Source organism: Equus caballus, chromosome 5, assembly GCF_041296265.1.
Source record: "Equus caballus isolate H_3958 breed thoroughbred chromosome 5, TB-T2T, whole genome shotgun sequence".
Lineage (NCBI taxonomy): Eukaryota > Metazoa > Chordata > Mammalia > Perissodactyla > Equidae > Equus > Equus caballus.
The window spans coordinates 7,571,870-7,689,971 of NC_091688.1; the positions used below are offsets into that span (position 1 = coordinate 7,571,870).

General features: G+C 37.9%; 1 protein-coding gene across 17 annotated transcripts; it reads left to right on the forward strand.

The window, feature by feature from the left end:
* The first annotated feature begins 22,048 nt into the window (after positions 1-22,048).
* On the forward strand, positions 22,049-116,676 carry PRRC2C (proline rich coiled-coil 2C). 17 transcript variants are annotated; one of them, XM_005609660.4, is made up of 36 exons: positions 22,049-22,365; positions 48,681-48,846; positions 49,622-49,799; positions 51,102-51,211; positions 52,518-52,643; positions 54,332-54,555; positions 58,126-58,208; positions 58,847-58,980; positions 59,055-59,142; positions 60,170-60,320; positions 61,426-61,479; positions 65,528-66,149; positions 74,525-74,694; positions 75,140-75,389; positions 76,389-76,599; positions 77,780-80,029; positions 82,022-82,230; positions 86,131-86,285; positions 87,335-88,175; positions 88,570-88,655; positions 93,532-93,720; positions 93,862-94,113; positions 95,316-95,408; positions 98,538-98,639; positions 101,917-102,118; positions 104,469-104,672; positions 106,066-106,178; positions 106,558-106,694; positions 108,857-109,088; positions 109,302-109,424; positions 110,464-110,682; positions 111,090-111,193; positions 111,526-111,652; positions 112,541-112,777; positions 114,305-114,357; positions 114,803-115,042. In XM_005609660.4, exons 2-36 carry the CDS (start codon positions 48,735-48,737, stop codon positions 114,873-114,875), a joined length of 8,514 nt encoding a protein of 2,837 aa, XP_005609717.1. In that variant the 5' UTR covers positions 22,049-22,365; positions 48,681-48,734; the 3' UTR covers positions 114,876-115,042.
* Positions 116,677-118,102: the final 1,426 nt, after the last annotated feature.

A 118,102-nucleotide genomic window follows, 5' to 3' on the forward strand; every position in this document is an offset into this window, starting at 1 on the left:
AAACAGAGCCAGAGCGATCAGCGTGCCACTCGAGGGTTCTTTGCATCCCAGAGCAGGGTCACAGTTTCCCACTGACCACTACGGACAAGCGGGGCACGCTAACATCTGAGGGTCTTCCTTTCTACATTTTCCCGCACGACAATGAAAAAATCAACCACTGCCATCCCAGTTAGACACAACAAGCCCCATTCTAACAATTTCAGCCTGCCATTTTTATACACAAGCAGCCCACGGGGAGCAGCACATAGTAACATCATCCTCCTCCTCTCGCTTCCCACTTTCTTCTAAGGGATGAAACACTAAAGAAAGTGAACAAGTGGACAAGCCAATTTAAGAAATTGTGGGGGAAGTTTGAAACCTGTTTGAGGATGCAAAAACTTTCAAACTGTCAGACTCCCAAACCACGGAAAACCTTGGTTTGTATCTGAAATGTCACGGCACGTAGAATCTACATGAGCCGGTTTCCACTTAGCGATATTGTTAACTGATATTGCTAGTTCTCCTTACTCATGAGTCTTCACGTTTTCTCAGTCTTTAAGAAAGAGGAAGACCTTACTTTGCAAAGTAATTTTGTTTCGGGAAGATTTATTTGTAAATTATATTTTTATAGCTAAATCATAATTGAAATAAACCTTTGAACCCAACAATCTAAACGATTCTTGCAATACATTTAGTCACTCACTGTGAAGTATTTAAGTAGGTCTACTTGGTGCTCTGTACTCTGTTGTCTGAAAATATCTTTATATTTGTTTACTGATTTTTTATCTCTTTCCCATGCCAAAATGAAAGCTTAGTAACTTCAGGGACTTTTTAAATCTTTCCTCTGCTTTTTCTGCGGCACCTTGAACATAATAGGAGCTCAATAAACACGTGCTGAATGAATAAAAATGTGCCAGCCACTAGCCAAATGTTGTTTCTCCCTCTAGAAACCACCTGAGTGTGTCTCTGCTGACTGTGAAATCCCAAACAGCTTTTCCCGGAGTCACTATAGCCTTGCTCTGTGGGGTTTGAACTGCGGTTCGCTAACGACCTGCCTTGGAGACAGCCCCATGACTACAGTTTGCTTACGTCATCCAGGTTATCGCTCAGGGTACTCACATTCTTCCCTTGATGCAAATCTAAGACAGGCACAAGAGGTGAGTTTGGACCAGCTGATAACTCCTGGAAAACTTTACAAGTTTTTAAATTATGTTGTTAAAACCAAGAACCAATAGTTACTCTGACGTGGGTTGGGTTACCCCCAGTCCAGAATATGAGCATGAGCAGATGCGCAGGGGAAGTGCTGAGCTCAGCTTGGCATTCTGGAAAGCAGAGCCAAATGGGGACTTTCCGTAGGTACAGTCAGCAAGAGAAGGGAATTGGGCAACTGTAACCCACCTACCTCACCCTCTCTCTGCCTGCATAGAGACTTGTGCAAGCAGGAGCAGCTCCAGCAGATGGCGGTTGATAGAACAATTGGTTCTAGTGTATCTAACCTGCTCATAAGCACCAAACCTCCCTCTTGCCGTCAATGCTTCTCCTGCTCCCAACTTTACCCAGATTTCTGGGTGCTTTTTCTTTTCTCAGAGACTATCCCTGATGTTATCTTGACTTTACTTCACTCAGATGGAAATGGTAAAAAGTGTTTTACAGGGGCTGGCCCATTGGCATAGTGGTTAAGTTTGTGGGCTCTGCTTCAGCAGCCTGGGGTTCTCGGATTTGGATTCCAGGCGCAGTTGTAGCACCACTCATCCAGCCCCGCTGTGGTGGTGTCCCACATAAAATAGAGGAAGGTGGGCACAGATGTTAGCTCAGCGACAATCATCCTCAAGCAAAAAGAGGAAGATTGGCAACAGATGTTAGCTCAGGGCCAATCATCCTCACCAAAAAAAAAAAACAAAATTCCAAACTTTCTTCATTATAAGAATCCCCTGGAATATTTATTTTAAATGCAGTTTCCAGGGAACTTCCAGAATAATCATAGCTGTGTAAATCAGCATCCTAAACCTCCTGGAAAGCAACAAAGCAACAAGGAAAACAACAATAAAACACAAAAACAAATACATAATTGTATACACCAATGTTCGTAGCAGCATTATCCACAATAGCAAAAGGTGGAAACAACCCAAATGTCCATTGAAGGATGAATGGATAGACAAAATGTGGCAGATACATATAATGGAATATTATTCAGCCTTACAAAGGAATGAAATTCTGATACATGCCACAACATATGTGAACCTTGAAGACATTATGCTAAGCGAAATAAGCCAGACACGAAAGGAAAATATCGTATGACTCCTCTTATATGAGGTACCTAGAGTTGTCAAGTTCATAAAGACAAGGTACAACAGTGGTCACCTGGGGCTGGGGTGAGAGAGGACAAGGAGTTAGTGTTTGATGGGTACAGAATTCGAGCATGGGATAACGAAAATTTCTGGAGGTAGATAGTGGTGATGGTCGCACAACAATGTGAATCTACGTAACGTCACTGAAATGTACATTTAAAAATGGCTAAAATGGGAAATTTTACATTATACATATTTTACCACATTAAAAGAACCAAACAAATACATAAAAACACTCCATTTTCCATGAGACTAGGTAACAGGTATAATCTGCAGACTCCAAAACACATATCAGGGCAGCTACAAGAAGCCTGGAAGGGGCAAAAGCCGTACGAGAGGAAGTGAAGAGGAGAAATTTGAAGCGTGATGAGTGGCCCTTATACTAGAGCTCAGAAAATACTAGGGGAAAAAAATCCATTTTATGAAGGTGAGGGATTCACTTTGCAGCTCAAAGGCAATATCACTTGTTTGCAAAAAGGATTGTGGAAGCTGGGATGAGCAAGGTTCTTAGCAGAAACCCTCCTGGACATGGTGTAGCCCAAGGAAGTAGGGGTGGCGGAACCACCTAAGAATCACACAGAAAATCCAACTCTTTGGAGCAGTGTGTATCTGCAGCAAGAGAGAAAAAGAGAAACTTTGGGTTGCAAAGCCTCAAGGCTACCCTGACCTGACTCTCTTGCTGTGCAATAATCAGCAGAAAGATGGTTTATGAAAATCTAACTTATTCACTGTTAGGCAATAAAAAAAGGATCTGGCACAGCATTTATGCAAACATACTTTTTTTTCCAATGTGAAAACAATTACAATGGACAAATCATACTGACCAGGAGAAAAATAGCTTTCAAGAAACAGATGAAATTCTAAACAAAACTTTTGCCATAAATTTCAGAAATTTTAATGAAGTAATTGCATCTCTGGAAGGCACCCACAAAGCAGAATACAAGACTTCTGGGAAGAGATGATGAGAAAAAATAGGAGATAAAACATGAACTGAAAGGAGTACAGGAAAAAAGTAGACCCGTTATACATCTGTATGAGAATTCCTTTGGACTATACACTCAGGAGTGGAATTGCTGGTCACAGATATGCATAGACTTTGACTAACGACTGCCACGTTGCCCTCTCAAGCAGCTGCACCAGGCTACACTCTTTGGCTCATTTTTCAAATCTTTAGCCCATTTTTTTCCATTGGGGTTGCCGTCTTTTGCCGGAGTATCTTTAAATATTCTATATATTAATCCTTAGGTAGGTTTAAACATTACAAATACCTTTTCCTATTCTTTCATCTGCTAACGTTATTTACAGAAATACTTAGCTTTGATATCACCACGTTTGTCCACTTTTTCCTTACAGTCGAGCCTTTTGCTTAATTTTGTTGGAGAAGTGCTCTCTGACTCCAAATCACAGAGATATTCACCTACGTGTTCTTCTATTAACTTTGTCATTGTAACTTTCACGTTTAGATCTTTAATCCATCCGGAGTCCACTCTTCTATGTGGTGTTAGATGGGAATCCAGTTTGAATTTTCTCCAAATAGTGAGCCAATTTCTCCCAAATTATCTTTTTAACAATACATCCTTTCTCTTCATTGATCTAGGGGCAAATTTGTTTTTTTGGCACTTAACCAGCAGTTTAGCAGAGGAGAAATATTGAAAGTAGAGACGCCAGGTGAGAGGTACTGCTGTGGTCCAGGGAGAAATATGAACTTGACCAGACAGCAGCTGGGGGGAGGGAGGGCAGACAGGGGTATCAGACTTGAGAGATATTCCTGGGGTTGGGAATGTGGAGTGAAGGAGGGGAAGAAATCATAAACAACTTCCGTTTTGAACCCAGCTCATTCTGTGGCTAGAGATGCCACTACTGTGATAAGAACAGGAGCATGAACAGGTGTGAAGGGAAAAGATGAATACAGTTGCAGAAGTGTTGAGGTTGAGGCGCCTGTAGATACGCTTTATTTGGACCTCACAATATTTAAAAAATCTGTGTGTAATTAAATAGCATCATTTAATAACTGGGAGATTTCATTATAAAAATCTATGTTCAACTTCTTTTAAAAGATCAGAATCGCTGTAACACCAAAACTGCTTTTCTGCCTGGCTTCAACGGAATGGAGCTGACCAGCAACTCTCACCACATAATGCAGCAGGAGCTCCCCAGATTGCCAGAGTCTGCGCTAGACCCTCAGTTCTTATAGACAGTTGGGGCTGGGGTCCTGGTGTACGCAGAGTGATGAGGTGGTAAAAAAGCATGGATGTTTGCCGTCAGGCTTGATTTGAATCCTGGGTCAGCCACTTACTTACCTGTTCTAAACCTGTATCCCCTTATCACAAAATGGGCAGAGTACCTGTCTTACAAGTGTTTCTTAAGAGTTTAAAGAGAGAATGCATATAAAGCTCAATAGTAATTGTCAGCAAATGACAGCTAGAAAAACTATCCAACTGAAAATTGGAAATACAATTCCAGAGCTGAGGAGAGAATGAGAGCTAAGAGCCATGGGTTGGAAAGGCGGTAGTGTATAATTCTGTCCTAGAATTCATGACTTTCTTGATGACTGGAATGTCAGAACCTCCCCTCTTCCACATCCCCATTTCCACTTCTCTAAACCCCTAAAAACTGACACATAGAAATAGCTCAATAAATGTGTGCAAGGAAGGAAGAGACAGAGGAAGAATGAGCTGGAAGGGGGAAAAAAAAAAACAGGCATTTTCTTATATTTGTAAAACAGGAGAAAAATGGAAGTTACCAACTTACGTAAATCTGTTCCTATCCACTCAGCCCCACCTCTCTGCCAATAAAAATATTATTATTGCATTCAGTTGCATTCTGTACTCTCATCTCCCAAGAAAAGATCACAAAAAGACACACATATAGTCCTGTTGGCTACAAAATGTCTCTCTAAGCTTCCCTCGGTAGAATACTACTTGGACAGTGTTTAATAGAAGTATCTGTTATATGTAATTAATTATACCAACAAAAACCAACCAAAGAATCCAAAGATATAACAATTCTGGTTTAGCTCAGAAAGCTTCAAAGGAAAGATGGTTTTGTGGGAGCTGGTTTATCTTTCTCTGTTGTAATATATATATATATATATATATATATATATATATAGTTAACTTCTGAATTTTCCACAGCAACATTCAACTCTATAAGCATATTTTGCTCATGCTTCTGCTAAACACATTTTCCAATAGCCACATTTACTTTACATTTATTTCTTCAAAACACCTTGGTATTTGCTCTTTTTATAGTAGGTCAACACTGAAGTTTTGTCATCCCAATGTCCTGATACCTGAGCACCAAATGACACTTGGCGTGTCCTGTTAGTGTGTTCCCGATCTCACTCTTTGTAGCTAAGGAAAATAACCGTAGTAAGTTTGAGAATGCATTAACTCTTGCTAAAAAAAAAAAAAAAAAAAAAAAGCTAGGCTGAGTCAGATTACCAAAAGTTTGGATTACTATGATATTTTACAACATTATAAATTTTGGAAGTTAGAGCACAAATTGTCTGACAACAAAAAGCAGGTCATCCTTTCCTATAAATAAACATTATTGCCAAGTAATTCCAAAGATTCACCTAAGTACCACAAAAACTGCAGGGGAGGCTCTGGAATGCAGCTATTTGTCTGAAAAACCCAGATTATTCTTGGAAAGAAAGCAGCATCAGGAAAGAAAGTAAAAGATGGTTGGCAGGGAAAGGAAAGCCATGAAGAGTATCCCATTATCATATGAAGGGACAGGCATCTGGTTCAGTCTCCTGTCACTGAGTGCGTTTGTATTTAAAGTCTAATTGTTTTACACCGTCTCAACCAAAAGATCACCATGGTTCTTATTCTCAAGAAGCTAGATTCAAACACACATAGAACTAGAAGGGAATTGTTGAGGCCATCCAGTCTAATCCGCTCATTTTCCAAGAAGGAAACTGAAGGTCAGAAATGGGACTTGCTCATGGTGAGCAGATCACGTGCTCCTTTTGAATGCTCTGGCTTCAGCAGCAACTGCACCAGGCACAGGTGATTCAGTGAGCGGGTGCTAAATTTAAATCTATGATTAAGAATGGCAAGGGTTATTCTCATTGTGTTTACATTCTAGATCTGCTCTTGGAAGAAGGGTTGCAGAAAGAAAAATTTCTAAAAGAGGCTGAAGTAAGGATATGATGTAGAGTGTGTCATGAAGAAAAACCCTTTTAAAAACTTTTTCTTGTGGAAATCTTTAAAAATTCACGAAAAGAGAATATAATGAAACTTCATGTACCCATCACCCACCTTAAACAATTATCAACGTTCTGCCATTCTTATTACATATGGATTTCCCCATTTTCTTTTTCTTTTTGCTTTGTTTTGTTTGGCTAGAATATTTTTAAAGCAAAACTAAGACATTATATCATTTTACCTATAAATATTTCTATACGTATCTCTAAGAGATGAGAATCTTTAAACAACATAACCACAATAACATAATAATACTCCATAAAATTCACAATAAATCCTTAAATAGATGAATATCTAGCCAAGGAGGAATTGAGCTGTAGGAGAGTATTTACTAATGGATCAAGTTCTCAAGTGATAGTCTTTCAATAAGACTAAGAATTTGAAAGAAGAGGAGAATTTCAAAACTAAAGATTGCAACCTCATTTTTTCTTGTATTGCTCTGCAAATACAAATCTGGATACTCAGATTCCAGAAGAGGATAAAAATAGGCTATGAATCAAAACGTTAATCACATCCTGTTATTTTTAGTAATCTGTTTCTTCCTGATATTTCACTTCAACATCAGTTTAATATATTTAATCACACTTTTTTCATGGAGAGAATATTTTAGATAAATAGTGGAAATTTTTGACCAAAAGATAAATTCAAGCTAAAGCAGGGTGGTTGTCAGAGCCTGTGTCATGACCCGGGAGGAGGTGCTTCCTTAGTCACTTGGAAAGTCCTGTGTTAATAATCTGTCCTATGACTCAACTAGCTGCCACGTAGAGATAGTACAAAACACCCTCAGAAAACTCACACCTAGAAATGTAAAACTCACAAAAAATAAATAAGCAGCAATTGGGTGACAGGTCACATTGTCCTCCATACTAAAAGCAGACACTAATGAGAGGAATTTTAAGATAGCTCGTAAAACATTTGGCTCTGAGTAAATGCAGAGTCAAAGTAAAGCACCAGAGTTTTATTTCTATTGAAATGTTTAGAAAGACCCTTCATATACAACAGGTGCTCAGTAATGTTTGTTGATTGAATTTAATGTTGGAACCAAACTTTTACAACATAGCAACATTAAATTCCTGATTATGTAAAATGCCATGGGTATGTATTATTTCACATCCTGGAACTGAGTAGGAAAAAGCTTCTTTCTTATATATGCCTTTGCTTGCACTCTGCTTTTTCTGCTGTCCCAAATCTATACATTCGTAGTCAGGGTTCATGCTGAATTTATGTTTGTGTGGGTGGAGACTTCCAGCATCCCTACTTCACCCCCATTCCTAACTTTCAGGGGATCCAGAGGTCTGTCCACAGTGTGGGTGATACCGGGGACATTTTCTGGAAATTGATAGAAAGACACTTATCAACACTGTTTTTTACACATCAGGCAGGTACTGATTCTTCTGGATAGACAGCTTACTTGGTAAGGATGTCATACCTCTCCAGACAATTCTATTTCATCTTTTCCTGGCCTGGACTCACTAGACCTAAGTAGAGTTTATGTTGTCCTGTGTGCTTCTCGCTACATACCAGCCTGTATATAAACACATTCTGTCAGTCCACATACTCTTCTATGAGCACAACTTCACTCCCAACAACAGGAACATGAATAGAACAGTATGGCTTGACCCTCTCTGTGAAGGCTTAGACTATATTTTGCAGGAAGGATGATATGAGCAAATAAATTCGTATTACCCAGAGCCCAAAACAAACCAACAAATGGAAAAATTGATGTGACTTCACTGTTTTCCTTATTAGCTATGTTTCTCTCCCAAGCATCTTCGTGAATAGGGACCGTGCCTTCAGTGTGTTCGCTTTCTTAGAATAGTGCATCAGAATCACATGAAAAGGTTTTTTAAAAACTTCTTAAAAAACCAAGGACCACCCCAGACCTTTATCAGAAACTCCAGAGTGTGAGAGCCAAGAATCTGTAATCTTCACAATTCCTCAGGTGAGTTTTCTGTGGCCAGCACCAACAGTGTGTGGGAATCACTGCCCAGAGTGCCCAGAGCAGCACTCTACAGGTAGTAGTTTCATACAAATCTTTGATGAATGAGAGAATAGAGAAGTGAGCCAAAACTGTGGAAATTAGCAACCCTATGAACTCTGACTACACCCAAGGTCTGTGGGTCTCTGTATCCTCCAAGAATCTTGCATCTTGCCTTTTCTGGCCTAGAAAGATGCTGACTCAACCCTCATCTGTGCAGCCTCACCCAATTCCACACTGAGCAGCCAGCAACAATCCCACTCAGCCAGAAACAGTGATAAGAAAACTCTGCTTTATTCACTCCTTGGCTTGTAAGGTAAGGGGGCTGAAATCACAAACCCTAGACCCACAGAAATACCTCCTGACATTCAGTGTAACTACTTATTGGTTACCCGCTATAGACCCTGATGGGGCTGAGGGCTGGCCGCCCCAAGGTGTGCCACTCTGGTATGCGGACTATTTCGAGCTGAAGACAATGAAGCCTCAAAAGACTCAGGAAGAGCATCCGACCTTCCCCCCTCAAACTGCCTGAAGAAATTTAAAATAAAGTCTGTCTCCAGGACAGGCCATCACCTTAGATAACTATCTAGCACATTTGGGGGGATCCTTGCTAAGTCCACCCTTACCAAATTCCTGCTTATCAAAGTTTTGCATTCCATCTCTATGTAGATTGTCTTTCTCCCCTTGGAAGTCCCAGATCTTTATGTCCTCCTTGTCTGTAGCTGAGGGTACTTAAACGGGTGGACTCAGCCAGATGGCTGAGTTACTCAGTTTCTCCTGGGTTTCTCCCACGTATACATGCTATTAAATTTTGTTTGATTTTCTCTTGCTAACCTGCCTCTTTGATTATTTGACCAGCCATAAGAACCTTAAGGAAAAGCAGTGGGGGGAATTCTCCCACTTCCCCGACAACCCCATACCTGCCAGGCACAGTAGAGGAGACAAAACGACTACAAGGTTTGATACTTGCCCTTGGATATTTTACATTCAAAGTTGGAAAGACAAAAGGATGTGTCACATCCTGTGCTGGGAAGTTTTTGACATCATCTTATTCATTCCTCAGAGCAATTCTGTAAGGGGGAAGAATATTATTATTTCTATTTTATAGGTGAACAAATTGAGGCTCAGAGAGGTTAAACACCAGCTCAGGGTTATGTATTGGCAGAGTTTGTCTTTCAATTTTTCTTTTTTCTGATTCCCTAATCCAAGCTATTGCTGCTAAACTGCTGTACATAGTGCAATGGAGATTACTATCCATTCACCATACTCGGGAATTATGTAGTAAGCATTTGCTATGCCCTAGGCTCTGGCATACGTGCAGATTACACATGGTCTCTTTCTTCAAACAGCTTCTGGTTGAATTGTGAAGGCAGACATCTAATAGCAAGTGCAATGCATATTACAAGGGAGAACTGGAGGATGTTACAAAGGAGCCTGTAACCAGGAACTTATCTTGGACCTAGGGTTCAGCAAGTAACTGAATCCTTCTAAATCCAGCAATTCCACTTCGTAGCTGCATGATTTGGGGAAGTTACAGTTCCTTATCTGCAAAATAAGAACAAAACATCAATTACAAGCTTTGTGAGGGCTAAGAGATACAATGTATATAAAGCACAGAACGTCACAAAAAGGAAGCACTCAATAAACTAGCAATTATTTTGCATATTCATTCATATTTAAGAATAAGCAAAAGCAGGGGTAAAAACAGAGAGAAAAGAGCAGCAAAAAAAAAAAAAAGAAGCAGAGAGAAAAGAGGAAAAAAGCATGGGCAAAGGCTCTGAGGCACGAGGGGCTAGGCATTGCATAACTTGGTTTAAGATCCAGTCCTGCCTGGCTGGAAAGTAGAGAGTCCTGCCTGCCAGAGGAAGCTGGAAAGGTGAATGATGACCACATCAAGTCTTCAGGTAAGATTTTTATCTTTATTCAAAGGTAATTGAAGGCATTTAAGACATGAAAGGAACTTGGGATTCAAAGTTGAAAGATTATCCCAAGGAAGGGTGAAGAGAATTTCTGTTTTCACTTTCATTTTGCTTTTATACATATATTTCCAACTAGCTTACACAGCTTCTGTAGTTTAAAAATTAAAATTGGTGATGGATATGTTTATTATCTCGGTTGTGGTAACGGTTTCATGGGTATATACACAGACGTCAAAATTTATCAACTTGTACACTTTAAATATATGCAGCATATTGTATATCGCATATACCTCAATAAATCTATTAAATAATAAAACTATTTTTAAAAATAAGTCATTTTGATAAAGACAAAGGTAAAGACAGGAAGACAAATTAGCAGCTACAAAAATAGTTTACTTAGATGACAGATGGTGGTGAATTGGATTATGAAGGTGGCAATTGGAATGGACAAAAAGAAGGATTTGGTGATTGATTGGATATGGAGGGAATTCAGGATAAAGAAGAGAAAGGAGTCTGGAGGATTTTCCAGCTTTCTGGCTTGAGCAATCTGGGTAGATGATGGTATAGCAGGTAGGGTCCCCTGGGGAACAGACAGAAATTGGCATGCAGAACTTTAACTAGACTGCTTTGGGGATCAATACCAGTGGAAGGGGGAGAAGGAAGGAGAATTAGACAGACTGAGAAGCTGATCTCCACGCAGTCCCAAGGAAGGCCTCAGCCAACCCTATGGACCTCTGGAAGGGAGAAGTCCCTTCAAATAGTTCTCAGATGAGGTGGAAGGGCCAGACATTTATACCTCCACATCAATCAGTTATTAGAGGGTAGATGCCTCTGGAAGGACAAGTGACCTTGGGTAAGCAGCTCTCTTTGGCTGAGGCAATCCCCAAAGAGAGCCCATATTTGAGGGCCATTCTCAGCCAGAAGCTGGTAAAATAAGTCATTCTTTCCCTAAGGAAGATCTAGGCAGCATATCTCAGGGTCCTCCACAGTTGGCGGCCCTTGTAGGGGATCAGAATTTGCCACCCCAAAATGTGTCTCTTTGGCTTGATTATTTTTAAGGACAAAAGACTCCAAAAGAAACCTTGACCTTCTCCCTGACTAAAAGAATTTACCATAGAAGGCCTGTTCCAGGAAGGAGCTAATACCATGAGATAACCAGTATAATATAAACTAGATGTGATAGACAGGGAGGAACCTAGCAAGGGCCTTTTAGTCAAAGTCCTCTCCATCTCTCATTGTTTTTACAAGGCATGGTCAATATTTGTTTATCAAACATTTGCTTTTCCATCTCCATGTGTATTGCCTTCCTCGCCTTTGAAGTCCCAAACCATTGTCCCCAACATCCTCCTTTGTCCTTAGCTGAGGATGGTATTTAAGGTGGTGGCTTCCACCATTTGGGGGAGTTACTCAGTTTTCCTGGGTTTCTCTAATGTATATATGTTATTAAACTTTGTTTGATTTCCTCCTGCTGCTCTGTCTCATGTCAATTTAATTCTTAGACCAGCAGAAGGACCTAGAGGGTAGAGGAATTGTCTTCCTCCCCTGTGCCCTCTCACTGAGACACAGGACACATTTCTCAGACTGATAACAACTTTACATATCATAAAGGCACAAGCATCAGTCAAGTACTATACTAGCTTGTTAATAATTCTAAATTTGATGGTTACAAAAGGGTTTTAGAATCCTTGCCTTCTGAAATCACACCATTGCAAGAATAACCCCAATTTCTTAAGATGATGATGATGAAGTTTCTGGGAATTGTGGAAACAAAAGATTGTGGAAATAAAAACAATCTGAGGAAACTGGCTCTGCCTACTTCTCTCCATCCACATGGCAGGATTCAAACCCCTCTCTGACTAGTCCTTAGAGGATCATTATAGCCTAAAACAGCTGTTCCTCTGCCCAGGCAAACAGTTCTCTACATTTCAGCTAAATAAATGTTTCGTACACTAATCATTTATATCCCCTACAGCTAGCATAGTGTCCAGTTCATAGTACATGCTCAATTAATACTTGTTGAAAGAAAAAGTGACTAAGGAATAATATACATTAAACTCTATTTCATGTGCAATGTTAATAAAACTCACAAATTTTAGCTAGACTATGTAAACCCATTCAAAGGCTCCTCTTACCTGGGGTAAAAGCCTCAGTTTACAAGGCTCTTTGTGGTCTGGCCTCTGGTCACTTCTGTACTTTTGCTTTTTTCTTCCTTCTTCTCTTTCTCTTTCTTTTTTTTTTTTTTTATTGCAGTAACATTGGTTTATAACATTATATACATTTTGGATGTATATCATTATATTTCCATTCCTTTGTAAATTACCTCAGGTTCACCACCCAAAGACTAATTACAATCCATCTGCACACACATGTGCCTAATCACCCCTTTTGCCCTCCCCACTTCCCCTCTGGTAACCATCGATCCAGTCTCTGTCTCTGTTTGTTTGTTGTTGTTTCTCTTTCATTTTCTAAGCAACAGAGCTACTAAAATATTTTAAAATTCTCAAACATGCATTTTGTTCCCTTTGGTTTTGGGGGTCTTTCCACATAATGTTTCCTCTACCTGGAATATTCTTCACCCCTTTCTACGTGCAAGCCAACTGCCTCTCTTTTCCCAAACACTGTCCCACCACATACTGCCATGCCTCCCCCATCACAGACACACTCATTCACTCACCCTTAACACACACCCACACATGTAGCTAAATGCCTATAGAATGGTAGAGTTCTGCTTCCTTGACCAGCCCTCCCAGCAAATCTGGGTTAGGTGCCTCTCCTTTTGGCTCTCATGGTAGCTTTTAATTTCCTCATCAGAGCATTTACCACCTTTAGTTATAATTGTTTGCAATTTTTTTTTTTTTACCTCAGCACTCTCCCATCACACTTGATTATAAACTCCCTGAGAGCAGGAGTTCAGACTGTCTCACTCATTGCTCTGTCCTCTGTGGCTGGCACAGTGCCTGGTATATTACAGGTTCTTAATAAATATTTTTGGAAGGAAAAAAATAAATCAAGTATAACATATATTAAGCTAAATGTCCCATATTAAAAATACAAGCAAATAATACAGATTTATGATATATATCATGACATTTACAAATAGCAAACATACAATTTGAGTAATGCATTAAGATTGCCAATTCCAGGGCTGGCCCCAAGGCCAAGTGGTTAAGTTCTCGCACTCTGCTTCGGAGGCCCAGGGTTTCGGCAGTTTGTAATCCTGGGCACGGACGTGGCACCACTCATCAAGCCATGCTGAGGCGGCGTCCCACATGCTACAACTAGAAGGACCCACAATTAAAAATACACAACTGTGTACCAGGGGGCTTTGGGAAGAAAAAGGAAAAATAAATTTTTTTTTTCAAAAAAAAAGAATGACAATTCCATTCATTTTCTGTGATCCACTTAGAAAAAGGTGAACTCTCCCCTTGTCATTGTCACCTCTGTGAGATAATAGAGTTTTATGCAATATTTACTTGCAAGATTGATGCCAATTCTCTAAAGCAAAATCCCCTCTAAGGTGATTTAAGAGAACTTCCTCCTAAAGCAAGACGACAATAGTTAGTTATAATTTGTTCTGATGCTCTTCATCCTAATAAGCCCTAAACCCTCACTGGTACCAGGAGCTGGCTGGTTGGCCCAGAAATCACACAAGCATTTTTTTCTCTGCTGTTCCTGGAAAAAGCTTACCTTTTGCAAATTTGGGTGCTGAACAAAAATAATAATAAACTTGAGACCAAACTTTTCTCTTAGATAAAGGTCAAAATGTCAGACAAATAACTAGAACTTGTATTTGCATGGTACCATGTAAGCTTAAATGCTTTCCCATTATTGCCTCATTTCATAACATTGATAAAGTTGGATAGATAAATAATTAATGCAATGGTGAATTGTTGGTTCAATTTGAATTTTAGGGAGAGCAACTGAGGAGTTTACTCTCCAAATCAGTAATCTATTTACTTTAGTGTTTTGTTGCTTTTTTTTGAGGAGGATTGGCCCTGAGCTAACTACTGCCAATCCTCCTCTTTTTGCTGAGGAAGACTGGCCCTGAGCTAACATCCGTGCCCATCTTTCTCTACTTTATACGTGGGACACTGCCACAGCATGGCTTTTGCCAAGCAGTGCCACGTCCTCACCCGGGATCCGAACCGGTGAACCCCAGGCCGCAGAGAATCAGAACGTGTGCGTTTAACTGCTGCGCCACCTGGCTGGCCCCAAAAGAGTCACTTTAAACTACCTTCTGTCATTGAGTAGAGGGAGATTTCGCCACCACAGGTCATGGGGCATAATGCTCTATGGGCAAGGAAAGAGGCTCGTCCAGTCAGCAGCATCAGTTACTGTACCTTCAGGTCACAGAGCAAGTGATGAAGAGATACAGTCCTTGAGAGAAAGGTCAGAGAAACTGTGTAAAAAGTCTTCCAGACAACCTGGGAGACTGCAGAGTAGATGAGCGCATCGGCTTTGTTTGAAGTTAGACTTCAGTTCCAACACCAGCTCTCTGATTAGCACCATGAGCTCAAAGCAAGTCACTTATCCTCTTTGAGCCTCAGTTTTATAATCTGTATTGCAGTTTCCCATGTAAAATGATATGTGTGAAGGACTTAGCAACATGCTGGCCCTCGGGAAGCATTTGATAATTCGCAGCTATAACAGGGTAGAAGGAGTTAATGCAGCAATAACAGCCAGGCGAGAACCACAACAATGATGTCTCCAGTTGCTGCCAGGAGCTCCTCAGGCTTAACTTCCCAGTTTTCTGCAGCCTGGCTAACCCCTTAGGATTAAAAGGACCTTCTTTGGTATCAGACAAGGCTCACTTCCCATTAGTGATGTCCAGCAAGGGTGACTTCTCATGCAGGTAGTAGAGATCAAAAGGAGATTTTGACACAGAAGAGACTTGGAACTAAGATCTGCATCTCCACTTCACTGCAGCCAGCATAGGGTGACCAACTGTTCAGTTTTGCCCTGGACTGAGAAGTTTCCTGGGTCATTGGACCTTCAGGACTAAAACCATGCCAATTGCATGCCAACTGGGATGATTCATCACCCTACCAGCATCTTCTCAAGGTTGAGCAGGTGGCCTGGTCACATGCCACCTAACAGGTAGAACTATCTTATTAATCATTACAATGATTAAGACTGTCCAATTAAAAGTTTAATATAGCTAATACTAAATATTGAAATGAAGAGCATTTCATTTCACTGCAATTTACCCAGGTTGTTAAATACTTCGAGAAGCTTTTTCTCAATTCTCTTTCAATCGCTATTCCTCTTTTCTCTCCTTCCTCTCAAGACTGTGCTATGATGTTAACAATGGTCCAGTCCCTGGAGTGTTGTACTACTAATTCCCATTCAAAACAATTATCTCACTGAGACTCTGAGCAGCTCAAAGAAATATTTCTGAAGCAACTGCTTAATTAACCCCAGCAAAAATGAGAAGGGAGAACACCAGGAAACAAAATCTGAACCAGGAATGGACTACTTATATTTTGTAACACATGAAATTTTCTCTTCCACCAAAAGCCTAAAAGTTATTCAAGGGGGCCAGCCCAGTGGTGCATAGGTTAAGTGCTCATATTCCGCTTCGGTGGCTGGGGGTTAGCCAGTTTGGATCCCGGGTGCGGACCTGGCACTGCTTGGCAAGCCAAAGGGGCCAGCCCCATGGCCGAGTGGTTAAGTTCTCGTGCTCTGCTTTGGTGGCCCAGGGTTTCACTGGTTCAAATCCTGGGCACAGAGATGGCCCTGCTCGTCTAAGCCATGCTGAGGCGGCATCCTACATGCCACAGCTAGAAGGACCCACAACTAAAAGTACACAACTTTGTATCCGGGGGCTTTGGGAGAAAAAGGAAAAATAAAATCTTAAAAAAAATTATTCAAAATACCTAGTCCCTGTTCTGCCAAAGAAATGTACTATCAACCTTACTTCTCTTAATTACTAGGGAGCAATAAAAGATTTGAAACTGGGTGGTTTGATTTATACATTGTATAAACAATTGGTTGAGTAGCAAAAAAAATTAAAAATAAAAAGTGCCTTATACTTTGAGAAATGCTACAGGCAGCAGGCAGAGTTACAATTTTGGAGGTAATTACTGAATGCTGTATTTATATCTATCAGCAATAGCTCAAGTTTCTATTTTCTGGTCTAAAAATTTAGGGAATCACCTGTTCTGTATCTTCGGTTACCATCTGGCTAGTTTCCTTTGTAACCTTCTCTGCTCTGCATTCCCCAGACCCACTCACTTCCCTCTGGTCACTACATCCGTCCTTTATCATTACTCACTTCCTGACACAGGTGACCTTGCCGCCTAAGGCAAAACTGTTACCAGCAAAGTTTGTTTTCTCCTTCTCCTCGATCTTCTCCTCCCTTCTTCCTCATGCTCCCAAATGTTGTTCTCTGTTGGTTAAGAAACTACACCTTCTTAACTTGGGAGCATTGCTCCAAGAACTTAGTTTCTCCTCTCAGCTAAGAAAATTCTGGGCAGTGCTCACTTCGGCAGCACGTATACTAAGAAAATTCTGGGGAACTTTTGAGTGGACAGTAAATCCCAGTCAATTTAAACTTCATTAACATATGACTTGTGATAAACAAACATTTTTAGCCAAAATGTACCTTTTATTCCATTACAAAAAGGGTTTCCTCAGCCAATTAATAATACATTGATAAATAACAAAAATATTTATCCTACTTTACACATATATTGTAGTGTAAATAATAATGTAATCAATAAAATAATAATGTAATATTTTATATATAACATAGATATTATACATATTATATCTATTGTATAACCTCTTACAAGTTGGCAAAAGGTATTTTTCAAAACACTGGCAATATTTTTCTTATTTTTATTAGCAAAGTTACGATATCTGTTGATGTTCATAAAATGAGATTACATTTTCATACAGCATTTGGGCATTATGATTTTCATTACACCAGGCTTACAATGTTTCACAGTTTTACTAAATATGATTTGTTGGACCATTGATAGAAGGAAACCAGAATCAACATGTGCACATAAACCTTTAAGAAACACTACTACGAATAAAGCATGATACCTTCATTGATTCTTTTATTTTTCACCTAATATTCCATAAATCTTCAGTGCCTACAGCTTATAGAATCAATCCCAACGAGAAGGGTAGAAACTCATTAGTAAATAAAGCTGGGCAATCACAAAGAAAACAGGTCATATTATTTGGAGAATCCATTTGTCTTCAGTAAGAAACCAGTTTGCCTGATTTCATAGCACCAATTGGCAATTTGATAACGTTACCCTAAAATTATTGTTTAAAAAGCAGAACTGGAAATTAAATGACAAGTTTTCATTCAATCTGTCAGGAAAACATTTTGGTTATAACAATTTATCTATGCTGAAGGCGTGTTGGGAGAGCTGCAAATAATCCAAAGCAGAGGAAATTTTAGAAGAATATTATTTGGCTTTGGACATTGTACCAAAACCTAGAGATTTCATTCAGATTTTCCCCAAGATATTGGAAATAAGGGAAGTAAGACTTCTCTCTGAGAGCTAAACTCTAAGATTACATTGCATGGATAAGAGCAGAAGTAAGCAAAGTCACCTTTAAAACACAAAGTGGCCTGACATGACTGTAACTTGATTTTTATTGAAAGAATGTTGCTAAGAGGTTTGGGTAGCCATGGAAACAGAGAAAGGAGCATACAGGGACACTTTAGGGCCAGTGCCCATCCAAGTGATGCCAAGGAGAGAAGGAGCCCAAATCAAGCATGTGGCAGGATGTCTGTACTATACTGGAGATCAAGGTAGAAAGTTGCAACCATTGGAAACTGAGTATTTATAAATTGAGTGTTTCCATCTTTGGGACAAAATCATCCTGTGTGGAGAAAGAAGAATCAAGAACAGCCTAGACACATAGCTCCACTTGTTCTGAATCAGTGCTCACCAAGCAACCTTCTGATGATGCCTTTGGTTTCCTGAGTAGGGTTGTCTACATAGAAAACGAGCTGGCTTTGTCGTCTTGAGTATTCAGGCATATAAATTACAGCTCTCGGAAATTAGTACATAATATTCTCGTTGTATATGTCAGTCTCATGTCCTTGGTTAATGTAAGCTCATCTGATTGCTAGAGCTGTTCTACATTGCTAAAGAAAGATATTTCTGAGACTAAGACACTCTAGACCAGATCCTAGAGGGTTGTGGAAAATTCACCAGAGTAATGCTTCCCTGTCCTCTTGGGGACAGTCAGCAGGCCTTCCATTAGCAATGACCCCATATCAGCCAAGCCTTTCCACTCCAAAAGACTATTGATGTCGTGGGGGGGGGGGGGGGGGCGCCGGGGAGGGGTGGAGCAAGTGCCTATGATTTACCTCTTTTTATTATTTTATTTATTCTAACATTTCTACACTACAATTCCATGAACATATTGGTGGGGAAGACAGCTCAGACCAGGAGAGGTGGCAGCGAATCCTTGGATTTAAAATACACCATAGATAACTCATAAAGTGGACACAAGTTACCATTTGCTACACATCCACCATATGTTCAAACACAATGTTATCATCATTGTAGTCACTCCCTTACAGATACCCTCACTTCCCTACATTACACTTACCTGGTAAAACCCAGCATGGGAGAATCTTACTATCTATCTTCTCCGTAGCTGTACCAAAGAGGTGAACACTGCTTGAGAAATCACATAAATAAACCAAATGGCATATTTTACATTCATAATCACAAACTTCAAAAGTGCTCTCAGCAGAGCCCTATTCTGTTCCTTACACTACGTTTACTTTTTAACTCTCTGAGATAACTTCTGAATCTTCTAAAACTCCTACACACCAAGCCCTCTCAGCAGATTACCTTGCTCCTCACTTCACTGAGAAAATAGAAGCCATCAACAGGATTCTCCTTATGTTCCCACTATCGAATCGTCAACTGTTTCTAGAGCGGCATCTATTTTCTCCTTCAGAGATGACTTCTTGATCACTGCTCTGGACCTACCCCCTCACATCTTCTCATGGACTTCTCTCCTTTGGTTTTCCCTCTCTTTACTACATCATTGCTTCCCATCTCCTTTTTCTGGATTATTCCCATCATCATACAAACATGATCTACTGTCTTCAATATTTTTAAATGTCTCTCTTTACTCCACATTCTCTCCAGTTACTACTTTGTTTCCCTGGCATGGCAGAGTTCACGTTCTGGAAAGAATGTTCATCTGTAGTCTCCACTTTCTCAACATCTACCTCCTTTTTAGCTCACTACCACACGGCTTTCTGATCTCCCTGCTCCACCAAAACTTCTTGTAAAAGACACCAGTAATCTCTATGCTGCCAAATACAATGGACACTTCTGATTCCTTCTTCATCACTTGACCTCTCAGAAGCATTAACATAGTTGATTGCTCACACCTCCTTGTGATACTCTCCTCTTTTGGCTTCCGTGACATTATCCACTTTGGGTTTTCCAGTTTTCTGCCTTCTCCTCAGTCTTCTTCGCTAAGTCCTCCTCCACCTAACCCCTAAACGTTGTTGTTCCTGAGGGCTGGCCCTTTCTTCTTTCTCTACTCCCTCTCTCTGAGTGATCTTCTCTCTTCCCACCACTTTAAACACATGTCTACGAAATACACATGAAATACATATGAAATACATGTCTATGGAGCCCAAATATATCTCCAACCATGACCTCCCCTCTTAACTCTAGACATGCATGTCAACTGCATACTTGATCTACAGTTTGACATTACATGAACATCTCAAAATTAACATGTCAAAAATTTGATTCTCCCACTTTTCTTTTTACCATTTAATTGTTATTCCTCCACCAGCCAGTTTTCCTTCCTTCTCCCATCTCCATAGTCTCTATAAATGTCACTCTCAGCCACCCAGTTGTTCAAGCCATAAATCTATAAGTTGCCATTGGTTCTTCTCTTTTCTTCACACCCTCTGCGCATTTAGAAGTGATCAACTCCCTCAAGCAATTATATTCTAGCCCCTAAATGTATACCAAACTTGTCTACTTCTGCTCCACCTCCACTGCCTCTATCCTAGTCCAGGCTACTATCATTCTTCACTACTGCAGTTACTTCATTACTGCCTAGTGAGGCTCCTTGCTCCCATTCTTACCTCCCTCCAATCCATTCTTCACACTCTTCACTCAGCAGTAATGGTGATCTCCTTAAAACACAACATCAGATCATGGGGCTCTCCTTCTTAAAACCTTCTGATGGCTTTTCACTGCACGTAGAAAACACTCTGAACTCCTTACCCTGGCCACCAAGGCCCCTCTGAACCTAGCCCTTGTCTCTCCTTCTAGTCTCATCTTATGCCACTCTCTCTCAACTAAGCTCCACACATCTTCCTCTCCTAGTTTCTAGAACATTCCAAGCTCTCTCCCAAATCAGGGCATTTGCAGTTGCAGTTCACTTGGTCCAGAGCACTTTTCTACCTACTCTTCGTATTGCTGCTGCTTGTTATCATTTAGGTCCCGGTTTAAATGGCACCATCTCAGAGAGGTACTTACCATCCTTTCTAAGGCAAATTCCTCCTGCCCTTCTTCCTGGTTATTTTTTATCTTGATATCTTGTTTGTTTCCTTCATTGCACATTTCCAAATCTATTATTTAATCCGCATCACTAGACTGTTTCATTAGGACCAGAACCTTAATTGTTCTTTTCTTTGCATTCCAGTACCTAGCGCATAGCATAGGTGCTCAAAAAATATTGGTGAGCGACTAACACAAACTTGGAGAAGTAGGTATTATCTCCATTTTACAAATGAGAAAACTGAATCTAAGAGATGTTAAGTAACTTATCCACACTACACAGCAATTAAGTAGCAGAACTAGTATTCATATCTGTTCTTGTTTTATTCTAAAGCCTAAGAAAACATGTAATGCTTTTTGAATCTTAAATACAACGCCATATATATTTACACACATGCACACTATATAAATACACACTATATACGTGTATGCATACATTTATCATTTGTTTCTCATAATTTTATGACTTTTTTCATTACACATTAAAACTTTTTCTGATTATAAAATCTGAAAATTATAGAAAGGTATACATAAAATATTTTTAAAAATCTGATTGTGCTAAGAAAACTGCTGTTACCATGTTTACCACTATTAACATTTCAGAGTACATTTTTAAGTCTTTTTTTGTATAAATATGCATATACATGTGTGTTTTTATGGCATAAGCATATTACGGCATAAGCATTTCCCTGGTCATTAAATATTATTCTGAATTTAATGGCGTCAAAATATTCCATAATATGGATGTGTCAACGTATTTACCTACATCTTTATCCACGGACAGGTTTTGGTATTATAAATAACGTGTATGTACATTCTGGAAAATATCAAGATATTGTCAAATATCAAGGTTAAAGAGTATGAATAGTTTAATTTTGATACATACTGCCAAACCGTTGGTTTAACCAATTCACACACCTAGCCACCTCATACAAGAGTGCTCACTTCCCGGGAGCATACCAACCCGCAATCGTGGTCTATTCAAGAGTTCCTGGAGAGAGCCCAGGCTAAATCGTCAGCCTGCAGCAGGAACTCGGGTTGCAAAAACTCCCTCCCTCCAGCAGGAGGCGCTGTCGCCTCCCGCCGGGGTCGGGCCGCCACGGAGGCTTCACGTGATCCGGCGGTCCCTGCGCTGGAGGGCGGTCTTGCGGAGATTTGCCTTACGTACGCCGCGGCATTACGTAGTACGTAGGGGCTGGCTAGCCGCCATCTTGCTTCTTTTTCTCGCTCGCTGTCTCCCTCCCGGGAAGCAGCGAAAGTGCTTTGGCGGTTTGTCCATCCGCAGCTTCGGCTTCCCCAGTCCGGCGGTCCTTCAGCCTCCCCCTCCCCCGCGTCTCCCCTCCCCCGTCCCCCGATCAGAGCTCGGCGGAGGCCCTCGAAGTGCGCACGCACTCAGCTTGACGCTCGCCCTGGCCGGTAAGGAGGTGAGGGCGTAGGATCAGCGCTCAGAGCGGGCCCCGCTGGGGAGGGCGGCCTGGGCCGGGGGCGCGCTGCCCGGCCCCGGAGGCCGCGAGCAGCGCCGAGAGGGCCTTGGGGCGGCATCCCCTTCTTCCTCGTTGGTTCCCGCCGTCTCTGTGTCTGGGGAAGTCTCGGCCTCCTGCTCGGGGAGCGGGAAACCGGAGTCACACCCGGCCCATGTGGTCCGCGGCGGCAGTTCCGGACCTGCCGGCCTCCCCGCCGCGCCGCCGCGCAGGCCCTGCGGGGGGATTACGCGCGTTGTCGGGCGAGCCGAGGGAGTTTCCGTCCGGCGGGATGGGCGGGCGCGCGGCCTCTCCTTCCAGCGGGGGGCTGCGTTCCCCAGACTGCTCCCGGCTTGTCTGGGGCCGCCCCTGCCTGCCTCTCCGCGTGGAGAGAGGGTGCAGTCTGCAGTGGGCCGTGTGTGGGAGAGAGCGGGGTGAGGACCTGACTCGGTGAGAAGCCCTTCGGGGCATCTGGACCAACTCTGCTTCCGCTGGGGACTTGCTCCCCCAACTCCAGAGGCGAATTTGGCGAGTCTTTCCCACCCTAGGCCTCTCCGTCCCCCGACCCGCGCGGGGAATCCCGCTCTGCAGCTGCCTCTCTTTGAGATGGTATTCTTGGTGTTACGGTCAAGGCCGCGTTTCAGGACCTGAAGAAAAGGGCGTGGGGGCCACTGGGAACACTGATAAATTCTTCCTTTACCCGAGAGGAGTGCGTCTGATTCCTTTCAAGGGAGGTATATTTCTTTTGACTTGATTTGAGATTTTTTTTGAGATTTCCGACATGCCAGATGTTTGCTGGCTTCCAAAAGCTTCCCGGATTTCCGCATTGGCCGATCTTCAGCCTAGTTCATAGATTCATACTTCGCTAGGGTACTTGGAATTGAGGAGTAGGCGACTGTGCTGTGCTGTAAGGTTTTCGTTTGGAATGCACTAGAGGAATCAAGATTCTTAACTGCTTGATAGCTTACTCCTGCAAGTAAAAATGATAGGGTGACGCTTTAAAAAGCGCCCACCAAGCCTAACTCCAGCGTTTGTTAAAAGTAGATTTAACCTCCTCTATTGGTAATTAAGATGCTTCTCTGACTGGAGCCATCTTTAGGTGTGTGTCACAGATGCACTGCAGCATCTTTTCTGGCCCACCTCAAATGCATTGATCCCCTAGAAAGAAATGAAGAATAGATTGGATTTTAGCTTTATCTTTAGCATGTAGTCAAATAGTAATTCTTTTCTGTAGTGAAATTTTCCGAATATAGGCTTTTTACTTTTATTTTTATATTTTGGTCTGGGAGCTTGTATGTGTGACTGTCTCTCTCCACCGTTAGTTGATTTTTATGTACTGAGCACAGTAATAAGCCCTTTACACACGTTATCTTTTTAAATCTTACAGCAGGCCTACGAGGGAGATGCTGTTATCATCATCCCCATTTTACAGATGAGGAAATGAAATCTGAGAGATTAAAGTAACCCACCCAAGGTCACACAGGTGATACTGGTGGTACTGTATAGATTCAAACCCACACTGTGTAAACCCAAAGGGGATGCTCTAAACCATAGAGCTGCCTCCCTGTTTCTTGTAATTTTAGGTACTGTGGTAACTAAATAAGATACAGCATTATTAACCTAGTCTTTTTCCCCTTTGACTTCAGTATAGAAACATTGTTGCATGTAAAGGTTAAAGTGTTGCAAGGTGTAAAAAATGGGTTATAGCTGCTTTGGGGATGGGGTAGAAGCTAATTTTTGTACCCTTACCTATTTAAAGGCCAGTTGAGTAATCCTCTAACTCTATAGGATGAAAGATATAATTTTAAAATTTCGAAATCTGGCCTATATTATTGATACAGTATTTCCTTATCTGTAAAGTGGAGATGATGATGATAATAGTACCTCCCTCCAAGGCTTGCTGTAGGATTAACGAAGATAATGTGTATAAAAGGGCTTATTACTGTGCTCAGTACATAGTAAAAGGTCATCTAGCGGAGGGAGAATGGCAGAATATTGGGAGAAGAAAATACTCTCTTTGAAGCTGTAAGTAATCTGTATATTCTCAGAATCGGGTATGTAGTCTTTCGCAATTTAAGGAATAGTTTTTCTTCCCTCTTTTTCTAAGGACTTTTTGGACACGAATATCTTTCCTTTTTTTTTTTTTTTGCACTTAACATACTGGATTTGCTTCTTATAGATTTCTTCTTCATGCTCTCCATTCAGTAACCCTGGGATCAGTGTATTGCACGTAGCTGAAAATAGAGAAATTCTGGCTCATTCCTTCCTGCCCCCGTCTCCCGTGCCCCTCTATCCCTACTGTAAAATGTCTTTGAAGATTATGTTACGTCTCCTCCTTTCTCCTGCTCCCCAGACACTGCTTCCGTTTGTAAGTCAGTTGAGTAACTTGGGTTTCAGATGCTATTTATGCCATATTTGTGTAAGGCAAGGATTGATCATTGATAAAATGTCACGCAAATTGGTGCAGAACCCTATTCTCGCAGTGAAGGAGATCTAAAAGTTGTGTCTGACTAAACTACGACTAATGTTCTTTCAGTAACACTAGACTTGTCACCTTATGAATAGGGTAACACAGCGAAAGCTTATCTCAGTCCACGTTAGCTGTTGCCTAGAAATCTTGAGAATTAAGTTAGTTTTCTGAGTCATAACATTTTAAATTTCTCAATAATCCATTGATCTATCAGTCAGGACATCTTTGTGGGTAAAAGCATTCTCTAGAGAGGGTAGCTTCAGTAAGTTTTCTGTTGTATGTTTTTTCCCAACCCCGAGAAAGGCTAAATATAAACTCATCTTTTTCCCAGTTATATTTCTAGTCGTCATTTTGCTTTAGATTAACAGAAGGCCAGTCATGTTTTGGGGCCTTTGTGTGCACTTATTTGCTGGCAAATCAGATCAAACAAAGGCTATTACTGAGTTTCAATGGTTGTTAATTGGCAGACAAAAACTTTTCTATATTACATATATTTTCTATGGGTTAGCATATACCTAGAGTCTGAACACGAGAGAGCAATAAAATTATTACTGTCAGTGTAATGTACTCACCCCCATGTGGTGCTGCTAGGTGCTCTACATTAAAGAGAATGGGATATAATCAGCATTTGTGGAGCACATCTAGTATTGAAAAAACACTGTTGAGTATTATTTACATAGCATATTGTCAGGTAATTTTCTGTTTACTTGTATGTGTTCTAATATTAATCTGTTTTCCTTTACTAGACTGTTTCCAGGTCCTCATCACCCTATGATGGTTGGCATACACCTAGAGTTTATTATCTATTGTTGAATCAATGAGATTAAGAAACAATAGAACAGACCCACAACTAAGGTTCAACTGACAGATATCGTAGTGGAGCAAAGAATACTCTTGTCTTTTTTTTTTTTCCTGTTTATTTACCCATTAGAATAGTATCAGATGCTTTCAAATAGTTTGTGTTTATGTACTGTGCATTATGAGATTTATTTGCATCAGATTTTCCTTCCTAATTATTGGATGTATTCAACAAACATTAAAGATTCTTTTAATTTTGTAAGGCCCAGTGACTCAGAGGAATTTGGCTTTTGGTTCCCACTACCAGGATTTTCACAATCTTAAGGACTAATATTCAAAGTTATTGAAATTTTGGGGCCTGCCTGCTGGCACAGCAGTTAAGTTTGCACACTATGCCTTGGCAGCCCAGGGTTCGCCAGTTCGGATGCCGGGTGCAGATTTATACACCTCTTGGCAAGCCATGCTGTGGCAGGTGTCCCACATATAAAATAGAGGAAGATGGGCACAGATGTTCGCTCAGGGCCAATCTTCCTCAGCAAAAAGAGGAGGATTGGTGGTGGATGTTAGCTCATGGCTGATTTTCCTTGGGGGAAAAAAAGATTTGGATTCATACCACAAGATAAAACTAAAGATATATAAGCAGGTAAGGGAAATTCGGGGAAGAAAATCCATAATGAAAAATTGTAGTATAAATTGAGTGCCCAGTTGATTACAAGTGAAGGCATGATGGCCAGGAGAGATCAAGAATAATCGTAATTATTAATATTCGTTGAGCACTTACCATGCCAGGCACTGAGCTAAGAACATGAGGTGGATTTTTTTATTCCCAGTACACAACTAGAAAACTAGGATTTAAAGAGGTTTAAGTAATTTGTTTAAAATTACTTTGCTAGTTAAGTGGGATTTGAATGATTGACCCAGAGCTTGTGTGTTTAACCTCTATACTACATGGATTTCCCAGTGGCCAGTTTTTTGTAAACTTAAGTCAGTCATGATTTTTGCTTTATCTTCAAACCATCTGTGTGTTAGTTTTTCTTTAATTCAACTTACTGTCTTTTCATTAGGTGAATTTAAAAGAAAAGTTCACATGATTATTTGATTTTACCATTTTCCTCCCCAAAATGTTTTAAAATATATAATTTTAAATATTCCTCTGTGGACCACTTAAAATCATCAAATATGCCATCAGTAGTCTTCTATATTCCACCCTTTGGGACATAACTGTTATAAGAAATGAATGCTGGGTAGGATCAGGCAACAGTTGGAATTAAAGCCCAGAAGTGATGAAAGCCTAGAGTGGAATAGTCATCAAACAGGAAACAGCATCATTACAGGAACAGAGATATAAATAACAGCCTTAACTACATACCTGGGACAACTATTTCCATGAAAAACTGCAAAGTGGGGTGGGTTTATTTAGACCGAGAAATGTAAGCAGGATGTCTAAAACAATCTATGGCAAGAGAAGGAGAACAAGAATGAATAAGTGAAGAAGGAAGTCATGACAGAAATCAGGGTGGAAGAGAAAAATCTAAAAATTAGGATTATTATAGCCAAAAGCAGCAGAGTTCAGAAAAATATGTGAGAAGTAGCCTTTGGATTTCACTGAGAGATCCTTGGTGACCCTAAAAGAATTTCTGTCAAGTAATAAGGGTGAATGTTTCAGCAGGAAGAATAAGTGGTAAGACCTCTTGATTTTTAGGTGTGTTGAATACTCAAAATGAGGTCTGGACTCTTGAGTTTAAAAACCGAGGTTTAGTTCTTTTATCACTTTGCGCCAGCTTAACTTTGGGGGCAAGTGACTTGGCTTCTTCAAATTTTAGATATAACCTTTGAAATAAGGATAATGCCTCTTCCCCCTGTCTCACAGGACTGTTGCAAAGATCACATTAAATGTCTGTATATATCTTTTGAATTTAATATTCTTTGATATCACATGAGTCTTGACCATGTTTAAAACAGAAAAGAGAACCATGGAAAACAAAGGTAAAGGGAGGGTAGATTCCCTGTGAGGTTGGAAGAGTCCCTCTAAATAAATCTCGAGTCTGCAGTATAAGAGATGAATGCACGTGATGGATGGAGAATGGGTGTCTAGAGAAGTTAATAATTGATCTTCCTTCCTCCCTTTTTCCTAATGTATAATCTGAAAGTGCAGGGCTGCTGTATGTGGTTGTGCAGTTTGTGCACTGCACAATTATGTCGGGCTGAAGGAGGCAACAAGGACTGAAATCCAGCCCATGTTCTGCTTACAGAGTCCTGTGCACTGGCTAGGCTCCCAGGGTAAATTGTGCCTCCACTTCTCCCCTCTCTCCCAAGGCATCAGTCCCTCACCAAGAGGAGTATCTGTATCTTCCTGAAACCATACGTTTTTTCTGTTCGCCCAAAGGCCCTGTGGAGGCCAGTGGATGCTCTGAGAGGTTCCTTCAAGAGACCTGCTAAGGGTACATTTAGAACAACATCAAAAACAATTGGGAGACTGGAGAAGTGCTTACTAAGGAACAAAAAGCTTAGAACTTTTACTAAGGTTAAGTAGTTAGGCAAGTACAGAATTCCAGTATATCCAGTGTATTTTAAAGATGAGTATTGTAGCTTATTAAATATTTCTAGTAACTGGGGAACAGACTATATTAAATATCAAACATAGATTATCAGATTTCAAAGGAGAGAGAGAATTTATACTTGAGTAGAATTATAGTTAATGCAATTTAATCTTCAGAAAAACACTATAAATTTTCAGATCCAATTAAAGTTTAGAGTTTTGGCAATATGACCATTGTAGTTTGGCCTGTATTTTAAGTAACTTTTTAAGAAGCACAATATGGAGGTATAGAATTACTTCTCCAGGTTAGGAAAAGGAGACAGGAATTTTATTTTAAAAGCACAAAAAGGGTATTACTGAAATGAGGCTTTTGACAGAGAGGCGGAGGTGGGTTATATTGCTGTATGAGTTTTTGAAATTTAGATAAGAAAAATTGGATATTTTTGATGTACATTTCTATGAGTTTTAATATGTGTGGATTTGTATAGCACATGCCACAGTTAGGATACAGAATGTAGAAAGATGAAATATCTCCCAACTGTGGAACCAGAGTCTTCTGACATTTTGGAGGCGGAGAAAGTCTCTCTTCTGCTAAAGAAAGAACTGTTGAATAAGGACTAAAAAGTCAAGTCTAGCCCACCTTTGCTGATCGCTTGGTTTTTCTGACCAGAAAGAAAAAAATATTTTGATTGCGTAGTTATATTTATGACACGTTTGAAAACATGGAAAAAATGAAAGTAGAAAGTAGGAGAAAGGAAGAAATGGGTGGCTTTACATGTCTCAAGACAGATATTTTAGTGGTAGAATAAGAGAGCCAGTACTTGGCGGGGAGAGATGCTAACGAACTTTAAACTTAAAATTCCAACCCTGAAAGTCAGTTTTTAGTTATATGAAAGGTTTAGAATAATTCATAATGTCAGATGAGCATCTTGAAGAGAATGCTGCTTTTTTTCTCCCATAACATCGAACCTACTTGCCTTGCAAAAAATAAAGTTGACTAAGAAACTAAGCTTTGGTTTTTATTTGTAATGTGTAAGTGTTGAAAATATTATTACCATTTATTAAGTTCTTATTGCGTGCCAGACACTATTCTTAGAGCTTTATACAAACACTTTATGAAGTAAGTCTCACAGCAGACTGGAAGATACAGCCCACAGATGAGACAATAAAAATTCAGAATTCTATTTAATGACTAGGGAAATGCTTATGCCATAATATGCATATGCCACAATTATGCTATAAAACCACCCAGCTCCTAAATGGTAGAGCTGGGATTGAAACGAAATCAGTTTTAAGAGAAGTAATTGTATAATGTGTACAGTTTTAAAATATTGTAAGTTGTCAGAAAGAGTGCTCCGGCAGTCACCTCTTCAAGTAAATGGTAGACACACGGCTTTACTTTGCTAGAACAGTAATTTATAGTACAGAAAATTTGATAGCTACATTTCTTTTCTGATTGTTAAAGCTTTCTTCTGCCCCAGAAACTTAATTTTCATGTTTCAGTTTCTAAGAACAGCCTGAGCCCTTCTCCCATTCTGATTAGAACGCCAACAGATTTATTTATATTACACTTTGTTTTTTAAAATGACAATTTTTAATGCTTTTGCTGTAGTGTTATTTGTAGTAGAAGTGTTCAACATATGGTGATATTCTTAGCTTTACTATTATAGAAGCAAATGGATCTTTGAAAATATTTAATGTCACTCTAATTTGAGGATAACTAAATGATTGTAACAGTTAGCAATGGAAGTGACCTTAGAAGGTGACTAGTTCAACCTCTTACCCAAAGCAAGAATTAGGTTTAAAACGTCTCTGACAAAGGCTTATTTTGTTTTGTTTGAATGCGTCTGGTGACCAGGAGGACACTGTAATCAATCTTTGGAACATTCGCAGAACATGTATCTTAAGATCTTCCAAATTTCCGAATATTTGAACACCATAATAGCATTCAAAGCTGTTCACTTTCTCATTACTTCCCTCATCTGCACTAGGTTTTGGCTTGCTTTTCAGAGCTCTTTTTCCCACAAAGAAACAGGTATGTCTCTCTTCACAAGAGTTACTGTATCTCTAAAAAAGAAAAACCTTGGAAATGGGGGTATGGCAAGGAAGGAATTTCTACGTTGGTTTCCTAGAAGCACCCTTCTGTTACATAGCTCATGGCATCGAATTTTGTGCCTCAGCAAAATTACAAATCACTTCCTCTCTCAGCTCTTTGGGCTGCTTGGCAGATTGTGAAAGTAGAGAATGCTGTGAGTTTTTTATTCTAAGATAACTTGTTTCCACCTGTGGATAAACTAAACAGAGTTTTTCCTTTGTATCCAGTTTAGTTTGTTTTTTAATATTTGTCTTAATGAAGGCCAGAATTGAGCACAGTACTCTGTAAGTGTGATAAACACAAAATCAGAGGAACCATTTTACAGTTCGAGATCTGTGCATTAGATTTCTATTAAAGTAGCCGATTTTTTTCTTATTTTAATTCCTTTTTTTTTTTAAAGATTGGCACCTGAGCTAACATCTGTTGCCAGTCTTCTTTTTTTTCTTCTTTTTCTTCTTCTTCTTCTTCTCCCCAAAGCCCCCAGTGCACAGTTGTATATTCTAGTTGTGAGTGCCTCCGTTTGTGCTATGTGGCATGCCCCCTCAGCATGGCCTGATGAACGGTGCCGTGTCCATGCTCAGGATCCGAACTGGTGAAACCCTGGGCCGCCGCAGTGAACTTAACCACTCGACCATGGGATCAGCCCCATAAACTAGCCATTTTTGTAAAAGCAGTGCTGCCATGCTGCTCGCTGTCACTGGCTGTCCTGTTTATATGAACAGGCTTGGTCTGTATTCTCTATTTGTGAAATTCCATTTTTGAATTATGACTATATAACTATTCTTACATCCAATTTTATTCTGCCTAGCATTTCGAGATCTTTTTAAATATTAAGAAAGTCATTGAATGCATTCTTTCAGATGTATGTATCATATGTGATGACTACCTTCCAGGATTTTATCCAGGTTTTTGACAAAAGACTTTGAGAAGGACAGGGTTCAATGTGTTAGTTATTCAGGTCACATTACTTCATATTGACCACATTCTTTATAAAATAATTTTCAACTTCAGATATTCTGTGATTCTCATTTGTGTTGTATTTGTTTAAGGAGGAGTGTGTAAGGACTAGTACTTTGATTAATTAATGTGTTTAAAATCAAGAGGGGGGAGTTAAGCTGAAAGTAAACTTTTCAGAAAGCGTGTATTTTGTGAATGCTGATTGGCCTGCAACTCAGAGGAGTATGGTGAATGTCTTGACTTTTTTATTTTAAAAGGAAAATTTAGTTAAAATTTGAGTGACATAGGGCCGGCCCCGTGGCTGAGTGGTTAAGTTCGTGCGCTCCGCTTCAGTGGCCCAGCGTTTCACCAGTTCAGATCCTGGGTGCAGGCATGGCACCACTCCTCGAGCATGTTGAGGCGGTGTCCCACATGCCACAACTAGAAGGATCCACAACTAAAAATATGCAACTATGTACCGGGGGGCTTTGGGGGAAAAAAGGAAAAATAAAATCTTAAAAAAAAAAAAATTTTGAGTGACAGACAAAATGCTGTTTTCTGAAGTTAATTCATCCATCTCTCTGTCTTTGTCATCTCCAAGTACCATAAGAAAATGCCATAGACTGGGTGGCTTAAACAACAGAAATTTATCACTGTTATGGAGGCTGGGATTCCAAGATTTGGGTGTCAGCATAGTTGAGTTCTGGTGAGGTTTCCCTTCCCAGCTTGCCCATGGTTGCCTTCTAGCTTTGTCTTCACAGGGCAGAGGGAGAGAGCTCTGGGGTCTCTTCCTTTTATAAGAGCACTAATCCCATTATGAGGCCCCACCCTCAATGCCTCACCTAAACCTAATTATCTCCCAAAGGCCCTAGGTCCAAATACCATCACACCAGGAATTCAGGCTTCAACATAGGAATTTCGAGGGGACACAGTTCAGTACATAGCACCCTCCCCTTTTTTTACAATCTATAGTACGTTGCTTCTTACACTTTTTACATGATTATACTTTAAAATGACATTTCTGCAACAGATGGAATACATTTGTTAGTAGAGATGGTACTATGTTTTGTTTATACAATTTTTTTATCCTCGATATTTTACTCTGTATTGTAATAGAATAAGTTTTGATAATAAAAACTTGAATCTTTTAGAATGTCTTTGCCTCAAATGGCATGTTATTTATATATTAAAGGTTTGATGTTTATCTCTTCTATAATGAAAATTGAATTCTGATTTTCATACAGTAAGGTTATCTTGGACACTGGCTTTGGTGTCAACCCCAGATTTCATCTTGGCCCCATCACTTCCTAGCCGTATGAGTTTTGGGCAAGTTGTTTTACTGATAGAAAGTTGTTTCTTCAATGGTAAGTTTTGGTGACTTGGGCTTTGAGCTCTTCTTATTCCCAATCCGATATTTTTACATTATACTGCATCTCTAGAGCTCAGGTTTAGAAAATAACCTGAAACCTTAAATTCAAATCACAAGCTTCTGTGCCTCCAGTTTTGTCACTCAGTACATTTCCTCTTGTTGTTTTTACTAAATGAACAAAGCAGTCCATAGTAATGTTGACTCAGTAAGCATTCAGTAATTACTATTGTTAGAGCTTTTATTCAACCTTATTGAAATTGCCAGTCTCTTCTGCCCTCCTCCTTGTTGTCTTCCAACTTGTCTGTCTTCACTCTGGCTTAGACTTCCGTGAATGTTACTCTAACCATTCTCCTGGTAGTATCCTCAACTCCCTTGCTTTTCATTAACACCTGTCTGGCACAACTATAATTTCTTATTCGATCCAGCTGCTGTGTGCTTCCCACCACTCCCCACTCCTGGATGTGCTGCTGGACATTGATGAGAGTCTTCAAACTGCACAGACATGGGAGTACTGTATATTCCTGATCTCCAGCTCCTGTGGAGGTTTCAGTGCTGCTTGTCACCATGCCTCATTTTCCTGGTTGGCTGTCTTTCCTCCCAGTTCTTTGCAGACCTTTTCCAACCTTCTCACATTTACAAACTATCTCCATTCAGTCCATGAGGACAGCATGTCTCCTTTTTATTTGTTTCTGGTAGTGCCTGATAACAGTAAGCACTCAGTAAATATTGAGTGAATGAGGGAATTAAACATTTTGAGTTTGTAGTTCCTTCGAGAAGTTTAAGTGAAGATGTTTTGTTCTTTAGATAATTACAAATGTATGTCTAAGATTGTAGCTGGAAGGAAAGCTTTGGGAATTATCCTTACTGAAGAAGTGAACAGTAGATGAGATGGCCAAAGGAGAAAGCATACAGAGAAGAGAGCAGGCAAGAGAGATGGAAAAAGCATGTTAACATTTATGTAGAGAGATAGGGAAAAAAGTCTCAGTCTCAGACTGAAAGCTGTCAGAGGGTCGCAGAAACCAAAGAAAATGGGTTACACAGAAGCTGTTTGCGTTGTATACTTGTGATACTTGACTGTTATTTATTAGTTAGTAGACATTCTTTATTTGCTCAATAAAACATTTCTTGAGTGTGTGCAATATGCTCATCTGGAAATAGTTGAGGTTTCTTTTTAATGTTAACTATTTAAATGAGTGGGACATTGTACTGTATTTTCCAGAGAAACTAAACAGTCACTATAAGAATAATGAGGAAGGAGAGGTAAACAGAGCTTGGATACTTAGAAGCCCATTGTGGCCAGAAAGATTATGATTGTCATTTGAGTTTAACAAATTGGCAATTTGCAAAAGTATACATATTTTTTCAGATTTACTAGATTTTAACTATCACTTAAAATAATGTTTTCCGTATTGAATATTTTAAAATCCTTTTGTGATTGTAAATGAGTAACTTTAGGATCTTACAGTTTTTGGCACTGAAGGAATTGTCAAGATCACAGCTAATCTCTTGATGTAGGAACCCTTTACAAATTTTTTCCCCACAAATTTTCAACCTGCAATAGCTGTCCTTTCATGAAAACCATCTTTTTGTTAGCACTGTTCAGTGTCATCCTTTCATTATATTAGGATAAACTGCTGCCTTCCAAATTTCCTGTAGACCTTTTGGAAAGTCTTTTGGCTTTAAAAACACTGGCTGCTTTTTTTCCTTCATTTTTTCCTTTCTTTCATCGTAAAGTTTCTTCCAAAAAAAAATACCGATTTACAAGTTAATATATGTTCATTGTTCAGAATTGGGAAAATGCAGATGCACGTGTTTTGGTACATCAATTTCAATAGAACATGGTAGTTTCTTATCAGCAATGCTTAGAGTCATAGAACCTTGAATTTAGAAATGTGATTACGTTCTCTTCCCTTAAGCAGAATAGGGGTGTGTTATTCATAAGGCTTTATTTTTGTAGACTGACCCTCAGCCCTTAATGATTTAGATTTTTCGGTATATAGTAAGCAGGATGGTGATGTATTCTTAATAGCGTATACATAATAAAAAGCTTTTCAAAATTAAAAATGTTGCAAGTAGAGGATATAGTTCTTTTATCTCCTATAACTATGCCAATATGTTTTTTGGAATCAGAAACTGTCAAGGTGAAGAGAAATGCTCTTACTGAGCTTACTGTTTCAGGGGTTTTTGAATTACTAATTATCTAAATTGTACCATTTTGTTACTTAAGATGTGGGTCTGCTGAATGCAGCCATGCATTTATTCAGCAGTTGAGATTTTTGGTTAATTTTTCCCTCCATGACTCTTCATGGCATTTGGAATAAACTCAAGGGCAGTATTCCTTCTCCTAGCTCTGCACAGCCTGACTTCTGCCTACCCTGGCTTCCTGTCCTGACATTTAGAGTTGAACCTTCTCCCAGATCAAAATTGGTTTGTTTTTTCAGTGGTTCTCAACTGTGGCTATACTTTAGAGACACTTGGGTGGCTTTTCAAAGGATGCCTTTGCCAGCCCCAGCTCCAGCCACTCTGATTTAGTTGGCCTAGCAAGGGGCCTGGACAGATAGTGTCTTTCAAAACCTTTCTGGATAAGTCTGTGCAGCCTGTGTTGAGAACTGTTGATTGCTTTTCTTAGTTCCTGTCACCTCTTCAGAGAGGTTTTCCAGACCTTTGCCATCTCTCCTAAGTTTCTTTCCCCTCTTTGCTCTATCCCTTTACCTGGTTGAGTTTTTCATTCCCATATTTTTATTGTTTGTTGTTTGTTAAAGGTTTCACGAAGGCAAGGGCATCATCTGCCTTTTCATGATATATCCCAACATCTAAAACAACATTTGACAGTTTATTAGTTCTCAATACATTTGTTATATAAATGTTGAATGAATATTGTCACTGTGGCAGTAGGGAGGTACTTTTAGAAGGCTTGTTTCTGTTTAACCTGTAGAGAATTGCTTTGCTAAATTGTATTTCAGAGAATGTACTAATTACTCCAGCAGGCTTTAAGAGGACATTGGTTTCATTAGGGTTTTAGTATCCAAGGGCAAGTGCACACAAGAGAGAAGATATGTTATCCCTTGGAAACAGTGTCATAGATGTGGGTTAGGTTCCCGTGCTAGTGTTCAAAAGAAAGACGCATTACCATACTCGCAAGCACCATTGATGGTGAAAAGAGGATTCATGACAATGGTGTTATACTCAATGAATGTTCACTTAGCAAAGTAGTTATGTGCATGTGTTTGTAGATTTTTCTAATTTTTATTTGTTGCATAAACCACAAAGCAGATAAGGAGAAGTCAAGTGAATCCACGTTGGTCAACTACTTTTTGTTTACCTGTAGTCATTAATATTTTTACATATTTTAGATGTTCGCAGTGCCAGTGAGGATAGATTTTTAAATTCTTTTGTTTGTCTTAAGCATATATCATACACTTTTTTTTCATTTTCTGATCTTGAAATTAATTTTTCATTTCAAGTTATTGCTTCTTAAAAGGTTTATTTTTTCCTAATTTTCTGTTACACTTAGTTTTTAGATTTAGATCTTGCAGTATGTATAACAAAGTCAGAGTCACTTATGATCAACAGTGTCTACTGCTGATAATTTGTGGTATGATTTTGTAAACTTTTTCATACTTGACATGTAGATTATATTTTTTTGTATTTAGCGTATATTGTTTGTTTTAAAAAATCACGTACTGTGCTTTTTTTGAGCATTTTTCTGTACAGATCTCTGGTTGTCTTTATAAATATCTCAAACTAACATGGCTAAGACAGAACTCTTGCTTCCCCTTCTTCCCCATCTTCCCTAAATCTAATCTTCCTCACCTCACTTAATGCCCAACTTTTCAAATTCAAGACCCAGATTGTCTTTGAGTCCTGTCTTTCCTAGCATCCTGTATCTAGTCTCTTTTTCAGCCATAGCCACATCATCTTGCACCTAGGCTGTTGCGGTCTATGATGTCTCTCCGTTCCACCCTTGGCCCCCTACAATTCATGCTTCACATTGTAGCCAGAATGATAGTTTTGAAACAAAAGACATGCCTCTGCTCAGAATCCAGTGGTTTCCCACTGCTTCAAGGATAAAATTTAAAATCCTGTAGGCCTACCTCATCTGACCTTCTCTTTTCTCTTTCAACTTTCCCTTTTTTAAAGCTTCTACTTCACCAGCTATGTTTTTTGAGCATGATTAGCATATCAGGGCCTTGGGGCCTTTGCATTTGCTTTTCTTCAGCCTGGAAGCTGCCTCCTTCCCCATTAAATCCAAATCAGAAGCCTTTTCCGCAGAGAGGCCTTCAGTGATCAACTAATCTAAAGTAGTTTCACCCTTTGTTACTTTGTCATATTGTCCTGTTTGGTTTTATTCATAGCATTTGTCACATCTGAAGTGATCTTATTTACCTGTTATTTCAGTCACCACACTGGAAAGTAAGACCTGTCAGAGCAGCTTCTTGTCTCTTACATCTCTATCTAGTCCACAAAGGAGTGTACATAATAGGTGTTCAATAAATATGTTTCAGAACATGGATCACTTATGTCAGTCAGCAGTGACTGACGTATAAGTAAATTTTATCGCATACTATATTGCAGTGAATCCTTGTATGTGTATTTTGCACACATATGTTAGTATTTCTTTAGGATAGATTCTTAGACTTTGTTTTAAGTTACACTGCTGAATTCTAACTCATTCTTAGCTCCCAGGCCATAGAAAACAGGCACAGGCCAGATTTGGCCGTAGCCTTTCATTTGCCAAGCCCTGTTTAGTTCGTTGTCAATAGCATGGGAATTGTCTCAGTTAAAGGATGCCAGAATTCCCCTGTGAAACTGCCTGGGCCAGATACTTGCTGGGGGTGGACAGCTTTTGGACAAGTTTTATTTTTTTCTGTTGTTTTTACCTTTTTATTTTGAGCCAAATTTGGTAATTTCTGTGTTCCTAGAAGACCGTTACTTCTCAAGCCTTCTCTTCATGTGTGTCTTTTATATCAACTTTCTCATTCTTAGTTTTAACTGAAAATTAGAGTTTTTCAGCTAACGTATATTTTTCTCCAAAAGAGCCAGCTCTTGACTTTATCAATTTTTATTGTTTTTTATTTTAATTTGATTTTTCCTTCCTGCTTTTTTGGGGTAACTTTTTAGCTTATTGTTTTGTCTGGTAATGAAAATCCTTAAGAGCAGTCCTCTGAATTATATGACTGTGTATTGCATGTTTTTCATGTGAGCTGTTTTGTAGTTTGGATTTTGAGTTCCTACTTTATCCAAGATAGGTTTGTTTTTCATTTCCAGTTGGTTCTTTCCCTATTTCTTAGTTTTATCTATTTGTAAATTTTCAGTTACAAGAATCTTAAAGTGCTTTCTTACCAACTTCAGAAACAGAAACACTATTTGTTGATTCTTTGCTTATTGTGTTCTGACTTTTTTTCCTGATTCACTGTTAGCTCTATTATTACATTATTCTTTATTATTCCTTATCAGGACTGCTGATTTCTCCAATTTAATATCTTTGCCAGTGTGTTTCTTTCCCTCCCATCCCCCCTTCCCTTGTATAAAGAAAAAACACTCCTGTCTGTCTCCTATACTCTTTAACCTCTACTTCTGACATTTCTGGTCACTGTGGGGGGGGGGGGGGGGAGGGGTTTCCCCACCCTAAGTAATTCTTGGATTCTCTGGCCACCAGCTGGGTGTCCTATAATTTAGCTCAATTCTGACACTGTCTACCTGGAGATAGCATCAGATTCCACAGGTTAATAAGGGCTCAGTCCTGCAAGACTGTCCCCTCACTGGTTCAGATGCCAATTGAAAGTACGGGTTGTTACCTGTGCTTCTGACTGGCTTGCTGTAAACCAGAGGTTTGATTAATTTGCTAGAGAGGTTCACAGAACTCAGGAAAACAACTTACTAGATTACCAGTTTATTACAAAGATATTAAAGGATATGAATGAACAGCCAGATGAAGAGATACACTGGGTGAGGTCCAGAAGGGTCCCAAGCTTCTGTCTCCATGGAGTTGGTGGTGTTCCATCCTCGAGGAAGCTCTTCCAGCCAGTATTTCAGGGATTTTTATGGATGTACAAATGATTAAATTATTGGCCCTAGGCGATGAGTTCAACCTCCAGCTCCTCTCCTCAGAGGAGAGGTGGATGAGGCTGAAGATTCCAGCCCTTTTTTTGAAGGAAGATTAGCCCTGAGCTAACATCTGCCGCCAATCCTCCTCTTTTTGCTGAGGAAGACTGGCCCTGAGCTACCATCCATGCCCATCTTCCTCTCCTTTATATGTGGGACACTTACCGCAACATGGCTTGCCAAGCAGTGCCATGTCCGCACCCAGGATCTGAACCTGTGAACCCCAGGCTGTCGGAGTGGAACAGGCGCACTTAACCGCTGCGCCACCCAGCCAGCCCCAAGTTCCAGCCCTTTAATCACATGATTGCTTCCCTGGGAACCAGCCTTCATCCTTAGGGACTTTCCAGGAGTCACTACATTAACATAAACTCTTGGTGTAGTTGAAAGGGACTTGTTATGAATAATAAAAGACACCTTTATCTCTCTTATCATTTGGGAAATTCAAGGAGTTTTAAGAGCCCTGTGCCAGGGCTGGGGACAAAGATCAAATAATTTTTATTGACATATAATAAACCGCACATACTTAAAGTGTATTAGTTGCTAAGTTTTGCTTGTACACATTCTGAAAACCTTACCACAATCAAGATAATGTATCTATCATCAAAAAGAATTTCCTTCTGCCCCTCATCATTCTCATCCCTAGGCAATTACTATCTGAATCCTACACTATAGAATTTCATATAAAATACAGTATGTGTGTAGGGAGCCTATCTTCTCTCATTCAGCTAATCACTTTGAGATCCATCCATGTTGTTTCATGTGTCAGTAGTTTATTCCTTTTTATTGCTTGGATGGTCTGTTTATGGATATACCACAATTTGTTTATCCAGTCACCTGCTGGTGGACACTTGGTTTGTTTCCAGTTTTTCCCTATTACAAATAAAACTGAACCACAGTACAAGTCTTTATATGGACTTATGTTTTCATTTCTCTTGTACAAACCCTAGGAGTGGAAGGGGGAGATCATATGGTTGGTGGATGTTTTCCTTTTTAAGAAACCACCAAACTATCTTCCCAAGTGTTGTAACCTTTTACATTCCCACAAGTAGGCTATGAGAGTTCCACTTCTTCCACATCCTAATCAACACTTGGTATAATCATTTTGTAATTTTAGCTTAGATGCAGTAGATGTATGGAGGTATCCTACTGTGATTTAAAATAACATTTCCCAAATACTAATGATGCTGAAATGCTGACATCTTTTCATGTGTTTATTTGCCAATTATCTGTCTCTGGTGAAGTGTCAAATTCTGTGCCCCTTTTTAAAAATTGGGTTGTTTTCTCATTATTAAGTTCTGAGAGTTTTCTATATATTTCTGGATAAAAGTCCTTTATCATATATATATGATTTGCAGATTTTTTTTCCCAGACAGTAGCTTGTCTTTTCGTTCTCAGTAATGTCTTTCAAAAAGCAAAAGTTCAATTCATAAGTTTAATCTTTCATGGATTGTGCTTTTAGTGTTGTAAGAACTCTTTAACCCCCGTTTGCAAAGATTTTCTCCTATTTTTCTCTAGAAGTTTTAGCGTTTTAGGTTTTACATTTTGTCTATGGTCATTTTTTAAAAATTGAGATAGAATTAACATATAACATTCTGTAAGTTTGAGGTGTACAACACATTGATTTGATGCATTTATATATTGTGATATGATTACCACGGTAGCATTAGCTCACACCTCCATCTTGTGACATACTTTTTTTGTTAAAACATTTAAGATCGGGGCTGGCCCCGTGGCCGAGTGGTTAAGTTCGCGCGCTCCGATGCAGGCGGCCCAGTGTTTCGTTGGTTTGAATCCTGGGCGCGGACATGGCACTGCTCATCAAACCACGTTGAGGCAGCGTCCCACATACCACAACTAGAAGGACCTACAACAAAGAATATACAACTACGTACCGGGGGCTTTGGGGAGAAAAAGGAAAAAAATAAAATCTTTAAAAAAAAAAACAAAACATTTAAGATCTTGTCTCTTAGCAACTTTGAAGTGTCTAATACAGTATTGTTAACTGTAATCATAATGCTGTGCATTAGATCTCCAGAACTTACTCATCTTCTGACTACAACTTTGCTTTGCTGTGGTCCATTTTGAGTTGAGTTTTGTGTATGTTGTGAGGTGTGGATCAGAGTTTTTTTTGTTGTTGTTGTTGTTTTTGTATTATGTATACCTGGTTGCTCCAGCACCATTTGTTGAGAAGACTATCCTTTATATACTGGATTTTCTTTGCATTTGCCAAAAATCAGACTCCTTTATATATTTACATTTCTGGACTATTGTGTTCCCATTGATCTGTTTAATTTACACCAATACCACACTTTCTTCATTGCTTCTTTACAAGTCTTGAAATTGGATGACATTGGCCCTTCAACTTGACTCTTTTTTTCAAAGTTCTTTTGCCAGGTCCTGTTCATTTCTTTATGAATTTTAGAATCAGCTTGACAAATTCTGACCACCTCCCTCCAGAATTTTTTCTTCTAAAATTTTATGTGAGACTGCTTTGACTCTTGTATAGATCACTTTGGCAGGAACTGACATCTTTATATTGGATCTTTTGACCCATAATATGGCATATCTCCATTTATCTAGGTCTTTTTTAATGTTTTGTAGTTTTCAGTATGCAAATCTTGTACAGTTTTTGTCAGATATATCTCTAAGTGTTTCATATTTTAATTGCTATTATAAGTTGTACATTCATTTCAATTTCTGGTTGTTCATTGCTACTATTCAGTGATACAATTGATTTTTGTGTATTGACTTTGTGTGCCACCTTGCTAAACTCTCCTTAGTTCTAGTAGCTTTTTCTAGACTCCACCAGATTTTTCTACATATTTGATCATGTCAGCAAGTAAAGACAGTTTTATTTCATCCTTCCCAATCTGAATTCTCCTTTTCTTTTTCTTATCTTATTGCACTGGCTAGAACTTCTATAATAGTGTTGAACGGAAATGGTGATAGTAAATATCCTCACCTTATTCTTGATCTTTGGGAGGACAGTGGGTAAGTATTCAGTCTTTTACCATTAAGTATGGTGTTGCTATAGGTTTTTGTTTTTTACTAATAGACTTTTTAAAATAGGTTTTCATAGATGCCCTTTATCAGCTGGAGTCCTAGTTTGCTGAGAGTTTTTATCAGGAATGGCTGCTAGCTTTTGTCAGATGTTTTTTCTGCATCTATTGAGATAATCATGCATTTCTATTTTAGTTTAATGGTGAGATGCATTGATTGATTTTTGAATATTAAACCAACCTTGCATTCCAGGGATAAACATATTTAGATGATGATAAAAAACTCACATATTACTCAGTTCCATTTCTGGTGCTGTTCATTCTTTTCTGTAGATCTAGATTTCAATCTGGTATCCTCAAAAAAACTTTTTCTGTTTGAAGGACTTTTAACATTTCTTGTAGTGTAGATCTGCTAGTGATGAACTCTTTCAACTTTTTTATGTCTGAGAAAGCTCTCTGTTTTGGTCTTCACTTTTGAAAGTTATTTTTGCTAAGTAAAGAGTTCTAGGTTATCAATTTTCTTTTTTTTCAATACTTTTTTTTTTAAGGATGTGGCTGCAATATTTTCTCAATTGCATGGTTTCTGGCAACATTCATGCTATCCTTCTTATGTTTGTTTCTCTTATTTTTAAGATTTTCTCTTTATTGTTAGTTTTGAACAATTTGATTATGATGTGCTTTGGTATATTTCTTTATATTTCTTATGCTTCGACTTTTTTGAGTCTTTTGAATCTGGGTTTATAGTTCCCATCAAATTTGTAATATTTTGGCCATTATTTTTTCTGTCTCTCACCCCTCCTCCTTAGGCAACTCCTATTACACAAAGGTTAGGCTGCTTGAAGTTGTCTCAAGGCTTACTCAAACTTCTTTTTTTATTTATTTATTGATTGATGAAGATTGGCCCTGAGCTGACATCTGTGCCAGTCTTCCTCTATTTTGTATGTGGGGTGCTACCACAGCTTGGCTCGATGAGTGATGTGTAGATGTCTGTGCCCGGGATCCGAACCTGTGAACCCTGGGCTGCTGAAGCAGAGCATGTGAACTTAACCACTGTGCCACTGGGCTGGCCCTGATACTGCTTTTTTTGAGGAAGATTGGTCCTGAGCTAATGTCTGTGCCCATCTTCCTCTACTTTATATGTGGGACACCTGACACAGCATGGCTTAATAAGTGGTACATAGGTCCGTGCCTGGGATCTGAACCGGTGAAGCCTGGGCGACCAGAGTAGAGTGTGCGAACTTAACTGCTATTCCACCAGACTGGCCCCAATACTTCTGTTTTAAGTTCTTTTTTCTCATTGTCTTTCATCTGTTAATGACTTCAAGTTTACTATTTCCTTCAGCAATGTCTAAAATACTGCTAATATCATCCAGTGTGTTTTTCATTTCTCTAAGTTTTGATTTTTTAATATCTTTTGTGTCTCTATTTGTATTCAGTCTTTTACTTGTTAAACATATAGAATGCTCTTATAAGAAAATAACTTTTAACATCCCTGTCCATTAATTCAACTAGGGTCAATTAGATTGATTACAGTTGATTGATTCTTTCCTTTAATGTGGTTCATATTTTTCTGCTTCTTTGCTTGCATGACAGTTTGGGTTTTTCCCCTCCTTTTTCTCCCCAAAGCCACCTGGTACATAGTTGTGTATTTTTAGTTGTGGGTCCTTCTAGTTGTGGCATGTGGGATGCTGCCTCAACATGGCTTGATGAGTGGCGCCATGTCCGTGTCCAGGATCCGAACCGGTGAAACCCGGAATCACTGAAGTGGAGCACACAAATGCAACCACTTGGCCACAGGGCCGGCCCCCAGAAATGAGTCTTAAAATGGATGTGAGATGGAGGTTTTTTTTCTTTGAGGAAGCTTAGCCCTGAGCTAACTGCTACCAATCCTCCTCTTTTTGCTGAGGAAGACTGACCCTGAGCTACCATCCATGCCCATCTTCCTCTGCTTTATATGTGGGACGCCTACCACAGCATGGTTTGCCAAGCGGTGCCATGTCCGCATCTGGGATCCAAACTGGCGAATCCTGGGCCACAGAGAAGTGGAACGATGCAAACTTAACCACTGTACCACCAGGCCAGCCCCGCATGATAGTTTTTAATTAGATGCCACAATGTGGATTTTACCTTGTTGAAAGCTGGATACTTTTTCAGTTTTTATAAGTATTCTTTAAGTTTATTTGGGAGTCAGTTACTGGGGAAAAGTTTGATCCTTTTGGTGTTGGCTTTGAGATTTGTTAGGCAAGACCAGAGCAGTTGGTACTTTAATTTAATATATACCACTACTAAGACAAGGTATTCCTGAATACTCTACCCAATGCCCGGTGAATTGTGAGGTTTTAAAAGTCTAGCTGATGAGAATAGGAAGTATTCCCAGCCCTTTGTGAGTATCAGGCACTGTTCTCCTCTGTTTGTTTTGGATGTTCTTTCCTGGCTTTAGGTAGTTTCCTCAGAGACATGTGCAGATTGGTACTCTGCTGAATACTCAAGGGGGATCCTCTGTAGCGTTTTCTCTCTGTGTAGCTCTCTTCTTTCCAATACTATATCCTAACCATCGTGGTCACCCTGAACTCTCACCTCCATTTTTTCAATTTAGGCAGTCTGCCAGCCTCCACTTGAGTTCCCTTCTCTGTGCCATGACCTGGGAATTCTCCAGGCAGTAAGTTCAGGAAAGCATGGGGATCACTTCATTTGTTTCCTATCTGTTAGGGATCACTGTCCTTCCTTGCCTTATGTTCAGTGTGTTAAGCTCTTTGTTTTATTTATATATAAGTAAAATATACACATACACACACATATATATACCTACATGCACTAGACTGTACATATATTATATATATATATATATATATATATTCAGTTTTTGAGTTGTTTCTGTTGGGAATGTAAATCTGGTCCCTATTACTTCATCTTGGCCGAAAGTGTGAGCCTGTTAGTCTTGATCATTAGTTTCATAGAAAATTCTTATATAGCCATGATTCTTTGATTCATTTTAGGCATCCAAAAGGAATTACATTTTTAGAAATATTTTTAAATAAATTATGCAAAGTGAAGCTAAGTCTTGATGGTGCTTATTCTTGATCGGTTGGATTCCTTTGATGTTTTGTCTTAAAACTAATCTTAATTTTTGAACAAGTCACTGGCTTTTCTGTCCGTTATATGTTGAATGAAGTTTCAGCCTAATTAAGAGTTTCAGGTGTCTTCCAAGCCTTTCAGAAGCAAGACATCAAAAACAAGTAGGCTAAATTAAACTTTGGCTTTAAACTAAAAGTGTCCACATTTAACTGGCAAACCATTATAGTGGAATTAGCCTTTCCAATTTATCCAGTCTCGTTATTTATGGCTGCAAATTCTGTCTTTAGAAATGCATGTTCTTTTATAGCAGTAGGTATATTAAGTGATAGTTCACCATTATTTTTTATTGAATTATCTTCTGATTTCATTTACACTAACGTCAATTATACGTATTTATGATTTACTTTTTTTCTGATATAGTAGGTACTGTAACACATAACAAGAGAGACTCATAAGCATATGAGAGCATAAGTTTATTCTCTGTTCTAGTGGGCTAAGAAGCTGATTCTTTGTCCATCTTTCTCACCTCAGATTACACCCAATATGTATTTTGTTTACTTCTTGTTTGGAAAGAGCATATACCGAAGGGCATAAAATAGACAGTAGCTTAGTAATAGTAGAAGAAACTTTTTACAGAATTTTGAACCTTAGAAAGAACTACTCAAATATGAATTTTATAATATGTTTACAGAAACTTTGACCATATGTAGAGCCTGTATTTTGTGGCTTCAATTTTTGGTCAATTGCTTGTTCTTTCTTTGTGTTTGGAAACTCCTTATAATATATAGGAAAATTTTTGTTTTTCTTTTTAAGTTGGAAAATTAAGATTCATTTTATAGTTCTATCCAAAGCTGTAATGTTTTGTGATGGCTAGAATTGAATTAGATATTCTATCATCCTGTGGTTAAATTGTGTAATGTTACATTGTTTTCCTTGTGTAAGCATGTGGGACAAGCTGAAGTGCCCATCTTATTTTAATTTTTGTTCACTTATGAAATTGAACATTTTAATACATTTGCTTACTGGTATTATTTCTCTAGTGAATTGTGTGTTCATAGTATCAATTTTTGGGTTTCTTCAAGTTTTTTTCTTCGTTTTGTTGAGTTCTTATCTAAGATTCACATTTTGTCCAATGTTGAGATATTTCCTCCGTTGATTCTCAACTTAATTTTTTTAAACTACCATTTTCTTCTCATGCTGTGCAGAATATTTGTTAAGCTTGTTTCTGAAACCCTAATGTGAAATAGGTGCCTGTGTTCTAGGTAAAGTTGAAACTTTATTAAAAACAAAGAAGAAATGTAAGTAGGCAGTGGGATATATTCTTCAGGAGCACAGAGTTCTGGGCTGGAGATGTAACTTTGGGATGATCAATTGGTAGGTGAAGCCATAAGAATGGATGAAATTCCCTACAGAGAAGAGTTTAGAATGAGAAAGGAAGTGAGGACAGGATGGGTAGGTAGCACAGGAGAAAGGATTGGCCTTAGACGGAATGGGAGGAAAGACACACTCCCTTTATTGCAGTGATTCTGAAGACTGCTTGGGTGTTAGAATCACCTGAGGATCTTTTTTCAAAATAAGGATCAATGCTGAGGCCCCACCCCAGCACCTCAGATACTGGTGTATTTTAAATCCTCAGGTGATTTTCATGTGCAGCAAGGATTAAGCACCACTGTCTAAAGTTTTATATGTCTCAGAATCACCTGGAGGACTGACTTACTAAAACAGTGCTTTAAGAGTGCTGCCCATCCTCAAGAGTTTGATTTAATAGTCTGGGTTGGGGCCTGAAAATTTGCGTTTCTAACGAGTTTCTAGATGATGCTGAGAACCACTGTAACAATAGGTGGAAGGAGGAAAGGAAACCCTTGGCAAAGATGGATGTAAGTGCAAATGTACTTGTAAGTTTGCCCCTAGGAAGTTTCAGGAGTTTGTTTCTTGTTATGTTGCTGTCTCTATGATGTAGGCATATGAGGGTCTCCACTTAGAGAGTGTTGCTTGAGTAGTTGTGATGTAGAGGTTTGAGGATTCTTAGGTGTTAAATGAGGGTGAAAGAACAAGTTGACTGTTTTTCTTGATACATCAGTTACTTTTTTTCACCTGAAGAAAGATCTGCTTGAATCTTAATGTTGCCATCTAGTGAATATGCACTGTCCTCTTTTGTCACTGTAAATGAATATTCTTCTTATGTCTTTTTTCATGTTATTGATGAAAATATGTCAACAGGATAGATTCTGGGAGTACAACTCTCTTCATGCCATCATCATTATTAGCACCCTTGGGATAAATTTAATTATATATATTCTTCCACATATGATAGCAAGCTGTCTATATATTAGTGTAGTTGTTGTCATTGCAGGTGAGTTCGTTTCCCAATTTATCTCAAGGAAAAGTGGTTTATTGTAAATGTACACTCAAAGAGCTAAGTGGTTATGTACAGTTCCATGGGGAGGAGACAGCATGATGTAATGGACTGCCTCAGAAGCCTTGATTTCAAATCCAATCTCACCTCTGAACATCAGTGTCCTCATCTGTAAAATCAGGATACTAACTGTATCATAAGGTTATTAGGCTGAAATGAGATAGTAGATGTGAAAATTCTCGATAAATTGTATGAAACTACAGATGTTGAATGTGGTACTTGATACGCATATGAAACCACGTCTCTGCGTGTGGTGCTGATTATGCAATTTACAAATGTAAAACTAGTAGATAAAATGATTTTTATAATGATGGATTTACACGGGCGTTCCTTGACTTTGAATGCCTTTTGTGTGATATACCTATTCTATACTATCTTTGACTCCCATACTTAGTTCTCAATGCTTTTAGCTACTAATGGTTTCTTGGTAGAAGTTGCCACCTTCTGCCATACACCCACCCTAACCACTCAAAGAAAAAAAAAACCCTAAGGTTGATATATATGTACACCTCATTAAATTGAAGGGAAATAGTATGAGAGCTAATTTGTGTCTTCTCTGTTTATTAATAGACTAGTTTTTACTCAGGGTACACCTCCAAGATTAGGGTACATTAGCTCCAAAGATGAAAATTCTCTGTGTGTGAATGTTCATTAAAATAGTGTTTACTTCTAATAACTTCTCATATGTACAGGGACTTATTTTGACAAGTGCACACCGTTTTTTGAACACTTAATCCATAACCATAAAACAGTATTTTTATGTACCTTGGGTTTATGATGAAATGTTTTACCATTTGCAGAGTGTAGAGAAAAGAGAGTGTTCTGTTCTAAACTGTTAAATTAGTAGAGCTTTGTTAGACACATACTGCCTGAAAACACAGGCATGCAATTTATAGGGGAATGATGTTATCCTCCTATCATATTTGGATTCTGTATGTATAGGCTGATGATGCCAGTCACCTCAAGCCCGTTAAATTGAGTAATATTTATTTATAAAATAGACAGTCTCCATAGATTGAATATATTTCTACTCATCTATTCAGAACTGTTCATCTCAGTATGGATTAAAACTCTTATTCTTAAGTGGTTACAAACCGTAAATAACTAATATATTCACTGAGTGCATAGTGGTTTATTTTGATTGGTTTTGTGTGTGTTGTTGGAATTTGACAGTATTAAATGGATTAAAACTCTTATTCTTAAGTGGTTACAAACCGTAAATAACTAATATATTCACTGAGTGCATAGTGGTTTATTTTGATTGGTTTTGTGTGTGTTGTTGGAATTTGACAGTATTAAATGGGTCTGTGAAATTATTATGAGTTACTTAAGATTGATTCTATTTCTCAATGTTTTTATTTTTCAGAAGTTCTGTGAACATTTGAGTTTACTAAATGTTTTAGTTTTTAGTAAGCTAATAAATTCTAAAATCTGCCTTCTTATTTTTCTTTCTCATGTGCGTTTTAAAGACTGGTTTTAAGGGGTGTGTCAGGAGGTTTTGGACTCGATGAGTTTCCACCGAAATGTCGGAGAAGTCAGGCCAGAGCACAAAAGCAAAGGATGGGAAAAAGTATGCGACACTCAGTTTATTTAATACTTACAAGGGTAAATCATTAGAAACTCAAAAAACCACAGGTGAGTAAAATTGAGTGGCATGTCTATTTTTTATGATTTTGTTTTGTTACTGTAAGTGATACACTGGAACTTTCGCTGTTAGGAGCTGGGTCAAACCCATGTTAATGCAACCCTGTATACATTTTATGTACGCATATTTTCCAGGGGATATGAATTAAATATCTTAGAATTGCAAATTAATAAATACGTTTTAAAATGTTAATTTTTTCCTGTTTGTTGTCAGCAGAAAATAATTAGAACTGTGTAGTTCCAAAGGGGAAACTCAGTTAATGAGGTTGATAGGCATAGAGCTATATATGTATTAGTGGGTATTCACTACCACTTTTAATTATGGCATAGAGTCCTGTGGTAGTTTGTTTTGTCTTGTTTTTTGATACCTTGAACCCAGTGTTTATAGTGCAAAGTGAAAACTAGACCATATATGGTACATTACCAGTGTTAATTATGAACATAAAGTCAACATATTTGATCTCTAATATAGTAAGTTTTGAGTTTTGAATAGATTCCCTGAAAAAAATCACAAAACCAGCATTGTTAGTGTTTTCCTTTCCATAGTCTATAGGATTGCATTGTTAGAATTTTCAAAGCACCTGTTTAGCGGTTTGAAACTTTAATATAATTCCTGCGGTGGCTTATGTTGCAGATGTGTGGCTTAGTTTAAAAGTTCTAATGTTGGGATATAATACTTCAAGATCCCCTTGATTTCTGTTTTCTTTCTCTGTTGTTTTAAGAATAAAATAGATGTTCTAAGAAAGTTGATGTTATTGATCTTTAGTTGCAGCTCGACATGGATTACAGAGTCTTGGAAAAGTTGGTATCTCACGGCGTATGCCTCCACCTGCTAACCTCCCAAGTCTCAAAGCGGAAAACAAAGGCAATGATCCAAATGTGAACATTGTACCTAAAGATGGCACAGGATGGGCATCAAAGCAAGAGCAGCATGAAGAAGAAAAGTAAGTCAAAGTCTACTAAAGAATGAAACCATTCCCCTTTCTTTCTAGGGAACTTATGTTTGAGTTCTTTCTATGTGTTGGGTGTTGTACTGCACATGTTACACATCTCATGCCTTTGAAGTCTTATATAGTCAACTTGATTGATTTTCCCCTCTGAGTGGGTTTAGTAGCAATGTTTCTGTGTCAAGATAGAACAGATGACAGAATTGCTAATCACAACTTTTCTTATATATTGTGTCAGGCTCCCTCCTCTCCCACCCCTACCAAATCAGGCATTCTCTTTCTAATAGGATTAAGAGTTGATTCCGTTAAATAATTTGCATGATACTGAGAATTTCTGTCTGCCTGGTTCACTGAAACTGCCTGATGCACGGAGTGCTCTTGTAATATTATTTGAATGAATAAAGAATTAGCAAGAAAGCTGGGATATACTTAATAATATCCCCCTTAATTATCATTCATTCAAGAAATATTGAGCATTCTATGTGTCAAGGATTATGCAGGGCTCATTGAATGACCAAGTTAAGTAGTGGTAATTTTAAAAAATAAGTAATTGGGTACTTGATGCTTTGTGCCTATAACTGTTATCAAATTTCTGTACTCCTCTTTGGGGAGCTTTATATAGTAAATTTGCCTGCTTGGGTAAAGCTTATCACAGACTTACTGTTCTCTGCTTCTTAGTTGTTGTCGAAGTATTTCGTCGTAGCGAACCAGTTACAGGTCTGAGTGTACCAGAAGTGTATTGCATCTCTTAACTACCTTTTTCATTTTTAAGTATCTCATTACAAGGATTGAACAAAACTGTAGACCCTTTAAAACACCTTTAACTTGTGGGGATGCATCAGGCAGGTTGCTGTTGCCTCTTTGAATAACAGTATTAAGTACAGTGATGAACCTGTTGACTACCAAATGGAGAGTTTGCTTGTTAGCCTTAGGCCCTGGCTAATTCCACCACTCCAGACTGTATGTATGCCTATAATGTTATCTCTAATTATAAATATTCACTTCTTCAAAGCAGATTTTTGGTAGCTATGTTCCATAATGAGTGGGTTTGTTTTGTTTTTTTTACAAAATGAAATCAAAGCCGTCTTCTCCTTGGGTTATTCAAAGGTAGGCATGAAGGGGGACAGAAATTGCCGTACTTTGTTTAAAGGAATCTTGCAGAAGGAAAACATTTGTGGGGAGTGCATCTATGAGTAAACATGTAGCCAAAATAATTTGTATACAGACTTACCTCAAATAAAATATTTATTTTATTTAAACATATAATATCTGAAATAATGGATTCATATTTTTTTTAAGAACACCAGAAGTTCCACCAGCACAGCCAAAACCTGGGGTTGCAGCTCCCCCAGAAGTAGCACCTGCTCCCAAATCATGGGCCAGTAACAAGCAAGGTGGGCAAGGAGATGGTAAGTGGACGTTAGCTGGGGAAACTGGTTAGGTTTGACAGTTACTGAACAGCCATGCAGGAGATAAGGGGTAGATTATTGTGTTTTGGCAAGGGCAGAGAACATTACACATTGCTTAACAACGAGGATACGTTCTGAGAAATGTGCCATTAGGTAGTTTCATCGTTGTGTGAACATCGCAGAGTGTACTTACACAAACCTAGATGGTGTAGCCTACTACACACCAAGGCTATATGGTACTAATCTTATGGGTCCACTGTCGATGCAGTCTGTTGTTGACCGAAATGTCATTATGCGGCATATGACTGTACTCAGGCCCTAAAAATGGGTCTTTATTTTTGGGCTAGTTAAGTTGTGGTGTCAAGAACCGAATTTAAGCCAATGATAGAGATTAAAGAAGGAGTCTTTACGATATCCTCTGCCCCTCATTATTTTATCTTTTACCCTACTTGAGCAGACAAAACCTTATACTCAGCTCTTTGAGACATAAAAATACCCTTTTATCCGTGGGGATGCATCAGGCAGGTAGATCGGTAGAAACCATACTCATCTCCATCTGTGCCCCTCAGCCTCTTCTCTTTCAAACATGCTGCTCACGATTTCCATGTTAGAGTAGAGCAAGAGAGTAGCCATAAAGCACAGTAGCTGTAGTATTTTCCTTCCCCTGAGGAATGATGGGCTCCCCCGCAAAATTTGATTTTTCCACTTGCAAGACAGGAAATGTCTATAAGCCGTTGTATGGAGAAACCCATTGAGGACCTCAAGCTACTAAAATCAACTCTTAATTTATGGAAGTATAAAAATAAATAGGTAGGTAGGTAGGTAGATGGGGGAATGGGTGAGAATAGTGAAGTGCAGTCAGCATCTCAGCAGTAAATTAAATGCAGGAATTTTAGCCTCACTGTGATACTTGCAGTGTTGATTCATAAATTCTATTTCAGTAATATCATTTGAACTGATCCTTAGAGTTATTAGCAGAGGAATTTCACTTGTATTGAAAATGTAAGCAGTCGTAATAAAAGAGAAGCAAGTGAAACTCTGTTCACTTGCCTTGTCATCTTTAATGAGTCCTCTGGGACAGTGTCTGGCAGATTCCTTTCTTAGGATTTTATCTCCTCGTGGCTGTTCATTAACTTTCCAAGGGATTCTAATTCTAGATAAATTTAAAATTTTATGGATATGAATAGTCATCATTGAAATGTGGAATAATTTATCAGAAAAAGGCAGAGAGCTCTATCCTGGGAGGGTATTTGCATTACCTTCAGCATAAAAGTTACAGTTAATGTTTTTTAAAAAAAATCTGTAGGAATCCAGGTGAATAGTCACTTTCAGCAAGAATTTCCCAGCCTGCAGGCAGCTGGGGATCAGGAAAAAAAAGAAAAAGAAGCAAATGATGACAACTATGGACCTGGACCCAGTTTACGCCCACCAAGTAAGAGTACTTTCTATGTAATAAAATTACAGAATGAGATTACATTTGTGTTTTATCTTGTGATAGAACCTTCTGCCTGCTGTTGTATATACGACTTGCCTAGTTTGAAAAGGCAGACAGCAACTGTAGTTGCTTGCCGCTCAGGTCTGGTTTTTCCATGAATGCATCAGTATAACTTGAGAACTTGTTGGAAGCGTGTGTCATGGGCCTCACTCCAAAACTACATTTTAACAAGATGCCTGGATGACTTACTTGCACATTAGTATTTGGTCATTTTTACAATAGTAAAATTTTTTGAGCAAACTTCTCCAATATGCAAATATTTGTTTATATATTATATCCGTTTATTTGCTACTCTATTAATATTCAAGGATCTCTTACTTTCTGAACTTAAACTGAGGAACCAAATCAATTTGGATAGTGAGAGATACTTTTATTATGTACATTATAAATCAAAAACTAAACATAGAAATATAAAATCTCTCAGATTTTAAAATGTCTTATTAATTGTATTAGCTTTCATTGTTATTACCAAATGCCTCAAAGGACCTATATACATGGGGAGGTTCCTCTTTGCAATAATGGTTACAAATCCATGTTTCTGATAACCTTATACATTTCATATATCCTTTCGCTCGTTTCTTGTCAAGTCTGGGTAAACCATCTGTTTTTATTCTTATTTTTTAATTGGCATAATGTGGTTGATGACTTTGTATTAGGAATAAATGTGTCAGCTCCATTTTCTTGTTCAGTTGGTTTTCACCAGTTATCTATTGCTGCATAACAAATTTGGCAACTCAAAACAACAAACTGAACTGGACTTAGGATTTCACACAGTATCTGAGGGTCGGGAATCTGGGAGCCACTTAGCTGGAGGTTCTGGCTCAGAAACTCTCACAGCAAAGTTGCAGTGAAGCTGTCATCTGCTGCTGACTTGACTGGGGCTACTGTTCCAAGCTCAGTCATGGTGGTGGTTTTGTATGTGGGCTACTCACAGCGAAGCTTCCCCAAAAAAGTAACGCGAGACAGACAGACATCTCCCACCCAAGATGGAAATCACAGTCCTTTATAACCTAATCTCAGACATGCTGTCACTTCTGCCTTATTCTACAGGCTACACAGACCGATCCTGGTACACTGTGAGAGGGAGATAGAGACCATTTGGGCCACCTTGGAGGCTACCTACCAAACAGGGTTTCCTTGTAAAATCATTTACTGTTTTATTTGGTTAAGTGTAGTTGATCCAGATAATATAGTCACTAAATTTGCTTACTTGGGCACATGTAACTAGCGATAGTAGACTGAAAACAAATGAGTGAGAGCATCGCTGTCAACTCTTCCAGGTTGTAGAACTCCCCCCGACCTTCCCTCAGGACACCTCAGGTATAACAGTAATTTTGGTCTCTATACCAAATATTGGTAAAGCTTAGTAGAAAAGTTCTAATACTTTCTTCCCCAACCCAAACCCATTGATGCCCTCTGAGGTACATCCTTTCTGCTTTGGAAGTGTCTTCTCTTGACTACCTAAACACGTTGAAACATTAGTAGGGCCTATATATTAGACTTTCACTGTTCCTTCACTGTGTTTACTTGTTACTTAAATTTTCTTGGAAATGTGCTTCGTTTGCTTTCATTCTGTTCCATTTTCAGATTTTTTCTTACTCCTTTCTTATCTCTCCCCATACCAGATGTTGCTTGTTGGAGAGATGGTGGTAAGTCTGCTGGTTCTCCTTTAACATCTGACCAAGATGAAAAGCTCCCTGGCCAGGATGAAAGCACAGCTGGAACATCAGAGCAGAGTGATATCCTCAAAGTGGTGGAAAAGAGGATAGCTTGTGGTCCTCCACAAGCTAAACTGAATGGACAGCAACCTGCGCTTGCTTCCCAATACAGAGCTATGATGCCTCCTTATGTGAGTTTTGTTAAATAAGCGAGTGGTTAAATAAGAGGGTTTTGATCTGGGTTCCAAGAGAGAATTAGAATGGGAAGAAGTTTAGGTCTTTATTTTCATTAACATCTAACTATAAATTGCATCATCTTTGATAAGGAACAAATCAGTAGTACCTGTGTTTTTATCATTAATAGGGATCATAGGTATTTTCATGTTGCATTACATTGTTTTAGATACTTCAAAATCTTGTTTGTACTCAACATTACCTCAAAATAGTTATTAGACCCGTGGGTAGACCCATTCATTATTTATTGACCTAATAAAGCAGCACATACATTACCGTATCACAGATTTGTTTTTAAATATTGTAGTTACAGAATTTTAGTACAATTGTTTTCCTTCGTAATACTCACTATTTTAGATTATACATTTGAAAACATTTCTATGAGAAGAGGTCCATAGGATTTACCAGACTGCCAAAGGGATTTGTTCATGGCACAGAAAAGGTTAATACCTGCTTTAGTTCTAAAGCATTTGGTAGTATACTTCTATTTTTTTTAACTTTTCCTTGTGGAATTTTTTCTTTCTTTCTTTTTTTTTTTTTTTTGAGGAAGATTAGCCCCTGAGCTAACATCTGCTGCCAATCCTCCTCTTTTTTCTGAGGAAGACTGGCCCTGAGCTAATATCCGTGCCCATCTTCCTCTACTCTATATGTGGGACGCCTACCACAGCATGGCTTGCCAAGCAGTGCCATATCTGCACCCAGGATCTGAACCCGTGAACCACAGGCCACTGAAGCGGAACATGCACTCTTAACCGCTGAGCCACCAGGCTGACCCCTCATTGTGAAATATTTTAAATACTTGCAAAAATAGAAATAATAGTTTTAATCAACCTCCCTCCTCCCATGTCTACCATCCATCTTCAGCAGTTACTAATTTGTGTTCAGTCTTGTTTCACCTATTTCCTACCACCTCAGATTACTAAAGCAAATCCTAGATAAATCATTTCATCTGTATTTATTTTAGGTTATATGTTCAAAGGTAAAGACTAGGGGGAAAATCCCCAATGCCCTTATCACACCCAAAGAGAAAATTCTTTTAAAATATCAAGTCAGTATTCCAGTTTGCCTGATTGTCTCATAATTAGGATCCAGCTAATGTCCATTCCTTGAGATTGGTTGATTTTTCTCTTAGGAATCTTCTTTTCTACTGGGACCTCTTTCCCTCCATTTTATTTTCGTTGGAGTTTATCGGTTACAATGTATTTTATTTATTGTCCTGTAGGGTTTCTCATAGTCCAGATTTTGCTGATTCCATCTTTGTAGTTTCATTTAATATATACTTCTGACCTGTATATTTCCTATAAATTAGTAGTTAGATTTGGGGCCCTCATTCATTTGTTTGCTATCAGCCTACTTTGAAATTATATGGCAAGTTACATGTGCCCAAGTTAATAAGTTTACATTTTTCAAGATATCATTAATCTCAAAGGAAAGTAGAATCTACTTCTTATATTTGTTTTTCTTATGATTTATCTCCTAAATATTCGAGCTCTATATATCCATATTTTCTATTTTTTCTTTATTATTTAACTATTCTAGGGTAGAAGAGCAAAATAAAAGATTAAATATAATTACTCATTAAATATTTTCCCCCAAAAAGCGGGGAGTATAGAAATCAGTCTTATATACTAACCTGGCCTTGATAAATGATTTACACCCAACTGCTTGTCTCCTAGTAATTTTCAAGTTGTGCTTTCAGAGGTCTCTGAATTTCCAGGTGGAGGGATGGGATGGGATAAGGGAAGCTAAGAGGAGAGACCAAGTGAGCTTTCTTCCCAATTCCATCAGTGATTTTATTTCAATACAGTATTATGCTAATTAGCAAAAGCAAAAATGTTTTAAACACCTCTACTGTATATTGAGAATTTAAAGATTGTTTCTACAATTAATTTTGTGACGAATTCCTAAATTTTAAACATTTGATACCACGTCAAGTTAATCTTTATACCTGAATAATCAGCAGAAGGATCTAATGCAACTTTAGCTATGAATATTTGCCCCCAGTAGTGTATTTGCTTATTTGAGTACAGAAGTGTGATGCAACCGAAAATTCTCCAGAGTATTCCCCCAACAAAAAGCTTCCCCAGTTGATTTTCAGCTGCTGTTTAACTTAATTAACTTTGCTTTAACCCTGCTTAAAAATTTCTTTAGTCAGTATAATCATATAAACATAGCCTTTCTTCAGGTATAAAATAATTTCCTCATGTAACAGTTATTTTTTTAGGAAAAGTAATCTATTGTAGGATATAAATTATGTATTTAAGGTCATATCATTTCTTTTATATATATGTATAATTTGAGCTGGATACAAGCAAATAGTAAATAACCAAGCACTCCTTGACATTTCTTCCCTTCCAGGTCATAGGATGGATCCCTTGGTGTTTATTATTTGTCTTCATAATCTAGCTTATAATTTTTCCTAAACTTAGCTTCCCAAAGCTAAGTTCCCATGGAGCGCATTATCTTTAGGCCTCAGTTTATAATTACATCTGTGTAATAACTTGACTCAGAATCCAGCTATTCCCTACCCGTAGAAAATCTCCAAGTAGGTGTCTACTCACCTCCTCCCTGACTCCCTTGCGTTATAGACTTTTACTTTTTTTTTTCTTCTGCTTTTTCTCCCCAAACCCCCCAGTACGTAGTTGTATATTTTAGTTGTGGGTCCTTCTAGTTGTGGCATATGGGACACCACCTCAGCGTGGCCTGACCAGCAGTGCCATGTCCACACCCGGGATTCGAACCAGCGAAACGCTGGACCGCCGAAGTGGAGTGCGAGAACTTAACCACTCAGCCATGGGGCTGGCTCCCTATCTTTTACTTTTACCTGAACTGAGTTCCTCTTTATTACCAACAAATCTGCCTTCAATTAATTTACTCCTGCATTAGGATGAAGTCTCATATTATTTGTTTCACGTATTCAAACTTCGTTAAGGCTTTGCAGTTTTCTGGGGTGCATGCATGTTGTCTTTTTTAGTTTTTCATATCAATACAGTCATTTTAATGTAATTTTGTTAATGGGCTAACAGAAGTTCCGTATATGATGTGCCCTAGTATTACCTCCATTTGTGAAGACTTGGTGGAGGCAGTAGTCTTACAGAAGGCTTGTTATTGAGGGTGAATGATGATCTATACCAGCACATAAAATTAATTATTCATAGTACTGTTTATTTTATTATTTTTCCGAGGAAGATTAGCTCTGAGCTAACGTCTGCCAATCCTCCTCTTTTTTCTGAGGAAGACCGGCCCTGAGTTAACATCCGTGCCCATATTCCTCCACTGTATATGTGGGACACCTACCACAGCATGGCTTGACAGTGGTGCCGTGTCTGCACCCGGGATCCGAACTGGTGAACCCTGGGCCGCCGAAGCAGAACATGCGCACTTAACTGCTGCACCACTGCGCTGGCCCCCAGTACTGTTTATTTTAATCATTCTTTCTTTAAGTTATAATTTCAGGCTTAGTCAGGATGATCTTTTTTTTAATAACTGGGTTGCTGTATATATCAATCTTTGTTTCCTTTATTCAGATGTTTCAGCAGTATCCAAGGATGGCATATCCTCCTCTGCATGGTCCAATGAGGTTTCCACCTTCTTTATCTGAAACGAACAAGTAAGACTATTAAATGGTTAAAGTCTGCAAGGCAGATATATGTTGATTAAGTTTTTCAGGAGGGCGAGTGGATTGCGGTGATTGATTCGCTATTCTGTCCTCAGAGTATAATTGCCATTAACAAGTGATTGGCTAACTTTTATAAGACAGGACAAAAATATTTCATTCCTCTAAAACTTTAAATTAGTTGTCATAAAATTCTGAAAACTGAAAATCATGGCCCTAAAAATTGATGACATTTGTTTATCCCTTCCTCCTTCCATGGTGTTAATGACTCCCCCTTCTTCTTTTTGCTTGAGCACCCTGCTGAATGATGGTTTTTCTTAAAGTTCTTTATTTTGAGATTAATATTAGTCTTAACCATATTATCCTTTAACATATGTTCGTTTTATTTTAAATATTTGACAATTAAAGAAACCTTATCTGTTGTTAAATACTTGCACAGGAATTATGTACCCTCTTAAATTTGTGTATTGATATTATAATTTCTTTGTACATATGTCAGGTGCAGAATATTTTATATATTGTGATGTACAAAACACTAATGTTGAATTGAAATGAACTAAATTCTAATCTTTTAATGTTTTCCTAATTTAATATCATTAAAACTTTGTATCCTTTATAACTTGGTTCATTAGAGGCCTTCGAGGAAGAGGCCCGCCTCCTTCTTGGGCCTCTGAGCCTGAACGCCCCTCCATTCTTAGTGCCTCAGAACTGAAGGAGCTTGATAAATTTGATAATTTAGATGCTGAAGCTGATGAAGGTTGGGCAGGTAAGAGACAAACTAAGCATTTTTAGTTTTTAGATGTTTTAAACAGTCAATCTGAGTCTTTCTTAATTTAACAGGTGCTCAGATGGAAGTAGATTATACGGAACAGCTGAATTTCAGTGATGACGATGAGCAAGGAAGTAGTAGTCCTAAAGAAAATAACAGGTAAGTTGTTGTGATATCTTTTACGAATAATAGTATGAATTTGTTGATATAACATTAGCCATTTATGCAGAGAAGCTTCATTAATAGGTGTTTATTCCTTATTTATAGAAATTTCTACATTCTACTCCAAGGACTTGTAGTGAGTGGAAAGGTGATTAATGAGCCAAATTTAAGTACAGCTAATCAAGGAATTAAAATTTGATGTTTCTAAAGAAAATACATATTTAAAAGAAGATGTTTAGATGCTTTCCATCTAATTGGAGATATTTTGAGAGACAGTGTCAGGGATCATTTAAAACTTGTAACTTGCTTGACCTGATACATATTTACAAAATTGGAGAAAAATTACTTTGAGTCTTTGACTTTTTAAACTTAACAAGCAGCATTAAAGTCTTGGAAAATGGGAGCTTTTAATCTTCTCTTTCTTCTGGAATATAGAGGCATCAGCATCAGGAATATGTAAGTTATATTAGCATAAAAGTTAGGCTCTTAAAATACACAGGAGCTTGCATGCACATATTAGTATAGTTCTTCAGTCATGACATTGTAGTACACAGCTGTTTCATGATCAGTTGTGAGATTCCTGTGCTTTGTTGTGATTTTTGAAAATACTGTAGTTGGGTTTATCTTTTTCATTAAATCAGACTAAATTAGAATATAGGTATTAATTATCTGTAATATTAGTTGCATTCAGATGAAATTTTTTGGTGGGGGTGAAGAAAATGATGGGATTGTATTCCTTTGCCAGGTTGTCTGTGAGGAATCAGGGTCCATATTTGATGACTACTGTATTGCACTTTATACTTTGTAATAATAACCTGTTCAAGCCCAGTCCCCAACACATTATATAGCTTGTATTCATTGAGTGAGTGAATTAGCGCCACTGGGTCACAAAACCATCTCATTCCTTGATAGATTTCCCCTCCAAAACCGTATGGAAATAAGGTCTTTTTTACATAGAGAAAATGCATTTACTTATGGTAGAGTTCGTCTACTTTATTATTTCATCTGGATTTTGATTCTTTAGTGAGGATCAAGGTTCAAAAGCCTCAGAAAACACTGAAAACCGAAAAGAAGCAGATGAAGTTTGCAGCACTAAATCGTCTTCTCAGATACCTGCTCAGCCATCAGTAGGTCCACCAAAAGGTCCCTATGGGAAAGGACCTCCATTTAATCAGGTTTGTTGGCCTCAGGGCGATCCTTGTCACTGCAAACACTGTGGATGAATTAATTTTATAATTTGTAGAGTTGGAAGAAGACTTAAGAAAAGGGAACTACATATTTTTTCTTGAATAGCTCTAGATCTAAACCATAATTTTATTGCAGATTAACAGGAACTGTCAATACAGTAGCTAAAATTATCAAGTAGAAATTAAAATTTCGCTTTTTTTTCCTTGTAATAGCTTGATCATAGCAAAGTGGAAGGAAAAATTTTTTTTTCCAAACTAACATTTCTGAAGTGCTTTATGGTTTACTCAGTGCTTGGTGAATACTAGTCAGTATTCATATGTGAAATTGTGTGCGATCTGAGTAGGGAAATCAAACACGGGGAGTAGAGAAATCCGCTAAGTCTAAGCCAATTCCAAGAACATTGTTAAAGAATAGAAATATGTAGGCAACAGATACACTTGATCTTACTTCTGAGATGTCAGGAGCTACAGTGCAAACTGGGAATACAGAAGGGCTACCTTCCACAGAATCTACTTAACTCATGGTATACTCAGCATGTATTTGTTGGATTCATAGAAAACACATGAAGGAACCAGTCCTTTCAGGGAGGTAAAACTAGGTAGCTAACAGTCTCTATGAAAGGAAAAGAAAGCCAGCAAGCATCAGTTACAATACAGCATGGTCAGTGCTGTGACAGAATGCACGTAGTGATTTCATAGAGAATTCTGGGGGAAAGGTTTTGCAAGAGACTTGGTACTTGAAACAGGAATTAGCCAGTAAACAAAGGGAAGTGAATGATTCCAAGCTGTGGGAACCTATTCAGAGTAGACAAGTATGGGAAAGCAAGTCCTCAGTAGTTGGATATGGGAGAGGACTGACAGTTACATAAGAATCAGTTATTAAGTCTTGAAATGGCAGAGTAATTCTATAGAACGTGAAGTTATTTTGTAGTGAGTGGTATAGTTTTATTAAAAAAGAGAAAAGGATAAAGATGGTTTACTTTTTACAATCTTTTGGTCTCACTGAAAAAAAATCAGTACATTTGCAAATATTTCCAGTAGATGTCTTTTATCTCATCTGATTACTTTGTAACAGTCCTTTTCTTTATAATAGGAACGGGGACCATCTTCACACCTGCCACCACCTCCAAAGTTGCTTGCACAGCAGGTACATCTTAACTAAATTCTGGTTTATGTCTGTATGTATTATTTAACTTTGTTTTAATGGAAACGTTCTGTGTATGTTTCTTATTTATAACTTTTAGGAAATAGTTATGGCCTTTACCTTGTAGCTCCTGCATGTCTTCCTCTTTTCATTCTCAGCTGATAAACATCCTCCTCGTTTCTCTAAGAAAATAAGAGGCACCTCTTTTTCCCATTTCAGTGCACTTCATATTCTGACTTCTTCCTGTTGTCCTTGCTACTAAGGACAGCCCTTCTGTTTGTTCCCAGGATCCCATCTTCTGTCACTTGCCAGTAATGTTTTCTTCCGTCTTAAAATTTTTTTTAAAAAACCAACCCTCCTTTAACTCCCACTACCCCCTATCTCCCTGCAGTTTCCACTCTATTTCTCTGTTCTTCATGGCATAATTGTTTTAGTGAGCTGTTTACACTTGCTGTCTTCACTTTTTCTCATTAATCTTCTCCAGTGATGCTTTCATCTCCCATTATACTTTTGAAACTGTTACCATCCATCTTGCCAAATCCAGTTCTCATCTTCATTTTGCTTAAATCTCAGCAGCAGTTGCATAGTTAATCTTTCCATCCTTCTTAAAACATTTTTTTTAACTTGCTTTTTAGACGTCACACTATTTTGTTCGCTTTCTTCTATTTGTATTCCCTCTGGCCTCCTACATTGGCTTTTAAGTGTTGGAGGGCTCAGGGCTGTCTTCTCATTCTGTTTTCTAACTATATCCTTTCCCTAGGAGATCTCATCCATGTGCTCATGGCACTCAAATGTTTATCTCGACCCCTTAAAGCTCCACCCTGACTTCAAAAGTCATGCATTCAACAATCAGTTCAACATCTCCACTTGGATCTCTGATAGATATCTCATACTTAATATGTCCAAACCATAGCAAACCCCTATTCCCACGCATATGCAGTCCTGCTTCTTCCCATGTCTTCCCTGTCTTAGGTAACAGCATTATCATTCGCCCGTTTGCTCAGGTTAAAACCTAGGAGTCACTCTTAACTCTTCCTTCTTTTTTACCTTATATCCAGCCTAATCTATCAGCAAATTATGTTACCTCTAGAGCTTCAAGATATATTCCTACACTGAGTACTTACTGCCACCTGTTATATTTCATTTGAACTATCAAAGTAGGTTCTTAACAGATCATCTTGCTTTCCTCTCTTGCTACCTGCTCACCACCCACCTCCATCCCAAATTCCCCTATAGTAAATATAATCTTTTTATTTTTATTTTTTTTATTTTTATTTTTTTTTAAAGATTTTATTTTTTTCCTTTTTCTCCCCAAAGCCCCCCGGTACATAGTTGTATATTCTTCCTTGTGGGTCCTTCTAGTTGTGGCATGTGGGACGCTGCCTCAGCGTGGTTCGATGAACAGTGCCATGTCCGCGCCCAGGATTCGAACCAACGAAACACTGGGCCCCCTGCAGCGGAGTGCACGAACTTAACCACTCGGCCACAGGGCCAGCCCCGATATAATCTTTTTAAACTATATTTTAGGTCGATCGTTCCTTGCTCAGGTCCTTCTCATGGTCTTCAAGGTTTCTGTCTACTCTTCTGATTTCTTCTACTTTTCTCTCTGTTCTTGCTACACAAGCTTTATTCCAGTTGTTTTTTATTTCACCCTCAAGACATTTTATTTACTGTTTCCTCTAATTGGAACACTCTTCCTGAGTTCTTTCCTATGATCAGATTCTTTGCTCAGATATTACTGCTTTAGAGGCCTTCCCTGATCCCCCTACTAGAATAGGTACACATACCACACCATCACCGTCATCTCCACCGGTCATTTTCCTTTTATCCACTGGCTGCTCTTTAGCATTTCTGTACACATACAGGCTAAAACTAAAACATCTAGAAGGAAGTCTTTATGAACCTTCTTCAGCAAGGATGTCTTGGATAAGACACAAAAGGCATGAATTAGAAAGAAAAAAGAAATTGATCACTTGGGCTTTGGAAAACATCCCTAAGGCAATGAAAAGATATGTCACAGAAAAAAACATTACTAATACATTTGACAGAGAACTTTTATTGGGATATATATGTTTTATAAAAAAAAAATCTTACAGCTCAATAAGACAAATAGCACAACAAAATAATTTGAACATTCACTTCACAAAATAAGATCTACAGATGGCCAATAAGCACATGAAAAAGATGTTCAGTATATTTAGTTACAGAAAAATGCAAATCAGAACCACAATGAGATTTTGTTATACATCCAAAATTTAAAAGGCTGATGACACCAAATGTTGGCAAGGATGTAAATAGCTCACACCCTCAGAATGCTGATGGAGCCGTAAAACCTAGTAATCACTTTGGAAAACTTTTTGGCAGTCTCTTATAAAGTGAAACATATACTTGCCATATGACTTTGCAGTTCCACTCCTAGGTGTTTATCCAAATGAAAAGAAGCTGAATGAAAACATATTTACATCAAGACTTAGGCATGAATGCCCATAGCTATTTTATTCATAGTTGAAAAACTAGACTCAATCCATGTGTCAATCCGCGGATGAAACAATGTACCTATGATAGAATGCTATTCAGCAATAGAATGGAGCAAACTGCAGATATAGACAATGACCTCAAAATTATAACCCTGAGCACAAGAAGCCAGACGCAAAAGAGAGTATAGCTGGATTTATCCATTTGTATGAAATTCTAGGAAAGGCAAAACTACACTGTACTGCCAGAAGTAGATCAGTGGTTGCTTGGGGTCAGGGGAGTGGACGGAGGAGTGATGAAAAGGCTCTATCTTGATGGGTGGTTGTTACACAAGTGTATCATTTACGCAAACTCATTAAACAATACAGTTAAAATATGTGCATCACATTTTATGTAAATTATACTTCGATGAAGTCGCTTTTCAGAAAATGCTTACTCTGAGTTTACTGTGTAAATTAGATACTTTTATATAATTATTTTGTTTTTACAACGTGTGTCTGAGCTATAGATGAAGTAACTGAGCACCACAGAGATTAAGTGATTTGCCTGAGACAGCACTATTAGTAAATGACAGAGTCTGGATTCATGTTTTTTTAATATTTAATTCAGTGTTTGTATCATACCATTGTTTTCTCTTTTGTAAGCATTCTGACTGGTGATATGGCCTTTAAGGTTTCTTCATGTAGTAGCTATTAAAAATCAGTATTTTTGAAACGAATTTCTTAAGTTCCTCAATGTTTCAGTCCTTCATGTACTCTCTTTATTCTGGTGATCTTCGCATAGTTGCTGGCAGTGATTTTAGACTTGGTAGTAATTGTTTTAGAACACATTAATTGAAAATTGAATCATTAAAACTTGATCTCTCAGCTGATCCCCTCACCCTCCACTGTAGTTCCTAGATGTGCCTTTCTGGATCTTTTAGCTTAAACATAGAACTCTCTCAACCAAGTCTTGATATCTAGGAATTTCTTCTCCTTTGGAGTGCCAGCAGCAGCAGTCTCCCATTTTCTTCGCCTAGCTTCTTTGACTATGTGCTTTTTTTCCCTGGTTAACTGTACCTAATCGTCTCAGGGCTCATGTGGTGCCATTTTGCATCTTTATGTACTTCTTTCTCCTCCTCTAGGCATTCTGTCTCTGGCAGTTGCTGCAAAAGCACTCATATTCTAAATTTCCTTTGTCTCTAATAAATTTAGATTTTTGAAATTCATGTTGTGACAGCTTCTGATTTTATTCAACAAATAGTGAGCAGCAATATCTGGCACAATAACTGGTACATGCTCAGTAAATATTAGATGACGGGATTAATTATTCTGGTCTTAGTTTTGGGAATTATCTAGACTTAATATTTTCTCCATGTTGTTACTTGTTTGCATTTTTTTCCTTCTTCTCCTCAAAGCCCCCCAGTACATAGTTGTATACTCTAGTTGTGAGTGCCTCTGATTGTGCAACTTGTTTGCATTTTAATGTTCATGTATCATCAGGAAAATTTGTTGACATTTTCTCATGCCTGCGATAACCAGTGTTGGTCAAAAATAGATTTGTCATACTCATCTGATAATTTATCATAATGTTTCAGCATCCTCCTCCAGACCGACAGGCAGTACCTGGAAGACCAGGCCCTTTTCCCCCCAAGCAGCAAGTACCAGATGAAGATGAAATATGGAAGCAAAGAAGACGACAACAGTCAGAACTTTCTGCAGCAGTGGAACGTGCTCGTAAGCGGCGTGAGGAAGAAGAGCGAAGAATGGAAGAACAAAGGAAGGCAGCATGTGCGGAGAAACTGAAACGATTGGATGAAAAGCTTGGCATAGTGGACAAACAACCATCTCCAGAGGAAATCAGAGAAAGGGAGCGAGAAAAAGAACGGGAACGTGAGAAAGAACTTGAAAAAGAGCATGAACGGGAACGAGAGAAGGAAAGGGAGAAAGAAAGAGAAAGGCAACAGGAGAAGGAGAAAGAACTGGAGCGAGAGCAGGAAAAACAGAGAGAAATGGAGAAGGAAAGAAAACAAGAAAAAGAGAAAGAACTAGAACAGCAGCAGGAAAAGGAAAAAGAACTACATAAGATCAAAGAACAGGAAAAGGAATGTGAATTGGAAAAGAAAGAGAGAGAGAAAGCGGAGGAAAAAATCGAACACCAAGAACCTACTTTGGAGCCTATGGTAGAAAAACCAGAAAATGAAAACAACTGTAATAAAGGTATGATATTCTTGTTTGCTCTTATATGAGCTTTACAAAAGGATTCATATTTCTTACAGTGTGGATGTTTGTGTATTTTTAATATATATAATCTAAATAAAAGTGATTGGGTTTTTTTTTTTGAAGTTGAATTTTATTGGATACTTTAGTTTGCTTTTTCCATGATTTGGTTTATTATGGTAAAGTATATGTAACAAAATTTAGCATCGTACCTATTTTTAGGTGTACAGTTCAGTGGTTTTAAATACATTCATAATGTTGTACAACCATCACCGCTGTCCATCTCCAGAACTTTTTTCGTTTGTAAAACTGAAACTCTCTACCCATTAAACAATAACTGTCTATTGTTCCCCAGCCCCGGCAACCACCATTCTGTTTTCTGTGTCTATGATTTTTGACTACTCTAGGTACCTCATATAAGTGCGATCATACAGTATTTGTCTGTTTGTGACTGACTCATTTCATGTAGTATAATGTGCTCAAGACATATTGTAGCATATTGCATAATTTCCTTTCTTTTTAAGGCGAATCTTACATTTAGCTTATCCATTCATCTGTTGGTGGACACTTGGGTTGATTCTATGTTTTACCCATTTTGAATAATGTTGCTGTGAATGTGAGAGTACGAATAAGTCTATTTCTTTTGAGTACATACCTGGAAATGGAATTGCTGGGTCATACGGTAGTCCCATTTTTAATTTTTTGAGGAACCGTCATACTGTTTTTCGTAGCGACTGTACCATTTTACATTCCCACCAACAATGTGCAAGGGTTCCAGTTTCTTTGTATCCTCACCAACCTTTGTTACTTTGTTTTGTTTCTGTTTTTTACGTAGCCATCCTAATGCCTATGAATGATATCTCATTGTAGTTTTGATTTGCATTTCCCTAATGATTAGTGATGTTGAGTATCTTTTCATGTGTTTACTGGTCAATTTGTATAACTCCTTTGGAGAAATGTCTGTTCAAGTCCTTTGCCTATTTTTGAATTGGATTGTTTGTTGTTGAGTTGTAGGAGTTAGCTATACATTGTAGATGTTAATCCCTTATCAGATATATGATTAGCTGATATTATCTCCCATTTCATAGGTTGCCTTTTTACTCTGGATATTCTTTCAATGCACAAAACTTCTTGATTTTCATGCAGTATAATTTGACTATTTTTTCTTTTGTTGCCTCTGCCTTTGATGTCATATCAAAGTCGTCATTACCAAATCCAATGTCATGAAGCTTTTGCCCTATGTTTTCTTCTAAGAGTTTTATAGCTTTATGTCTTAGATTTAGGTTTTTGACCTATTTTGAGTTAAGTTTTGTATGTCATGTTAGGTAAAGGTCCAACTTCATCCTTTTGCATGTGGATATCCAGTGTTCCCAACACCATTTGTTGAAACGACTGTCCTTTTCTCTGTTGAATGGTCTTGGCACCCTTGTCTAAAATTATTTGAACATATATGTGACGGTTTATTTCATGGTTTTCTCTTCTATTCCATTGGTCTATATGTCTGTCGTTATGTCAGGATCACATTGTTTTTGTTACTATAGCTCTGTAGTTGGTTTTGAAATCAGGATGTGTGAGTCCTTCATCTTTATTTTTTTTTTCAAGATTGTTTCTGGGTTCCTTGAGATTCCATAAGAATTTTATGAATCCATATGAATATGAATTTTAGGGTGAGTGTTTCTATTCTGTAAAGAATTCCATTCAAATTTTGATAGGTTTGCAAGTTTCTGTAGATTGCTTTGGGTAGTATTGACTTGCTAACAATCTTAAGTCTTTTAATCCATGAACATGGTATGTATCTCCGTTTATTTATGTCTTCAATTTCTTTCTGCAATATTTTGTGAATTTTATTGTACAAGTCTTTCACCTTCTTGGTTTCTTCCCCTAAGCATTTTATTCTTTTTGAAGCTATTGTAAATGAAACTGTTTTTGTAATTTCCTTTTAAGATTGTTCATTCTTAGTATATAGAAACATTGCTAGTGTATGGAAATGCGGGTAATTTTTGTGTGTTGACTGTATCCTGCTACTTTGCTGAATTCATTTAATAATTCTAATAGTTTTTGTGGAATCTTTAGTGTTTTCTATATATAAGATCATATCATTTGTGAACATAATTTTACTTTTTCCTTTCCATTTTGGATATTCTTTTATTTCTATTTTCTTGCCTAATTACTCTGGCTCAAACTTGTAGTAGTAAGTTGAATAAAAGTGGTGAAAGTGGGCATTCTTGTCCTGTTCCTTTTCTTTGAGGAAGACCTTTCAGTCTATCACCATTGAGTATGGTGTTAACTGTGGGTTTTTCATATATTGCTTTTATTATGTTAAGGTAGTTTCCTTCTGTTCCTAGTTTATTGAGTATTTTTATCATAAAGGTGTGTTGAATTTTGTCAAGCGCCTTTTCTGCTTCAATTGTGATGATTGTGGTTTTTTCCCCTTCATTCTGTCACTGTAGTGTATTACATTGATTGATTTTCATATGTTGAACCATCCTTGGATTATATCCCACATCGTCATGGTGTATCATGCTTTCAATAAACTGATGATTTCTGTTTGCTAGTATTTTGTTGAGAATTTTTGCATCAACATTCATAAGAGATAATTGTCTGTACTCTTGTAGTGTCTTCCTCTTCTTCAATTTTCTGGAAAAGTTTGAGAAAAATTGATTTTAGTTCTTTAAATGTATGGTAGAATTTGCCAGTGTAGCCATCAGTTCCAAGGCTTCTCTTTGTCATGAGATTTTTGATTTTCGAGGCGATCTCTTTATTAGTTAAGTCAGTTTGCATTTTTTGTTTCTTTGATTTAGTATTGGTAGGTTTTGTGTTTTTAGGAATTTGTCCATTTCATCTAGGTTATCCAATTTGTTGATGTACAATTGTCTGTGACACTGTAACAATCCTTTTTATTTCTGTAGAATTGGTAGTAATGTCCCAATTCTTATTTCTGATATTAGTAATCTGACTGAGTCTTCTCTTTTTTCCCTTAGTTTATCTACCTAGCTAAGGGTTTGTCAATTTTGTTAATCTTTTCAAAGAACCTGCTTTTGGTTTCATTGATTTTTCTCTATTTTTCTGTTCTCTAATTTATTCATCTCTGCTGTGATCTTTATTTCCTTTCTTCTAGTTAACTGGGTTTAGTTTGTTCTTCTTATTCTTGTTCCTTAAGTTATAATACTAGGTTGTTGATTTGAGACTTTTCTTGTTTTTTAAGGTAAGCATTTATAGGTATAAATTACCCCCTTTGCACTGCTTTTGCTGCATCCCGTAAGTTTGGGTATGTTGTGTTTTTGTTTTCATTCATCTTTTAAGTATTTTCTAATTTCCATTGTGATTTCTTTTTTGATCTATTGGTTGTTAAAGAGCATGTTATTTAATTCCACAGTTTTTGAATTTTCCAGTTTTACTTCTGTTATTGACTTGTAGCTTCTCTCACTGGTCAGAGAAAAATACTTTGTATGATATTTATCTTTTTAAATTTTTTGAGAGTTAATTTTGGACCTGACATATAGTCTATCCTGGAAATTGTCCTGTGTGCACTTGAAAAGAATGTGTATGTTGTTGTGTAGAGGGTTTCTCTATATGTTAGATCTAGTTGGTTTGTCTTAAATCCTCTATTGCCTTACTTTTCTTCTATCTGGTTATTCTATCTATTATTGAGAATAGGGTATTGAAGTCACCAACTATTAATGTAGAACTGTCTATTTATCCCTTCAATTTTGTCAGTTTTTTGCTTTATATATTTTGATGTTCTGTTAATAGGTGTGTAAATATCTGTAATTGTTATATCTTGCTGTATTGAACCTTTTATTAGTATGTAATGTCTTGTAAAACTTTTTTTATTTAAAGTCACTTTTGTCTGATACTAGTATAGCTACTCTGCTCTCTTTTGGTTACTATTTACGTGGAATATATTTGTCCTTCTTTTCGTTTTCAATATGGTCGTATCTTTGGATCTAAAGTGAGTTTCTTGTAGCTAGCATATAGTTGGATTATGCATTTTTATCCATTCTGTCTCTCTCTTTTGATTGGAGTCCAGTTTAATTCATTTACATTTAAAGTAAGTTTGGGTTAGAAGGGACTTAGGGTATTTGTTTTCTATATGCCTTATAGCCTTTTTGTCCCTCGTTTCTTGCATTACTGTCTTCTTTTGTGTTTAGCTGACTTTTGTAGTGAAATGTTTTAAATTCCTTTTGTTTATATTCTGTTGCTATTTTCTTTGTTTTTACTACAGGGGTTACATTTAACATCCTATAAGACTCTAGTTTGAATTTATACCAGCTTAACTTCAGTAACACACAAAAACTGTGTTCCTTTTCCTTTAACAGCTTCATTCCCTCCCTTTTTGATGTCACAGAATTACATCTTTATACAGTGTATTCCCAGAAACATAATTAATAATTCTTTTAAATGCAGTAGTTTCTTAAATTATGTAGAATTACACACTATTGTTATGATACTACTTGCTTTTATAATTGTCCATGTATTTGTCTTTATTGAGATCTTCATTTTGTCATACACCTTTGATTTACTATCTAGGCTCCTTCATTTCACCCTGCAGGACTCCCTTGAACATTTTTTGCAGGGCAGGGCAGGAAGTAATGAACTCTCCCTCAGGTTTATCTGTGAATGTTTTAATTTCTCCCTTATTTTTGAAGGATAGTTTTGCTGGCCGTAGGAATCGTAGTTGCTATTTTTTTTCTTTTAATGCTTTGAACACTGCCTTCTGACCTCCAGTGTTTCTGATGAGAAATCTGATAATGTTATTGAGAAGCTCTTGTATGTGAGTTCTCTTGGTGTTTTCAAGATTCTCTGTCTTTGTCTTTTGAAAGTTTGATTATAGTGTGTCTTAGTTGGGTCTCTTCTTGGAGTTTTTTAAGCTTCTTAGATGTTTATATTCATATCTTTCATCAAATTTGAAGTTTTAGGCCATTATTTCTTCAAATATTCTCTCTACCCCTTTCTCTCTTTTTTTTTTTTTTAAACACTTTTTTTTTCTTTTTTTTTTTTTTAAAGATTTTATTTTTTCCTTTTTCTCCCCAAAGCCCCCCGGTACATAGTTGTGTATTCTTCGTTGTGGGTTCCTCTAGTTGTGGCATGTGGGACGCTGCCTCAGCGTGGTCTGACGAGCAGCGCCATGTCCGCGCCCAGGATTTGAACCGACGAAACACTGGGCCGCCTGCAGCGGAGCGCGCGAACTTAACCACTCGGCCACGGGGCCAGCCCTACCCCTTTCTCTCTTGCTTCTGGACTCCATCAGTGTGTGTGTTAGTGTATTTGATCTTGTCCCACTGGTCCCTTAGGCTTGGTTTACTTTTCTTCAAACTTTTTTTTTCCTCCCCCGTATTCCTCTGACTTAATAATTTCCATTGTCCTATCTTCTAGTTTGCTGATACTTTGTTCTGCTTGCTCAAATATGTATTTGAGTAAGAGGTGGAGGATGCATAGCTGGTACTCTGCTAAGATCTTTAATTGACTGAAATTAACCACAATTTATTGTCGAAGCCTTCCCCTGGAAGTTACAAGCCTTCAATAGCCTCTAGAGTTCCAAAATAGTTACACCAGACAGATTCTGCCAGCCCAATTGCTGTCTAGGCTGGGGAGGAGATTCCTGGTACTTTCTACTCCACCATCATCCCAGAATCCTCTCTGTATTATATAAAATTGTTTAAAGATAGCATTCACAGTATAAAACTTGGGCTCAAGCCATTTTTTTCTTATTTTATATTAACAATAAAAGATATTGAAAGAAACAGGTCATTTGGTTGGGGCAGGATGATAGTTGGGTTATTCTTGAGTGGGGAAAAAAAATAAGCCTCCCTGAAGTGTTTCTCAAGGTTATTAGATGAGCTTCAATTCTATTTTGTCTGCAAAATGGTATTGGCTTCATAGTCACACATGCTAATTCTTCTACCTTTTCTCTGATTTTGTTTAACCAAATAAAATCTCATTTGTTCACATGTATTGATAACTCTAAAAACTTAAGTTGAATAGAGCTTAATGGGAATTTTGGATTGTCATAATTGACTGCACTCAGTTTATAATTTCAGATTTGTTTTCCTACCAGTTTAAAAATAAAAGCTTCCATAGGGTAGCTGATATGCTTACCAAACTGTAATTATGCCTTTTTAAAAAAATTCTTTTCCAGCTACTTTTATTAAAACTATTAATTATTGGAATTAAAACATGGTATAAAACCTTGCTTCAAACTTGTAGTATTGTTCAGTTTTTTTTTTTTTTAAAGATTTTATTTTTTCCTTTTTCTCCCCAAAGACCCCCAGTACATAGTTGTATATTCTTCATTGTGGGTCCTTCTAGTTGTAGCATGTGGGACGCTGCCTCAGCGTGGTTTGGTGAGCAGTGCCATGTCCGTGCCCAGGATTCGAACCAACGAAACACTGGGCCGCCTGCAGCGGAGCGCACAGACTTAACCACTCGGCCACGGGGCCAGCCCCAGTATTGTTCAGTTTTAATGAACAGCTCGAGTTAATAGTGACTTAAAATAGAAATAGTTTTATTTCATTATTTTTTTAAATTGAAGTGTAGTGGACATACAATATTATAGTTTCAGGGGTACAGTATAGTTTCTGATATAGAAATACCAAAACTTTTTTTACCTCAAAACTCATGGCCTTTCTACAAGATCCTGCTGCTTGAAATTGTTATAAAGCTATTTAAAAATTTACTATTTTTATTTATACTTGGGGTTACCTTCAAACTCGGCTCTTAATATAACTATAAAAAGAGTAAGAGTGTTTTATCTCAACTTGTTGTTAATGAGATAAGGCCCACGTCAATCATTTGTTTAGTTATCAGATTTCATAGATTTTCATATTATTCAGTCTAGAGATAATTTGATATTGATATTGGGCTTTTATTACGTATCATAAACACTTAAGAAGATTGCTCATAACACTAAGAAAAATAAAGTAAAATTTCTCACTACGGAAATGAAAAATTTGGCGTACTTTTAATATTGATGAATGCTCAGAGAACAACCTTAGGGAGTCTTATTTATAATTGATGAGAAAGGACTGTGGGTTAGAAATAAGGAAATTCATATTTTAGCTCTAGTTCTGTCAATGAATACATGTATTGACCCTGATTAATTACTTTAATGGTCAGTCGTGACTAAATCTATGTAAATTAATTATTCTTTTCTTTATAATTATTATTTAGTGGCACCTTTGTTTTCATTCACAGTTGGTATATTCTCTGATGGCAATTTAATTTTAGCTAGGTTTATCAATGAGATGTACCCATTTGACTTGTATGTGTTATACCTATCTGGCTCTCTTTTTCCCTGTAATAGTTTATTTTCCCTTTTACAACATCCTTAATGTTGAATGAAATGCAAGCCGGAAACTGTGATTTGTCATTTTTTTGCAGCATGATTTCACATTGGCAAAATAAACATCCTTTTAAAATTCATCCCTAGTTCTCTGAAAAAAGAATTTATACTGAGCTTGGCTTTCTAATTGTGACAAATGACATTCTTAGAATGAATATGACTGTGGTTTTCTTTGGGATGAAAACTTTGGCGGGGAGGAATGTGCATGGTTCTCATTTTCATGTATCATACTTGACACCTTTACGTAGCATAACAATTTAGATGTTTGGAGATATCTGGTAATCACTCTGTTATTGTCAGACTTAGATTGATTAGTATTTGGGGGAGGGGTTCTTTTTTGGTGAGGAAGATTGGCCCTGAGCCAACATCCATTGCCAATCTCCGTCTTTTTGCTTGAGGAAGATTGGCCCTGAGCTAACATCTGTGCCACTCTTGCTCTATTTTTGTGTGTGGGATGCCGCCACAGCATGGCTTGATGAGCACTATATAGGTCTGCACCTGGGATCTGAACCTGCAAAGCCCGGGCTGCTGAAGTGGAGTGCACACACTTAACCACTATGCCACTGGGCTGGCCCCTCATTAGTTTTATATATATATATGTATAGGTAATAGTCTCTTGATCAAAAAAAAATTTTAAATAAACAAATGTGTTCCGTTTTAAGTATTTATAGACCATTGGTGTTTTCATGTAAGTCCTAGTGAACCACAAGTAAATATTGACAGTGGCATTAATATTTATTGAAACAGTGGAAAAACAGATAATATTTAAAATGTTTTATTATCACAAAATATCAAGTACAGATTTTTGTATGGTGAGGCATTTGGACCTGTGATCTCTATCTTAAGAATCCAGCTTTGAGGAAATCTAAGGTTTTGTTTAATGTTACCTCATTGATGGCTACCAATATTAGAATACAAAACAGTATTTTAGAGTGTTAAGGATGCTTTTCTTCTCATTCCTTCAGTACAGACATCATGTATTTGATAAGTGGCATAGATGAATATCATCACCTTTCATCTTTTCTTTGGGCAGAGGATGACCCAGTTTTCACTAGACAAGACAGCAATCGCAGTGAAAAAGAGACCACACAAGTGCTACATGAAACAGAACCGGAATCAGGGTCTCAGCCTCGGCCTGCTGTATTATCTGGCTATTTTAAACAGTTTCAGAAGTCTTTGCCTCCACGATTCCAGCGGCAGCAGGTAACAATAAAACGTTTTATTGTGTACCTGTGATTGAAAATTTTTATTGTTCAGTAGTCTGCGAAATAATTTGACATAAACCTTAAATACACAAAGCACACAAATTTTCCCTGAAATTTTTTCCCTTTTTAGTAAAAGTTTGTTGATATGAGTTTTACCATGAACTTCTGTTTCATTCCTTTTTTTCCTCTGCCTCATTTATAGACATCATCTTCCTTTTTAGGTTTCTGCAGTATGATTAATGAGTGATTAATTGCTTAAGTCAAGTATAAAGCAAAATGTCATAACTTAACCCTTGTCTTTTGTTGTTACCTCTCAGTGTCAAATGTCTTTTGCATTTTTTCCCCTGAAGGGTTCAAAAAAAGCCTTTTATGTTTTGATATGATTGATTACATTAATTTATTACATGGAACTGAAAGCAGAAACTGGGATCCTGCTTTTTCAGGAACAGATGAAACAGCAGCAGTGGCAGCAGCAGCAGCAGCAAGGTGTACTTCCACAAACAGTTCCTTCCCAGCCGTCTAGTGGTGCTGTCCCTCCTCCACCACACAGACCTCTTTACCAGCCCATGCAGCCTCACCCTCAGCATTTGGCTTCTATGGGTTTTGATCCAAGGTGGCTCATGATGCAGTCATACATGGATCCTAGAATGATATCAGGTAGACCTGCTATGGATATTCCACCCATTCATCCTGGTAAGTTGAAGTTGGCATTGTCTCATGGTTCACTTGCAGTTATGCAAGATCAAAGTTTTCTTTCTTCCCGTATTTTCAGTCTTAATTACTTTGATTATTACAAGAACTTAAATAGTACCATAGATTTTTAATCACAGAATTATGTAACTTTCCTTCAGCACAGAGTAGTTAAATGCTAGGCACTGTACCAACAGTGTGGTAAGACCAAAACACTAGTGATTTTCTGTTTTGTAAATATTATTTAAAGTTTTTGAGATATAAAATTACTGTCTTATTGGTATCTATTTCCTATATTGTTTTCATTCTTGTGTTTCAGCACTTGAATTTTGTCCATATGTTACATATTCCAGCTTTTCAATTTTCTCCACCATTTACCAGCCTAATACTTGAATTTCCTAATAGATTAGTTAAAAACAAATGAAATAGCAGTCCTTTATGAAATCTATCATAATAAAGCCATTACCAAAATGGTGTAGAGGAAAATTTAGGGGTGATAAAAACATGATCAAGAATCACATCTTGATGCTGAAATTTTAAAATTTAAGAGGCATAATATATTACAACATATTGATCAGCTAAACTAGATTAGTGGACTTTTCCACAGAAAATATTTTCTCTGAAAATTTATCACTGTTGGTATAATTCTTTTTATGTTTGTATTAACATGCATAGAGTCACAATGCTTGTTAGCTAGTTTTTATAGACGTTATATATTTTTATCCTTTAAAGTAAAGTAGGCTGCTATTGTGGCTTCTTTTGCTTTGCTTCCTCAATTTTTAAATCTATCTATTTAACAGCAACAATGAAAATCTCATTCACAGAAAAACTCTTATAAATCTCACTGATCATTTGTTGATAACAGTTTTACTTGGCAAGAAGTATTTCCTTAGCTTACGTATAAAGAATTCTAAATGGTAATTAGTAACCTAGATTCTATGTCTATAATGATTTTGTTTTTTTCTCTTTTTTCCCCCCATCTTTCTCTGACCTTTTGTATAGGAATGATTACTCCTAAGCCATTAATGAGAAGAGACCAGATGGAAGGGTCACCAAACAATTCTGAGTCATTTGAGCATATAGCTCGAACTGCAAGAGATCATGCAGTTTCCCTTTCTGAGCCTCGTATGATGTGGGGCTCAGATCCCTATCCTCATACCGAGCCTCAGCAGGCCACTACTCCCAAGGCAACAGAAGAATCTGAGGATGTAAGGTGATTATTAAAATTATTGATAGCCCAAATATCATACTGTGATGAAATGAAAACTATGTAGTGTCCATGAACATCAATCTGATTTAGGACTGAGCCACAAATCTGATTTCCTCCCATTTAGTGTACTTCATTTCATTTTTGGACCTATTTTCTTTTTTCTGGCATTTCTGTATTGATTAGGGCATTTTGTAATCTAGTTCTGTACCCTGAATCAAATGCTAGCATTTAGTGTTAGATGTTAAAATTGGCGAGTTTCTCCTGTTAGGTACTTGACATGTAGTCTGACTAAAGTGTTGATGTAATTCCTCCACTAGTGAGAGATGGACGTTTAATTATCAATATCTTATGAAAGTTTTCTATGGCCAAGATAAGGACAAATACTAACTTACAAAGATATTTCGAAGCAGCAGATAGTGACTTCTAATAATCTACAACCATAAAGTTAAAACTTCTGCCCTTTTAAGGATCATATTTTATGATTCTGATTCATTGAGAAAGACCTACTCTAGTATACCCTTGATTATAAGTGGAAATTATTAGGCTTGATGGATTAAAAATTCACATAGGCATAGTCTAAACTTCCTTAAATTGTAGGGAAAACACATAACATGCTATCAACGCTCTTAACAAAATTTTAAGTGTATAGTACAATATGTTAACCATAAGCACAACATTGTACAACGCATCTCTAGAACTTTTTCATCTTGCACGACTGAAACTTTATACTCATTTAGTAGCAACTCCTTATTTCCCCATCTTCCCAGTCCCTGGCAATCACCATTCTAATTTCTGCTTGGATGAGTTTGATTACATTATATATCTCCTATAAGTGGAATCATGCAGCATTTGTCCTTCTGTTATTTCACTTAGCATAATGTCCTCATCCTTGTTGTAGCATGTAATGGGATTTCTTTTCCTTTTTTTAATGGCTAAATGATGTTCCATTATATGGATAACATTTTCATAACCCTTCATCCATCAGTGGACATTTAAGTTGTTTCCACCTCTTGGCTATTATGAAAAATGCTGCACTAAACTTTTTATAGAGACATAAAGATGCTCTTTATGATTAGGATCCATTGTTTTATGTTTTAAAAGTAGAGGGATTATTTTGCTGTACACTTACCTTTGAGAAAGATTTTGCTTTGATGGCTATGCCTTTGAATTCTCATCATCCTAGGCCCGAAGCACCGTTGGATCAGGAACAGATTCCTGCAGCTTATCCTGTAGAACATAGTCAGTTAGAGGCTCATCCAAAAGCAGACTTTGTCAGAGAATCAAGTGAGACAGAAGTACAGAAGTTTTTAAGCAGATCTGTGGAAGACATTAGGCCTCACCATACTGACACAAATAATCAGTCCGCTTGTTTTGATGTAACTGAGCAAAAGACTGTGTCCGCTCCTCAAGAAGAGCGGATTTCACCTGGAGAAAGTCAGCCTGCCCGGAAAAGAAGTGTTTCTCATGGATCTAACCATACTCAAAAGTCGGAGGAGCAAAGAAACGAGCCGTCTGCAAGCATTCCTAAAGTGATCAGCAGATGCATTGATTCAAAAGAACCAGCAGAAAGGCCAGAGGAAAAACCAAAAAAGGATAGCTTCCTACGATCTTCAGAAGGACCAAAACCTGAAAAGCTATATAAATCTAAATCAGAAACTCGGTGGGGCCCAAGGCCAAGCTCCAACAGAAGAGAGGAAGGTAATGATAGGCCTGTGAGAAGATCAGGTCCCATTAAAAAACCTATACTTAGAGACATGAAAGAGGAACGAGAGCAAAGGAAGGAGAAAGAAGGAGAAAAGGGAGAAAAGGTCACTGAAAAAATTGTAAAACCCGAAAAGACAGAAAAGAAAGATCCTCTTCCTCCACCCCCACCACCTGCAGCACCAGTTCAGCCACAGCCGGTTCCACCACCACCTCAACCAGAGCTAGAGAAATGCCCTTCAACAGAGACTTCAACTTTGGTGCAAAAGCCACCTCAAGATACTGAGAAGCCCTTGGAACCTGTAAGTAGTGTTGAGGTAGAGCCTGCAGCTAAAACTGTAAGCCAGCAAACTGTCACAGCACCACCAGTCAAAGAGGAAAAACAGCCTGAGAAAGTCATTAGCAAAGACCTTGTTATCGAGAGGCCTCGACCAGATTCAAGACCAGTAGTTAAAAAAGAATCAACTTTACCCCCTAGGACCTATTGGAAAGAAGCTAGAGACAGAGATTGGTTTCCAGATCAAGGATACAGAGGTCGAGGCCGAGGTGAATATTACTCCAGAGGCCGAAGCTATAGAGGCTCTTATGGAGGGCGTGGGCGGGGTGGTAGAGGGCACACTCGAGATTATCCTCAGTATAGAGACAGTAAGCCACGAGCAGAGCATGTGCCCCCAGGACCTCTCAGACAGCGAGAAGAAAGTGAAACACGAAGTGAGAGCTCCGACTTTGAAGTCGTTCCCAAAAGAAGACGACAACGAGGTTCAGAGACTGACACAGACAGTGAAATTCATGAAAGTGCAAGTGACAAGGATAGTTTAAGCAAAGGTAAACTTCCCAAAAGAGAGGAACGATCTGAAAACAAAAAACCTATGAAGCCTCAATCTTCTTTCAAGCCTGAAAATCATGTCCGAATAGATAATAGACCTCTAGAAAAATCGTATATAAGGGATGATGATAAATCTAAACCAGGTTTCCTTCCTAAAGGAGAGCCTACAAGGCGAGGCAGAGGGGGAACATTCAGACGTGGTGGAAGGGATCCTGGAGGTCGCCCAGCACGCCCTTCCACCTTACGAAGACCTGCTTATCGGGACAATCAGTGGAACCCAAGGCAGACAGAAGCTCCTAAACCAGATGATGGAGAGCCACCAAGAAGACATGAGCAGTTTATTCCTATACCAGCAGATAAACGACCTCCAAAATTTGAGAGAAAATTTGACCCAGCTAGAGAGAGGCCCCGAAGGCAGCGTCCTACTCGACCACCAAGGCAAGATAAGCCTCCTCGATTCAGACGGCTGAGAGAGAGGGAGGCTGCTTCAAAAACCAGTGAGGTGGCTGTGCCCACAAACGGCACGGTTAATAATGTGGTTCAAGAATCAGGTAACACTGCCGGGGATATTTCTGGGAACAAGACACCAGACTTATCTAATCAGAACTCTTCAGATCAGGCAAATGAAGAATGGGAAACAGCTTCTGAAAGCAGTGATTTCAATGAGCGGCGCGAGAGGGATGAAAAAAAAAATGCTGATTTGAATACACAAGCAGTTGTAAAGGCCGGAGAGAATGTTTTACCTCCAAAAAGGGAAATAGCAAAGAGAAGTTTTTCTAGTCAGAGGCCTGGCGTAGATCGCCAGAATCGGCGTGGCAACAGCGGTCCACCCAAATCTGGAAGGAATTTCTCAGGTCCTAGGAATGAAAGGAGAAGTGGCCCACCATCAAAAAGTGGGAAGCGAGGGTGAGTATTTTGTTTTAGATGTAATTACTTTTGCACATTTAAAAAAGCTGAAAGTACAGACTTCTTGGTTGAACTGTGCAAAGGAGCCAGTCTAGATAGAGGACCAAAACATTGTTCTTCCCAAATTCTTTTCTCTATTCTCACAGTGTAAGGGTGCTTGAGGAAGAGCAGTTAATGTGTCTTGGGAGTCTTTACCTGCTAAGTTACATTCTCCAGAAGAGTCTTCTTAGGAATTTGCAGCTTTGGGAAAATCTGTGCACTAGGGAGGGACCTATACAATGTTCTCACTTTGGTAAGTCATCTTATTGATGAGGAGGAGCCCTCCTTTCTTTCTTGGTTTCTCCTTGCAAAACTCGGGTGGTCACAGGTGTCCTCTGGGACCTAAATTAATAGTGTTAACCATATATTGTATCACTCTGTACTGGTTTCTAGAGAGTGATTGTTGAACCTTAAGGGTAAATTATGTTCACCTCTCGAGTTGCAAACCTACAATAAATGATCAATTAGAGAGAAGCCAAGAAAGCAAAGTCCTGCCCAACCACCAAGACCACCAATAACATAAATACCATGTCGTTGGATTTTTCTTTTAAAGAATTTTGCTAAATTTGGTCTATTCTTTTAAAATGTTATAGTAAATTACTGTTAATTTCTTTTATTAGGAAAAATTATGAAGTAGCAGTATGCCTAGTTTTAAATCTAGGCTCAGATATTTACTAGTTGTATAAACTCAGCTTTCTCACTAGTAAAATGAGGGGAAGTAATAATACTTTAAAAATATGTGAAGATTACTGACATGGTATCTTTGAAGCACTTAACATAATACCTGGTGAATAGTAAGCAACTATTATGTTGTGCCCTGTTTTTTGACCAAATTCCCAGGTTTGTAGCCTGAGCTGATCAGAAATTTATTCGGACAATATTACATTAATCTGCATTGGTTAGTTACATATGCTTAGCATTTCAGGTTACACCCATCTGCAAAAATATTTTTCTTTCTGATAATTTAGAAAAAGTTCCAGAGAAATTAAGTGACCTGTTGTGTTTCCCAAGTACCTACTTAATGCAGAATTTGAACCTGCCTTTAATTTCAAGTCCAAAAGAAGATAACAGATGTAGTTGCAATAACAATATAGTTATTTACTATAACTGAACTATTGAATTTCAAGTAATAGTACCCAAGGGAAATCTTGATCTGATTTTTGTGCCATATAAGTGGTAACAACTTTGAACCTGCAAAAATAGCAGTTACTGGTTGTAGTTAAAACGAATGTTTTGCAAGAGTTCCATTTAGAAGAAATGAAATCAGTCTTCAAATATTTGAGGTTGTGCCTTCTGTCAGTTACTTGGTAAGCTTTTATCTTGAGTGATGCAATAGACTGAGATGAAAATAAATTAGTAAACCCATTTTCCATGGTCTGTTTTTATAAAATGAACCCAAAAATATAATTTGTTAGGAAACAAAAACTGTAAAGATACATTTGGTTTGTGAAGTGAATTGTTTCTATTTAAAAGTGGTTTTTTTGTCTGTTTAATGTATAAATCTGATTGAACTCTTTTTAAAAACCACAGACATAATGTAAACACAGAATGCTTTTTAAATTTTTTCATATTCTGCCCTCTTGTGGAGAAGATCCAATAGTGAATTCTTTGGACTCACTTGGATCACAGAGATTTTCTGCTATAAACAGTGTTTATTAGCTCATTTATAACTTGGCAGGCAAATGGACACAGTAAGACTTTCAGGGGATAATTAGAGTTCCAGAATTTAATTGCTGGAAAGAATTCTGGGGCGCTAGTCTGTCTGCTGTATTGAGAAGCTCAGTTTTAATGAAGTTATACTCAACAGAAGTCCCTGAGGCTTGTTGGTTTTAGAGTTAGGTCTTCTAGCCCACTACTGTTTCTCTTAGATTGAACTTTAGAAACTGCCAGTAAGAGTAGCTTTTGTTGTTGTTCAGGTATGTGGAGGTAATCTCTCACATTATTATTTTGTAGGCCATTTGATGACCAGTCTACAGGCACAACTGGCATTGATCCCATCAATGGCAATTCTGCACACCACCAGGAAGGAGCACCTAATGGTACAGGACAAAAGAACTCCAAAGATTCTACTGGGAAAAAAAGAGAAGACCCCAAACCAGGCCCTAAAAAACCCAAAGAGAAAGTAGATGCACTATCACAGTTTGATCTCAACAATTATGCAAGTATGTCTTAGGTTCCTTTTATTTATGTGTTTATCTCCCTGTTTGTTTGTTACTTTTAAGTAGATGCTGTAAATAAAAAAGTCACCAAAGAAAGAGTTGGACTACAAGGTAGGGATGGAGGCTGATTATGAATCACTAACTGATGTAACTTGAATTAAAATAACATCAGCTTTTAGCATAGCCTTGAATGCTTGGTCAAATTCTTGTTAAAGATGATCCAGGTGTAGGAAAGCACTGAAAATCAGGTGAAGATGCTTAATTATATCGGTATATGTGCTGTGTCTTAAATGTAAGAAATGTTAACCTCAGTGAGTTATACCTTGATAAAAACGATATCTAAGATATGGTAAACAGAATAAATACTAGGATGGGAGGCAGTTTTGCTATGGATAAATACTTTTAGAAAGCTGTGAAGGGATAAGATAACAAATGCAAAGGATGACACAAGCAATAAGAACATGCTTGATGAGAAATTTAACAAGGACTATCTATGAGTAAACACTTGTATGTATAAAAATGTGCTATTTGACATTCACTCAGATGAGACTTAAGCTGGAAATACTGAATAAAATTGAGAGATTTGCTTAGTTTAAGACCAGATAGTAGTAATGAGAAACCTAGGTCAGGTACTGTGATTTCAGTGTTAGAGATGTAGGTGAGAGTTTTCTTCCATCTAGTATAGTCATGCCTCACTTAGTGATGGGGATTCATTCTGAGAACTGTGCCAGTAGGTGATTTCGTCATTGAACATCGCAGAGTGTATTTACACAAACCTAGATGATACAACCTACTACAAACCTAGGCTGTATGGTACTAATCTTTTGGAACCACCATGGTTGACCAAAGCATTATTATGCAGTGCATGACTGTAAATGGTTATTTATACATATTAACTTGATTTGGGCCCAGGACCTTGGTATTATTATTTCTAGACCATTGATTCTCAAAGTGTGGTCCTCAGACCATCAGCATCACCTGGAAATTTGTGAGAAAAGCAAAATCTTGGGCCCTACCTCAGATCTCCTGAATCAGAAGCTCTTGGAGTGTATAGCAATCTGTTTGAACAGGTTCTCCAGGTGATTCTGATCACGCAAACATTTGAGAACTGCTGTTCTAGACTACCATTTTAGGATTCACATAGGAAAGAAATCAACTTACCTTAATTGCATATTTAAGAAGTTTTAGTTAGATTATTTAGAGCAGTGGTTCTTAACGGGTGATTTTGTACTCCAGGGGGCAATTGGCAATCTCTGGAGACATTTTGGTTGTCTGGAGACAACTGTGGGCTGGATACTACTGACATCTTACTATGGGTATAGGCCGGGGATGCTGCTAAACATCACACAGCGCACAGGACATTCAGCTCAAAATGTTCGTAGTGCTGATGTTGGAAAGCCCTGATTTAGAGAGAATAGTTAAACCCATAGGAAGCTTGGGTGCTGACCTTATGGTGGTCCACAAAAGAGAAAGGAGACTAGTATCCATGTAAACACCACATTTGGAAAATGACAAGTGAAGATTACAAAATGTCCATGAGATGAGGCAGATTTGTTTTCCAGATATTTATTTACTAGTTTTCCTTCTTCCAAAGAACTTTTGGAGTAGAAATTTCCCTAAATATTGTATTGGATTATTGGATTAAGATATGGCTATGAAGATAAGCTTTACACACAGACTTTTTAGTCTAAGTGAAAAACTGAGATGAATTTAGAATTATGAAAAGGTCTCTTCACCAGTCTGAAGTAATAGAGTGCATGGCAACCTTTGAAATGTTTGTCTAAGACCTTTCATTGAAACAAGCATATGCTTTGTTTTACAGTTAATTTCTTAAAGGATTTAAAGCACAAGTAGAAGTGTCATAGAGAAATCAAAATCAGTCAGGTTTTTTTGAAAAACAGAACAATCGGTTTGTAAAAAGCAAAAGCCAGAGTTAGTATTTATTTTTTGCTTCCCTGTCAGTTTTTGCATAAATGCAAATTTTTAGCTAGTTCAAAAAAGTTGGGGACCAGTCCTGTGGCCAAGTGGTTAAGTTCGAATGCTCTGCTTCAGCTGCCCAGGGTTTCACTGGTTCGAATCCTGGGCACGGATCTAGCACCACTCATCAAGCCATGCTGAGGCCACATCCCACATAGCGGAACTAGAAGGACCTATAACTTGAACATGTAACTGTGTAGTGGGGGGCTTTGGTGAGAAGGAGAAAAAAAGAAGATTGACAACAGATGTTAGCTCAGGTGCCAATCTTTAAAAAAAAAAAATTGTTTGCAGATAGGTTCCCTATAAAGCACTGCCTGATCATATCCTCTTGCTGTCCCACACAAGTTGTCACCGTCCTGAATTGTATGCATATATTCCCAAGCAAATATCTATTTTTATTATATATGTTCCCCAGTTAAAACATATTATTTAGCCAGCCCTGGTGGTCTAGTGGTTAAGATTCAGTGCTCTCACCACCCGTAGCCAGGGTTCATTTCCAAGTCAGAGAACCACACCACCTGCCTGTCAGTTGTCATACCATGGCCACGTGTTGCTCTGATGCTGAAGACTGTGCCACCCTTATTTCAAATATAAGCAGGGTCACTCATGGTAGACAGGTTTCAGTGGAGCTTCCAGACTAAGACAAACTAGGGTGAAGGACCTGGCCACCCACTTCCAAAAAAAATTGGCTATTAAAACCCTGTGAAGAGCAGTGGAGCATGGTCTGATAATAGTGCTGAAAGGTGAGAGGGTGTTGCAAAAAGACCAGGCAGGGGTCCACTCTCCTGTATACAGGGTCACTAGGAGTCAGAATTGACTGGACTGCAGTGAAATCCACTGGATGGCAGTGAGAACAAATATGTTGTTTGCAAAATTAAAATAATTTATTTGAATTACTTCACTCTTTTCTTATATTTATTGTACAAACATACCTACAACACCAGTCACACTGCCTGAACTATTTTTTCTTTCTTTTTCTTTTTTCTTTTTTTAAATATTTTATTTTTCCTTGTTCTCCCCAAAGCCCCCCAGTACATAGTTGTATATTTTTAATTGCGGGTCCTTCTAGTTGTGGCATGTGGGATGCCGCCTCAGCATGGCCTGATGAGCAGTGCCATGTCCACACCCAGGATCAAAACCAGCAAAACCTGGGGCCACCAAAACAGAGCATGTGAACTTAACCACTCAGCCATGGGGGCTGCGCCTAATTTTTCTTTCAAATATTATTTAATGGATCTAGACTTCTTATATTCACTGATATATATGCTAATTTTAACAAGATTGCCTAAATAATTGTTAGTTGAACAGTGAGTTGAAACTATATCTTGTATTATTCATCTGCTAGGTTATTGTGTATTTATATCTCTGCCACTTTATGTTCATGTTGAGTTTTCACATATATTTGATTTGTTTTCAAAAACTGCACATTGTAGACAGTGATTTACATAAAATAGAGGCATTGAGTCATAAGACCAGCTTCTCTAGTCACCACCTCACCTTTAGCAGATCAGCCTCTGAGAGTTTATTTCATCCTTTGGAAAAGGGAAACGGTATATGCAAATGAAGTAAGAGACTGTAAATCTTACAGCACAATGCAGATCTGAGGCTGGGAGAGGTAACAGTTAAGAGATTTGACTAAGATAGTAGGATAATTTTTATTTGGGGGACTTATTTTTTAACCTTGTTTATGAAATCTTTTCGTAAATCTATGAAATCTTCAGATTTTCTTTTTCCTTTCAAATCTTACTAATAAATGGTCATCTTACAGTGTGGCAAATGGATTGTACTGTGCAGTATAAGAACTAAATTTTGGGGGTTGTCTTTTTTTCTGTTTTTTTTTTTTTATCACTACTGGACTACATTGCTATTTATCTTTTCAATTGAAAAAAAGGAAACGTCATTTTAAACCTTTTTCCATACCCGTAGGTGTTGTTATAATTGATGACCACCCTGAAGTAACAGTAGTTGAAGACCCCCAGTCAAATTTGAATGATGATGGTTTTACTGAAGTGGTATCCAAAAAACAACAGAAACGTTTGCAGGATGAGGAACGCCGAAAAAAGGAAGAACAAATCATACAGGTTTAGTGTTTCAATTTGTTGCTAGTTATTCATATTGTTGCCCAAAAGATATTAGCAAATACTCAAGATTTCTATATACCTGTAAAGTCAAGGCTGTATTTGTTAATTCAGCTGTTAAGAATGACTTAATTTTCACAACTTAAGACTGTTTTTAACCAGAATTGGGATATATTTTAAATAGAATACAATCACTGTAGTTCACTGTTTGGCTTGGAGTAGACTATCTTTACTTTAATTCAGCAACATATTTTATGTTTTAGTACTGGCTATCTTATGTGTCCCATTTAAATTATCTTGGAAATCTAGTGAACACAACTCCTGTGATCTAATAAATTGCAGATTCTTGACCTATGAAGTTTGTGTTATCATCTGAATTAGTTCACTTAAGTACACAGTATGAATCAAGATAAATTATCACACTAAAATCAACCCAATTTTGTTCAGGATAAAAATAGATGGAACACGTGGATCATAGTGATAAAGAGCTCTAGTAGATGAGAAGGCTTAAAAGCAGGAAACACTAAAAATCTCATGTGGATGGTAATAATTGAATTCACTTGACTGTAACCCTTGTGACTCGATATTTTCAGAAGTCGTTTATTCATTTTTAGCAAAGTAAAAACAGTAGTGCGTTTATCCTCTATAGCATAACACCCCAGCAAGATTCCCAGAATTAATGTTTCTGTGGCAAACAGGAGTTGAGTGAAGTCAATAAGTAGCTTTTTATCAGATCAGGTCAGATTTTGCTGCCAAATGAATTTACTGCAAACTTAGTTTATTTTTTGAATTTCAGAATTTTGGAAAAGAGATTATGGAGCAGTATTTCAAGGATGTATAATGCCTATTTTATCTTTTTCTCCTTATAGCATCTTGGCTTCTTATCATTTAAAATCTCATTGGCAGCTTTGACATGTTTGCCCTAACAAGTACCTATTTTGAAAAGTAATGGTGTTGAATTAGCAGTAGGTAGCTTTGTTATGAATTTATGTTCCTGAACTGTTGCTTTCAGCTGTATTATTAACAAAAATGATTCCTGCTAATTTTTTAAGGTCTGGAACAAAAAGAATGCAAATGAAAAAGGAAGAAGTCAGACTTCAAAGCTTCCTCCAAGATTTGCCAAAAAACAGGCCACAGGGACCCAGCAAACACAGTCTGCAGCTCCAGGCTCTGCTCTTGCCTCAGCTCCGGGTCCAGCTTCAACCTCAGCTCCTGTTCCAGCCTCAACCTCAGCTCCAGTTCCAGCTTCAACCCCAGCTGCAATTCTAGCATCACCCTCAGCTCCAGCTTCTGCCTCAGCTGCAGCTCCAGTCCTAACCTCAACCTCAGCTCCACTCCCAACCTCATCTTCAGCTCCAGTCCCAGCCTCCACCTCAGCTACAGCTACAGCCTCTTCTCCTTCAGCTCCAGCTCCAACCCCCATCCTTGCCTCAGCTTCAACCCCAGCCTCTGTCCCCATCCTCACTTCAGCCTCCATTCCCATCCTTGCTTCAGCCCTCGCACCAACTTCAGCTCCAGCTCCAGTTGTCTCAGCCCCAACTGCCCCAGCCATCTCTGTCCCAGCTGTCCCCACCTCAGCCCCAAATGTCCCAGCTCCAGCCCCAGCTCTAGTCCCAGTCCCAGTTTCACTCCCAGCCCAAGTCCCCACTGCCCCAGCCCAGAGTCAGGGACAGACTCACAAACCAGTCCAGAGTCCACTACAGACTACAACACAGTCTTCAAAACAGCCACCACCTTCAATTAGACTACCTTCAGCTCAGACACCTAATAGCGCAGACTATGTAGCCACGGGAAAATCCATCCAGACCTCACAGTCACATGGCACTCTGACAACTGAATTATGGGATAACAAGGTGGCTCCAACAGCTGTGTTGAATGACATCTCTAAGAAATGTAAGTGCAACAGAGAAGTGAGGGATGGGGAATGGCATGGGAATATTGGGGTTTGTTTTCAGTTTTATTTATATGGTCAGTATGTTTTTTTATAGCCATCTTTTTTCGTAGTAGGAAGCAGTAGTAGTAATCTTAGATTCCTTTCTTAAAACCTTTTCTAAAACAAGTGTGTTATACTTTTAACAGACGTATTTTATGGACACAATTTTGTGTTGGTGGAAAAACAATACACAGTGTTTGGAGAGGACTTTATTTTGGTATGCAAGAGTCTGTTTAAGTGTGCTGTGAAAAGTCATTGTTTTATTGTCTAGCTACCATTAAAAGAAAGGGTTAAATAGGGATTATTAGCCTCTAAATTTTAATGGTCACATTTCCTATGGCTTCTTCTTTTCAGTAGGTCCCATTAGTCCACCACAGCCACCTTCAGTCAGTGCATGGAATAAGCCCCTAACATCGTTTGGATCAGCTACTTCATCAGAGGTAGGATTGGCTTAATAATGGTCTTGATGGGGTTAGTATAGCAGAGTTTCCTCAAAACAGTTTCTCAAACTTTAGCACGCATCAGAGTCATCAAGAGAGCTTATTAAAACAGATTGCTGGAACCCAGGCCCAGAGTTTCTGATTCATTAGGTCTGGGTTGAGACCTGAATACATTTCTAACAAGTTCCCAAGAGATGCTAATGCTGCTGGATCTCTACATTTATAAATTGCTTCTTACCTCTAGACATATTAAGGTTAACATTTTTTTAAATTCTAGTCTCAAGAAAAGTCCTTGTGATATAGAGAATATAAGTGCAGTTACTATTTTCTGGATTTTTCTACCATGTTTTTTGCTTGAATAATTAGGCATTATAATTACTTGGAAGCAGAGTCGACAGGAGGTTTCTAACATAATTTCTCAAATGTGCAGTGTTGGTAAATGACTTTAGGTCAGCAATTCTTCATTCATCGTTGAACAAACATTTGTTAAGCACTTGTGATGTACCAGGCACTATTCTAACCTGTGGGCTTACAGAATGGGGTGGGCGGGGCAGGGGGAGGGTGCAGTAAAAACAGACAAAAAGCTTCCGTTGTGGTGGAGTAGGGGAGACCAACAGTAAATAACTTAAAAGTATGCTATCAGTACTGAGGAGAGAAGCAAAGCAAGGAAGGTACATAAGGAATTTCCCGAGGGGTGTGGAGACATTTTGTGACGTTTGAGTTAAAGACTTGAAGGAAGTAAGAGAACATGCTATTCAAGTGTCTGAGGAAAAGTGAATTCCTGGTTCAGAGAATAACAAGTACAAAAGCCTTGAGACAGGAGCATGTGTTTGAGGAAGATCAGGGAGATCCATGTGGTTGGAGTAAAGTAAGGGATGGAGAGGGAATAGATGAAGTTGGAAAGATAATAGGGGGTGGATCCTACAGGGCCTCTGCTAGAGGTAGGAAGGCAATGGATAGTTTTAAACAAAAGAATGACGGAATCTGGAGCCAGCCCTGATGGCCTAGTGGTTAAAGTTTGGCGCACTCTGCTTCAGCAGTCTGCGTTCAGTTCCTGGGTTCGGAACCACACTACTCATCTGTCAGTAGCCGTGATATGGCCGTGACTCACATAGAACTAGAAAGACCTACAACTGAAATATACAACTATGTACTGGGGCTGTGGGGAGAGGGGGGAAAAAGGAAGATTGGCAACAGATGTTAGCTCAGGGCCAATCTTTCTTAGCCCCCAAAAAAAGAATGACAGAAGCTAACTTTTATAAGGTTATTCTGGATGGTCTGTTAAGAATAGTCTGTAGGGGGCAAAAAGTAGAAGTTAGGATGCTATTGCAGTAATCAAAAGATGATAACTTAAACCAAAGATGTAGCACTAAAGATTATGCGAAATAGTTGGTTCCCAGGTATTCAAAGATAGAGCTGACAAATTTACTGGTGGATTAAATGTGGTATGTGAGAAAAAAGAGTGAGTTATCTCCAGTTTTTGACTTGAGCATCAGGAGGGATGGAGTTCTGAGCATCAGGAGGGGTGGAGGTCCTATCACTTGAGATTGAGAAGCAATAAAATGAATCAGCATTGGAGGAGAAGATAAGGAAGTTCAGTTTTGGACCTGTTAGATTTAAGATGTTTATTACATATCTAAGTGGAAATGTCAAGTAAGTAGTTGTATATAAGAGTCTGTAGTTCAGAGGAGATAATCTAGTTTGGAGACATGAATTTGGAAGTCATTGGATGGTGCTTAAAGTGATGACCAAGGGAGAATGAGTTATGAGAGTAGTTAGAAAAGAGAAGAGAATCAAAAATTAAGTCCTAGAGCTTTCCAACTCAGAGATGTGGGAGATGGAGAAGGTAAGTGATTGGAAAAGTGTCTTTGAATCCAAATGAAAGATGAGTTTAAAGAGTGATAAATCAAGTATGTCAAATACTGCTGGACGGTTAAGTAAGAGAGGCCCTGAGCATTGACACTTGAAATTAATGTGGAGGTCACTGGTGACTTTGTCAAGAGCAGTGTTGGTGGAGCAGTAGGCATGAAAACCAGGTTAAGTGATTTTAAGAGAAAGTGAGAGGGAAGATGAGTATAGAGAAACTTGGAGTAGTTTTGCTGCAGAGGGAGCAGAGAAATGTAGCAGTAGATGGAGATATAGTTGAGAATTTTTTTTTTTTTTGTAAAGACCTCTTCCTGCTGCCCCTGTCTCCACTCCAGCCTTCTGACTTAGGTCTGGAGTAGGCCTCATCATCTGTTTTAAAAATTCTGCATGGGCCAGCCCAGTGGCATAGTAGGTGGGTTTGCACACTCCACTTCGGTGGCCCGGGGTTCACAGGTTTGGATCCCAGGCATGGACCTACACACCCCTCATTAGGCTATGCTTTGGTGGCATCCCACCTACAAAATAGAGGAAAATTGGCACAGATGTTAGCTCAGCAACAGTCTTCCTCACCAAAAAAAATTTAAGAAAAATAATAGAAGTTCTACAAAGAACTCTTCGTAGAAGAAGAATTAAGAGTCACTGGATTCAATATTTAATGTCCTCAGTTTAATCATTTTTTTCCTGCCTGTTGGTATTGCCATTATGATTAGTTATAGAGAGTATTTCTTATCCAGAAAGTTCAAGATTTTTCATGCTGATATGAAGGCTGAAGTGGAAAGCTTCTTTGTTTTGGATAGGTGCTCTAGATTTAATATTTTATTAAAATGTTTGGTCCAGGTTTTTAAATTGACGTTAAAGTACAGGAATAATAATTTCTCAGCACTTAGCTGCAAGATTTTTCTTGCAGGCGTTCTACTACAAGCTTACAATGTTAAAAGGATGTTTACATTCACCTTCAGCCAGTTAGAGGAGCAAGATATTTGGTATCTCATTTTTCTTCATCCTCTTTATGTTCTTTGTGTTTTTTGGATAGGATGTGATTTTTGTGGGGGACGCGGGTTGGATGTTCATTGTACATGATTTTAGAGTATTCCATTATGGTGAAATTTTGAATTAACAAAGTTGACATTTTACTTTTAATTCAATTCACAGGATGGAAGGAATTCCTTAATGGGACTTACTAAATGATTCTAGTGAAATAGAGTTCTTAATTATTATTTTGTTTAATGCTATGAATGTTAGTTATATTAAATAGATTCTCAAAGATTGATAATTATAATCTAAGCTTTATTATCCTTCCCTTTATTATGTATATTTTATGAACATTTTTGGTTTCAAAAGATGTAATATTTTTCCTAAGACTAGATTGTCTAACATTTTCTTTTCTTTTTTTTCTTTTTTGCTGGGAAAGAATCGCCCTGAGCTAACATCTGTTGCCTTTCTTCCTCTCTCTCTTTCCCCCTCCCCAAAGCCCCAGTACATAGTTGTATACTCTAGCAGTCCTTCTAGTTCTGTGTAAGCTGCTGCCGCAGCATGGCTACTGACAGACAAGTGTGTGGCTCCAGGCCTGGGAACTGAAGCCAGGCTGCCGAAGCAGAGTGCACCAAACTTTAACCACTAGGCCTTCAGGGCTGGCCCTAACATCTTCTAATAGTCTTATTAACTGTCAATCTGTTTTCCATTTTATTTAACTATTTACAAGTTCTTAATTGTTTTTGTACATAAAATCAATAGCTTTCAGTCATTAATTACTACACCATTTTGCTCTTCTAATACTACTCGTACATTTATACTGAACTGACCATAAAATTTCAACATTGGCTAAAGCAAATAGAGATTTTTATTCTAAGTTACATCAATAGTGTTTGCCTGTATTTGAAAGTGAATATTCAGATATTAAAAATAAATATGAATGACATGCCTATTCATACTCTTGACATTGTTATACTGATAAATATGACAATAACCTTACACAGTAACTGATTGACATACCAAGTTTAGAGATGCCAAAAATGATGTGAAGTGGTGATTGGATTATAAGACCAAGGCCTGAAGTTGAACTTTGTCCCTAGTTTTGCTTTTTTTTGTTTGTTCTCCCATGAAAAGATTGTTTTAAATGTCCTCTGGCTTACAAAGCACCTGTCCTCCAGCCTTCCGCTTGTTCATCTTCTACCACTGTTCCTAATACCTACTGTGTTCCAGCCTCACTAGCCTTTTTTATTCTGGACGTTCATACCAGCTGTTTCCTCTCCCAGACATTTTCATTGATTTTTAGATTCAGTTTCAGTGTGACCTCCTCAGGGCCTTTCTCTGTCTGCCAGTCCAAAGTGCATAACCATATCTTAGTTTTTGCATATCCTTTATCTGACTTTGTAGTTGTTTATTTTCTCCATCGCTATAATGCAAGGTCTGCAAGTTAGATTGCAAGTGTTTGTCTGGATCGGTGCCTAGCACAAAGTGCTACATATATTAGCTGTTTAATTGATGAATGGATTCCTAAGGTGTGTGCACTCCATTACCAATCACAAAGTACTTTAATGTATATTACTTCATTTTATTTTTAAAGCAGACTTCTTAGAATTGGGTGACACTGGTGTTACTATCTTTCTCCTCTCCCCTGTTCATACATTCATTCATTCATTTATCTGTTTATTTGTTGCTGGTGGTATCTTCATTTGTTTGTTGCTTTTACATTTGTTTTAAATGATGAAATTACTTACTTAAGGCTGTCACTTGCCCATGATCACAGTGATGACACATTAAAGGGGACTTTGAAAACTTAAGTCTTGTGCTAGTTTTCATTTTGTCAGTTATTTTCTAATATAGATCAATAGTGGTTAAGGGAAAGTTCTCTTAAAACATAATCACTGTCGGTGTATCTCAGTTAATACATAGGTTGCTTCAAAGTTCTTCTCTTGTGCCTTTAAAATTTGTGCTAGTACATAAATCATTCAGTCAAATTTGATCTCATTTTGCTTTGATAGCAAGTTGTTAAATATTCCTTTACTAGGGAACAAAGAATGGTCAAGAAAGTGGAGTTGACATTGGAATTGACACCATTCAGTTTGGTGCTCCAGCTTCAAACGGGAACGAAAATGAAATTGTTCCTGTGCTTTCAGAAAAAACTACAGACAAAATACCTGAACCTAAAGAACAGCGGCAGAAGCAGCCACGGGCAGGTCCTATCAAAGCCCAGAAGGTGAATATAATTCATATTCCAGATAGAATTGTGTGAAAGCGACTAATACGTGTGGAGAACAAATAACAGTTTTAAAATTGAATTTAGTTTTCCGTGAATGTCTTTGATCATGATGCCTTTTTTCATAAACAATGAATTTAGCTTCCAGATTTGAGTCCAGTCGAAAACAAAGAACATAAACCTGGTCCTATTGGAAAGGAACGTTCATTAAAAAATAGAAAAGTAAAAGATGCCCAACAGGTGGAGCCAGAAGGACAGGAGAAACCAAGTCCTGCTACAGTCAGAAGTACAGATCCTGTGACAACAAAGGAAACCAAAGCAGTTTCAGAAATGTCTACTGAAATAGGAACAATGATCTCAGTATCGTCTGCAGAATATGGTACAAACGTGAAGGTAAGCAGCATGCAGTGACTACCAGTTCCTTTGATGAAAACCGTGTCTAAAATGAGTGGGGAAAACAGTAAGGATATAGGGGTTTTTTTGCTTTTTTTTTTTTTTTTTTACCTGAGGCCTATAAATTCTATAGACTATATGAGTTATTATTTCTACAGAGAAGATTTTATTTTATGGTGTGCATATGTAATCTAAAAAAATTCCTTACAGTAAATTCTTTCTTTCAGTGGAAATTTACTCTTAATTCTGAACTATTGAATAGTTTAAAGTAAAAAATGCCTACACAGGATTAGAATGCTTTTCGTTGGGTTTGTAGGCTTTGAAAGAATTGCTCTATATTACTTTTTATTTTGTTAATGGAGTTGTAGAGCCTTATCTTGCCTGCTAGTGAGATTTTGAAGTCAGGAAACAAGGCACACTTCTGGTAACTCCAGTATAGCCAGTTTTCCTGCAGCGTTGGAACGGATCACTGTTTCATTGGTTGAGCACTAGAGGAAGTAGTGGACTTGCATTTAGGAGCCACACTGAATGACAGATGCGTATGTTTAAAAATACTCATTAAGACAAGATACACTGAGTGACTTATAGGGACTTAACACTTGTGGGAAAGCAAATAGATAATTGCCATTTCATGGTCACTCCGGGACATAAACTCATTGAAAAGAAAGGTTGATGGAATTTTTCATATTATTTGGATATTTTTCTTGTTAATTGCCATACAACTCAACGCATGTAGATAAAAAGCTCATTTGATCCAAATCTATCACGTTTAAAGAGATTCATGATGATAAATGAGTTTATCCTAAAACCCTAGTTAATTGTGACAAGTAAGATCTTGACATTCATTTTTCTGTGTTATTTTGAAGAGAATAAAAAATCAATAGTTTGAAGTAAGCTATAGGTTGAGTATGAGAACAACACAGAGAATTCTTTTAGTAATCCACAAAAATAGCTACGTGGTGCTGACAACAACCTCCTGGTACTATGCAGTGCATTCTTAAAAATGTACGGAACCCCAGCAGTCGTTGAAGTGTTACTGCTTCAGGAGTGATAAGTTAAGATTTGAGTGAGTTGAGTCTTAAGGTCTGCTCTCCTCTCCTGCCTTCTTCCAAATCAATTTCATAACTGTTTGTCTGTCTTGAGAAAGTGACTCATTAATAACTCAGTCTAAAATGTATTTTTTCCCTATTCCTACTCCACAGGAGTCTGTAACAGACTATACCACACCTTCTTCTTCTCTGCCTAATACTGTGGCTGCCAGTAATGCGAAGATGGAGGATACTTTGGTTAATAATGTAGGTAACCAACCTGAGATTTGGCAAGTTTGGATAGGAACCTGGCTATTGTTATCTAATATGTACTGTATGACCAATATTTACTCTTCTCAGGGAAAAAGTTGATAATAAATTTGTATTTAGGACCACTGTAATATAATTAGCTAAAGTAGTCAAAGGTGAGTTTTTATCTTTCCCCAAAAGTCAACAGCTTTCCATTAAGATCCAGGCTTGTGCTTAGGCTCTGTTTCATAAGTACTAATCCTATTAACCTGGTTTTGGTAAGAATTTTTGTTCTTAGCTTTCATATTGTATAGATTCAGCATTTTATTTGGTTGGTAATTTTGTTCTTAAATGAAAACCTTTTTATAGTGCAGTGAAAGCTCGCAATGAAAACAAAAAGACAGTGTTAACACAGAGGCAGGTATTTCTTTTTGAATGCTGGACCTTGGCAACATTCATGTTTTGAAGATTGAGCTATAATGTATTTGTAAGTACTTCAGAAACTCTTATATGCGCTATTAAAAGGTGATACTAAGTGATATAAATTTGTCTCCAGTTTCCTAGAGCAACGATACTATAATTCAAGATTGTGGTAAAACTCAGTACAGTTCCTCGTTTTGCCTAGTTCACTGACTGACAAGTGAAAAATTATCAGCCCAAAAAAGTTAGTTAACCTGCTGTGGTGGAAGAGCATTTTAGAATTTACATCTTTGGCCCTTGTTTTTGAGGACAGGTATGGTAGAAATTTGGTTAGCTGCTCTCATTTTTAAATATAGCCCTTTATAATAAGCAAAAAGGCTTATTCTTTTCAAAAGTATCCTTTACAGATATATTTAGAGGTCTCTTACAAAGGACTTTTCATTTTGAGAATAAAAATCTCAATTGTCTTAGAGTGTTTTTCTTATGCTTTCTTTTCTTCCCTCTAGCATCAAGTATATAGAATTTTAGAGAGGTGAGATGCATTAGGGATCATTTAATCCAGTGTTTGTAATCCAGCTGAAGGACTCTTCATGTGTGGTTGAGGAAGAGGGAGAGAGAGGAGTGAGTCACAAATTTTCTCTTTGCCATGGGAAAGTTCTTGAGGAGCTGATTGATGTAAATTTGTCCAGTTTTCAGATGTTAAAGAACTTCACTTCATGTGCCAAATCCTTTTCCTGTGACCTTTTGGAGAAAAGTTTAAATTTATTTAATTTCCTATAGGAAGTAATGGAAAACTTGGGAAGGACAACAAGACTTCCTGTCCATTTAAGTGCTGTTTTCACTATGTAGATTATCAAACTTTCAAATCAGTAACATCCCAAAGTTTAATTATACTTTTAATTGTGGTGTTTTTTTCTCATTTTTAAAAAATATAGACTATTTCTTAGATGTTACTTTTTCAAGAAAAAGTATATGATGCTTTCTGCCAAACTACTCTCTAAAAATATAATTTATGAAATATGTATAAGGAACGAAAGCTCGTTGTTCTCAGAACCCTTAAAAGTCATTGAAAATATCTGCCTGAGCATGTTAATGATTTCCGTGTGATCTGTGAGGCTCGTTGACACAGTGACCTGTGTACGACGACTGCTGAGGCGGAGAGAGCCAGTCTTGTGTATAAACAGTCTACGTTTGATTTTTAGCAGTGTATCCAAAGTATGTTTGAAAACAGGAAGATCAGTTTGGGTCAAGCAACATTATAAATGGTCCTCAATGTGGAATGATTTCACAGTGTTGCTTATTTGTGCCAAGTGTGGTGTGATCTGAACTTACTGTGGTGTTAAAAACAAATATGCTACATGGGAAAGACTGGGAGACATTGTGAAATGTTCCTTTTTCATTCAGTTTGTTTGGGGGTCCCATTTCTTGCATAGAACTTTTGTCTTTTTAAAAAATTATACTTAAGCCTTATTCCCCTTATTGAGGCTTACTGCACTTTTTTAGGATCTGAGCTGATATGTATTGGCCAGTGTTACCTAATAGTACAATCGTTTTGAATCTTGAAGATTTCAGTGCAGGTGGTGTTTTTGATAATTATAGCACAGCTATTTTAAAGATTTGTAAAGTAATCTTCATTAAGTAGTCCATGGTATTTATAAATCTCTGTAAGATAGTCTATAGTATCGCAAAGTGATTATCTTAAAACCCCCAAGCATGCCGGTCATTTTACCTGAACAACTGAGTGAACCATCAAAAAATCAGTCATATAGTAATACATGATAAAATCTCAAGTTTCAGAGACTTAGAGGAAAGAAAGAGATATGAATAATGAGTTTCTAATATCTTCAAGTTTGTAACAATATTTGCCATGATCATTTTATTACTATGGCAAAGCAGTTTGTTTAGTGTAACGAGGTGGGGGCAATATTTCATACTTGCCTGCTATTACTTTTGTTCTTGAATCTTGTTATAAGAAAGTTGACTGTGTTGCAGGAAAAAGATTAATTTTTTTTTTTAAACAACTTTTTTTTTTTAAGATTTTATTTTTTTCCTTTTTCTCCCCAAAGCCCCCCAGTACCTAGTTGTATATTCTTCGTTGTGGGTCCTTCTAGTTGTGGCACATGGGACACTGCCTCAGCGTGGTTTGATGAGCAGTGCCATGTCCGCACCCAGAATTCGAACCAACGAAACACTGGGCCGCCTGCAGCAGAGTGCGCAAACTTAACCACTCGGCCACGGGGCCAGCCCCAAAAGATTAAATTTTTTATATTTGGATCCCATAAATGGTAGAAATTATATTCCTTAGAGTTTTGCTACACAAGAATATGGTCCAGGCCTCAGCATCACCTGGGAGCTTCTTTGAAATGCAGAATTTCAGGCCTTACACCAGACCAACTGAATCATAATCTGCATTTTAGCAACAACCCCAGGAATTCATATGCACATTAAAATATGAGAAGCTCTGCCTTCGAGTGTATACCTCGTATTTGAGACATTCTTTTTCTGTCAATTTATGCATAAAAAGGCAGATAGTATTTCTTTTCAGAAGTTTTATCTCAGATGTCCCAAATTATCGATTACTGTAAATACGGTGTAATTCCAAGTAATCAAATATTCCTGTTGGCTCTGATGAAAAATAAACACCCTTAGAGTACATTAGCATTATCGTTAATGGGGCTTTCGTAGCAGACTTAGTTAGATTGTGATATGTGTTGCCTGCCTTTTCAGGTGCCCCTGCCCAACACCCTTCCCCTCCCTAAGAGGGAGACTATACAACAGAGCTCCAGCCTACCTTCAGTTCCTCCCACTACTTTCAGCCTCACCTTTAAGGTATGTACAGCATCCATATCTGAAGGGCCTTGATTATTGCATGCAAGGGGACATAAGTTAACAATATTCTTTTGGTATTTTTACTAGTTTTGTGTGTTAAGCAACAATACTAAGCTGAGGAAATGGAGTGATGTCAAATTATTCCTTAAAATTGTATTAGCTTCTAATAGCACTTAGCAGTGACTCATATTTAAAGTGAGACCTATTATGCTTGTGAATTTTGCCTTAAAAATACAGGAAAGCATTTATATGCCATGTTTGTACTGAGTTCCTCTTAGAGATCTTAATCTTTGGATATACTGGTTTGTGTACAAAAAAAACAACTAGCTTGATATTGCATGTTTTTTTATCGTAAGTGTTGATAATGGTAAGAATGCTAATTTTTCTGTCTTTCTTATAAATCATGTGTGAATTGAGTGAATGCAGTGTAGTAATTAGAATATTTTATGAAGAGGTAATTGATTAATGCAAATGATTTTCATTTGACTTTTGTTGGATAGTTTTTTAATAAGGGGGCAAAAGAGATTTTAGACAACTCATGCTTTTTGATGTCAAGAAGCTTAGGCTTGTTTTTTTAATCTACAATTTTGGGCTTTGTTACTAATGCTTTTTTATAATTGAGTTATTTGACAGTATTTTAAATCAGTTGTTCACCTCAAGATTAGTCAGTGGTTAAGAAAAATGCAGACATGGAATTGAGTGAGGTTTTTTTTAAGTGCACTTATTTATCTCATTGGTGCTGTTTGTTGAGTTTATAATCTGGGCAAGTATTTAACCTCTGTTATAGCGGGGCTTCCTAATGCTGTAGTGATTGACAGTGAATGTTTTGATCATCTTCAAGAAAGTGGAAAACTAAGTCGTTTTATGATGTGACCAGTGTTCCTTTTGAGACTATTTTTGTTTGAGTCTCCAGCCTGCTGACCACTTGTCCTCTTGTCCCTCCATGTCTTTGTAAGAGGCTTAGTAAATTACAAGTTTGAGACTATAAAATTTGATAAGACAACCGCTTCTACTTTGTGTCATCCCCGTCTTTACCCAGTCCTTACTGTTTACTGCCACTTCCTATTCAGCCTTTGTTGTTGTCTTTCCAGTTGACAGACTGTCTCAGTTTGTGTTTCGATCTCTCTCTTACATGTGGTTTTTACCTTTATACTATTCAAGGCAATAGTATAATTTCACATAAGCAAATATAATATCATCATTATTCTTTACACCAGTTGTTAATTCTTCAGAAAACACATTCAGCATGGCCTTTCACTTAATGTTTTTAACACTCCAAGAAGAAATAATACACATTTCAAATGGAAATTAATTTAAATTAAAGTGCATTAGCTTAAAACTTTTTCTAGTTTCTTTATTTTTTTTAAATCTTTCTTTTTGAGGAAGAGTAGCCCTGAGCTAATATCCGCTGCCAATCCTCCTCTTTTTGCTGAGGAAGACTGGCCCTGAGCTGACATCCGTGCCCATCTTCCTCTACTTTATGTGTGGGACGCCTGCCACAGCATGGCTTGATAAGCGGTGTGTAGGTCCATACCCAGGATCCAAACCAGCGAACCCTGGGCCTCCGAAGCAGAACCTGCAAACTTAACTGCTGCACCACCAGGCCGGCCCCTCTAGTTTCTTTATTTTTACTAGTTCTGACATCTCTCTTTATTTGGGTAATATATAAAGTATAGAAAAATTCTACTGTATGGATATTCTCGACAGTATATTTGCCAAGGGGAAAAATGAGTATAGTTAAGTATTTGTACTTTTTATTTTCCTTGATTTTTCAAAAATAGAATCTCAATTTTCTTGCTTATGAAATGAAGCCAAATGTATATCGTCTATGTGTTATGCAAGTTTGATTAGCTGTGATTTATGTGTTCTCAAGACAACTGGTATAAAAAGCATTGTACTATATAAAATTGCTCTAAACCATAAAATTTCAGATAGCACAAGCAAATTGTATTATGCCTAACTTCCTAAGTGTGTTTTCTTTTACTCCCCCATACCCCACCCGAAGACTTTTGTTTTAAAATAAAATACATTTGGAACCAGCAAGGTGATTTAAGTTGGTACTTAAGGACCTACAAACTTCGTAACAATGGTATTAAAAAATCTTACCTTGTAGCTGAATTTTATAGATTATCTTGAGTTTTCCTCTCAGCCCAGTATGTGTACTAGTAGAACTAAAAACTTTAAAATCTGTGTATCTGTTCTCTTCCTGTTCAAGTACTCTCAGGATAGTTAAGGGTCTAAATCTGTGCTCTCTAGTTCAGTATCCAGTAGTCACATGTAGTTAGTGAGCACTTGAATGTGGCTAATCCAAGTTGAGGTGTGTGCTGTAAGTGTAAGATAAACTAGACATTGCATCTGAAAGGCTAATATTTTTTTAAAAATTAAAACATCTCAATTTTTACATTGATTATAGCTTTTAGTTATATTGTAGCTGTATTTATTGGGTTGACTAAATATGTTATCAAAATTAGAGTTACCTGTTTATTTTTGTTTTTTAAAACGTGGTTACTAGAAAAATTTAAAATTATAAATGTGGCTTACATTTATATGTCTCTTGAACAGTGCTCCTCTAGTCAGATTTGGAATAAGACCCGTTTTTACCTTTTAAGAAACTAGGAGACTACAGCTAAAACCAGTGGCCACGAGTATAAATGGTGACAGTCAGTACCTGAAATGCTTGATGAGGTCTTAATCTGAAACAAGAAGTGTTTCTCCTGCACCCAAGCCTAGAACCTATCTGGTTACATTTGCCTTTTAAAACACTGTGAGCATAAAATAAGGCTACCAAACAAAAGGTACCTCTCATCTGACCTTTGAGAACCGTTGGCTTAAAAAGAAAAAACAGAAGGAATGGGTATTTGTGGAGGGCCTTTAGTGCCTTTCCTACTAGAGTCAGAGCCGTAAGTGTCAGTCCTAAAGGAACATGGTATTTGTGTTCCCTTATTCACTGGTGGGGTAGGGCCTCATATTTACATGATACAGGAGCTGTGACTTTATATATTTCACTGACCTGTTTGCCAGAGCCATCAACAAGCTCTGTAGAGACAGTGTTTGCTGCCTCCCAATTTGAGTAAAGGAGCAAAGATAAAGAGGAAAGTGAAAGGTTTAAAAGCCCTAGGATCTTAATCATTTATTTTTGTGGTTTTTCAAAGATTATGTTTGGAATTTAGATAGATATGCACACATGTATGTATATTTTTGTGTATGTGTATATTAGTCTGTTAGCATAGTGATTTTTTTTTTTTTTGGCTTTACAAAAATGTCCATTTTATTGCAGATGGAGTCTGCGCGTAAGGCATGGGAGAATTCTCCAAATGTAAGGGAAAAGGGATCTCCTGTAACTTCCACAGCACCTCCAATTGCAAGTGGAGTCAGCAGCAGTGCCAGTGGACCAAGCACTGCTAATTACAATTCCTTCTCAAGTGCATCGATGCCTCAGATTCCTGTTGCTTCAGTCACTCCCACAACATCGCTATCAGGTACAAGTTTTTTGTATCTTTCCTTTAAATATCTTAAATTATTTAAAATTCCTTATGATCTTTTTCTGTTTATTGTCCCTCAAAAAAGTTGTTTATTAAAGACGTAAGATTGCACATGAGATAACTGTCAGCTGTTTTGTAAACTTCTTGCTGCTCTCAACCCTCTCTCCTCTCTTTGCCCCGTCCTAATTTTAGTTGGGTTGGCAAATATTTTTTGATGACTTACTAAAACATTTTGCTGGACCTTCTCTTCTTTCCTCCCGCCCCCACCCTCCTCACTAAGATACTAATGAGTAATTGGTGAAAAACTTTTTATCTTGTTCTTCTAAATTTTTCTATAAAATTCGCCTTTTGATTTTTATTTTTTAACTATTATACAGCTAATTAAACCAAATCAGAAATAACACAGAATCGTGACGCTTTTAAAATTTTTGTGATCTGTATCTAATTTGAGGGAGCTATTGGCCTCAATCTATTGGGTTGACATTTATTTTTCTGGTGAAGAGTTAGGGGTAAAGAATTTCTAGTGTCTGATATTTGAGTAAATGACATCCATTGGTCTTTCTTTATTTGTTTTTAAGGAGAACCAATCAACACCCCAAGTTAGAAGGTGTTTTCTTCCACCTGTGTGTTATTTTTCACCAGTGTGTGATCCTTTCATTGAAATGTATCTCATTTGGGGGCTTTATGTTTCTTAAATAATCACAGAGGTTGTTTGTAAAATGCTTGACTCAAAGAAAGTACACCCTTTACCGTATGTATAACCATGTTTCTATTGAAAACAAATTATATTCCAAGCTTTCCCAGTATTCTCTAATGTTTGCAAAGCAGTAGGAAGCCCCTTTCCAATAGATATAAAATATATCCAGTACAGAATTTACTTTCTTTGGTTCTCATTTAGTGATTACAATACTGTTTTTTAATATTCTGACATTCTCTGTTGGTTTTAAGTACCAAAAGAGCTGGTCTTTAGGGTGTACTACAGTTATTTTGATATTATGTGGGATCACATGTATTAAGACAAACGCAGAGATTCAACTCAAGGAATGTCCCACCTATTTCTCGTCTTTCTTTAAAGCTTTTCAAGCATTCCTCATCACCCATTGCAAGGCATCTTCATCGTGCTTGCTAGCTTGCGCCCTAATCTACTTTGGTGGGCAGGGGATGGGGCCAGATGGGAACCAGGAGAGTATGGTAGGAAGATTAGGACATAAAGGGACTGGGAAGGTTCCTAGTTCTTTCTTTGGAATCCAACTACTTCCTTTCCTCCAGGTCTAGTTTCCCCACACTCCCCTCAACTAGGAAAAAATTTTAACAGAGACCTTCTTGCCCAGTTATCCTAGTGGTAGAGACTCAAGTGGAAGAACAGAGGTACCTTGATCTTGGTCCTCTCTTAGATAGAACATCATTTAACATCTGGAAATAATGATAACTGTATCTCACTTTTTAATCAGATATCAGTCTCGTCATTTGCTCTAGTATTGCAGTCATTATAACTCACTGATCAATAGAACTAATTGCTCCTTTAAGATCTAAAGTTTTATAATTCCACTTTTTTGTTAATAGTTTGTTTTTAAGATATTACTGTATACTGGTTTTGACTGGTATATATACAAGGAGGGGGGACAAGGAATATACCTGTAAGTTTATGTGACTTTTTTGGAGCCACTGGGGTCTCTTAAGGCCAATTTATATTAGTAATTATTCTTAAGATGTAGGACTTTATCCGTCTATGTTCTTATGTCTTTGCCTGGCCTTTAATAGATGTTCAAATATTTGTTAATATATGAATGAAGCTCTTAAGAATACCTGTAAGGTATTTTGCTGGAAAGGGGAATATCCAACCTTAAGTTTACATAACTTTTTAGGAGCAATTATGATCTCTCAAGACCCATTTACATTCATAATTATTCCTGAGGTTCAGCATTTTGTTCTTCTGTGTTCTTATATTTATGCCTAGCCATAAATGAATGAAGCTCTTGATTATCCTTTTCTCTGTGATAATTAAAAACTAAATATTAGTTGAGGCTAAACTGTAACAACCTTGTAGGCTCTCAGCCTCCTTATTTTGTGAGATTAATTTTTTAATTTCCTCCTTGTTTTAATTTTCTATTGTTTATATTTCTCCGAGTTTTATATTCTTGTTTGCATTTGGTGATGTGTTCTTTCCTTTTAGAAGCCACCTCGTAGCCCCTTTTGGCCTGAGGCACAGTATATGAGTAGGTGATAAGTACATGGTGGGCATAAACATGAAGTTTGTGGTTGGTGCTTGAATTATCTTACTGTGAACAACAGCAACACTTTAAAATATGCTACATCTTCTCCTATTTTGTCCCTCTCCCAAATATAGGAGCTGGCACATATACTACCTCTTCTTTGAGTACAAAATCTACAACCACATCAGACCCTCCTAATATTTGTAAAGTGAAACCCCAACAATTACAGACAAGCAGCCTGCCTTCTGCAAGTCATTTTTCACAGTTAAGCTGCATGCCTTCCCTTATTGCCCAGCAACAGCAGAGTCCACAAGTCTATGTGTCTCAGTCTGCAGCAGGTAAGGTTTTTAGCATGGAATATAAGGAATTTAGAAAATGAACTCTTTTAAATGCTTATTTTTTCTCTCCTTAGTTACTCTTTGAAGTTTGAGTATTTTTTTGATCTGCTTTGCAAAGTTGTTTCCTCGTAGAATTGAATGCTCTCTCTCCTTGATAAGCATTGTAGGGCTCTTGGCAGTTGTTTCTTACACATATGTTACATATATATTAGACAAATTAGTGTCTAATTTGCAAAGTACCTTATGCATTTGATGTTATTCCAATCAAATTGGAAAAGTTTGTTATCTGAAACTTGACAAATTGAGAATAAAGTTCATGGGGAAGAATAAACCTAAAAATAACAAAAAAGAAAGAAAAAAATTAGATATTGGGGGTGGGGTAAGTTGTCCTATTAAGCATCACAATGTTCATCTGAGTTAAACAGTAAATAAACGTGAAAATATTCAAACTCAGTAATGATTTAAATTCAAAATAAAAGAACAGTGAGGCGATTTTTTGTCTTTCCATAAGGGAAATATTAGAAATATTGATGATACCCAGCATCTTTAATACCCAGTATCTATAAGGATCCTGGGTATTAGTAATAGGCTCTTAAAGTACATTGCTGTTGAGCATATAAATTGGCATAATTGTTTTAGAACAGTATCTCAGAATATTTTATGTGTACAAACTCACTGTAGTGACGATTTCATAGTTAGGAATCATCATACAGGTAAAGTTATTAATCAGAGGTGTATGTACGAGGGTGTTCATTCATTGTAGTAGTATTTTTTATTTATATATATATTTTTAGATGTACTTGACAATTTTATTGCTAAAAAATATCCTCTGGAGTGACAGCAGTATTGGTTATAGTATTATTTATAATTGTAACAAATTAAAAGCAGCATGGAAAGTTCTCCAAAACATAGTATTATATAAAAACAGCAAATCACAAAATAATATATATAATACATAGAAATCTGTTAGAAATGTATACCAAATTCTTTCAGTTTTTAAATGTCAATTCTTTTGAACTGTTTTGCAAAATTCTGGTACGTAGATTTAAAATTGGAGTGGATTTGCTGGTAAACGAGTAGGTTCATTTTCAGTTTTAGTAGATTATATAAGATTTTACTAGTTTATACGGAATTGGCAGTCTATGAGAGTATCTGTTTTTCATACCTTCACAAGCACTAGAGTTTCGTTGTTTTAGCTTGTATATACTTGTCTGCTAGAAATCTAGCTTCTTTTTGTATTTGCATATTTTTACATTTCTAGTTTTTCCTTGACTGTATTTTCAGAGGGCACACTTAATTTGAAATCTGCTACAAAACTTGGTTTTTCATTACCAGTTGGAAAATTCTGAAATGTAGACACTTATTAACGCTTGTTTTTCCTAATGGTCTGTAGCTCAAATCCCAGCTTTCTATATGGACACAAGTCATTTATTCAACACCCAACATGCACGATTGGCTCCACCATCCTTGGCTCAGCAGCAAGGCTTCCAGCCAGGTCTTTCTCAGGTAAGTGTCACAGACTTGTTCCATCCTGTATTTGTTTCTTGGCATTTGTATGATGTAATACTTATCTTGGGCTGTTAAGTAATAGACTCTTTGAAGTTATAATCGTATATTAACAATATCAGACAACCCATGATTACCTTGATATGTATTAGCAAAATTTTAAAACTTTCCCAGGTTTGCCAAAGCTTAATGATTAACAATGTAGAATAAGTAATGGGTTGAAAGGAAAATTTAGATGTTTACATTTGGTTTTGTTTTAAAAGGGAGCCGAACATGGCATTAATCTTTTATTGTTTTCGTATCTCAAAATTTTTCTTTTTCTCAAGTGTTGTGATTTGTGTATATGGTGTTCATATATTGTTTTTTCATTGCATTGCAGCCAACTTCAGTTCAGCAGATTCCAATCCCTATTTATGCACCACTACAAGGACAGCATCAAGCCCAGCTGAGTCTGGGTGCTGGACCTGCTGTTTCTCAGGCTCAGGAATTATTCAGTTCTTCCCTTCAACCATATAGGTACATGCTGTACAGTTATTTATGATCTTGGCAACAATGTAATTGCCGAGCCTTCTTGCCATATCCCTGCTGCTCCTTTTCCTTCCACCCAAATGCTAGGATGACCCTGTTACAAACTATATTAAATTATTAAGCATGTTGATTATATGTTGTGAACCTGAGCCTCTGGTAATTTCAATCAGACTTCATTGAACTAAGTCAAGCCTCGGCCTGTTGAAGAAGAGGATAACAACAATCCGATAATAATTTGAAATCACAGAAAATAGCTGCTAAACGTCCTAAAAGTTTAAGTGCCGTGTATGTCCCTGCTAACAACTATAAATCCAATCCTGCTCTGTTTAAGAGCTGGAGTGTGACAGATAACAATAGTATGTAAGAGGGTGGAGGCCAGGGCGAATGTAATAGAAGAGGAGTAGTAGAGTGTCAGACAGAGAATAGAAGTAGTGGTGATAGTGGTCACAAGTATGCCGTATAGTGTAGAAGAAACCAGTCTTTTGAAGGATTCACTGAAAATTATCTTTGCAGTTAAGGAAGTAATGAAAACTGATATTTATTGAACTTTCCTTATATATGATAGCCATTCAGCCATTTAAACAGAAATGTAATGTAAGCTATATATGTAATTGTGGCTAATGGCTGCTCTATTGGAAGGCACAGGTTTCGACATTGAAAGCAACTTGTATCCCTGCCACATCGTTCTGCTGCTCCTTGCTTCTCAGCCCAGTTAGCATAGTGTTGGTTAATAGGGAATCCCTGAGTTAATTTCTGGCAGCACGGGGTGATTTATAACAGTATACTTAGGTTTTCCCATTTTATATTTGAAACATAGATTATAAGTAGACATTGTGAAGGTTACTTGTGACCCTAGCCTAGTGCTCCTGCTTAATGGCTTTTGTTCCTACCACATATGTCAGTTTTTTAAAAGCGTGTTATTTATTGATAATATTATCTTTAATTCACCACTTTGATTTAGTTATTCTTTATCATGGCTTATTTTTTTTTTCTTTTGAGAAAGTTTAGCCCTGGGCTAACATCTGCCGCCAATCCTCCTCTTTTTTTCTTTTTTTTTCTTTTTTTTTCTTTTCTTTTTTTTTTCCGCTGAGGAAGACTGGCCCTGAGCTAACATCCATGCCCATCTTTCTCTACTTTATATGTGAGACGCCTGCCACAGCATGGCTTGCCAAGAAGTGCGTACGTCCACACCCGGGATCCAAACTGGCAAACCCCAGGCCACCAGAGCAGAACATGCAAACTTAACCACTACACCACCAGGCTGGCCCCTATCTCAGCATTTTTAAATGTATAGATCGGAAGCCTCCATCCCAGAGATAAGAGAGCAGTCTGTGATTAGGTTTCAGTGTTGTAATTATCTTTTTAAAAAGACCTTTCAAATATGCCGACACAGTATTAATAACTCTTGTCACCAAGCTGTATATTACATCCCCATGACTTATGTATTTTATAACTGGAAATTTGTACCTTTTGACAGTGATAGTGTGTTGCATATTTGAAAGTTGCTAAGAGAGTGGGTCTTAAAAGTTCTCATCACAAGAAAAAAATTTTTAACTACATGTGATGGTGGGTGTTAACTAGATTTATTGTGATGATCATTTTGCAGTCTGTACAAATACCGAATCATTATGTTGTGTAACTAATATAATGTTATATGTCCAGGATAAACAAACAACTTTGTGAGTAATCCTGATGTGAACTACTCTGCTTCATTCCATAGAGGTCTTGAAGCCCCTAATAAGATATATATATAAAGGGGAAGTGATGAAATACAGATAATAAAAGTCAGAGCTATTGGTGCTATAAATTTGAATAGAATGTCAATACTGAAGAGAAAAACAGCGGATTTGGTGCTGAGCTTCCTAGTGAACATGAGGAAAGAGAATTATTCTCATTGTTCAAGAGGAGAAAATCTTACCAGTTTCTCAGAAAGAGCAGGCTTTTTCCAGAACTTTTACATGTGGAGCTTTGTTCTACTCAGGGCTCTACATCTTGAAACAAGTGCCTTAGACACAGTCTGCGTTCTCTGCTGCTTTTCTTAATTGCGCTGATTAGAGTAGTTGGTCATTTGGGATGCTCATTCTTACGATTTCCAAATCCCAGTAGAATTAACTGCCAATACAAGCCTTTTCTCTTTAATACTTATATAGATCTCAGCCAGCCTTTATGCAAAGCAGTCTCTCCCAGCCATCTGTGGTCCTTTCTGGAACTGCCATCCACAACTTTCCAGCAGTGCAACACCAGGAGCTTGCCAAGGCACAGTCGGGTCTTGCCTTTCAACAAACGTCAAATACTCAGCCTATTCCTATATTGTATGAACATCAGCTGGGGCAGGCATCAGGCCTGGGAGGTTCCCAGCTAATTGATACACATCTTCTCCAGGTAAGGCTGGGGTAATAGCATATACTGTCATTGTATTCCTATGCAGCAGACAGGTTATAAAGAAAAAATGTTAAAAGACACAGTGAAAAAAACAAAGATCTTCCTTTTTATCTAATACTAAAATTCTTAGAGATTGCTTTGAAGCACAACCTTGATATCTGAATTGGAAATTATTTCAATCTTATTGCTATTTTCTTACAAAATTTTTTCTAGGCTAGAGCAAATCTTACCCAGGCTTCAAATCTTTATTCTGGACAAGTTCAACAGCCTGGTCAGACAAATTTTTATAACACTGCCCAGTCACCGAGTGCTCTCCAGCAGGTAAACTATGGCATGGTAAATTTCCTCAATTTTCTTTATTATTATTATTACTACTACTGCTTTTGTTGTTGTTTGGGAATTTAAATAGGAGCAAGATGGGGGGTGGAGCAGTGATTCTCAGACTTTTCTCTGAGGTGTCTAGGGATTCCCTGGGTTCTCTGGTAGTGGAATGTACTTCAGTCCCACAACATCCTTCTCCCCACCACTTCAATCGCTTCTACTTTTTACCTCTTTTTTTCCCATGGGTTTTTATGTAATCATTTATTTTAATGAAGGATTCCATGACTATAAAAGGTTGAAAGCCACTGTCTAGGATGTACAGTTACATGTGTGATAGGAGCTTTACCCATTTGTGCTAGAGGCAAAGGAAGGCTCTGAAGACCATCACACTGGTTAAGAGAACACATAGGACCGTGTGCAGAGTATGACAGAGCGCACAGGACAATTTCTTGTGTATGAATGTAATAATAATCTACAGTGAGAAATGTATTTTTTTTTAAACCATCTCCTCTAGCAATGTCATTAATCAGCTTACTCTTTGACGGTTGGTGGAGGGCTGGAGGAGTAAGGCCAGGCATCAGTGACTTTAGCAGAAATATTTTTGGTGGCTGTTTTAGGGGTTGACAATTCATAAATATATTACCTTATGGACGTTCAAATTAAATACTGTTTGTACGAAAACTGAAAGGTTATTTTTCTTCTTGGCATAGCTCATTTGACCGGACCTGAAAACAGTATAAAAATGTGTATTTCGGAAGTTCTGACTTTCTTAAATTGTATCCCCATGATTTTATTGTATTTTATGATTGGCATGTCCTGTAGATTAATTCAAAGATAGTCATAATTATTTCAGTTATATAGCTTCTCTACTACTAATCTGTTGTTGCACTTTTAGTCACTAAGCAAAAGATTCTTGTGAAATCTATTAATATATTGATATATTCTGTTTAGATTCTCACCCAAAAGTATTTGAAGAGTAGCGTGTGTAGTTACAGGGATAGACGGACAACAGGTATAAGCAAGTTGCTGCAGTTTCTGCCTGCTTGTTTTCTAGGTTACAGTACCTTTGCCAGCATCCCAGCTTTCCTTGCCTAATTTTGGATCTACGGGGCAGCCTTTGATTGCTCTGCCTCAGACTCTTCAGCCCCCATTACAGCATACCACCCCGCAGGCACAGGCCCCGGGCCTCAGTCGTCCTGCACAAGTGAGCCAGCCTTTCAGAGGATTAATCCCAGCTGGGACACAGCACAGCATGATTGCGACTACAGGGAAAGTAAGTGGAGAGAAATGTACACAGTTCCTTTGAGTTTAGATATATGCATTTATGTAGTCTATAAAAATAAAATGCATCAGTTTTTGCCACCCTTCAGGACATCTCAAACCCCCATGTGCTTATTTTTTATCACTTACTTTTAATGTGTTTGGCCTCCTATGGTTTTTACCTAATAACAAAGAATTCACAAATTTTGTGGAAGAGTTGGATTTACACAGTCTCTTAGACTTTTCAGGCACAATTTGGCCGTGGTAATTTGATGGTATTTGAAACCTAGTAATAGGATTTTTGTACTAAGGGTCTCTGCCCTTTGCTAAATTTTTAGTCTTTATATATAGAATACTGAACACAGCACTTTAGCTTATAGAATTGCAGAAATGTTAGGTTTATTTTATGCTCTTTCTCAGATGTCTGAAATGGAACTCAAAGCCTTTGGAAGTGGCATTGATATAAAACCCGGCACGCCTCCAATCAGCGGTAGAAGCACCACACCAACCTCTAGTCCCTTCCGGTAAAATGGGCGTTTAAATTTGCTTCTAGAATGTCCACGTAACTGAGCACCGTTTGTTTGTTAGATACTTAATAGGTTACCAGTCCTGTGGTAAGCATAAGACATTCTGATAGTTTTATCTAAAACGTTAAGCTATTAAATTAATCTAGCTAGTATCCTTTTCCACCTCTGCCCCTCCAATGTCTCTTCACTACCATAATGTTTGGTAACTCAGCTTGGCAGATTTTCATCAACTGCCGAGTATGATGAATCTACCCAGAGCAATGTCTAAAGATCTAATGGCATTATTTATGTGGCACTACTGTACTGACCAGTGATGGCTTCTTTCCAAGGGCTACTTCCACAAGTCCGAACAGCCAGTCCAGCAAAATGAACAGCATTGTCTATCAGAAGCAGTTCCAGTCAGCCCCTGCCACTGTGAGGATGACACAGCCGTTTCCTACACAGTTTGCTCCCCAGGTGGGCAGATATGAGTGAGAAATGAGTATTAGTTACTTGCAAATGATTGCTACTCTGGCTAATTCTCTAATTTTTTAATCTTGCCATATTATAACCAGTTTAGAAGCACAGTTTTTAATGAGAAACAGTTTCTTATTTGACAGTAAATTTATGACTCTTAGATTCTCTGTGATTTTTAGTTAGACACAGGTAGTAACTGTGTAGTTCTACAGCAGACAATAGAAACAGTCGGAAGATTCCCCACACAGCTCTGATCATTAATCTCAGTCCTGTTCCGTTTATCTTTTTGAAGAAGTTGACTTTTCAGAGAAGGGTCCCAGTGCTTAAAGGTTTTAGGTTTAAAGTTGTTTTTTTGTCTTTTAGGATAACTGTGTATAGTTGAGGTAAAATTTCCAACAGATGTTCTAATATATGTGTGAAAATGTTGGCTTCTCTTCCCTTTGCTGCTCATATGGAAGGACTAACTAAAATTGATAAGAGCTCTCACAAACTAGAATTGGTTGCTGAGAAAACACGTGTTTGTCAAATTAGTATTATTTTTATTTATCTTCAGATTATGTTTGGTATAGGTGTGTGCCTTTTCTACAGTTCTACCTTTTTTTTTAAATATCCTAATTAATAACCTTTCTTTATCCCCTTCCGAATTTGTAGCTGAAATGCTACAACCAGTGGAAGTGTCCTGGCATGCTTTGCCTGATTTTCCTGTCAGATTCTCTAAGCATGGCCTATTTAGTTTTGGTCCCTATAATAGAATGGCACTAGTCTGTACGCTTCCTTTCACTGGCACAATGGGCACAGATTTACTCTGAGATAAGCCAACCCGATCTAGTTGGCAATTTTTTTTTTTTTTAACAGTTCAATGTTGTATGTTTTGTTTTTTTCACTCAGATTCTCTCTCAGCCTAACCTGGTCCCTCCATTGGTAAGAGCCCCACATACTAACACCTTCCCAGCGCCTGTTCAGAGGCCGCCAATGGCACTGGCCAGTCAGATGCCTCCTCCGCTGACCACAGGCCTCATGAGCCATGCTCGTTTGCCACATGTAGCCAGGGGTCCTTGTGGATCACTATCTGGAGTCAGAGGTAATCAGGCCCAGGCTGCGCTGAAGGCTGAACAAGACATGAAGGTTAGTACAGCGTTAACAGCCAACAGAGCAAGAATCTGTCTCTGAACCATGTCCTAAGATGCCTCTGGACCCCTAACCATATATCCAGGCATTCACTGTCTTAGCAGATTTAACCAAGCTAACTACTTATATTCATTCCTTTTGTTTTTTTAATTTCTTTTTCCCCCCTTACTTTTTTCCTCTTTTTTATTTGTTTGGGATGGTTTTTTTTTTGGTTTTGTTTTGTTTTTTGGGGTTTTTTTTCCAACTGTAGTCAGCAAACAAGTTAACATTTTAAACTCTGTGGCCAAATGAATTGCTTCTGAAGTAAATATTTGAGGGAGATCTGAGTTTAGCTGCTATATTTTTTGAAAGAGCAAAAAAGTAATATGGATTATTATAGGCTTCCCCGTTTTCTTTTTTTTTCTCTTCGTTTTTCTTTTTTTCTTCCCCCCTCCCCAAGCTTAAGATGTAGATCATGGTTATGTGAAAACTCTGGAATGGGTAAGACACGTTACTTGTCTTGCTTTTTCTTCCCTCGTGAGTCATCCAAGTATGGTTTTCTCCTCAAACTGTTTTCACACCCTTTTTTGCCTGCCACCAGAGGTGGCTGTACAGTGTGTGTTTGTAGATGAAGAACTCAGAAAAGCACTTTGGGATCCTTCGTGATAAAAGGCACTGATAAACGTGAGGTTTGCTGATGCAGAGGAGTGCCTTCAGGAGTCTGTGTGGGGACAGTTTTTATAGCGTAAACCTTACCTGTCTGCCTGTACAGCCAGCTGAATCAGTCTTTTTCTGTACTTAGACTTGACTTTAGAGGTCTCGGTAGTTTTGCTTATTTTGTCACTATATATCTGAGGTCAGACTAGAACAAAGAAAAGCTTAATGCTTTCAAACAGGGAAATGTCCATAGTAATGCTTTACTCTGAATTAGAAACATGTTTATGGTAACCCTGTTAGAGAATTCGGTTGACTGACTAAAGTTTCTTTCTGGGTTGATATCTGTTGTTTCTAATCCTGAGTAATCAAATTTAAAGACTACCCTGCAGTGAAACTCTTATTAAATATTACCTACTTTTATTAAGGCTGTGAGCCTAGGATTTCCGTCTGTTCCTAACATGAAAAATGCTAGTATGTATAGAAGTCCTGGGAAACTATTAGACCTTGGTTTCCACTTTTTCTCCTGGCTCCTTGGCACTTGATTTTGATGCATTCCCATGTTGGAAGTGACATTAGAGCTTAATAATGGGGTGGGGGAGGGCACAGATTTCTTGAAAATTGCTTCAGATCTTTGGATAAGATCTTTGGATAGTACAGGTTATCTCTAGAACGTGAAGGGGTTTTATTATATGCAAGAGGTATAGAAACTTAAGTTGTAATTGTATGTTACATGGTATAATTTACAGATTGACGTAAGTATATTCTTTGGGTCACATAGTCAATAAAACTAGGAAATTATTTTACCAGCTCAGAATGTGGTAGGAGCTATCAGAACTTAGTGATCAAGTGAAGTTGTAGTTACTAATTTCTGATGCTCTTCCCCTGCAGAAGAGAGCTGTGGGAAGAGGACTCAGCCACAAGACATTTGGTCCTAGGTGTTGGTAATGCCACAATATAAGTGCTTCCTTTTCCTTTTGTTATAGACCACATATTGATAACTAGAAGTTTTAAGTGTTACATATGTGTTTTCAAATTTGCAAGCAGGTTCCCTAAATACAATTTGATATCAATAAGCTTTGTTCCAGAAACGATACAAAACCAACAGCAATTTCTATTTTATTGTTTTATAAGAGGGCAAACTTTGAAAAGGTGGTGGGAGGCGGTCCTGTTCTTTTCAAATGTGTTTTAAAAATCACATGGAATGTTTTCAAAGATAGGAAGAAATCTATCCATTAAAAGCTGAAAGATCAATGAGGTACTTTTTGTTTGGGCCAAACCAGCGTGGGGAAAACTGCTTTGTGATTGGTGACAGAATGTGACCTGAGATGGATTGACAGGCGGTGGTAGCGCTGCAGCATCCTCAGTTGTCGTTTCTCATTTTTTAAGGCAAAGCAGAGAGCAGAGGTTCTTCAGTCCACGCAACGGTTCTTCTCTGAACAGCAACAGAGCAAACAGATAGGAGGCAAAGCTCAGAAAGTGGACAGTGATTCCAGTAAACCCGAAGCACTGACTGACCCTCCTGGTGTCTGTCAGGAAAAAGGAGAAGAAAAACCACCTCCTGCACCTGCCCTAGCCGCCAAACCTGTCAGAACTGGACCCATCAAGCCTCAGGCGATCAAAACTGAAGAAACAAAATCTTAAAGGCTGTGGTTTATTGCCAGGGATTGGGGGAGGGGAGAGGGGAACGAGGGAGAATGAAGTCAGATAATGCCAGCAGCCAAAGGGGTAAAACGGTCTGTGACATTATCCTGTCCAGAGCTTGGAGGTGCACAAGGGACATAGGAGCAATTTACACTGACACACAGCTGCTACACCAGTAAAATGAGGCTTTGCCAGCTTGTACCTACTATATAACACGCATTCTGTTGATGGCATCTTCAGTCAGAATTTATATACAAATATATGCACACATTCCTTGAGTGCATATAATTTAGAACTACAATCCTTATGGTTAGGTGAAATACCAGAAGTATGAGGAAAATAACACTGCAAAGGAATAGCTTGGCCTGAACAATGTGGTGATCCCAGCTCATCCATCAGATGTGGTTTCTTTGCTCCCTTATGTTCTTTGGATATAGTTAGAGCATTGGTAGGCTTGGTGGTGAAGAACTGAAGAGAACTGGTGCTGGATAGAGGAGCCTTATTTTTTATTATGGCAGCTTGCTATTTTTGTAACATGGTGATTGAGTTGAACACAATCAAAGTACCGTAACTGATCTTCCCTTCTTCCTGGATGAGTGAGCAGATGATGGAGTATTGATATCAGCATCCTTGAACACAGCCAAGTGGGCAAGTGCTTCTGTTTGAAACGATGCCGTTTGGGTTGTGGCCCGAAGCTTTGAAGTGCTACTCCTTTCTTCATGGGGCTCTTACCATTCAAACAGCAGATTTGGTAAAGTTAGGTTGAGTCTTGCTTGCCTCCACTTGGTCATCTTTGTATGAATCCAATGGTTTTGGGGTTTTTTTAAAACGGTTTTTAGCTGATATTCATGAAAAGCAGTGAGTACTTAGAACTGTGCCTCTAATGAACGGAAATCCTATCTTAAGAAGGTGCATTTCTTTACCAGAGCTGTGTCATACCATCCTTTGGGCCCTCTGCTGGAAAAGTAGAATCAAGTCTCAAATAATGCCTTTTTAATTGTATCCTCTAGTATTATAGATGTAGGGCAGTACTGTATCATACCTCTGTGAATGTAAAATATCTTGTACCTGCTTCATGATACGTAGTAGTGACCGTGCTTTATCAGAGCTGTTTTTAATGATGTTATTCTAGAATGTTTTCTTTCCAGATGATGATTGAGAAGCTAATTTAAAAAATGGTGCCAGGTACCACAACAGTAACAGAACTTTGCTGTTTTCTGGGGTTTTGTTTTTTACCTTTTTTTTCTTTTTCTTTTTAATGGAGTGTGCTGGATGTCCTATAATTTTGTTCAGATGACTGCAGAACCTGGAAAAGCTGTTGCTGCTATTGATGCATAACATACTGCTATTGATCTTTTTATATAAATAAATATATATATATACATATATATATAATTTGAATTTTTGAAAACTTTAGCTGTGCTGTCAACTTTGGAAAAAGTATCCCAGTTGTACCGTGTTGGGTTGGCATTGTACAGAAATTAACAGCCATATTGGTCTAGAAACGTTAAACATAATTTTTTCCATTTGTACAGGGGTAACGCACTGTATTAAATATGTAAGGTCTTATCTACATGGGTTTGATTACAGAACTAATAAAGTATTCTCTAAATAATGAATCTTGGAGCTTCTCATCCATTGCTAAAATCTGAAGAGGGTTTGTCGTGTCAAAAATAGTGAACAGGAGTACAGTATGCTCTAGAAAAAGATTATCATCCAAAGACTTGACTTCTGACTTTCAGGAACTATAGAGGGCCGGCACAGTGGTTAAGTGCGCATGTTCCGCTTCAGTGGCCTGGGGTTCATCAGTTCGGATCCCAGGTGTGGACATGGCACCACTTGGCAAGCCATGCTGTGGTAGGCGTCCCATGTATAAAGTAGAGGAAGATGTGCATGGATGTTAGCTCAGGGCCAATCTTCCTCAGCAAAAAGAGGAGGATTGGCAGCAATTAGCTCAGGGCTAATCTTCCTCAAAAAAAAATTATAAAAAAAAAACTATAGAGCTTAGTCAAAGTAAATGTTGTCATTGGAGGATTACAGTCATGGCCCCTGTTCTTGGGGTGGCCATATGCATGTTGAAAACCGTCTATCCAGGAGGAAGAGAGAATTCTTTCTTGTTGATGCAGAGTGCTGAATGTAGAAAATAGGTTCACCATTCTTCTGGGCAGAAATTGAAGGACCCAAAATAGATCTCAGTACTTGGTATTTTTCTTATTGTTGCTAGTGTTCATCGTCACTGTCATCACACAAGCAGACTGTAAGGGATTTGTTACCGTTTACTCAGTTTGGGAAGTGAGGTACTGAGGGATAGTAATTCCCCAAATGCCATGTGCAGAACACATGCTTCCAGACCCCGCCTGAGGAAGACGAGTGACTCCGCAACTGATGACCTGGATGCCTTCTTTACTTGGGCACACAGTGGTTCCTAGACACAAAAACACTCAAGTGCTAATGAGCCCTACCCTGATGTCCACACTTTTCAGGCTAAGGGTTTTCTCAAAATATGCTCTAAATTGGTATGATAGGTAAGGTTGGGAACACAAAATGTACCAAAGAGCTGTAGTCACCACTTGACATAGTTGCCTTCTTACTAAGTCACTCCTATTGCCACTCTTTTTCATTTTCTAGTCCTTAAGTTCAGTACCTCTAAATTGTAGGACTTAGAAAGTGACCAGCTATGTAGCTTGCGTTCTCTTTGGTAAGCCACCAGGTATATGCTGCTCAGTTGCATTGATTTGAAACACCCCTAATACCTTAGGCCCTTTGCTAGCTGGGGTCTACAATGAAAAACCACGGCAACAAGAGCGTATCCAATGAAAGTAAGATATTTGTGTAAGTGCTTCTCCACAGTTTGGTTGTAGAAATCTTATGACTTGATAACCCAAAAGGTGTTCCAGTGAGTAGCTGAAGATTCGGTCACGTCAACCTCTGAGCATTCTCTGCCCCTTGAAGCGTTCTGGTGAGGGGAGGAGGACATGTGTTTTCCTTAGTTAACAACAAATTGTGCTTTCTGATAGAAGATTGAATGCAGAGGGGGGTTGGAGA

Coding starts and splice junctions, on each gene's coding strand:
- PRRC2C (XM_005609655.4), top strand. CDS start 48,735: ATGTCGGAGAAGTCAGGCCAGAGCACAAAAGCAAAGGATGGGAAAAAG. Junction 75,390..76,388: donor TATTCCACCCATTCATCCTG/GTAAGTTGAAGT, acceptor CCTTTTGTATAG/GAATGATTACTCCTAAGCCA. Junction 94,114..95,315: donor AATATGGTACAAACGTGAAG/GTAAGCAGCATG, acceptor CCTACTCCACAG/GAGTCTGTAACAGACTATAC.